Source organism: Microcaecilia unicolor, chromosome 2 (genome assembly GCF_901765095.1).
Source record: "Microcaecilia unicolor chromosome 2, aMicUni1.1, whole genome shotgun sequence".
Lineage (NCBI taxonomy): Eukaryota > Metazoa > Chordata > Amphibia > Gymnophiona > Siphonopidae > Microcaecilia > Microcaecilia unicolor.
Window position 1 is genome coordinate 242,344,223 of NC_044032.1, and position 144,179 is coordinate 242,488,401.

Below are 144,179 nucleotides of genomic sequence, written 5' to 3' on the forward strand. Positions count from 1 at the left end.
TCTTCCCGCCCAAACCGGCTCGTGTTCGTCAGTCCCATATGTAGCAAGACAAACAAGGGAAGACACAACTCCAAAGGGGAGGCGGGCGGGTTTGTGAGAACAATCAGCCTGCTGTCCTCAGAGAATACCTTCTACAGGTATGTAGCATTCGCTTTCTCTGAGGACAAGCAGACTGCTTGTTCTCACTGATGGGGTATCCCTAGCCCCCAGGCTCACTCAAAACAAACATGGTCAATTGGGCCTCGCAACGGCGAGGACATAACTGAGATTGACCTAACAATTTATCCAACTAACTGAGAGTGTAGCCTGGAACAGAATAAACATGGGCCCTCGGGGGGGTGGAGTTGGATTCTAAACCCTGAACAGATTCTGAAGCACTGACTGCCCGAACCGACTGTCGCGTCGAGTATCCTGCTGCAGGCAGTAATGAGATGTGAATGTGTGGACAGATGACCACGTCGCAGCTTTGCAAATCTCTTCAATAGTGGCTGACTTCAAGTGGGCTACCGACGCTGCCATGGCTCTAACATTATGAGCCGTGACATGACCCTCAAGAGCCAGCCCAGCCTGGGCGTAAGTGAAGGAAATGCAATCTGCTAGCCAATTGGATATGGTGCGTTTACCCACAGCCACTCCCCTCCTGTTGGGATCAAAAGAAACAAACAATTGGGCGGACTGTCTGTTGGGCTGTGTCCGCTCCAGATAGAAGGCCAATGCTCTCTTGCAGTCCAATGTGTGCAGCTGACGTTCAGCAGGGCAGGAATGAGGACGGGAAAAGAATGTTGGCAAGACAATTGACTGGTTCAGATGGAACTCCGACACAACCTTTGGCAAGAACTTAGGATGAGTGCGGAGGACTACTCTGTTATGATGACATTTGGTGTAAGGGGCCTGGGCTACCAGGGCCTGAAGCTCACTGACTCTACGAGCTGAAGTAACTGCCACCAAGAAAATGACCTTCCAGGTCAAGTACTTCAGATGGCAGGAGTTCAGTGGCTCAAAAGGAGGTTTCATCAGCTGGGTGAGAACGACATTGAGATCCCATGACACTGTAGGAGGTTTGACGGGGGGCTTTGACAAAAGCAAACCTCTCATGAAGCGAACAACTAAAGGCTGTCCTGAGATCGGTTTACCTTCCACACGGTAATGGTATGCACTGATTGCACTAAGGTGAACCCTTACAGAGTTGGTCTTGAGACCAGACTCAGACAAGTGCAGAAGGTATTCAAGCAGGGTCTGTGTAGGACAAGAGCGAGGATCTAGGGCCTTGCTGTCACACCAGACGGCAAACCTCCTCCACAGAAAGAAGTAACTCCTCTTAGTGGAATCTTTCCTGGAAGCAAGCAAGATGCGGGAGACACCCTCTGACAGACCCAAAGAGGCAAAGTCTATGCTCTCAACATCCAGGCCGTGAGAGCCAGAGACCGGAGGTTGGGATGCAGAAGCGCCCCTTCGTCCTGTGTGATGAGGGTCGGAAAACACTCCAATCTCCATGGTTCTTCGGAGGACAACTCCAGAAGAAGAGAGAACCAGATCTGACGCGGCCAACAGGGAGCAATCAGAATCATGGTGCCTCGGTCTTGCTTGAGTTTCAACAAAGTCTTCCCGACCAGAGGTATGGGAGGATAAGCATACAGGAGACCCTCCCCCCAGTCCAGGAGGAAGGCATCTGGTGCCAGTCTGCCGTTGGCCTGAAGCCTGGAACAGAACTGAAGGACCTTGTGATTGGCTTGAGATGCAAAGAGATCTACCAAGGGGGTGCCCCACACCTGGAAGATCTGGCGCACTACTCGGGAGTTGAGCGACCACTCGTGAGGTTGCATAATCCTGCTCAGTCTGTCGGCCAGACTGTTGTTTACGCCTGCCAGGTATGTGGCTTGGAGCACCATGCCCTGACGGCGAGCCCAAAGCCACATGCTGACGGCTTCCTGACACAGGGGGCGAGATCTGGTGCCCCCCTGCTTGTTGATGTAATACATGGCAACCTGGTTGTCTATCTGAATTTGGATAATTTGGTGGGACAACCGATCTCTGAAAGCCTTCAGAGCGTTCCAGACCGCTCGTAACTCCAGATTGATCTGCAGATCGCGTTCCTGGAGGGACCAGCTTCCTTGGGTGTGAAGTCCATCGACATGAGCTCCCCACCCCAGGAGACGCATCCGTAGTCAGTACTTTTTGTGGCTGAGGAATTTGGAAAGGACGTCCCAGGGTCAAATTGGACCAAATCGTCCACCAATACAGGGATTTGAGAAAACTCGTGGACAGGTGGATCACGTCTTCTAGATCCCCAGCAGCCTGAAACCACTGGGAAGCTAGGGTCCATTGAGCAGATCTCATGTGAAGGCAGGCCATGGCAGTCACATGAACTGTGGAGGCCATGTGGCCCAGCAATCTCAACATCTGCCGAGCTGTGATCTGCTGGGACGCCCGCACCCGCGAGACGAGGGACAACAAGTTGTTGGCTCTCGCCTCTGGGAGATAGGCACGAGCCGTCCGAGAATCCAGCAGAGCTCCTATGAATTCGAGTCTCTGCACTGGGAGAAGATGGGACTTTGGATAATTTATCACAAACGCCAGTAGCTCCAGGAGGCGAATAGTCATCTGCTTGGACTGTAGAGCTCCTGCCTCAGATGTGTTCTTCACCAGCCAATCGTCAAGATAGGGGAACACGTGCACTCCCAGCCTGCAAAGCGCCGCTGCTACTACAGCCAAGCACTTCGTGAACACTCTGGGCGCAGAGGCGAGCCCAAAGGGTAGCACACAGTACTGGAAGTGACGTGTGCCCAGCTGAAATTGCAGATACTGTCTGTGAGCTGGCAGTATCGGGATGTGCGTGTAGGCGTCCTTCAAGTCCAGAGAGCATAGCCAGTCGTTTTCCTGAATCATGGGAAGAAGGGTGCCATGAAAGCATCCTGAACTTTTCCTTGACCAGATATTTGTTCAGGGCCCTTAGGTCTAGGATGGGACGCATACCCCGTGTTTTCTTTTCCACAAGGAAGTACCTGGAATAGAATCCCAGCCCTTCTTGCCCGGATGGCACGGGCTCGACCACATTGGCGCTGAGAAGGGCGGAGAGTTCCTCTGCAAGTACCTGCTTGTGCTGGAAGCTGTAGGATTGAGCTCCCGGTGGGCAATTTGGAGGTTTGGAAACCAAATTGAGGGTGTATCCTTGCCGGACTATTTGGAGAACGCACTGGTCGGAGGTTATGAGAGGCCACGTTTGGTGAAAAACTTTCAACCTCCCCGCCGACCGGCAGATCGCCCGGCACTGACACATTGATGTCGGCTATGCTCTGCTGGAGCCAGTCAAAAGCTCGTCCCTTGCTTTTGCTGGGGAGCCGAGGGGCCTTGCTGAGGCGCACGCTGCTGAGAGCGAGCGCGCTGGGGCTTAGCCTGGGCCGCAGGCTGTCGAGGATTGTACCTACGCTTACCAGAAGAGTAGGGAACAGTCTTCATTCCCCCATAAAAACGTCTACCTGTGGAGGTAGAAGCTGAAGGCTGCCGGCGGGAGAACTTGTCCAAAGCGGTATCCCGCTGGTGGAGCTGCTCTACCACCTGTTCGACCTTCTCTCCAAAAATATTGTCCGCACGGCAAGGCAACCCGCTGCTGGATCCTATTCTCCAGGTCGGAGGCACGCAGCCATGAGAGTCTGCGCATCACCACACCTTGAGCAGCGGCCCTGGACGCAACATCAAAGGTGTCATACACCCCTCTGGCCAGGAATTTTCTGCACACCTTCAGCTGCCTGACCACCTCCTGAAATGGCTTGGCTTGCTCAGGAGGGAGCTTGTCCACCAAGCCTGCCAACTGCCACACATTATTCCGCATGTGTATGCTCGTGTAGAGCTGGTAAGACTGGATTTTGGCCACGAGAATAGAAGAATGGTAGGCCTTCCTCCCAAAGGAGTCTAAGGTTCAAGAGTCCTTGCCCGGGGGCGCCGAAGCATGCTCCCTAGAACTCTTAGCCTTCTTTAGGGCCAAATCCACAACTCCAGAGTCATGAGGCAACTGAGTGCGCATCAGCTCTGGGTCCCCATGGATCCGGTACTGGGGCTCAATCTTCTTGGGAATGTGGGGATTACTTAGAGGCTTGGTCCAGTTCGCCAGCAATGTCTTTTTGAGGACATGATGCATGGGTACTGTGGACACTTCCTTAGGTGGAGAAGGATAGTCCAGGAGCTCAAACATTTCAGCCCTGGGCTCATCCTCCACAACCACCGGGAAGGGGATGGCCGTAGACATCTCCCGGACAAAGGCCGCAAAAGACAGACTCTCGGGAGGAGAAAGCTGCCTTTCAGGGGAGGGAGTGGGATCAGAAGGAAGGCCATCAGACTCCTCGTCAGAGAAATATCTGATGTCCTCCTCCTCCTCCCACGAGGCCTCACCATCGGTATCAGACACAAGTTCATGAACCTGTGTCTGAAGCCGTGCCCAGCTTGACTCCGTGGAAACACGGCCACGGTGTGAGCGTCGAGAGGTAGACTCCCTTGCCCGCACCGGCGAAGCTCCCTCCGCCGACGGGGAGCCTTCCTGGGAGGCAACCGCAGTCGGTACCGCAAGCGGCACCGATGTCTGAGACCTCACCCCGGGCAAGGGGCCAGCCGGCGCCTCACTCGACGGTACCGGTGGCGCAAGCACCCCCGGTACCGGAGGGGAAGGGCGCAACAGCTCTCCCAGGATCTCTGGAAGAACGGCCCGGAGACTCTTGTGCAGGGCGGCTGTGGAGAAAGACATGGAAGCTGATGCAGGTGTCGAAGTCAGAGTCTGTTCCGGGCGTGGAGGCTGTTCCGAGCTGTCCAAGGTGGAGCGCATCGACACCTCCTGAACAGAGAGGGTGAGCGGTCCTTCCGGTGCCGATGCCTACTCGGTGCCGACTCCCTCGGCGACCCAGAGCTCTCGGTACTGACGCGGGAAGGAGACCGGTGTCGATGCTTCTTTGACTTTTACAAACGAAGCATGTCACCGGAGCTTCCCGGTACCGACGAGAAGGACGTAGAATCCAGCCGTCGCTTCCTCGGGGCCGAGGCCGAAGAAGGTCGGTCTCGGGGGGGCTGTACCGCAGGAGCCCTCAGGGTAGGGGGAGACCCACCCGAAGGCTCACCGCCACCAGCAGGGGAATGGACAGCCCTCACCTGCACTCCAGTCGAAGCACCACCGTCCGACGACATCAGCACTAGTGGAGGTCCCGCGGTACCACCGACGCAGCCTTCCGATGTCTCAGCCCCGACGATGCAGAGGGTCGATGCCTCGATGCAATCGATACAGTCTCGGCCGAGGGCGGAGGTCTTGACGCTGTCGACGTCGACGCACTCGATACTCCCGGTGCCGATGCCGACGAAGAGCCCGAGAACAAAACGTTCCACTGGGCCAATCTCGCTACGAGTCCTTTTCTGTAAAAGGGCGCAAAGACTACAGGCCTGCGGGCGGTGCCCAGCCCCCAGACACGACACGTGCCTATCAGTGAGCGAGATTACCCGGCGCACTGGGTGCACTTCTTGAAGCCGCTGGGAGACTTCGATGACATGGGCGGAAAAATCACGCCGGCGAAATCAAAACTCGTAATTGCGGTAAGGCACCAAAAAGAGAGGGAGAAAAAACTCGACCCAAGGCCTCAAAAGGGCCTACCCTGAAAACGAAAGAAAACTTAACGGGGCCAAAAACTGGAAATACGGGAAGGGGAAAAAGACCGAAAGGTCCGTCTCCGAAATCCCTTTTTTTTTTTTCCAAAAGCGAAAAGTCAAAAGACGCGCGAGGGTCAACTTAAGGGGCGCGAACGGCGCAAACACGACCGTACCGAGCGCGGACAAAAGAAGACTGACAAACACGAGCCGGTTCGGGCGGGAAGACGGCCGCTCATGGGCGCGCGAGGACTAGCAAAGGCCTTTGCTAGTGAAGTTTCCGATTGGAAGGGCTGCCGTGGACGTCACCCATCAGTGACAACAAGCAGCCTGCTTGTCCTCGGAGAAAAATAAATCAACAACACACTTGAATTGTGCGACTAATCACACGATTAATCATGATTACTAAATTATATTTCTCTCTTGCATACTCATTGTGATTAACCTGAAAGCCTCAGTGGTTGGATGGGTCCAGAGGACTGGGCTGAGAACCCCTGGTTTAAAGGGAAGAGCACCCATTTTCGTAGGTCTAAACCCTTTGTTACTCAAAAGAATTTTGGGTGCAAGAAAATCACGTAGACCATTCAGGAAAATGCTAAAACTTACCTTTTAAAATAGCTTCGAGCCATTCATGTCTTACTACAGATACTCTGCGGCATCGTGCTTGTGCACTGGATTTGAGGATTATGTGAAATTTTACCAGAAGCCGGTTGCCGCACTTTTTAAAAATGTTGTGTTATCTGCCACAGGTTCTATTTCTTGTTTGCATTTTGTACAATTGTTAATTAGACAAAAGCTTATTACACTTTTATTAAATATTTATGTTGTGTTTCAGTTACTGTGTTATTATATATTGGAATCTGCTTTGAGCGTAATGAGTGGAGGAGTTGCCTAATGCTTACCACAGCGGGCTTTGAGCCTGGAGACCTGGGTTCAATTCCCACTGCAGCTTCTTGTGACCTTGGCCAAGTCCTTTAACCCTCCATTGCCCCCAGGTACAAAAACTTGTGAGCCCTCTAGTGCTATAGAAATGATTACTAGTAGTCGCAGGAGAACTAGGCTATAATGTTAACAGAATAAAACTCTAGAAATCAGAAGGCAGGATTTAGGTCAAAAATAAAATGTTGTAAAACCCTAGCTTTAGACAAGATCATGAAAACCTTTTACAAGGCAATTTGTGAACAGCTCACCTATCTACAGGGCATAGGCACTTTTTAAATACAAGCTCTGCAGCAATTTTCAAAGCAAAAATATATGCCTTCTTTTACTCTGAACACTGCCCGAGAGTAAAGTACCCATAGAGATTTGTGTAGGTAATTTTCCTGAGTTGAATAATGCTCCCACTTTATTAACAAAAAAATAAACAAACAAAACACTTCCATGAATGCCTTTCCTACTGCAGGTAAAGTCACATAGAAAATTTCTACATGTATACTTTTACCACCTGTGCAAAATAGCTATTTCTTCTAACCGAAGATAGCTAGTGCTTTATTTTTGCCTGCTGCAGATTTTTTGAACGAGAACAAAACAGTTTTTTTTTAATGGATTCCTGTCCTTGGCTGGCTCTCCAGTCTGAACTGGGGTATGTGGGTGTGATTTCTTTACCAACCTTGGAGCACTGGAGACCTGACAGGTATATAGAGGGTGTCTTAGTAAATCAAGCTGTTTCAGATTGTGTACTTAAAAGCAAAGCAGGCAGGAGTGCTGCCCGCTCAGTCATCTGCATCACCTCCCTGAGTACTGTTTACTTATTAAACTGGAACGCCTGACCTTTGCTATGGGAAACAGCCCACAGAGTGCAACTTAACGCTGTAGAGCTGCGCTCATTAGCATTGTATTCACATTATCAGCCCTTAGCCTGATATATGGTTTAGTAATGGTGCTATCTATATGGTAATATTTCTCCAAATGAGATCTTAAAGGGAAATGAAATTAGGCATCACAGTGAGTGGCATTTGTTGCACAGAGCATGCGGCTCTTGAATGAAACAACCGCTCTCACCCCACTCCTATCCTAAATTTTAAAAAAAAGTGACAGTTCTGGTGCCCAAAATCCTTGGTAAGACTCCAGTAGATCCTGTAACACACGCAAACCCCAAGTCAAAAACAAATGTTAAAAATAATAATACAATCTTTTTTTAATGCAATAGCAGATTAAATGTTTTTCTACGTAGGGAAGCATTCGTCTAGCACAACATTCTTATTCATTGGTCTTTACTTTAGAATTTGCATGCAAAAATGAAGGCCCCTTGGATTTTCGACTAGGTTTTCCACTGGCTTTGAAAATCCATCACAACATATCTGCACGTAGGTCATACGTGACACGTTAGTGAGCCAGCACATAGTTTTGGTTACATAAGCACTTGGGTGTCAACGGAGGAGTCCTAATTGTATGTTCAGTTATCTGCAGCAACACTGCAGCATGAGGTGCTCTCTTCCATAACTGGAGAAGAGACATCACACATCAGCAACTTCTTCCCTCCCATTTAGGAAATACAGCTCCTCAGGCTCTAAGCTTTCAAAATTAGGAACTGCTTTGAATGACTGTTGCTAATTGGTGAGAAAAAACATCCTGTGCATAGGTTCTAAAATATGTCTGTTATTTCACATGCAGTATTTGAAAGAGAGTAACAAAATGGTTTTATGCTTTGTAAAGCCACTGGAAACAAATGAACTGCTGAAGATGAGAACAAAAGCACAATTTCATGTCATCTAAGAAACATGGGTAATATTTTATTATTGTCTTTTCTTTGGACACAAATACTCAGGCCCTTAGTTTTCCACTGGGTTCAGTCTCTGCTACGTGTATTTAGTCTTCGGAGCTACTCTAAAGAGGGCACAAAAATACATTCTGTAACAGCAGCAGGCCATGCCGTTTGCTCTGACCTGTCATGGTATGAGCTTAAGAGTCTATGTAAGAAGAGAATCTGGAGGGTCTGGGGCATGGCGTAGCTCCGATTGGCATGGTCCAATACATCTGAGGTGTAAGCAGCAGGAATTTTAAACATGTTTTGATACCCTTGAAATCCCTTCAGCTGAAGCGGAAGATTAAGAGTACTCTGAAAAAAGTAAACATGTAATTTAATAAAAGAAAAGAAAAATTCCTGTGTTGTGAAACAATCCCTTCGAGTAAAAGGCAAGACTGAAAAGAAGAATCCGTGCAAGGTGTTGGTTTCTCTCTGAAAATAAATCTAGATTCTAGAGCCTGATGACTCCAGTTAGTGTTCATTTTGGCAAAGTACATGAGAAGGAGGTTGTGGGGAGGGGGAGGAAGGAGCCACTTTTCAGTCTGACCAAACCTTCCAGGAAGATTCACATTTGGACTGGATTTGCTCATGCTCTTTCAGCTGTAATTTGAGTTTTAAGACTTATTTTCAGCCCACAGGTGGACAATGCAAGCACTTTTCAAACCGACAACGGCAAGAGAGATGCACCAAAACAAATAAATACATCGTTGTGAATTACAAAAACAGATTGAAGCACTCTCAGCACTGCGATGAAGGACATTATGAAAATGTTCAATGGAAGTATATTTATCTGTCGCTATCTGTAAAACTAACAGGAGGCAATTGGAAGAGTTCTGTCGGGGAAAAAAGGGAGAGCTGGAAAAAACACCTCTTGCAGGGCAGCTTTCAAAATGCTCAATGACATCACAGTGTACGTCAGCCTGCCTGAGATTTCAGCTGGATTGACCCAGCCTCTAGGATGGAGAAGGAAAAACAAAAAAAAAGAGGTGGGGGGGGGGGGGGGGGGCACATGAAAAGCAAGAGCCAATGGTCACTGGGTGTTCTATCATTCGTCTTATGAATGAGATTGGGTGAATGATTTAAGAGTAATCCATTCACCCAATCTTTCATTCATACAACGGATGATAGAACACCCAGTGACCATTGGCTCTTGCTTTTCATGTGCCCCCCCCCCCCCCACCTCTTTTTTTTTTTTTTTTGGGGGGGGGGGGGGGGGGGGGGGGGAAGAGCCAAAACACACAGACATGATTTCATAAGGCCAGTTTCCCTCTACAAAACCAGGCTAAAAAGGAAGCTGAGTGAAGGTGAAGCCCAGAACATTCCGCATTTTTTTTTTGTTTAAATCATCCATATCTGCTAATTGTTTCAGCCAGAAAGAAGAGAGCAGCGAGAATCAATTAGAAGTACTGGTGGAATACATGTAGGGATTTTCTTCATAACCTAGTGACAACACCCCCCCCCCCCCCCTTGTGAGGAAGCAGAAATGAAATGAGCATGGAGAAAGGCCTTCATGACACTGGCAGTGAATCAGGTACTCAACTGATACCTTTGCTGAAAATAAACTAATCAAAGCCCTCTTCAACTGACATCCTTTGCAGGCAGTTTTTGTGAATGCTTCTAAGCTGCTGTTCAGTTTTCCCAACCAGAAATGCATTAGGACAAGAAGCAGATGGTTATCACGTTACATATGTAGAGGGTTAGAGACATATCCCCAAATGCCTCTTCCCTTCCACGCCCCCCCCCCCCAACACCTCCACTTAGCATCTGTAGTCATTTTCCCCACACACAAAAAAGAATGCCAGTTTTTTTCTATTTCATAAAAATAAATAACCATAAATAATAACAGCCAGCCCTCTCTCTTCCTTAAATTTCACCATCAAAAATAAGATGAAAGGGGCTGATGGCTAGTAGCTCTTCTATGGTGTGACAAAGGAATGCTGTACTACTGAATGCCAACTGCACTCCCCACTTCCCACCCTGACACGTTTCATTCATTCACATCACTGGCCCAGGAAGGTAACCAGCCACTTCCTGTATGCAGACGCAAACCTGGCCTGCTCAGGGTTCCTACAGGCAGACAGGATGCCATCTGTGAACCTGTGCTCTGCTCCCAAGCCTGGGGAGTCTTGTTCAGGGCCACGTTTCAGGCGCTTGATCTCTTGGGTGTAAAGTTGCCTGCTGCTGTCCGTCACACTGTCCACATCCATGGCTTGAGCGGTAGGGCCACCAGCATAGGAGCCATTTAGAGTTCTAGCACGGTCGTGATCCCCAGGTGTGGGCTGTGAGGCAGCTTGAAGACACTCGGTGCTAAACTGGTGCAGCAGACAAAACACACGTCGCCTTTAGAGTCCAGGGGAACAAAAACAAAAATCACATACAAACACATATGAGACATCTGATAAAATGCCAAGCACCTATGAACTTCAATAACAGGAGGGGAGGGGGAGTTTGAGACAAAATATTCTGAAGGAGGGGTCAGGGGTCGAGGCAGAGCTCTATAAAAACAAAAGCAAGTTAAGCAGGGGTAAACTACTGGTGTCAATCCATCACTCAGAACAAAGCCATAAGGCCACAGCACTCACAGCAGCTTTAGCTGGATATAAAGAACTTTGCTACATGCTAATGGATGATGGTTGCTGGCGGCACACTGAGATGCAGTGACTAAATTTGTGCTGGGACTCATTTCTCTCCCTCACCTCCTCTTAATGGGAACAGACTGCAAAACAGAACAGGAAGCGGATGTGTGTTAATCTAGAGCAATGGTTCTCAACCCAGTCTTCGGGACACACCTAGCCAGTTAGGTTTTCAGGATACCCACAATGAATATGCATGAGAAGTTTGCGTGCACTGCCTCCATTCTATGCAAATCTCTCTCCTGCATATTCACTGTGAGTATCCTGAAAACCTAACTGGCTAGGTGTGTCCCGAGGACTGAATTGAGAACCCCTGGACTGGAGCCTAATCTCATGTGTGCAGCAGAAGTACTTGTGGTAACAAATATTTTGGTGATTTCATGTATCACAAGCCATGCTTCTTAGGAACTGACCATCCAAATGTCTCTTTGATCACAGAGAGACAGAGAAAGTGTGACAGAGAGCACTGCAAATAATAAAATTGTATTTCTCAAAATACAAAGAAAGAAAATGCAAAACAGTTATGCTACCATTGTCATATTTAATCTGAATCTTGCAATGTTTTCTTTTAGCACATCCACTAATGTGGCCTATAACCCTGCACTGATGACAGTGAACTGTTTCCTAATCTTTAAGATTGTATTGGCTGAAGACGCCTCATGTTCTCCGTTACAGAGTACAACGCACATCAAATTAAAAGTCATTATGATTGTATCTTCACTGTGCTGGATGGTAAAAGAAGACTAAAATGGGGTTACAACCAACTCGTTAACAAAATTCAATTGTAACTGTGTAGCCCCTTCCCATGTTATACTTGAGCTTTATTGCAGACTAGGTCCTGTGGCAAATATATTACAGCCCAGGGCAGAGACTAAGGTGTGGGCCCAGCAGGCATGAAGAACTCCGAAGTTCTGCCCTGGTGATATTACTCAGCTTCACCAAGGGGGTCTCTTGTGCCACTGGGGCCCTACTTCTATCCCATTAAAACCAGTTCTGCTGCAGACAACACATATAATTATAGTAATTGGGGGGAAAAATCCAACTGGATCACTTCTCATGTCAGATGTACTATAGACCATATTCTTGTATCAAGGAGAAGATGCTGTAAAACCCACAACCTATGACTAATGGGATGACCCTTAGCTCTGTAACAAGCTCATCACAAAAGGTACTTCCTGGTGCTAGCCTGCAGGGTACAGCTCTCCCCCTCCCCCTTTACAAGTTCTCCTGAATTATATTTCTTTTCTTTTTGTGAACAGCTCAGATACTCCTCAATGTCTAATAAACTTAAAACTTGACTTGGGGAGTACTATTTTGTGCAAAAAAGGAAAAAAGGAGGGGAGCACGCGACTGTTTGGTTACCTGAACTTGTGAAGCATCACATTAACATCTGGAGCATGAAAGCAGTGTGCTGGACTGTGTCTGCAGCCTGAATGAGGCACGCATGACAAGAATCTGCTCACCTGTGACACCACAGCGTTTCATGGCCGGGGTACGATTCAATGAGATCTGCACCAAGCTCCATTTCCTCTTCTAGCAGAAGCGGAATGTCCACCCTTGACAACTCATCACAGGTCCCTTCGGTTTTTGGAAGACTGCACGTTTTCTCAATGGCAGGCAGTGCCTCTTGTGGTACGCTGTTACCTGCTGCCGCTCTGTCAATTAGAGACTTTAACAGGAACTGGCGGTAGTGGAAGCCACTGTGGTCTGAAATGTGCATGGCCACCCAATGTTTTGTGGAAGACAATTCATCGAGAAGGATCTGCAGAGGGAATGCAAGCCATGAGATTGACAAGTACACTCAATAACAGCAATACTGCTGCAGGTGGGGAAAAAACGGAGAGGCAAAATGTGGCTTTCAAGGAATGCTTTACCCTGCTTCTCAACTCGTTATACACTCTTAAGACATACTACTCTACAAAGACTATTAACACCATCTTCTTATGACAAATATTTGGCTTTCATATATTTGGAATTAAAGACAATTAGTTTAGTTTATTAATTTATATTCAGCAGATAACAAAAGACAAATACATCCATAATTCATAAGGCACAGCAATAAGCACGTACAATGAACAATAAAACATTGTTAAAGCATAAAACCTGACCAAGACTTCCTATCATTCCTTGGAACCGCAGAATTGATTGTCCGTCTCAAAAACCTGCTATACTACATACCTCTAGAATGTTTCACCAAATACGTTTTTAACAATTTTTTAAATTGGGCAGTATCATTCATTGTCCTAATTTGTACTGGCAATTTGTTCCACAATATTCACCTTTTCCAAATCAAAGCTAATTACAATTAGGTATCATAGTTATTTCTCTGCCTAAGGGGGCTTACAGTCTAAGTTGAGAGTGAAGAGACTTGCCCAAGATCACAAGGGGCATCAGTGAGAGAAGCAGGTTTTGAACCTGGCTTCCCTGGTTTTAAGTCTGCCCCTTTTACTTCTAGACTACTCCTGACTGGGGGATAGGAGACTGAATACTCCTAGAAAGCTGGTTTATAAAATAGTTGCATAGTCCCTTGTGTTTGCTAGGGCAGTGTATTAAAATATATGTCACCTCCCTCCAATATTACAAAGGATCTCAAGCTTAATCTGAAGGCACAAGAAAAAAATATCAGTCTTAGCCAAAGGACAACTTGTGTGAATTGCAAAAATAAGGGTCTTTATAATAATGTTTAATCTATGCCTCCTTTCCAGCTCTAAGATTTAAACCCCATCAGACTGTCTTGTATCCAGGAGCTGATGTCATCTCGTCACGTAATCTTTTACATCCCCTTGCAGTAGGTCTCATTCCTTGCCTACCCTAGTGGTAGGCAGCTTTGGGTCCCTAAAAGCTTGAAAAAAGGACAACTTTCCAGGACACCGCAACATGCAAATTGCCCTGGTTCTGCTCCTCCCATGGGGTACTAATATGTGACGTCTTCTTGGTTGGTACACTTCCTGAATGTTGCATAATGCAAGCAGTTTCCAAACCCACAGGCTGGCTGTGTGCTGACGTCACGACACACAAGGTTCAGCACTGCTGGCCTCCAGTTTTGAAATGGCATGGCATGATGGCTCTTTGAGGGCAGGAGGGCATGGCCAGTTATTATACTTGTGTTTGATTTCCACGTCAGATCTTCAGCTCTCTGAGTTGGCTAAGGCTGCTGTGGAGTACAGAGTTGCACAGTGACAGAAATCTAACCCGTCCCTGCTGGAATCTAACATGTTCCATCCGTCTTCCATGGGGAATCCAACCCATCCCCGCCGCAAGTAATCTCCATTCCAGCTCCTGACCCACCAAGCCCTTGCTGTGCCACAGTCACCTTGACCCCTCCCCAAGAAAGCCAGATTCTATAAACAGTAAAAATACTAATAAAAGTAACAAAAATCATTTCCTTCCGTACGCTGAAGCAGTCCAAATTCCAAAACAAGTCAGAAACAACACAGTTTATACCTAATTGGTCAACCACTCATAGGGTTCACCTTTGGGGTTAAAAGCAAAACCACGTGCATGTAAGGATAAATGAATTAAAACAAAGTTTAAAGAAAATACCATTAATATGTAATACTTGGTAGCAATAATGAAACGGTGATGGAATATTCACATAGCAAGCAGCCTGAGGAAACAGATTTATTTTCTAGTGAACATAATTAACTTTGTATGAACTTGGTGGCTAACAGTGAGCTGAACTGGACAATGCTGGCACATTTAGACTTGCGCTGGACAAAACTTCTGCATGAAGGAAGCCTTTCCCTAATTATTCAATACCTTTCTGTGAAAAAGTAGTAATAAAAAAGGCAAGTGCATTTTTATAATATATTACTGCAATCCACAAAACAAAAGGAGCAAGTTCTCACATGCCATCTTTTTCTTTTAATGTAGGCACAGGAAAGAAAAAAAAAAGATTTTTAAATGCTCCCAGGTTTCAATCTAATTCATGTTTAATATGGGATATAAATGTCATAATTAATTAAGTAAACAGATGGATAGAGACTCTGAATGTTGAGCACATGATTCTCATATCATGATGTCTGTTTTAGTGGCCCTTTACCAGGAGAAAAATCATCTCTGCATGAATATAATAGTGCTAGGATGTCCCTATAACCAGCCCCTACAAATGACACACAGATTACAATTTATAACAAATTAGTACTCTACCTATGAAAAGTTATTCTGTTGTTATACTTCCTCTGTGTACATCCATATGCACAAGCTGGCATGTTTGAAAATATAAGTGAGATCAAATAAAAATGCCACCGACAATAAAGAACGACAACGTGGATGCAGCACCTCATAGGTTTGCTTCCTTTGTATTGAGTAAACAGCGATGAGACTGCTGTGTGAGGAAGGGGAAACAGAGACTCACCTAAATGGCTTCAACTTTTTATCATCCCGTCTCCATCCATCCACCTCCCCCGTCCAGCCCTGGGTGCCCTCCTGGCACATACCTCAAGGCACCCTGGTGGATTAGTGGCTTCTTCGGGGCAGGAAAGATCCCCACTCTTTCCTGCCCACTGCTGCTGATCCTCTCGCTATCTCTGCTTTTTTTAAATGGCTGCCGAGACTTCCAGCAGAAGTCATATGAGGCCGCCGCTGGAAGTCCCGGCAGCCATTTTGAAAAAGCAGAGAGGAGAGGATCAGAACTGTGACAGCATGCAGGAAAGAGTGGGGCTCTTTCCTGCCACGAAAAAGCCACTAGACCACCAGGGTACCTTGAAGTATGTGCTGGGATGGCACGCCACCCTGTACTCGGGGGGAGGGAAGGCACTTCCCTACGGGATTCCCGCAGACACGGGTCCATCCCCGCTGGATCCCCGTGGACCCGGGCCCATAACTGCTGGATCCTCACGGACTTGGAGGGAATCCTGCTATCCCTGCTCCTGTGCGCCTCTCTACTGTGGAGGCAGCACTCACTGCCTTCGAGTTGGGGAAGATACCGTGGAATGCGGGCCTCCAGCTGAGTATTTTTGTTGTAGTGACCAGCGAATTGGGGGGGGGGGGGGGGGGGGGGGGGGGGGAGAAAAAAAAATCCCCAGGTAATTGTGAAGGGAAATGCGGTGCCAGATCCCCAGCCTAGTGCTGCCTGAGATATAAGCCCACTAGTTTTGCTCAGCAGTTTCTTCTCCCTTCAGACATTTAAAACCTAAATCCTTCTCTTTACGCACTTCAGCTGAGCAGGCTGGATTCACAGGGAGCAACACTGCAGCCACTGATGACCTTTGCTTCAGGATAGTGGGAGGGGGTTAAATAGGAGGAGCCTGCAGAAATTGACAGCATCACGAAAATGGAGACATTTCAACAACACAGAAAGGGGGGGGTCTAGCAATTACAGCAGTGGGCTGAGAACCAGGAAAACCAAGGTTCAAATCCCACATCCCCCACCAACATGCCTTGTGATCTTGGGAAGTCACTCCATCTCCTATTACCTCAGCTACTCAGATAGTGAGCTCTTTTGGGCAGGGTCTTGCTTACCTGAATCCAAATACTGCAGAAGTTATTTATTTATTTATTTGGATTTTGCTCCCACCTTTTTCAGTAGTAGCTCAAGGTGAGTTACATTCAGGTACACTGGATATTTCTCTGTCCCAGGACGGCTCACAATCTAAGTTGTTTTGAAAAGTGGGCTAAAAATGTAAAACATTTTTTTTTAACTCCATTTGTCACAGAAGAGTTTATTTTTGAACACTGATAGTGATCCACCACAGTGGTGTACAGATGATATGGATATTTCTTTCCCTTTTGAATCCTGGCCAAACGCCCCACCCCCACCCCTAAACAGGTCCAGCAGTGAGCAGTAAACTTACATCTTTAACCAACATGTAGACATTCTAATTCCAACAACCTGATTACTGAGTTAGCTTGAAAGGGTCTGTTTGAAGAAGTCCCCTTAATTCACAACTATAAACAGGACAGGACCCACAACTTCTTTCTGAGAAGTTCTGACAAAAGAGGACATTCCTCTGGTAAGTGAATATTATTTGCTTTGTGCTTTGGGAACGTAAAGATTGTGGTTTAAAGAAGAAATTGTAGATTAGTGATACTCTTCCCCCCCCCTAGTTTTAAAATTTGAACTTTGTACCACAACATTAACAGAAAGCCTCCAGCGGGCACTGCAGGGTCTAGCTTAATCTTTTTTTTTGGGGGGGGGGGGGGGGGGGGGGGGGGAAGAGAGAGAAAGAAAAAGAAAACTGGGCGACATTCTGGGAAAGGGAGAGACTATTCCCAAAGGATGGGCTCCACCTTAACCGGGAGGGAACCAGGCTGCTGACACTTTTAAAAAGGAGGAGCGCATGGTTCGGTGTGGAGTATCCTTGAAGGATACTATTGAAACAGGACATTTAGGGAATCCTAGTAGAGAGGTTTCAACGATACTTAAAGTAAGCCAGGTATGCTTAATGAGAGAACAGGATAAAGGATGCACATTATCCCCTTCAACTTCTAAGCAGCTTGTAGATCAAAGGAAAAAACACAATTTGAAGTGTCTGTATACAAATGCTAGAAGCCTAAAACACTAAGATGGGAGAGTTAGAATATATAACACTAAATGATGAGGTAGATATAATAGGCATCTCAGAGACTTGGTGGAAAGAGGACAATCAATGGGACACTGTGTTAACAGGGTACAAATTGTATCGCAATGATAGAGAGGATCAAAATGGAGGTGGGGGGTTGAACTATATGTTAAAGAGGGAATTGAGTCAAATAAAATAAACAATCCACATGAAACAGATAGCAGAGTGGAATCATTATGGATAGAAATTCCATGTGTGAACGGAAGGAGTATTCTTGTAGGGCTGTACTACCGTCCACCAGGACAGAACGAACAGACGGATGAAGAAATGTTTACAGAGATTAGGAAAGCTGGCAAAATGGGCAATGCTATAATAATGGGTGATTTTAATTACCCCGATATTGACTGGATAAATGTTACATCAGGGAGTGCAAAGGAGATAAAATTTCTAGATGTAGTAAACAACTGCTTCTTGGAGCAGCTGGTCCAGGAACTGAGGAGAGGGGGAGCCATTTTGGATTTGGTCTTTGGTGGCGTGAAGGAATAGTGCGAGAGGTGGCAGTGTTGGGTCCCCTGGGAAACAGTGATCATAACATGATTAAGTTTGAGCTACTATCTGAGATGATCCCGCAAAAGAAATCTACTGTAGCTGCATTTAATTTTCGAAAGGGTGACTATAATAAAATGAGGAAAATAGTTAAAAAGTAACTAAAAGGATCGGCTGCAAAGATTAGGACACTTATCAGCGTGGACGTTATTCAAAAATACCATCTTGGAAGCGAAGTCCAGATGCATTCTACGTTATTTGCAAAGGTGGAAAGAGATGTCAGCATGGTTAAAAGGTGAAGTAAACGAGGCCATTACAGCCAAAAGATTACCCTTCAAAACATAAGCACTGGCAAGTCAGATGCAAAGCATTAATAAAGAAGGCTAAAAGAGAATATGAAGAGAAACATGCCTTAGAGGCTAAAACGCACAATAACAACTTTTTCAGGTACATCAGAAGCAGAAAGCCTGCGAGAGAATCTGTGGGACCGTTAGGTCATGAAGGAGCAAAAAGGGCGCTCAGGGAGGACTATAGTGGAGAAACTGAATGAATTCTTTGCTTCTGTCCTTACAAAAGATGTAAGAGATCTGCCTTTACTGGAAATGGTTTTTGATGTGGAGGAATTGAAAGAAATATCGGTGAACCTGGAAGATGTACTGAGCCAAATTGACAAATTAAAGAGTAGTAAATTACCTGGACTGAATGGTATACATCCAAGGGTACTCAAAGAACTCAAGCATGAAATTGCTGATCTGTTGTTAGTAATACGAAACCGGTCATTAAAATTGTCCGTAGTACCTGACGAGTGGAGGGTGGCCAATGTATGCCAATTTTTAAAAAGGGTTCTAGGGGTGATGCAGAAAATTATAAACCAGTAAGTCTGACATTGGTGCAGGGCAAAATAGTGAAAACTATAGAATAAAATTATAGAACACGTACACAAACATGGTTTAACGGGACAGAGTCAGCATGGGTTCAGCCAAAGGAAGTCTTGCCTCACCAAGTTGCTTCATTTCTTTAAAGGCGTGAATAAACATGTGGATTAAAGGTGAGCCAGTTGATGTAGTGTATCTAGATTTTCAGAAAGCTTTTGATAAATTTCCTCATGACAGACTCCTGAGAAAATTAGAGTGTCATGGGATGGGAGGCAAGGTTCTGGAATGGATTAGGAATTGGTTATTGGTTAGAAAACAGAGGGTAGGGTTAAATGGTCATTTCTCTCAATGGAGGAGAGTGAACAGTGGAGTGCCGCAGGGATCTGTACTGGGACCAGTACTACTTAACATATTTATAAATGATATGGAAATCGGAATGACGAGTGAGGTATACAAAACTATTCAAGGTTGTTAAAACACGTGCGGACTGTGAAATATTGCAGGGAGACCTTAGGAAATTGGAAGACTGAGCATCCAAATGGCAGATGAAATTTAATGTGGACAAATACAAGGTGATGCACATTTGAAAGAATAATCTGAATCACAGTTACCTGATGCTAGGTTCCACCTTGGGGGTCAGCGCTCAAGAAAAAGATCTGGGTGTCATTGTAGATAATATGCTGAAATCTTCTGCTCAGTGTGTGGCGGTGGCCAAAAAAGCAAACAGGATGCTAGGAATTATTAGGAAAGGAATGGTGAATAAGACTGAAAATACTATAATGCCTTTGTATCACTCCATGGTGCGTCCGCACCTTGAGTATTGTGTGTTCAGTTCTGGTCACCATAGATATAGCGGGATTAGAAAAGTTCAAAGAAGAGTGACTAAAATGATAAAGGGGATGGAACTCCTCTTGTATGAGGAAAAGCTAAAGAGGTTAGGGCTCTTCAGCTTTGAAAAGAGACGGATGAGTGGAGATATGATTGAGGTCTACAAAATCCTGAGTGGTGTAGAACAAGTAGAAGTAAATCGATTTTTTACTCATTCCAAAAGTACAAAGACTAGGGGACACTTGAGGAAGTTACATGGAAATACTTTTAAAACAAATAGGAGGAAATATTTTTTCACTCAATGGTTAACCTGTGGAACTGTTTGCCGGAGGATGGGATAACAGTGCTTAGCATATCTGGGTTTAAAAAAGGTTTGGACAAATTCCTGGAGGAAAAGTCCATAGTCTGTTATTGAGACAGACATGGGCAGCAACTGCTTGCCATGGGATTTGTAGTATGGAGTGTTGTCACGATTTGGGTTTCTGCCAGGTATTTGTGATCTGGCTTGGCCCCTTTTTGGAAAACAGGATAATGGGCTAGATGGACCATTGGTCTGACGCAGTATGGCTATTCTTATGAGCACTATTTTCAAGAGCTGTATTTGCTGCTGGCATCAGATAGGAGAAAATCTATACGAGACCAGACTCCACAGATAACTGGAGGCAGCTAAACTGCAGGATAGGGATGCATCTAAAAGTGGAGCATTTAACCAAGAATCTTTAAAATATCAATTTACTCATACCTTGGCAGAAATGCTTTCAGTTTTGGTCATATTCCCAGATCTCACATCTTTTTTTTTTTGTTATGATATGTTTTTTGCTTAGAAACATCAGGCTTTTTATAAAAAATCTGGGGGTGGGAGAATGTTGCTGCAGGAATGCGCCCTCCCCCATCTGAGCCCAACTTTTGGCATCTGTGTACATCTGAGGAGCAATAGCACTGTGGCTCCTGAGGTTACAACAATTCAGGAAGGAGAGAGAGGTGAAGTTAAAGGGATAATGTTCCAAACTTTTATAAAAGTACTGTTAATATACATATATCCCAGGAAAGGAAAATTACAAGAATGAGACCTGGGGCAGCTGAATAATTCTACTGTCCAGCCTGCAAAACACTTTATTCAAGGAAATAGTCAAATCTCTGGAGATATTCCACCTGCTGCAACTAAGCTTTTTGGGCTAGCATCTCTCCTCAATCACTGGCTGACTACTTCCGCGACAAGGTGCAAAAGATCAACCTTGAGTTCACTACCAAGCCACCTCCTCCTCTTCACCCTTCAACCCTCTCCCTCAACCAACCAACCCAGACCTCCTTCTCCTCCTTTCCTGATATCTCCGAGGAGGAAACCGCCCGCCTTCTTTCCTCCTCAAAATGCACCACTTGTTCCTCTGATCCCATCCCCACCAACTTACTTAACACCATCTCTCCTACTATCACCCCCTCCATCTGTCATATCCTCAACCTCTCTCTCTCCACTGCAACTGTCCCCGACACCTTCAAGCATGCTGTAGTCACGCCACTCCTCAAAAAACCATCACTAGACCCTACCTGTCCCTCCAACTACCGCCCCATCTCCCTCCTACCCTTCCTCTCCAAGACACTTGAGCGCGCAGTCCACAGCCGCTGCCTTGATTTTCTCTCCTCTCATGCCATCCTTGATCCGCTTCAATCCGGTTTTCGCCCTCTTCACTCGACAGAAACAGCACTTTCTAAAGTCTGTAATGACCTGTTCCTTGCCAAATCCAGAGGCCACTACTCCATCCTCATCCTCCTGGATCTATCCGCCGCTTTTGACACTGTCAATCATGACTTACTTCTTGCCACACTGTCCTCATTTGGGTTCCAGGGCTCTGTCCTCTCCTGGTTCTCCTCCTATCTCTCCCACCGCACCTTCAAAGTTCACTCTCATGGATCTTCCTCCACCCCCATCCCCTTATCTGTTGGTGTTCCCCAGGGATCGGTCCTTGGACCCCTTCTCTTCTCAATCTACACCTCTTCCCTGGGCTCCCTGATCTCATCTCATGGTTTCCAGTATCATCTCTATGCTGATGACACCCAACTGTATCTCTCCACACCAGACATCACCGCGGAGACCCAGGCAAAGGTATCGGCCTGCTTATCCGACATTGCTGCCTGGATGTCCAACCGCCACCTGAAACTGAACATGTCCAAGACCGAGCTTATCGTCTTTCCACCAAACCCCACTTCTCCTCTTCCTCCACTTTCTATCTCAGTTGATAACACCCTCATCCTCCCCGTCTCATCTGCCCGCAACCTCGGAGTCATCTTTGACTCCTCTCTCTCCTTCTCTGCGCATATCCAGCAGATAGCCAAGACCTGTCGCTTCTTCCTCTTTAACATCAGCAAAATTCGCCCTTTCCTCTCTGAACACACCACCCGAACTCTCGTCCACGCTCTCATTACCTCTCGCCTGGACTACTGCAACTTACTCCTCACCGGCCTCCCACTTAGCCATCTATCCCCCCTTCAGTCTGTTCAGAACTCTGCTGCACGTCTCATATTCCGCCAGAACCGATATACTCATATCACCCCTCTCCTCAGGTCACTTCACTGGCTTCCGATCAGATACCGCATTCAATTCAAGCTTCTCCTTCTTACCTACAAATGCACTCAGTCTGCTGCCCCTCACTACCTCTCTACCCTCATCTCCCCTTACGTTCCCGCCCGTAACCTCCGTTCACAGGATAAATCCCTCCTCTCAGTACCCTTCTCCACCACCGCCAACTCCAGGCTCCGCTCATTCTGCCTCGCCTCACCCTATGCTTGGAACAACCTTCCTGAACCCTTACGCCAAGCCCCCTCCCTGCCCGTCTTCAAGTCTTTGCTTAAAGCCCACCTCTTCAATGCTGCGTTCGGCACCTAACCCTTACCGTTCAGTGAATCCAGACTGCCCCTATCGGACCGACCGTTCACTTGTCTATTAGATTGTAAGCTCTTTGAGCAGGGACTGTCTCTCTTTGTTAAATTGTACAGCGCTGCGTAACCCTAGTAGCGCTCTAGAAATGTTAAGTAGTAGTAGTAGGTATATTTGGCTCTGTCTCATAGAAATGTACTTTGACTCTTCACTTTTTCTACCGTAGAAGCCTTTGCTGTAACTACTAAAATATATTATTCATTGTTGCTAAAACTACTACTTAGAAGTGCATGAAAACAAAAATGCTGCATGTCCTCTGAGTCTCCAATTCTATTTATAAAGAAAAAGGAACAAAGAGGAATTTTCCCCTTGAATTAACAATGGGTCCAAGTGTTAGCAGTGTCCAGCTCCCAGCTTGTGCTCTGCAACACAATCTGTTGTGTGTTCTGCTCTGGTGCACATATGTGAATGCACACCACATACACACACAGGCTCTGCACTCACCTCCAATGGTGCTCAACTAATGAGTTACATCTTATGAGCTGATACGGGGGTGTGCTGTTTTGGCAGCAATCTAACACAGCAGCCGCTTGCATCACCCTCCCACTTTCCCCTCTCCCATCCATCTGTCTTTTGAGCACAGACAGAAGAAGAGACAGCAGTGCTGCACAGCACATGGAGGCAAAGAACCAACGGGTGCCGACAGTTCTGGAGGACGACGCAGCTGCAGAGGAAAAGGCTTCGCTCAAATTGCCAACTTGTGTTTATTCATAAATGACTGTAACCTGCACAGAGTGGCAGGTGCGGCTCTGCTGCCTTGTTTGGCAGACTGGATGGATCGTACAGGTCTTTATCTGTCGACATTTACTGAGTTATGTCTCATATTAAGATGCAAGTTTAAAATCAGGATTGGCCAAAAAAGTCTCCCCTCCTGGAACTGGGTAACTTGGCAGCTCTGACTGCAGCTGGTGGTGTGGGTGGGGTATATGCAAATAACTTATCAATTAATTACTTAATGATCACTACGGATATACAGCCCACTGCATGCATACATCTCAGTGTGTGAATCCTCTTCTGTGGTATGCTAGAGGCTGCCTGTGTTAAACTCCTGCAGCACCAGGCTAAAATGACCATATTATAAAGAAAGCAAGACTCATTTCAGTTATGGATTTAAAGCTGAGTTAGAGGCTTCAGGTCGGGTCATGGAGCAGTGAGGTAGCAGAAATTACTGCTCCTGATTCTCCCTATGTAAATCGGCACCTAATCTGTCCGCCCTTTTTCCTTTAAAATACTTGGGCTGGCTTTAGGGCTTTAGCATACGACTCATTTTACTACATTCAGCTCCAGATGACTAAAATTACTAAAAATGACAGAGGAGCCAAGCCGGTGATTTCCAAGATGGTGGACAAAAGCACACCTCCCTTGCCCATTCCTTAACTTGGCATAGACAGCAGAAATAACAGTGGAGGCGAGAGCGGCAACAGAGCACACAGAGGGCAAACAATTGCAACTTATACTGGACAAGCTTCATACCATGGAACAACGCCTCACATCTCTCAGGCTGCACGAGTCAGGACCGTGGAGGATAGCCTGCAAGTGCTACTAAGTGATCGGCCACAGTTGCGGGAGAAAATTAGTGAACTTGAATCAAAAATAGAAGAGCTAAAGAACCACTCAAGATGGAATAACCTAAGGCTTGTAGTTTTACCCGAGTAGATTCTAGATCGAGAAATGTGTAGATCTTTAGAGACCTAGCTCACCATCTCAATTCAGCTCACAGATGCTGCAGGGCCGCTTCATATTGAGAGAAATCACCGCATGGGGCAACAGTGGGATTCCACTGAACGTCTGAGGATGGTAATTCTCAAAGTACTGAATTATAGCCACAAGTTGGCGATTTTACAAGCCCTAAGATCTGGAAAAGCCTTAGAATACAGTAAGCGTATTCTCTGGTTTCAAGACTATTTCACTAAAGTGTCCTTAGCCCAGAGGGCCTTCTCACAACTATACTCATGTTTGTTGAAAATGCATGTTCCTTTTAGCCTGTTATATCTGGATCAGCTGAAGATCATATATGAAGGAAATATACAATTCTTTGATGCTGTGCCAGATGCCACTAAATATGTGGACAGTTTGGAATCACTGAATGGGAGCGTTAACTCCAGATCATGTTTGGCACAGGACATGTTCTGTTTGGCAATGGGGCCTTTAGCAGCCCAAGTTGTTGTGGGTCTTGTTCTTGCTCAGTCCTGCAGGTTTAATTGATGCTGCTGAGGCAGTTCCAGTGTTGGACTATCGTTTTGGGTCATCTTATTCTGCATAGGAGAGTGGTCAGAGGCTGACAGTGTAAGTGGACCTGCAGATTATGTTTGCCATTCTCATTCAGCAGATTTGAGTTCTCGAGCATGGACTATTTGGCAGGTCTGAGGCACGAGATTTACTTGATATATTCCTCACGCTTTGAAGCTGGACCTGTCCTCGTATTTATATGATAGCATGGCAAGAAATTAGTAGCCAGTTCTAGAACTCCTGTTCATGCATTAATAAAAGGAAGGGCAGGCAACTTAACCCTTGTCAAGACTTATTACTGTTTAGAACTTTCAGCAGCGTGTCTGTACTGGACCAATAAAAGAAAAGACAAAAAATGTGTGCAGGCATCACGGAGAAGATTTGAGTTCTGGGATCTTAAATACTGAGTTTGATTCCCCTGTTAGGCGAAATAGGCTGCTCTCAGCACATATTCTGTTCTTGACTAGTTAATCCACACCCAAAATTGCTCCATTGTTCATATATACTTGGGTAAACGTTGTTCTCACTACACTTGGAGTGCAATATTCCTTACTTCTTGGAGTTTCATTTTTGTATTGATATTACAAGATATGAGAGGAATTGCACAGTTCATTGCCTGTTTATAAAATAATACGGTATATGTTTCTATCAGGGTTGATCATCCGCTTTTGACACAGGGAAGTCTTGAGACTCTATAGGTGCTACTAGTAAGTGTAGGGATATAGGGTTGGAGATGGGTTTGGGGAGTACTTACTGGGGTTTATGGGGAAGAGGCCCACATCTAGGAGCTCAGAGGTTGCAATTCTGTGATATTTTGCTAGAGCTGGGGGGGGGGGGGGGTGGAGGCTGGGACACCCCTCCAGCTCTTTGGATCTGTCAGTATTTCCTTGGTTAAGATCTCTATTTTCGCTTTATACAAGAGACACATTTAAATGCTCTTGAACATGCCAAGCTGTGTCATTAGTGGGTAGGTAATTACTTTGAATCACCTACTTTGGGTAAAAGGTGGGTGTGATTATTTTGATTCGGAGAAGTATTCAGTTGGTGACCCACAAGGTGATACAAGATCCCAAAGGCAGATTTATCAAGGCCTCAATAGCTTTAGATGGCAAACCCTTGCTGTTATGCAATATTTATGCCCCTGTGTTCAATAAAATTGTTTACAAACAAATTTTGAAATAGTTATATAGTTTTGGGGATACACCCATATGGACAGGGGAGATTTTAATGCGGTGTATGACCCGTTGTTGAACAGATCCTAACCCACAGGGAGAGAAGCCTACTAGAAACAAGGGGGGCTACCATGCTATGCTCTTTGCTGGATGTATGGAGAACCTTACATCCAACAGACTGTGATTATACACATCTATCAAGAGCACACTCCACCCTGTCCAGGACAGATTTATTTATCAGCATCTAGGGAGGTCCTTTCAGAAGTGGGTTCAGCCACAACTGGCCCTATACAGATATTGGATCATGCATGGGTGAAAATACACGTTTTAAGTCTCACTCTTCCCCTGGATCTAAATGGAAATTCCCTATTCGATTATACAGAGCTAGCAAATTTCCTCCTCTTTTGATCTCTAAATGAAAATTGTACAAGGAGAGTAATCGGGAACACCAGAATGACTCTATTCTTTTCTGGGAAACTGCTAAAGTATTTTTGCAGGGTGAAATTATTGCATACACTAGTTTCAACAAGAAAGTGTGACATAGGGAAATTCTGTGGCTGGAGTGGGAGGTCACTTACTTGTGATAGCAATACGGGAGACGACATACTTTGTATATTAAAAGCATGCTTGCTGGAAGCTCAACAAGCTCTAAACAAACTTATCCATCAAAACACACAAAAATCAATGAGCAATTACAAATACATTGAAAGACTCACGGGGGGGGGGGGGGGGGGGGTTGCATATAAAGATGATTAAATTAATTCAATATTGTTGCCATATTATACTCTACTCCCACAGAGTCTATTATGGACAGTGACCTTTATCTTTCAAGCATGGAACTGCCCCAAATCTTTTTTTTTTGGGGGGGGGGGGGGGGGGGGATTCATATATGCTTGATATGTGTATTCACCGGAGGAGGTGAAGTAGGCAATACAATAAAGTCCTCTGGGTAAGATCCCAGGGCCAGATGGGTTAAGGAGCAAATTTTATACATTGCTGAAAGCGTATATAGTTCTCACATTGACTTTAGTATTTAATGCAACTATAGACTGGGGTACATTACCCTCTTATCTTAATACCACACAGATTATGGTTCTCTTGAAGCCAGGGAAGTACCCAGAATGCCCGGAGTCTTACCATCCCATCTCTTTATTAAATTACTAGTGGAACCCAGCCCATTTCCTCAACAATGAAAGGGGCTCTAGGAAGGCTCTCTTGTAAGCGATTTTTTGTCTCTCCCCTGCCCTCCTCTCCATGTCCAGCGATTCTCCTCTTCCCTGCCCTCCCATCCGTGTCCCACGATTATCTTCTCTCCTGTCCTCTCCTTCCATCCCATCCATGTCCATCGATTCTGCTCTGCTCTCCCCTCAATGTGCCATGATTCTCTCTTCTTTTGTACCTCATTGTTTTCTGGCTGGCATGGCTAGATTCCCTACCGTTGGTAACATCCTGATGTCAGCTCGCCTCCAGCGTTCTCTTCCCTCTCACTGTTCCACCCTCTGACGTCATTATGTTTTGTTGCAAGGGCGGGACAGTGAGGGGGAATGGAACGCTGGAGGCTGGCCGACGTCATGAGATGTTACGAACCCAGGCAGCCAGACAGCGATGGAACGTTGGAGGTGCAAATTATTATATAGGACGAGGCTACATTGCTAGCAACAATTTTAACCAATAGGCTGTCTAGCGTATTGCATTCCTTAATAGTGGAATCACAATTGGGAATTGTTTGTGGCCGTGCCATCTCAAAAAAATATGACACAGATTCTGGCTGCTTTTGAAATGGCACACTTTGGAGAGACCCCTTCACTTCTCATCAGCTTTGATGCTGACAAGGCTTTTGACAGTGTGGTGTGGGGGTTCCTCTATGGTGTTTTGAGAGCCTATGGGGTGGTATACTTCTTTATTAGAGCAACAGAAGCTTTATATTCTGACCCAAAGGCGAAGGTATGGGCTAATGGTGGTATCAGATTCATTTTCAATTCAGAGGGGAACCCGCCAGGGTTGTCCTTTGTCTCCATTACCTTTTGTTTTGACTTTAGGCTCCTTGATTAGGGAAATCCAGGGTAACCCCGAGATACAGGGATTAACAGCTGGTAAAAGTATATTTAAAATAGCTGCCTTTGCAGATGATCTATTGGTCTATATAACTGAAACGCATTCGTTCTTCCCTGTTCTCCTGGACTGTCTCCGTGAATATGGAGATTTCTCAGGATTCCAGCTAAATCTCAAAGTCAGAAGCTTTGGTGGGATCTGACTCTTTACAGAGAGACTGGGGGGACATCATTTCCTTACACTGGGTGAATAACTCATTCCGTTCTTTGGGGGTATAGTTATCCATGGACACTCCTTCAATTTATAGACTAAATGTTGATAAAGTTATGACATGAAATGTCAGTTTGACCACTGGTCTACCTTGTCTTGTTTGATGGGTAGAATACATTTGTATCGTATGGTGGCTTTCCCACACTGGTTTATGTCCTTCAGTCTCTCCCCATCCGCCTTCTTAAACGAGATGTTAGAGCCTTGCAAAAGTTATTGACCAAGTTTTGTTGGGGTGAGGGATAAGAAACCTAAAATGAGATGAGATGGAGCTTTCTGATGGGTAATTGGAATCGGGGTTGATTGGGCGTGCCAGACATGAAGTTATATAACCAGGCTTGTCTTATGTCACCTAAGAGACTGGATTATGAGCATGAGTGTTTACAGATGTACCATTTGAATGAGAATACTTTCATCCCTGGAATCTTAATTATCCTATACAAGCACACCTACCTACCTAAGCTGCCCAAGCCCTTTTGTAGGAGTTTTCTGTTAAGTCCTCTTTGGTTTCTGTGGAGGGAGTTACTCCGTTTTGGAATCAAGATCCTCATTGTGGATTAGTGGAAAATGCAGAGTTTAAGCAGGGAATGGAAAATGTGGTGTTTAGTTGGTGAAAAGCCAGGAGTATTCTTTTGGTTGAACATCTGATACAGGTGGTTCCTTTTTTACTTTCCCAGAATTACAACAAAGATGGTCCTTTGGCCCAGCAGACCAATATGCCTATGTACAATTATCACATTATCTGACCTCTCTATCTTCACAGTGCTGTTCTTTGAGATTTGGAGGTCAAATGAGTTTTTAGAAGGAGATGCTTTGGGGCAGGTTTCAATCTCATGGTTTAATAAAGAATTAAACAGGCATCAACCCCAACATGTATTTACCAGTTTTAGAGGCCTGGAAGAGATCTGGGTGGCCTTATACATCTCACAACTTTTCAAGATATTTTTAAAGCACTACCAGGGGTGGCACACAGTGCAGAACTACAGGAATGTCATTTTCGCACTGTACATAGGGCCTATTTTTAAAAGCAGGCTTTTCTTGTTGGCTGTGCTGACACCCCTCAATGTCTCAAATGGCAAGCTGGAGAGAATTCCTTTTCTCATGGTCTCTGGCAATGTAGACAGGTAAGGGCATTTTGGAAAGCATTGTTTAATTATCTGCAATTAGTACTGGACACTCAACTCATTTTTTCCCCTTGAGGGGATCATTTTTAATAAACCTGCTTCACTCTGTACCTGAGGTGTAAATGAGCAGCTCTTTTGGGGCAAATCATATATAATGGGGAAAAATGCATTCTGAATCACTGGTTATAACTGTCCCCCTCTGACACTTTGGCAATGGAGGAACAAACTTCATGCTCTAATGTTATGGGAGGCTTAAGGGGCCAGATTCTCTCCAAAAAGGCAAAACGTATTTTTATTTGTAAGGGAACATATTTACAAAACATATCCCCCCAAGGTCTGCAGTCAAGTATTGGATTTGGATCAGTTACAGGAGGTAAATAAGGTCTCTGTTGATACTTATTGAGCTTCAGGTGGGGGGTGCGGGGTTAATTGTTCCAGTTTAATGACACTATTTTGTAATGGTTGAGGGTCATAAGAGAAGAGACTCCAGAGCAATGTTCTGACTTTATAATACAATACTGAGGTATTGTTCAAGGGGAGGGGAAGGAATGTGTTCGCTTCCATTCAGTTATGTATAATTTTGTTTTCTTTTTATAATTCAATAAAAGATTTTCTAATAATAAAGCACAGTTAGAGACCTCATACAGCAATTAGACTAGAACAGAGAAAGGGGGCAATGGGTAGTTTGGGAGAGAAGAGCGAATGATGAGGACATACTTCGTGGAGGGAAACAGTAAAGCGGGGAGAGGCTTGGTAGGGAGGTAGGAGAGAGAGAGATTGTGCTACAGATCTGATTTTAATACCTTACTATGCTCCTTAGCACCATACTATTAAAGCACTTTACAATACAAAAACTAAAACTAGTACAATATATACTTAATTACCAATCAATACAATTTTGGATTTTAGATTTAATTATTGCCTATTCCTAATGCGAGTTCAAGGCATTGTTACAAGAAGGTACTGCAGTTATTTTCCTGCAATTGGAATGGGTCTATGAAACTGCAAATGTCTAACAGCTGCTAGTATGTGAGTCTCTCTCTGTGTAAACACAAGACACACATGGGCACATAACACTCACATGCCAAGTTTTTTTGTTTTACTGATCTGTGCTTGGTTCCATTGTTCGAAGTACCATACCTTAACATCTAGCTTTCCCAAGTGCTGAAGGACCCAGATGCGGTGGGACCAGGCGTTGTAGTTGCTTGGGTACCTGTCTGCGGCATCGCTGCACACCTGCAGTTCCTCCTGGACAATGTTCAGCAGTCCCTGGCTGGGTATGGGTCCTGAGCAGCTTTTATTTGGGACAGTGGGCACGGAGTGTTCTTGTGCTAGCCGCTGCAGCACCCATCGCCTGTCTCACGGGGCAGGGTGGTAGATGATGACATGAGAAACACAGAAACAAGCCTTTTGTTACTTGCAGCAGTGCCGAAAACATGTTCATTGCCCAGCAGAGCACAGAGAAGTATCAGTGTATAAAAGCAGTGAGCCAATCAATGCTGAGAGGAGTTATTCAAACCAAGCAGCTCCAATCTCACTTTCTTGCTGGACTTCTGAACAAGACAGTGGCTCTCAGTGTGGTTTAAGAGAGTTAAGAAACACTCTGTACTAATCATTTCTGCAACAGTCTACTGCTGCAACATGAACTGGGATCACAGAAACCACTCAACAAACATATTACCATTTGTTGTAAATGTGTGTACTTCATTTAAAAGTGAAGCGCAAATAATTTTCCTTATAATTAATTTCCCTCTGAAACAATATGTTTTTACTATCAGTTCCCATTAAGGATGACACTGGATTATACATAGCACAGTTCACGTATCATGTGACACAGACCCTCGCCTTCTGCTAGACAGCTGATATGTGGAAAAACACTAAGATCTGAGTACCTGAGCTACTCACACAGACTCCCTCACCATCACCAACTCCTTACCACTCCTCTCACATACTCAAAACCCTGATCTCTACAGAGCTGATCAACAGCCATTCAGGTGACTGTTTAAATAAAATGGGATCATATGCCTATTTTAAGCTGCAGGCAAACCGTACGTAGAGCAGTTGCTCCCATGCTGCACCAAGATGCCACCTGTCTGAAGCAGCTTGAACAGCAGAAGAACCAAGATCCAGGGATCATCAATCAGACTTTCAGCAGAACCTGCACCATGATCAGGTTCAGCTTTAGTGTAGGATAAAGGTGCTGTACCACAAGGGGGTGTGACTGGGAGTGGTGAAAGATCCCCTGCTAACTCAAACTGTCCCCCACATCCAGGACATGCACAGAATGCCATGCAGCAACTCACACGATCACCCCACACGCCCAATGTGTGTGTGTGTTTGTGTTTCTGTATGTGCGTGTATGGTGGGGGAGGGGGGGGCACATCCAGTACAACTGCAACGCCAGCCTTGACCCTGACGTGATCGTTAGCCATATAAAATGTGCTACTGCACAACCAGTCTAGAGCTGTCCTGGAGGAGCAATTTTTAAGGAGGACTTTTTTGTTGTTGTTGTTGTTAAGAACATAGGCATTCCATGCCCTTCCTCCAGATCCATTGATTCTAACTCCCCTACGTACATCCCATATCAAATGACAGCCCCTTTCCCCCATCAACTCATCTCCACCTTCCCTTCCAGGACAACCCACCCCACCCCTCACCTTCCCTACCTGGATTAAGATGTGCCCTCACACTTCTTTCAAGTGCCCTCTACCCCAGAGGCTATGCCAGTTCCCTTGCTGACTGTACTCTTCAGTAGCTGCTATGGAGGTCACCTGAGTACGGCACACAGCAGCTGGTTTGGCTGATGGCACACAACACCCCAGGACCTAAAAATCTGACAATCAGAAGCCCAGTCCTAAATCTAGCCTACGTCACAGAGGCATTATTCATATTCAAAGAAGGACCTATGTGCTATCAATAACTCGCACACAATAATTTTGTAGAATACCAGCAGAGAATCTAGTTAACTTCAAGTGCAGTACAGCTGCTAGATCACTGGATTACTTATTCCAATCACTAAACGGAAAATAAAGAAACAATCTACCTGTATTGTCTGGGTGGCGTTGATGCTCTATTTGGATTGGTCCCAGTCTCCTTTCTTTCTTTCCTCTCAAAAATGAAATATATAATCCTAGACCATATTTTCAATTTTTTAGCTCAAGGTAGATTACAAAATTTTTCAGGTACAATATTGTCCCTGCCCCAAACATCCTAACTTTTCCCAGGTTCTCCTTCCTTCTTTTCCACCATCACCATGTCATGCTCTTTCCACTCATACCCGGATCCGACCACTATTTCTCTCATTGTTCTTCCCTTCATTCTCTTTCGTTTTCTAGCTTCTCCCTCTTAGCATTTCAACTCCTTAAAACTCTCCCTTGTATGCATCCTCCATCAGCACTTCTGCCCCACTCCTATCTTATCACCACCTCTAGCTTTCTTTCATACACACCCTACTACCTCTCTGGCTCTCTTTCACATGCCCATCCCATCTTTACCAGCTCTTCTGCACTTTTCCCCAATAATCCATCACACATAGTTTTCATTCAGCCCACCACACCCTACTGCTCTTACCCCAGTCCTCCCTTAGCTGCTGGATAAAACATGGTACTTTGGGGCAGGGGCATAGCCAGACTTGCATGGGAGGGGGGTCCACAGCTCGAGAGGAGGGGGCACATTTTAGCCCCCCCGCCCCCCTCCCGCCGCCATCGTCGCCCCCCCGTCTCTGCCGACCCCCCTCCCGCTGCGAACCCACCCCCGCCGCCGCCTACCTTCCGTTTTGCTGGCGGGGGACCCCACTCCCCGCCAGCCGACGTCTTCTCCCGTAAAACGCAGCAGCCGGCACTGGCAGAGAAAAGTCTTCATCCTCGCATGCTGACGTCCTGTTCTCTGAGTCTGACATCCTGACGTCAGCATGCGAGGATGAAGACTTTTCTCTGCCAGTGCCGGCTGCTGCGTTTTACGGGAGAAGACGTCGGCTGGCGGGGAGTGGGGTCCCCCGCCAGCAAAACGGAAGGTAGGCGGTGGCGGGTTCACCGGGAGGGGGTCCCCACGGAAATCTACGGGGGCCCAGGCCCCACGTAGCTACGCCACTGCTTTGGGGAAGATAACGGTGCCAGAAAGCCCATGTTTGCATTGTTGCCATCAAGGAGATGGGGGAAGGTGACCGAATTCCCTCCTGCCTCTACCTCCTTGTGCTTCACCGACACCCCCCCCCAGCACTCACTCCTCTTTTCCCCCATAAATCACTCAGAGTTCTCTGATTTGTGCTAAGATACAGCTGAATAGAAAACAATAGCGTAACTCTTCTCCAGACCCTCCCCACTTCTGCTTCTCCCCACATACTACCTGTTGACATGAGGACAGAGCACTAGTAAGACTGGAACTGAAAAATTTATGGAATGTTTATAGTTATAGCCAACAGCTTTGCAAACCCCTTTGATTTGGTCCTAAATAAAATAAATAAATTTGCTTTGCTCTCTTATGAATTATTACAAAAGAGATCTGGGTTAGATAATGTTGGAATCTTGGGATGTAATTTATATTAGAATGCATGAGTATTAAGGCTGAAATAAAAATTGCAGTCATGGATTGAGCGAGATGGGTAATATTAATGGTGTATGCAGTAGAACTCATTTAAAATCACACATTTGTGTATGTTCAGCATGCTCTTAATAAAATAATAATTCTAACCATGATTCGGACATTGATACGCCTGCTTCTGCCACTCTGTCATCTTGTATGTACCACTTTATATCCCACTGCTTCAGGACGTCTCTCTAAGCTCTCTAGGGCAGGAACTCACTATAATTTTTTACAACTGCTGTGAGTCCTAGTGTAGAGCTCTTTATGAATGTCACAATACAAACTGTGGATACATATGACTAGATGCTGTTTCAGTTAACGGAAGGAAGGACTTATCACTCTCTTACATAAGCAGGATTGCTAATGACCCTCCAGATATCTATTTCTTTATTATCTCTGCTTCCTTTCACATCTCATGCCTGGAATGCACTGTTTCTATTCCAAAATAATCTTTAATATATTTTGACTCCTTTTCTCACAGCTCTAGAGCCCTAGTTTTTGTTTTTTTGTCCCACTGCTTCCTTTCTGCTCCTTTGTAACCAAGAAGAGGAAAGGGATGGGGGAGATTTGGTGACACGAGTCTTTATATTTGCAACTACCCCCCCCCCCCCCCCCCCCCCCCCCCCCAGTATACCTAGTCTGGTCATTGCATTTAGAGATTCCAGTTGAGGGTCATGCAGTAGGACTCCTTCTGGAAGCAGCAATGATGGGCCCTGAATCTGGCCACTAGGTGGCACCCTTAAGCAAAGATCGTGATCTGCCCATTCCAGTTAGGACTGACCATTTCCTCTGCTGTAGGGGTTTTTAACCAGTGGTGCCTGCACCTCAAAGAGATGCGGAAAAGTGTCTTGAAACCTGAGGCTACTTATTGAAATTTGCTAGACAGAGTGACGAGAGTTATTAGGACAGTTACTGGTAGCATAACTTTGTACAACTTTAGCCACATGTTAGCAGTGTTAGTAGCATACAACAACATATGTAGCTGTCAGCAGTCACTAGTGGACATGTGGTTTATGGAGTCCGAGGGTTTAATTGATCAGTTAAAGGGGGTGCAAGAACCAATAAAGGTTAAGAACCCCTGCTCTGCAGCATCCCCAGCTAATCTGAACGCCAAATATCAAAGTACTGCAGAGCCACCAGACTGGCCACTAATTTCTGCTTTTAAAACTGCCTGAGTCTGCTCTTGTACTGCAAACATGTCTTACACAGAGTGCTAGAATCCTGGGTGCGGCTCCAAGGAGGGTCAGTCCATCCCAATCTCCCCATGTCCATAGTGTTGGAACTAGCTAAGTGGAGGGAAGAATGGGGTGTGGTGGTAGATATTAGAACGTTTATATATTTCTCCCCAGAAATGACTATTTATTTATTCACATTCAATTTTCCACCTTTCCTAAAAAGTTCTAAAGTGGAGTGCAATAAAATTAAATCACAATAAAGTGAGTGAGTGTATTCTGGATACTGTGCTACTACAAAAATATTCACTGCCATTAGCAAATTAATTCTAAAATATTATTAAAAATATTCTGTAAGAGGTACTGATGGAAGGGATGCAGCACTGGATTTAGTCGGCTATACTAAGCATATTTTCAGCTGCAGCCTAGCAGTTAACGTATGCTATTAGATAACTGGCCCCATCACAAATAATGGGAATCGTAGTAAGCAACACATATTAATGCATGTTATGATTCAATAAATAGACCCTTCGATCAGACAGTACTAATCACTTAACAGTCCCCTAATCCCTCCATCTAACCGCACTTCCCAGAATGCCATTTTTGTAGTAGCTACTCAGCAGGGATAGATCTTCAAAATGTTTATAGTCAAATAGCTAGATTCTTTGAATAAACAATCCAAAAATGACTTTCACAGGGCCAAGGAGAGTTTGTGTCGGGAGCAGAGATTTGAACTCATTCCCTGGGGCATCCCCTGTCAAAGTCAAATGTGCAAAATGCTGGTCTCTTCCTCTGCATTCCACTCTCTACCAGCAGCTAAAAAAGCATAGCATATCGTTTAATACATGCCATAATACCCAGTGCATTAATTCACATTCTCAGCTAAGAGACCCAACACTGAAAAGGCTTGAATCGAGGCTCCTCTGTATATCCCCCCCACCCCCCGATGGTGAACAGCATCTGGGGCTGTGCCATAAGCTCAGCTAACTGTGCAGTTCACAAGCACAGAGGTGGGGGGGGGGGGGGGGGGGAGCGGGGAAGAGATTATTTACACTTGAAAGCACAACTGCATCATGGTAAGGTAATTAAAATGACGGTCCATAGGATGAATGGCTTCATAAGCCTGTAAGGACAGTCTCCCTCATACAGGCTCAGTGCAGTGTAATTCTCAGAGAACACGCAGACTTGTGGCCACATCAATATTTCAAGCAGCCCCAGTAGAGGTAGCTTAAATTTCACCTGCTAGGAACATGAGCCGCACATTAAACGAAGACAAGTGAAAAAAAAAAAGATTTTGGCACCTTTGACGGATGCCGGGGTTGCACTTTCCATGTCATTCCTGTTTCTGCATGCTTTATTACTCAGCTAGGAAGACTTACTGCTGCTGCAGAGTGCCATACCTGCCATAAAACACTGTCATTGGTAACTAGGCCAAAGCTTGTGAAACTGCTTGGCTACACTTCTGCTTCTCTTCATCTAAGTTATATGTGAAGACTCAGAAGCTATGTAAAAGACCATTACAATATGGAAGGTACTTAACTTCACCTTTCGCTATTTGGAGAATACCTGTAGGCAGGGGCGGCTCATGGAGGATGCGGGGCCATGTACACAGACTCACTGGAAGGCCTCCTTTGCAAGTTAGTAGGAACTACAAAGCAGGGCCATATGAGAAAAATAGTTGCTCATTAATAAGGCCGACCCATTCTACAGGGAAACTGCTTGATTGAGGGAGTGCGGGGTTATAAGGGTAGTATGGAGCCCACAGAAGGACTCCAAACATGCATGAACTCTTGATTCAGTCAGGATAATTAACTGCAATTAAGACATGTCTTTTCGAGGTTCATCTGGTGAAATGTTTGTGCCCAAAAGTTCTGGAAATGAAAATCTTGCTGACAGGGTGAGTGAGGGCAGTCAAAAAAGGCCATAATGTAAGTTCTCTTGAGTCAATCTGTCTGGAACTATTCAGTAAACATCAGCTCTACAACTGCTTGAAGATCCGGCTTCAACCCAACAAGTCTGGTGCTCTGGATAGGAGGAAGTGTGTGTGTGTGTGTGGGGGGGGGAGATGTGTGCTCCACAAAGTGAAGCAAATTATGTTTTTTAGCTGTGCTCCTGCTTCTGTAATGTGCTCTGGGTATGCCGACTACCCTCCCTTAGGTTGAGAGGCTGCTCAAGCCATGCACCCATTGTGCCATACCTGGGGCCATCGGAAAGAGGCTCAAGTTGAGCTGCATGGAACAGTACAGCAGATAACATGCAAGACAATAAAATGGGCAAACCTGTGGATCCATGTCTCCGGGCTCTTAGGAAACTTAGTTAATGTCAGTTTTCCCAGGTGCAAATCTTTCACTGGATTTAATGTTCCAGCCTGTATCAGTTCTTTCCTGTTCGAGAAGAGAGATGCACGTTAAATAACAGCTTTCTTCCATACGTGCACCCAACCCCATCTCAACCTTTCACATAATGTTCTCACATGCTCTGTAAAATTAATACACAGTCATGAGCTGTTAGATGTTTCTAACAAGGTATATGCATGGTATGGCCTCCTGGAATTTCAGGGACTGGGGCATTGGTGTGGAGGGTAAAATGGTCATAAACTTGAAAGAGTAAACAGAGAAGACCCTTACTTGCAAAAGTGAAGGGATATCAAATACATGACCTTATGACACACAGACAATGGAGATAACCACTGATCTGTGCAGGCTAACCCTTGGCTAAGACCCTATAATCAGTAGGACTAGGATAAGGATAAGCTGCATGCAGTGATCATGGTCAAAATCAAAACTTCCATGAGCACAGAGAAGTTGTAGGTTTTGGACAGTAAGTTTGCTGCTATTGGTGGCTGTGTGGCTTACTAGATGCATTTGGTAATAAGACTTGGAAGGAGACTTGAGTGTTGGACTCAATGTCAGTCTTGAATAATTTTACAAGTTCTGGTCTTGCCTGGGACTGATATGGAGAGAGCCTACTTTCTGCCATCATTTACTATGTTATTAAAATAAAACAGCAGAAACTGTGAAGCGATGGTGCTCGAAGTAAAACAGAATGTGAGGAAGGGGATAAAGCAGGATGGCAGAGAGCTCCACCTAACAGGGAAACCTGTTAACTGGTTCCAATGAATAAGGACTGACAGAGTGTGTTATATTCCCTTCAGCTACAGGAAGTCACTTAAGGTTACTTGACTTCCCTACTTTTTTTTTTTTTTTTTTTTAATTTATAAGAAGTCTTTATTAACAGTTTAAGCATGAAGGGAAAGTAAAATACACTGTCACAAACATCATTGCTCTGTCTTTATATATGTAAATGTATAACAAAGAAAAGGAAGTATCTATCGGAACAATATTCCTTCCAGCCCAAACATTAGGAAAGTAATTGAATGAAACTTCAAACTTTTTAGAAATCATTTTGTGATACAGAAAAGTAACCCTCCCCTTCCCCCCTCCCACACCCACCCCTCTCTCAACGAATCAGGAAGATACATCAAAGTTCACATCCACAGGAGGTGCCTCACAGTCCAGTCAGACAATGCTCATGCGGAGCACTGTGAAATAAAAGGCTCCCAAACAGTTTCCCATTTATGCCTCTGCGCTCAGCTAATAAACGCTTCATTTCATAAATATACCATAATTTATTAAGCCACTTCATCATTGAGGGAACAGATTGTTGCTTCTAGTGAGCGGCTACAATCATCTGAGCTGTGCTCATAGCATGCAGCACCAAAGTAGCTTGAGGGGGCATTAATCCCGGGGCTTTCTTAGGAAAATGAAAAAATTCTGGTGCTCATGCAATAGAGCTCCCCAACCATTTCTGTAGCCTATAATAAACTGCTTTCCAAAAAGCGCGAATTTTAACACAGGACCACCATATGTGACCCACTGTACCAAGTTCGCCACATCCCCTCCAACACATGCCCGATAAAACTGGGCATATACATCGAAGACGAGCAGGCGTTAAATACAATCGAAATAGAACTTTTATAGCGTTTTCTTTAAAAGGCACATAAACAGACACCTTTGCCGATGCCCTTTCCATGACCACCCACTCGTCATCCCTCAACTCCAAGCCCAGCTCACGCTGCCAAATTCTTCTATGGAGACTATATACTGGGGGCTGCGATCAGAGATATTTGTATAGAGAGGTAATCAGACCTCTCGTGGTCTTGGAGTCTTCATATAAATCCTCCAAAAAGGAGTTCTCTTGTGTGATTACAGAATGAATAGAGGGCACGTTGAGCAAGTGAGAGATCTGGAGATATGCATATCTGATGATGTAAAAGAAAATTCTTCCACAAGTGAAGAGAAAGTTAACAAGGATTCTTCATCAAACAATTGCCCCCAGGTCCTAAGACCCTCAGTGTACCAACGGGTGAACACTCCCTGTGTATTCCCAGGAGGAAAAAAAGAGGGTTAAATGCTATAGGTGTAAGATGTGACAAAATATGGTCCTGATGTGGGAAAAGACCATCCCAGTAAGGAAAGTAGTATAGATTGAGGGACGCAACCATGTCCTCCGAGATCTATGTTTACGTGGAAGCCACATGAGGGCTCCCACGGCCGGGAGCCAAAAGAAAATTGTTCCAAGTGAATCCATAGCTTATGGGGGTGTGCCTGATAACATTGTATTGCCGCGCACGCTTGAGCTGCCCAGTAATACCAGTAAATATTAGGGACTCCCAACCCTCCCTTCTTCTTATCTTGATAAAGAAATGATCGCGGTAATCGAGGATGTCTACCAGCCCAAATAAAACGTGTGAAACGGTCTTGTAATTTAGAAAGAAATCCCCTTGGCATCCTCAAGGGGAGCACCTGAAATAGGTAAAGTAGGCGTGGTAGGATGTTCATTTTGATGGTAGCTATCTTACCAAACCAAGAAAAAGTCAGATCCTCCCGTCTGTCCAAGTCAACAGAAATGGCTCTAAGCAAACCCAAGTAGTTAGCGGAAAATAGATCAGAAAAATGCGGAGTCAGGAACACACCCAGATAACATATTCCCTTTGTAGCCCAGCGAAAAGAGAATGAAGTCTGCAAGGATTCCACCAACCTCGAGGGCAGGGCAATATTTAAGGCTTCCGATTTGTCATATTAACTTTAAACCCAGAAACAGCTGAGTAATTGCCAATAGTTTGCAAAAGATTAGGAAATGAAGTTAATGGACGAGTTAAAGGCAAATATATCATCAGCAAATAGTGTCATTTTATGTTCTCTATCAGCGAGGTATATACTAGAAATATCCGGGTTCGAACACACTTTCACCGCAAAAGGCTCCACAACCATTGCAAAGAGCATAGGAGACAAGTGGCAAGCCTGACGGGTTCCTCTATTCAGAATTACCTCTATTAACCTGGACACATGCCTTAGGAGAATGATAAAAGGCCTGATCCATCCACAGAATGATGGGCGTATCCCAAAGCACTGCATAGCCTGATACATAAAGGCCAATGAATCCTATCGAAAGCCTTTTCCGCATCTAAGCTGAGAAGACATATAGGGATCTTATCTCTTTTAGACAAGTACATCAGGTCTACAACTCTTCTAATATTATCCATGACTTGTCGATTAGCCACAAACCCCACTTGATCAGGATGTATAATAGATGGTAGGACATGTGCAAGATGATTTGCTAAAACGTTTGCTAGAATCTTGACATCCACATTTAGAATGGAGATAGGGCGATATGAGGCACATTCAGTATGATCTTTATCTGGTTTTGGTATTAATGCAATCCAAACCTTCATCATGGAGGGCAGAAAGGTCGTCCCATTTCGCTGCTGATTAAGTGGATCTGAAAGAAGTGGAGTCAGGTATGGGGCAAACGTCTTATAAAGCTCATTAGGAAAGCCATCTAAACCAGGTGATTTCTGTGAGGGGAGGCTCTTAATAACTTTTTGGATCTGCAGTGAAGTTACCGGCTTATCCAGATCAGCTGCTTGCGCAGGGGTAATTGAAGGTAAATTACAGGATGCTAAGTACTCTGCGATAGCCTCTGAGGTGGAGTGAGATTCTTGCGAGTATAAAGATTGACAGAATTGCTGAAAATGCAAACGAATCTGAGAGGAAGTAGTCAACAAGTTACCTTTACTGTGTCGAATACGTACTACTGTGCGGTCAACCTTTTGTTTACACAATCGAAGAGCAAGGGTACCCCCGCCTTGTTAGTGAATTCATAAGAATGTATCCTATGACGCACTTGCAACAGGCTAAGTTGTTCAGAATAAATGGAATCTAAGTGAAGCCTAAGGACTGCGAAATTCCTGGAGGGTCTCGGGTGAACCGCTATCCTTGTGGCTGGCCTCCAAACGCTGAATTCTGTCTAAACAGCTGGCTTACCATACCTTTTGGAAACGAGCACGCTTACTAGCCATTTGCAGGAAGTATCCCCAAGACACAGCCTCCATCGAATCCCAAACTATGTTTAAAGAAGGACCTGAATCTATGTTGTTTTCCAAGTATTCTTTTAATACTCTCCTACAGCCTCCCACCACCTCAGCTTCCCTCGGCAAGCTGATATTTAAAGTACATCATTTATCTTTGACCTCTTCACTAAGGGAAGGCAGAGATACCCATATTGGCGCATGATCTGATATAGTTATAAATTGCCAATGCCAGCCTCTGGGAAGATATAATCAATGCGTGAATAGGAATCATGCGTATGAGAATAGTAGATATAATCTCGGTCTCGTGGATGAGAAAGGCGCCATATATCAGGGATCCCAAAGAGTATATAAGACAGCCCAAGGTTATGGTTAGTTTAGTGTCAGCGGCTGTGAAGTCCCCCAATCTATCAAGATCTGGATCCAATACAGCATTAAAGTCCCCACCTAAGACCAAGGAGCCCTGTATAAATGGAGTCCCTCACCCGAATATAAAAAATCTCCTGGTGGTCACTAGGCGCGTATATAGATGCCAGGGTGACATCCAGTTCATCAATGGTGATATGTAAAAATAAGAACTGCCCACCCGGGTCCCGTTTAAGTTTAACAACCTGGACTGGTACCGATGAATGAATCAGTATAGCCACTCCCCGGCTATACTGATGAAATCAACAGATGAAGCAAAGTAAGCTGTAGGGTAACAAGGATGAGAGAGGAGCCTTTCGTGCGCTCGGAGAAGGTGTGTCTCCTTCAAAAAGACTATATGTGGTCTATGTTGTGACAGTTCTTTAAAGAGCTTTTGACGTTTCTGAGGCATATTAAGGCCTTTAACACTGTAAGACAAAACCTTTAGATCAGCACTCATAAGTAGGTATGAATAACAAATATATATCTAATGATAAACAGTTCTAGACATCTGATCACTTAACATAAGGAACCCCTTAGGCTACTAAAAGCCATGTGTACCTTATTACCCCCTCCATACGGAACCCCCCCCCCCCCTCTACCCACATAATCTACACCAGACAGAAGGTATAAACCCCTGAATGGGATATCAAAAAACTGAACCACCGCACTCCAGACAAACCCGTCCACATACACCCCCAAACCCTGCACACATCCATATACATAAACAGCTATTTGCACCCCTTTCTAAGTTAAACGTGTTATCATGTCATACAACTCCAATCACATCACAACACAGCCACACTCTGGGTCAACAATCCATGCACACAATCGTTCCCCCCTCCCATCGCATACTCGGTTATATCTAAAGCACACTTCCTCCCCATTTCTTCTAACAGCCCATCCACTCATCCCCAAACCCAATTTAACAGAGCCAAATACATATTATATAAAAACTTACACACAGCCCATGCACACATACAGAAACTCTTATGGACTGAGAAGATGAACCTGTTTAACTAGATTCAACCTCCTGTGAGGAAGAACCTCTCCTGTGCTGTGTCGAATAGAATGCCCAGATACTTCAGCATCTGTGATGAGGTTAGTCTGCTCTTTTCAATACTGATCACCCAACCCAATGACTGCAGGACAAACAACTTTGTCTGTTGCCGCCATGCTGTCCAAATAGGATGATGCACAATGAGCAGGTCATCGAGAAACGGGTGAACTCTGATTCCCTAGTGCCGAAAGAAGGCCGCCACCACCACCATAACCTTGGTAAACGCTCTGGAGCCATGGCGAGACCGAACGGCAAAGTCCTGAACTGGTAGCGAAGACCAGGCACCGTAAAACGTAGAAACCTCTGATGTGATGACCATATGGGTATATACAAGCACGCCTCCTTGAGAACGAGGGAGATGAGAAATTCTCCCACTTGAACCAAGGCTATCACTGCTCTTAGTATCTCCATGTGAAAGCGGGACACTCGGAAGCAGCAGTTTAGACCTTTGAGATCTAAGATCAGACAAAAGGTGCATTCCTTCTTTGGGACAATGAAGTAGATACAGTATCTGCCTTGTCTCTGTTTGGCCTGGAGAACTGGAACAATGGCTTGGAGTGCCAGCAAGGAATCGATGGTGGCCTGAACCACCGTGGCTCCCTTTTGACAAGGAGACTGCAAGAAGAGAGGAGCGACTGGGCGGGAAAACTCCAACTTGTAACCTTCTGTAAGAATATCCAGAACCTACCGGTCTGACATGATTTTGTCTCAAACCTCCCCACCGGAGAAAGAAAAGAGTGGATCAGCCTCGCATCATTGTGAAGCTCTGGTGGCAGTGGGCACTCTAACAGGAGGACTTCCTGTCCGCACAAAAGGCCTGAAAGTGGAACTTCTCACCATATTGCTGATGACCAAGCTAGTACCATGCTGTCTTGAAAATGAGATCGAGAGCCCCCTGAAGACAAACGACCACAGGCTTTCTGCTTATCTTCTTGCAACTGCTGTGGCTTACTTTCCCCCAGTTCTTTCATCAAGTTACTGATATCTTCTCCAAATAGCCACTTGCCTCAAAAGGGCAGTTTAACTAGACATGACTCTGATGTTGCATCTGCTGCCCAATGCCGCAACCAGAGTGCTGTGACAGCAAAAGAAACTGCAGACCACATGACATGTCATAAATAGCATTTGCCAAATAGGCCAAACCCTGCTTCCAGCTGGGCGTTATGGTGCCAGTCTTGTATTGCTGACTGCTGATGCCACTTCAGGAATGCTCATGCCACGAATGAGTTGCACATTGTTGCTTGAAGGCCCAAAGAGGCCACTTCAAAGGATTGCTTCAGTGAGCCTTCCAACTTCCTATCCTGTAGGTCTTTCAGGGCAATGCCCCCTTCCACCGACAAGGTAGTCTTAGTCACTGCCATAACCAGGGAGTCTACCTTAAGTTATCTTTCTCCTCCAGAACTAATGGGTAGAGGCAAGCCATGGCTCTTCCCATTCTGCTGTAATCAGGTCCAGAATATCTGGATGCATCGCGAAGGCCTTAGAAGGACCTCCAAGCCCCATCATGATCGATGAAGATGGAACACCTGATGCCGAAGCAGAGGGCTCCTCAACAGAAAAGCACTGCCAATGCCTCAGAAATAAAAGAGTACCGAGCTCCTCTTTATCAAACAACCTCAGTACTTTCAGATCATCCTCCTCCTCTAGGTTCCAACAATGGCTCCTCTGAATAGACCAAGGCCAAATCATATAAGGAGGGAGAAGCAGAGCTAGCCTCATCTGTCCACTCCTGGAGGTCAAAATGAGATCTCTCAGGAGCCGGAGGGACAGTGAGACAAGAAATTGAAGCACCTTGCAGCAATTCTGACTATCCTTACTTCAGTAAATAGGCCTGGTGTAAACGCAATATAAACTCTGGAAAAAACAAAGATCCCGATGCAGTTGAATGCTCTGTTGGGCACGTGATCAGAAAGAGGCTGTGCCTCGCTTCCAGTCAGCCCTGACAAAATAGAACCCATTTTTGTGCTCACCTTCAAACTGTGCACCGGCCCTGCTAGACAGCCTGAAGACTCCAGCATATTTGGATGCTGCGCTGAATCCGAAGATGTGCTGCCATTTCCTCTGCGTCCTGCATGATTCCTGATTTGCACACACTGCAACGCCCTGATGCTGGCCAGCAGGTCCCACAGTGGGAACACCGTTTGACTGAGAGTCACCATTTACCCTGTCACAAGCACAGCACAATGTGTCCAAGTGGTGAGTCAGAATCCCTCCCTGCAACAAGCTGAACTTGCAGCCCTCCAAGCGGTTCTGAATCAAACTTTATCCAGACTTACCACTGCTGGCTGCTCCCCCTGCCCCCACAGCCTCCAGCAAACCTCTTTCCTTCTCCTGTTGTTGTTGTTTTTTTTTTAAAGGTAGTTGTGCTGGAAAAGGAGAGCTCCAAACGAAACAGGGGAGAAGTGAAGGGAGGGAAGAAGTAAATTCATGGCGCACCAAAGACAGGGATCTGAAGACCTCCAGATATGACTCTGTGTATTCAAGCCAACTGCAAAGTCAAACAGGGGACCACTTGACCAAATGGACCAGAAGTAAATTACTCAGAACCAGAGGCTGAAAAGAGTGTCCATCCATCTGCTGGAGATAGAAAATACTGAGGAGCTGGACTGGATGCCAAGAGGGATATGTCTCAGCTCAGTTTTAAGTTCTCTATCTCCACCTGCTGGATGATGGACACAACTATCCCACGGGTTTTAGTAGAATAGTGGGAAACTACGTAATGGAAAAGCAGGAAACAGAGACTTGATACTGGCCCACGGGTGTGAAAAAGGAATGCAGATTAGGAATTCCAGTAGCACAATTATTTTTTAGTAACTGAGAAACATAAGCCACCTCCATAAACGTAAAAGTTTCACCAGGTAGAACATCAGGGGTTTGTGATATAAGGTAAAAGATTTCAAAGTGCCCGCCTCTGAGAGAAAGCCTGCAACATGCAGATAACCACTCTGCCCCCACCTGAGATAAACGGAAGTATCTATGCCAGGTGTAAAGTCTTGATTACCCATAATAGGCAGAAAGTCAGTACAAAGTGAGTTTTTATGCCAAAAGGTCAAAAGAGACTTCCAAGCAATCACGCAAGGGCTTGAGTAAAACATTTTGTTTGAAACGCTGTGGTAGTTTACTCCTAGGTACACATAGTAAAAAAAATGTGGGTGTACAGGCTGAAAATCTTGTTCCATAAACCAGAGTGTAAAATCCTCAGACTCCGAAGAAGGCATGAAATATAAAGATGCATATTAGTGAGACCCAAACCACCATTTGCCCAATTCCCATACAACAGCTCTAACTGAATCTTAGGTTTCCTCTCCTTCCACAAGAATTTTGTGAGTTTTCTATTCAAAAAACACAAATCATGCCATGTGACCTAGATTGGAACATGTTGGAGGACATATAACTAATGTGGGAACTATGTCATACGATATATGTTAATTCTTCCATATAAGGATAATGGAAGGGAGTTCCAAATTGTCAATTATTGTTTGATATAGTGCATAAGAGAAGCAATATTGTAAGAATACAAAGGTTGAGGATTAGCAAGAAGCTGTGTCCCCAGGTACCTAAACATATCTGTGGCCCATCATAACAGAAAATCCCCCTCCCAATCCCTGCGAGGTTAGGGAATGTTGGTAAAGCCTCAGATTTACTCATATTAAGCTTAAGCCCCGAAAACTCTCCATATTCTTTGAAACTAATAAAACTGGGAGGGATGTAGTAGGACTTGCCAGATGAACTAATAGGTCATCTGCAAGCGTGAAATTTTAAATTCAGCTCATTCCACAGCAATACGTGTTATTTCTGGATTGGCCAAGATCTCTCTGATTAATGGATTTAAGATCAGCACAAACGAGAATGGAGACAATGGGCAGCCTTGTCTGTTTTTTTTATATATGTTAAAAGGTTCAGAAACAATCCCATTGACCTACAGTGAAGACATGGGCGCTTGACAAAGTGCATGAATGGCATCACCAAATTTACCTACAATGCTATATTTATTTATGAACATTTATACCCCACTTTTTTCCACATTAAGCAGATAAAGTGGCTTACAATGTACAGGAATCAATTACAATTACATTAGATAGGGTAAAAGGAACAGGGTAGGAAGTAAAAGGGGAAGAAGGGCAAGAGGGTCTAAAATGGACTGTGGAAGACCAGATGCTGAGATGGATCAGAGTGGCTTGAACAGCCCTCGGCAAGGCAATCCATAATTGGGAACTGTAGGAATACCCAGGAAGCGCAGGTGAGGTGCAGAAGAAGCAGCAGTATGCAGCCTGAGGAGTGGAAGAGGCCTATATATGAACCCCCAAGTAAAAGCCTTTTCATCATTAAAAACTAATAAGCTTTTCTATTACATAGCTTCCCACTATTCTAGAACCTCAAGAGAGGACTGCCTCCAGTGTGGTGAGAATCTGCCGAATATTTTTAACTGCGTGTTGGCTATGTACAAATCTCACCTGTGGGGCAGCAATAAGTGTGGGAAGCACCTGTAACAGCCTATTAGCCAGCATTCTGGCCAATAATTTAGTCTCATAGCATACAACAAAATGGGAAATGGGTCTATATGATTCAGGTAGGGCAGGATCCTTTTCCAGTTTGTGGAAAACTGTGATTTGTGGCAAACTTAAAGAGTCAGAGAAGAGTTTAGCATCTATAATTTCACTGAGCACTGCTTTAACAGGCTTAGCAATATCACATACCAAAAGCTTATATAACTCAGCCCTATAGCCATCAGTGCCGGACACCTTATAAAGCGAGCTGTTGTTAATAGCCGATGTAATTTCATCCTCCCTGATTGGGCAATTCAATTTAGCAGCTTGAGATGTAGTAATTCTAAGTAAGTCAACACTGACAAATAGGTGTCCCGGTCTAACCCTGTTGTATTGTCCGATTGATAAAGATTCTGATAAAAGTTTTTGAAAATTGCATTAATCTCCACATCCATGTGTGCCGAGACACCTTGATCATTTCTTAATGTTAAAAAATTTTGGGGAATTCTTCCCTGATTTAGATAATTTGGCCAACAGCCTTCCACTTTTGTTTCCATATTTGTAAAACTAATATTGAGAATAAATGCTGATTTCTTTTCTCTCTGATAAAGCAGTTCACTGACAGCAGCCCGAGTTACCAAAAATTCAGCCTTGTTTTGAGGAGTGGGAATAGTTCTATAATGTTGCCATATGCAAACTAATTGCTGTTACAATCTGAGAATGGCATGATCCACAAGTTTTTCCTTTGTAGTACAGTAAGCTACTATTTCACCTCGGAGAACAGCTTTGGCTGCGCCCCAAAATGAAATTGCATCCTGAATATGTGACGAATTAAAGATTTTATACTCAGCCCATTTACTTCTAGTATGTTCCACAAATTTAGTGTGGGTATATAGATCTCAAGGGAATCTCCCACATCTGGAACCCCCAGTATTCCCATCTGGTTGCATTTTCACCCAAACAGGGCCATGATCTGAAATCTCTATATGCCCAACTGATGTTTCAGAGACATCAGCCCAATTGCTACTTCAGAGACATCATAAAAGAAGAGTCTATCCATTAAAATATAACCTATTATAGAATAAGTCATATGGGCTTGAGACACGTGTGAAAATCTGATCCATAGAATGACGTGTCCTCCATATATCTATGACATCCAGAGCTTCACACAGCAAAGGAATCCAGTTTGTCCTTATTAGGGTTACGCGTCTCATCTGACTCTAGATCAGCCACATTAAGTCACCCCCCTATAATTTTTGTAAAACTAGCTTGATGTGGAATAAGGGCTATGAACTTGTGATAAAATGATTTTTGATAGACATTAGGTGAAAAGACATTATAGAGTAAAAGAGGCAGCCTGTCAACAACCACTTGTGCCAGTATGTAACAACCTTCAGGATCCACTACAAGTTTTCTTTTATACAGTAAGGGTTTTATAAAAAAAAGAATGACCCCTGCGCCTTTTCACTCACTGCCTCAAAATAATCACCAACCACCAAGTTTTAAGTTTTTGTGCTCAGCTGAGTTAAGGTGGGTTTTTTGAAGCATGGATTTGTAGCTTTTTTTTTTTTTTTTTTTTTAATACATATTAGGTAAAATTTTCTTTCATTTAATAGGAGAAAAGATCCCTCCAACGATCCAAATAAACATTTTCATGGGCATCAGGTTATATCAAAAATCAACAAAGGATAGCAAGCAGCTCTGTGGACAAAAAGTAAAGGGATCCAGTCCCAGCCTCTAGCATATCCCCCCAAAAAGAAAAAGAGATCCAGGTCCTGCATGCAGACCCAATGAAATCTGGACCACAAATCACTCCACCAAAAATCACTCCATCGATCTCAATGTGAAACATCCCTGACATCTTTCTCCAAAAAACCCCATAATCTCCCACTATCTGAAAGACATACCTATACTAAAAGCTCTCCACATATACCTACCAGCCCTTCCATTTCCATCCCACCCCTCCCTCAACAGAAGAAATAACAAAAAAAGAAAAAACCCCATAAACCCAATTCCTTTAAACCCACCTATGCTATTCTTATAATAAAAGCCTCAAACAAGGGGACCAAGACTTCACATTTCCATTCCACTCCACACATTTCCCTCCCCACCCACACAAACATGATGCCTGAAACAAGAGAAACAAAGCCAACCGAACACAGATTCCCCAATCCTGTATATACTGGATAAACACCCACATAGAAAACATGAAATGGAGCACAATTGCAATTAGTGGGTATAGAAATAGCATAACCAATTAGAAGCATGAAAAAAAATCAGCCATTAACAGATATACAGAAATATTATTCCCCCCACAAAAGGCATGTTGTCTGTTCAGATAAATAGTAGATAAAAATCTCCCACTACCCAGGAGTGTGCCTCAGTAATTGTCTCTCCCCCATGATCCAAGGAAGTGGGCAGAACTTAACTACTACTAATCATTTCTAAAGCGCTACTAGACGTACGCAGCGCTGTACACTTGAACATGAACACAGTCCCTGCTCGACAGAGCTTACAATCTAATTAGGACAAACTAATTATTAACATTCAGTTCAACCTGCGCCAGATACTAATTAAAAAAAACCGAACAAAAACCCACAAAAATTGTTACAACATAAACCTTTCAGTATAAAAATTTAGGGCCCTGTTTACAAAGGTGCACTAGCATTTTTAGTGCGTGCTAAAAATTAGCGTGTGCCATGTCAACACCCATAGGAATATTATGGGCATCTACACGGTTTGTGCGTGCTAAAAATGCTGGTGCGCATTTGTAAACAGGGCCCTTAAAGCAGTAAGAAAACTGCTTTCTTAGAAAAAGAACCTCCCACTAACACATATCCAACTCAAATGCATAGCAGTCAAATCCTGGTACTGTATAAAAAAAAAATGCCAAGATAATGGATACTCCCCTAGTCTTCTGGCTAATCAGTCATTTAAGCAGATGTGCAGGGGGTATCCTTTAGGGTATTATAATCTAATTACAGCGGGATCCAAGTTGAACATATTAATCTGGAATGGAGAGGACATGCGACAACAGAAACTAAATGCCTAGACTACTATCAATAATCCAACAATTCTCCAATAAGCTCGTCAAGGCTACAGGGCACACCGTTGTGTCAGCAATGCTAAAAATTAGAAACAATTCTGTATCCGGCAATTCCCACGTCATGAAGCAGTCACATCTGTCTGTGAGCTGGGCCTGGTTGCAGCCAATCTAAGTTGGCAAAGATAAGTCTGTGCTTCCTCGGCTGAAGACAGGTATTTGGTCTTGCCAGCATGGTGGAACCGCAGCTTGGCAGGATACAGTAGGGCAATTAAAAGTTTTTGCTCTATAAGTTTTGAGCACACAGGGGCAAAAGTCCTGTGCTGCTCAGTTACCCTGGAAACAAAGTAATCTTGTATATTTATTTATTTGTTGCATTTATACCCCACATTTTCCCACCTATTTGCAGGCTCAATGTGGCTTACAATGTACCGTAAAGGCGTTTGCCATTTCGGTTGATAACAAATACAAGATTATGTTTTGGTCAAGTGAGGTAGATGTGAATCAGACATCATGGGGTCAAGGGGAATGAGGGTAGTAAGTTGTCCAGTACGAACATTGATTATGTTGTGTTGCTGGGTGTGGGAACTTATGTTGGATTGGTGGGATAGGCTTTTTTGAAGAGGTGGGTTTTTAATGAGTTCCTGAGGTTTAGGTGGTCATGTATTGTTTTCACAGCATATGGGAGTCCATTCCATAGTTGTGCGCTTATGTAGGCGAAGCTAGATGCATAAGTTGTTTTGTACTTTAGTCCTTTGCAGTTTGGGTAATGTAGGTTTAGGCATGATCGTGCTGATCCGAATCTGCTTCTAGTTGGTAGATCTATGAGGTCTGTCATGTATCCTGGGACTACGTCGTAGATGAGTTTGTGGACCAAAGTACAAATTTTGAAGATGATCTGTTCTTTGATTGGGAGCCAGTGCAGCTTTTCTCGAAGGGGTTTAGCACTTTCAAATTGTGTTTTGCCATATATCAGTCTGGCTGCTGGACTTATATCAAAGTGTGTATATCAAAGTGGCCCTTGACCTGAGAACCTGCGGTATGGCTTGCTTATGGGCATAATTCAGGAGCCAACAAATGACCACTCTAGGCCTCTCTCTGCCTGGTTTCACCACTCCCAAAAGGTACACTCTCTCATATCACAGGGGAAACCAATAATCTGCCATTTAAAGTACTGCTTCAGAAATAGTTCCAGGAAGCCCCCAAGCTCTTTATCCAAGACCGTTTCATGGAGGCCAGCTAATCTTAGATTATTCCTGAGAAACCAATTTTTTGGGTCATTCAATTAGTCTTCCAGAGCTTGTAGTCTGCTATGTTGTTGTTGCTAGGTTTCCTCCACCACATGCATACGATCCTCCAAGACACAGGTGCGTTGCTGGTAGGTAGCAAAATCCTAAGACAGGCAATGCAGTTTGCCCTCTACATGATCCAGCTTATTTTCTATTTTGCAAAGCTGCCGATCCGGAATACCCTCAATTGCAGTGGTCACCTCTGCTGTCATCTCAATCGTCCATACGGCACTAGCAGAAGAGCCATCTGTGAAACTGCCATCTTGAGATCTGGTACTTTATGTTTCAACTGTTTTTATTATGAAAGAAATCAACACATCCACAGCTTGTTGGCATTATATAACTAATACAAGCATTTTCTGTTCCTCAATTATCTTGTAATAACATAATAAAACAATATTTATCTTACACAATGGTGGTATGTTGCCTTTCTTCATTTTTATAACCTTTAACCATTAGTTCTCTTTTCTTATTCCCTCCCCCCCTTTACCCCCCCTCCCCCCTTTTTCCCCTTCTTCTTCTTAATCTCCTCTGCAACCCTCTGCAATCTCTATTCATTCTGATATCTTATAGGATTCATTCATAAAGTATTGATGATCAAACTCCTTCCCTGTTGCGACATCTGTTCCAAATAACACCCCCATATTCTAAGAAATTGCTTTTTTCTTTTTTCATTTCCTTTAGCCTCTTTTGCTTCCCATACCAATAATTGGTGTACTTGGTTCCGCCAATGCCAGAAATTTGGCGGGTTATGCGCCGTCCAGTGTTGCATAATACATTTCCCTAGCTATCAGACACAATTTACGTCGTAACAACATTTTATCCACATTTAAATTCGGTCTTGTCTCTTTCATGTCTAATATTAGTTGTAACGGATTCATTGCCACTCTGCTACACAACACTCCTGCAAGATAAGTAGTTATTTGTCTCCAATATCTTTGTATAAATACACAGGTCCACATCGCATGATATATGGAGTTCTCAACACTATTACATTTTAAGCATAGAGCTGTTTCAATTCTCCCTGATTTATACAGTTGAATCTGAGTAAAATATGCCCTATGTATCATTCTAAATGCACATTCTCTATAATCCATTCCTCCAATTAAATTTGGAATGCTTTTAATTTGTGCTACTATATCCCATGCTTGCAGTTCTTTTCCTATATCCTTTTCCCATTTCTGTCTTAACAGAGTCATGTCCTTTTCAGGGGTTATGCTCCACACTTTCTGATACAGTTGCGATATAGTAGGGGCATTTTCTGTAATTTCCTCAAAGAAATTGAGAATTTTGTTACCTGTCCTAAGTTTAAGTGTTTCTTTATTTAGCTTTTGTATATAGTGTTGGAGTTGATAATATGCGTAAGTATCATGCCAACTCACTTCCTCATGGTTTAGCAGCCGCGGCAATGGTTTGATATCCCCATTGTTTTCTAACACATCTGTCAGAGTTGTCACACCCACTTTTCCCCATTCATTAAAAGTTTTATTCTCTATTCCTGGTTTAAAATTTGGATTCCCTCTAATACTTAATAGCTCCATTATCCTTGGGTCTCCCCCTAATAATGTGCTTATAAATTTCCACACCTCCCTCACAGGTTTAAGTAAAGTGTTGTGTCTAAATTCATGGGGAGTTTCAATATGTCGCATATGTAGTAAAGTAACAAAATGATATGGACTAAACAATGCATCTTCTATCTCTATTGGTGTGTGATCATCTGTTTGGAATAATCTATCCCTCACTAGTCGCAGTAGACATGCCATATTATAATATTTAATATTAGGAATTCCCAACCCCCCATGCTTCCATCCTCCCAGCATGTATTTTTGTTGTATTTTAGCTTTTTTTTTGGCCCAACAAAATCTAAACATTATTCGGTACAAACTTCTGATATCTTTCTGCAATAAAGCTATAGGTAAAATCTGCAAAATATATAACCATCTCGGCAATATCACCATTTTAAGTAAATTGATTCTCCCTATCATCGAAAGTGTTAACATGCCCCATGAGTCTAGTTGTTGCTTAGTTTGTTCCAGTAATTTCTCAATGTTTAGTTGATATAGCTCTTTTGGTGTAGCTGGTAGTTGTATACCTAAGTATCGAAAGGATTTATGTGCTCGTTTCAATGGGAAATCTCTCCCCCACAATTTATGTATGTCCACATTAATCTGTAACGCTTCTGACTTATCAATATTCAGTTTGAATCCCGAATAGTCTCCATATTCTTTAAAAATTTGCAAAAGATTCGCTAAAGTATCTTTCGGTTTCGTAATTATCATTAACAAGTCATCCGCAAACGCGGCTATCTTAAATTCTTGTCTTTTGATTTTTACCCCTTTGATTGCTGCACATTCATGGATATCTCTTATTAATGGATCTAGTTGAAGCGCAAAAAGTAAGGGTGACAAAGGACAGCCTTGTCTGGTGCCTCTACTAATCTGAATTTCCTCCGTAACATTTCCATTCACCAACACCTGTGCCCTTGGTTTATGATATAGTGCTCTAATCGCCTGCACAAAAGTGCCATTAAACCCATATTTTTCTAGCACCGAGTACAGAAAGGGCCATTCCACTCTGTCAAATGCCTTTTCTGCATCAAAACTTATCATCAAAGCTTGCTCTTTGGAATGACCTAGGCTTTCTAGGGTGGCCAAGATATTCCGCAAATTTTTTGTAGTTGATCTCCCTTGAACAAATCCGACTTGTGCTGGATGTATAATTTGAGGTAATATCCCCCCTAATCTTTTGGCCAATATTTTTGCAAATAATTTTGCTTCTTGATTTATTAGGGAGATGGGTCTATAAGATGCAACCAGCTGCTCATCCCGTTGGGGTTTAGGAAATACTACTATCCTAGCTAGATTCATATTATCTGATAATGTGCCCTTCTCTATCCATTCATTAAATACCTCAGTCAGAGTAGGTATAATCGAGTCCCCCATCAACTTATAAAATTCCGCTTTATATCCGTCTAGACCTGATGCTTTCCCTAATTTACTCTGTTTAATTGCCCACCCAACCTCTTCCGTGCTGATTATAGCATTGAGCCTCTGTCTGTCTTCATTTTGCAGTTTCGGAATTTGACTACCCTCCATATAAGATTCCCCTTGTAATTCATCTTGATCTGATCCCTTATAAAGCTCCTGGTAAAAATTTTGAAAAGCTTGTCTAATTTCTTTATTGGAATGAATGAGAGTCCCATTCTTATTTCTCAAAGTTGTTATATTTCGGGAAGCAAACTTAGGTGCTATAAGCCGCGCTAGATATTTGCCCCCCTTGTTCCCATGCTTATAGAGCTGGAAACGATAATAGGCCTGAGATTTCACCTCTCTCTCATGTATTTTAGTATTTAAAGTGGTTTGTATAGCCAAGATCTCTTGTCTAATGCTATTATTGGGTTTCAGACCATACTGTCGGTTTAGCTTACCTAATAATTGTTCAAGCCTCATTATTTCTCTATCTCTCATTCGTTTATATTGCACTACATAGCTTATTATTTCACCTCTCAGCACAGCCTTCGCCGCTTCCCAATAAGTACTGGTCTCAGTAACAGAGCCCTCACTGAAATGTTTAAATTCTGCCCATTTGTCTTGTATATGCTCCCCAAATCGTGTATCTTTCATTAAATATGTGGGAAACGTCCAGCTTTTCAACATGTCTTCACCTTCCCCTCCCTTCCATGTCATTCCAACCACCGAGTGATCCGATATGACACAGGGATCTATGTGTGCCTCAGTAATATCTGTTAATACATTGCGAGATACAAGCAAATAATCAATTCTGGATGATGTCCCATGTGCTCTAGACTGATGTGTATATTCTTTATTCAATGGATGCAACGTACGCCAGACATCTATTATATCTAGCATTTTACATAAATCCGGTAAACCCCTAGTATCTATTTTCCTCGCTTCTTTTGGTGGGTGTGTTCTATCCATAATCGGATCCCAAGTCATATTAAAGTCTCCTCCCAGTATTAGGGGCAGATTCCCTAACTGAGTAATTTGTGCTAACAATTTCTTATAGAATTTTAAATCCAATACATTAGGGGCATATATACTTCCCAAAATTATATTTTCATTATTAATGTTTACTATACTTAATATGAATCTACCCTCCGGATCTGAAATCGTTTTACCTACTTTATATGTTAGCCCTTTCCGAAAAAGTATGGCTACTCCCCCTTTCCGACCCACTGCCGCAGCCGCTACACACTCCACTACCCACCATTTAGTCAATTTAGCATGTTCTACTGTTGATAAATGTGTTTCTTGGAGCATTACAATATCTGCTTTTATACGGTTAAGATGCCGCAAGATTTTTGATCTCATAATGGGGGAGTGTATTCCCCCCACATTCCAGGATATTACCTTAATTGATCATCTCTTATATATTGATTTCCCATCATCTGATCAACTTGTATCTCTAAGAGTAGCCAGCCCAGCCTCCAGCCACTCCTGTTCTGATACCATACTCTCGGTGTCACTAGTATATGATTCTGAGGTTTACATTGACTTGTTCCTCTCCTCCTCCCTTCTTTAAATTGCAGTCTCTTAGTTAATTGCTCCTTTAACTCCCCCCTCCCCCCATCCCCCCCCCCATTAACCCTCTTCTTCCCATAGGAAGCAGGTCATTGACGACGCTTCTCCTCCCATTATCTGTATCCGTCCCTTCTTTCCACATGTTTCTTTTAATGAGATATTACATGTTTGAGCGGTCATATCACACTCCCAACATTCAATCTCTCATCACATTGTTTGTGAATTTTATCATTCTCCACTGTAGTGAGACATTATCAATTATTTGTCTTATAACGTTCCACTACTATCAAGATCTTTCAAATTAGTGCTCTAATATTTAACTAATTTCCGATCACACCATGTAAACTGCCCAACTTCTTTAAATTCTAATAACAGATGCATTAACTTACAACAATTTGTATTATCTATTACATCATTCCCTCATGATATCCAGCATTCTTGTTAAACTTTCATATTCATGTTGTCCCTCATCTTACTTATATATTAATTGGCCCACCGCTTCTCTAGTAGACTCAATCATTTAGCAAAGGCAATTATGAATTGTCTTGTTTCTGCGACGCACTCTTTACAATTTCAAGACTCCAGCCTCTCTTCCATCTGCTGCACAAACAGTTTTGCTTCTTCCACCGTAGCAAATAATTTCGTGCCCGATGAATGAATGACTCTCAACTTCGCTGGGTATAATACCGCGAACTTAATCTTCTTATTCACCAACATTGAGCAAACCGGCGAAAACTTTTTTCTTTGCGCCGCTACCGCCGCTGAATAGTCTTGGAAACAAAGAACTTTGCGATTTCCACTGTATAGTTCTTTTCCATTGCGTAGCGCCTGCAAAATTGCATTCTTGTGATTGAAATTAAGAATTTTGCAAATGACTACACGTGGTCTTCCCTCCGTTCCGTTCTTCGGCCCTAGTCGGTGTGCTCGCTCAATTCTTAGCGGCCCCAACGTTTCCGGCAGCTCTAGTTCCGCTGTGAACCATGTTTCAAGGTATTTGCTAAGTTCACGGTCTCCTTGTCCTTCAATCAATCCCACTATCCGTAGATTGTTCCTCCTCGACCTATTTTCTAGGTCTTCAAGTTTATCATCATAGGAGGTAATTATTTTTCTTAGTTGGGTGATCTCCGTTTCTAGGACACTGACTCGATCTTCGGTATCACTGGCCCTCTGCTGGTATTGCGCCATATCCGCTTGTATTTGATTTATACTGTTGTTGAGAGTTTCCAGTTTAATGTCCAGTGAATTCAATTTTTTATCCAGTATTACCTCTAGGGCTTGTGTGACTTCTCCCACAATTTCGGCGGCCCAGGCGGATCCCACCGCCGAAGTTCCCGGGCTCACCGGCGCCGCCATTTTGTCTTCAGCGGAGCGAATCTTTTCTTTCTCTTTTCTTGTATTTTTTGTCGCCATTACCGGTTCTTTCTCCGCTCGTTATGTGCTCTATCGATTCTGCAAGTACTTTCTCTCAAGTCTTAATGTATAAGGCTCTTCTGCGGAAATTGTTTTGCCCCGATTTTTGAGGAGTAAGCAGGAGCGATCTTCCTAGCGTCCACTCCCGCTCATCGCGTCACGTGACCTCCGAGATCTGGTACTTTAATATGCTCCTCCTCTCTGCATTGAGATTTAACAGACATAAATTATCCAACGTCCACACTATAAGGAACCCCGCACTCTCCGATCCCCAACAAGACTATCAGCAGGTAAAAATCAGACTGTAGATGAGGGGATATGCGGCTTGGAGACAGGAGCCCTTTCCACTAGCAGCCGCTCCTTTTCATAGCGTCCAGAAATCCCATGTGTGTATTTTCTAAAATACGAATGTACTTTACTGTTAATACTTACACCTGTTCCCAAGCATATCAGCACTCTCAATCTAGGCTCTATTTCTTCAGGATTTGTGCTGTTTTTTAAAAGAAATGCAGCCCTTGTGGAGAAACATGGTGCATTAGGTTGTTGCTCCTGTTAATTTAAAGTGATGTGAAAGTCCCTGCTTTCCGATTTCCTCTACAATGGTTAGTGCAGTGGCCTGAGAACCAGGGGAACTGGGATCGATTCCCACTGCAGCTCCTTGCGACTCTGGGTATATGTAAAAACAAAGTTATGTCATGTATTTTTTTTATTGTATATCAAGTAGGTGATATGCATATTTGGGCACACAGGCCTTGAAGAGAGTTTCCAGGTGAACATTTTTAGAGTTTATTTTGTGCAATAAGATTGCTGCTGTACAGAAAATGCACGGACAAAAACTTTTGTAATATTTACTTGATTAACCACTCACTTTTGCTGGTTACTATTAAATATAGGCAAATGTTAGCAGTAAGACTTCTAAATGCTTGTCTTAAATATACTGTGATCCAATTATGCACCAAGTCTTGTATACTAAAACTAAATAGTACAGTGCTGCGCATGCCTTGTAGCGCTATAGAAATGATAAGTAGTAGTAGTATGCATTTGTTGGTTTCTACCGCAAAAGTTCATAAAAAGTAAGGTATAAAGGTTTTGGATAATTGATCTAGTGAATATTATGAATAAGTGCTATTGCTAATCATTAGGGTTGCATTTTGATTAAAATTTTTAATCACAATTGTGCAAATAAGGTGGGGCATAGTCAGTAGTCGTCCATTTGGAGGGGGGGAATGATTTTTTTTCTCTCCCTCCCCACCGCATTAGAAATCCACTGCCAAAGCGGCCCCCTTCCTACTTGTGCTGTCTCAGGAGCGAGGAAGTCAGCGGGGTGCCTCCACTTGCCAATACCAGCACTCCCCGAGCATGCTGAATTCATGGGGAAGGGGGCGACTCAAGCAGCAGATTTCTTCAGCTGACAGGGCTTCAGCTACCCCACCAGCCACTGAGCAAGTACTGCATCTCTCCCTCCACTTCTCTCCCTCCCCTCTACCCCCAGGTCCAGGTCCATTATCTCTCTCTCTTCCCTCTCTCCTCCCCTAAGTCCAACACCTCTCTCTTTTTCTTCCTTCCCTCCACCCTCTCCACTCCAAGTCCATTATATCTCTCTCCCTCCCTGAGCCCAGCATCTCTCCCTCTCTCTTCTCCCTCCATCCTTCTCCCCCTCAATTGGCATCTCTTTTTCCCCCTTCCCCCTAGTGCACAGTTCAGCATCTTTCCCTCCCCTTTTGGCCCTGCCTGCAGTTCTCTCAATTCCCTCCCCCCGCCTGCCTGCACGCACGGTTGGTCCGGCATCTCTCCCTCCCCTCCTGGACTGCCGGTGGCTGTCTCCCTCTCCAGGTTTACCTTTTCATTTTCAGTAAGTCTTTGCCCTGCAGCGGCAGCTGCATCGAGGGAGGGTGCCAAATCACTAATCACAGGTACATTTTTTAATCACAGTCAATAATTAATGCATTGAGATTATGATCCCATTTGGGACAGAAAGTACCTGTACAGATATTTGTGTGTGAACCATTCTATGCCTACGTGTGAGCTCAAGCGGTATACCAAATGCGTTCAATCAATGAATCATCTAATCTCAAAAGTAGATAGATTAGCAAAAAGGATTTATTATATATATAGAATAATTTATGTTCTGTGATCTACTATAATAAAACGCAGCCTCAACGTTCTGAGGACACTGACGTCACTGAAGTCACTCACACACCGGTTCGTGGTTTCATGGTGGTGAAGCCACACAACATCTTCATGCCCCGCCCTCGCGTCACACGTGATGACGTCGAGGGCGCAACACGAAAACAAGGCTAATTAACGCACGGTGAGCAGTAGGGAAACACGCGGAGCGTGTTTCCCTACTCCTCCCCTTCCAAAAAATCCCAGCCGCCCAGGACGTCCACATCAACCCGGCCCCTTTCCCCACATAGCCCCGCCCAGGGTACCACACTCACCCTCAGCAACGTCCCTCCCCCCCGTCACCTCCCCTCCCCTTCCGCCTGTCTCCCTGGTGGTCTAGAGGTACCTGTTCGGTGGGGGCAGGAAAGAAAGAGCCCCCTCTTCCTTGCCCGTAGCGGTGGTGGTAGCATCCTTGCTACATCGTGTGGGAGTCTGGCTCTCGGCGTTTCAAAATGGCCGCCGAGAGTTCAAGCTGCATCGCGAGACTTCAACTCTCGGCGGTCATTTTGAAACGCCGAGAGCCGGACTCCCACACGATGTAGCAAGGATGCTACCACCACCGCTACGGGCAGGAAAGAGGGGGCTCTTTCTTTCCTGCCCCCACCGAACAGGTACCTCTAGACCACCAGGGAGACACGCGTAAGGGGAGGGGAAGGGAGTCCCCTGCCCGCTAGCACCCGTTTCATCGCCGCCAGAAACGGGCCATTTTTACTAGTATATAATAAACATTAAAGAAAATATATAATCATATGTATTTTTAATATGGCTATGCTTTTGTGCTGATTGGTATCTTTATTATAGAGACATGTTTACGTGGGCATCAATGACCTGGATAGATGGGAATGTGTAAGTAGGCCTCGGACAGATCCAGAGCCATCAGAAACTCTCCCCAATGTATGGCCACGATGACCAAACAAAGGGTTTCCATCCGGAAGGAAGAAACTCAAAGAGCCATGTTGACCCCTTTGAGGTCCAGAATGGTATGGAGTTTGTGTTTCAAGATGTTATGATAAGCAACTTGAGGACATGAACACCTGCGGTTCATAGATAAATGAACACGTACACCCTGGAGGAAAGGAGAGACGAGGTGATAACATTCAAAATTTTGAAAGGTGTTAATCTACAAACAAACTTTTTACAGAGACGGAAAGGTGGTAGAACTAGAGGACATGAACTGAGGTTGCGGCGGGAGAGGGGTGGGCTCAGGAATAACGTCAGGAAGTACTTTTTCACGAACAAGGTGGTAGATGACTAGAATGCCCTCCTGCAGGAGGTAGTGGTGATGAAAACTAACTGAATTCAAAAATGAGTGGGATAAACAGAAAAGAATCCTGTATGGAAGGCATGGAACCAAAGACATTTGGTGGTGATTAGATGGAAACATCAGCAATTGGGAAGCAAAGCCAGTGCTGGGCAGACTTCTATGGTCCGTGCTCTGAAAATGGTAAGGACAAATCAAGATCAAGTACACATATGTAGTATCAATCGTATCTTATGCTATGAGTTTTATCTTGTTGGGCAGACTGGGTGGACTGTACATCATCTACTATGTTACAACAAAATATTAATCTTCTAGGTATATGGTATGTGAGGTGAAGTAGAGAGGGGAGGGGAGCATTATGTCATTAACAGACAAACTTATTTTCAAAAGAGAGAGAAAACTGCATTACACTTTATAGCTGTCTGCCTGTGATACTGAAGGTAAAAGCTTTTTTGACATTGAAAAATAGTGTGCTGTGCCACAATTCATGACAAAAGGACAAAAATATAGAATCTCCACTTGCAGAACATAATATTCTCTATGGGTACAAAAGCCCTTACTCCATGAATTACATGGTGTGCTCACAGTTTAAGAGGGAGCATGGGTGAATGTGACCAGATACTCATACCCTTCCACTTAACGAAAGGCTTGCATGAGAAGACTGTATTGTGAACACCTTCACTGGTTTTAAGTAATAAATTGAATAATCTGGTTTATCTTGGACATTGTCCTGGTGCTTTCCACTCCCTTTCTTTGACTTGTGATGGCCTGTGAAGTGGGTTTTTTTTTTTCTTCGTTTGGATTTTGTGTGTCCCCATTTGCCTAGGCACACACTATTAAATAAGGTAGTATGAAAACTAATGCCAAACCCACAAACATTTTCTTGCCTTTAGCATGGATGGCACTCAGCAGTGAAGGGAAGGGTCAATCCCACTGGTGTTCTGAGAGGAAATGGCCACAACTTTAAAAAGAAAGCATGTACACCCATGAGCTTCAGAACAATCCAAAAGAAAAACACAGACAGTAAAAGCTATGTTCCTCCCTTTTTATAATTTCACAAAAATGAAAAAGGCAAGTACTTTTCCTCTCAACATGTTCTCATCCTACTTTATCCCCTCCAATAGTCTCACCTAGTAGACTTGCTTAATGGAGACAGTCATTTTCAATCTTGTGTGTGTGACCAAGCAAGTTGCCAGAGGGTAAATGACCACTTCTCTCAATGGAGGAGGGTGAATAGCAGAGTGCCGAAAGGAGCTGTACTGGGATCCTATTTAACATATTTATAAATGATCAGGAAATTGGAACGAGAAGTGAGGTGATTACATTTTCAGATGAGACAAAACTATTCAAGGTTGTTAAAACACATGCAGACTGAAAAATTGCAGGAAGACCTTAGGAAACTGGAAGACTAAGCATCCAAATGGCACATAAAATTTAATTTAGAAAAATGCAAAGTGATGCACATTGGGAAGAATAATCCAAATCATAGTTACCTGATGCTAGGGTCCACCTTGGGGGTCAGTGTTCAAGAAAAAGATCTAAGTGTTGTCATAGATAATCGCCAAAATCTTCTGATGTGTGTGTTGCGACGGCGGTCAAAGAAGCAAACAGGATACTCAAAATTGTTAGGAAAGGGATGGTAAATAAGACCGAAAATACTATAATACCTCTGTATCGTTCCATGGTGTGATCTCACCTTGAGTATTGTGTTCAGTTTTGGTTGCTGTATCTCAAAAAAGATGTGGAGGGGCATAATCGAACGCAAACGCCTATCTCCATGGGCGTTTATCTCCGAGAACGGGTCCGTGAAGGGGCGGGCCGAACCATATTTTCGAAAAAATGGACGTTTTTGAGCTGGGCATTTGTTTTTTTTTTTTTGTAATAATGGAAACTAAAAACGCCCAGCTCAAAAACGTCCTAATCCGAGCCATTTGGTCGTGGGAGGGGCCACAATTCGTAGTACACTCGCCCCCCACTGACATGCCAGGACACCAACTGGGCACCCTAGAGGTCAGTGTGGTGGACTTCAGACAACACTCCCACATGCATAGCTCCCTTACCATGGGTGCTGAGCACCCAACCCCCCTCCTCCAAAACCCACAACCCACAAATGTACAACACTACCATAGCTCTTAGGGGTGAAGGGGGCACCTACATGTGGGTACAGTGGGTTTTGGAGGCCTCCCATTTACCAGCACAAGTGTTATAGGTAGGAGGGATGGGCCTGGGTCCGCCTGCCTGAAGTGCACTGCGGTACCCACTAAAAGTGCTCCAGGGACCTGTACACACGCAGGCCTCTAGGACTGGTTGCTGCTATATAACATTGGCACACCAGTTGACACCTGAAGACTAATCTCTCCGAAAATGTCCTTTATTGGAATAAGCACAGTTAACTGCAGAGGTTGTGCCCCACTGGCAACGAGTCTCCCTGGTACTGAGATTAGCAGTAGGTCAGAGCTGGCAGAATGCTGTACAATGGTCTCTTTCAGCCACGTTCAAAGGAAGAACTAAGTTGTCTAACGTGGCTAACACAGGAAAGGGAACTAAAACTGGCTTACAAAAATGGCCACTACCGCATGGACTACAACAGGAAACACAACAGGGCACACTCTGACCTAGTAGGCAGGGGGAAAAGCACCATGGGAGAACAGCCTACCAACTACCAACATCGTGAGACTGTAACACAAGCTAATGAAATCATGGAGCCCAATATCCTACACCCACCACAATGCAATGCTGATGTGACCCTGTAGTGCACCCGAGAGCCACATCTGACCCAGGGAAAGGCTGTGAGAGGATCAAACACATTACTACTACTACTACTATTTAACATTTCTAGAGCGCTACAAAGTGTACGCAGCGCTGTACAAACACAGAAGAAAGACATTCTGCTGTCATAGAGGTGGGTATGGCATTTGAGGCTGGCATACAGGCTGGGAAAAAAGTTTTTAAAGTGAGGGTTTTTTTGGTGGGAGGGGGTTAGTGACCACTGGGGGAGTCCGGGGACGTCATCCCCGATTCCCTCCAGTTGTCATCTGGGCAGTTGGGGCACTTTTTTGGGACTTGTTCGTGAAATAAAGGGTCCAAAAAAAGTGACCCAAAATCACGGTAAAAACGCTTTTTTTTTTTCGATTATCAGCTACAGACGCCCATCTCTCCTCGGCTGATAACCACGCCCCAGTCCCGCCTCCGACACGCCCCCGTCAACTTTATTCGTTTCCGCGACGGAGTGCAGTTGGTAACGCCCAAAATCGGCTTTCAATTATACCAATTTGGGCGCCTTTGCGAGAAAAACGCCCATCTCCCGATTTGGGTCGAAATATAGGCGTTTTTCTCTTTCGATTATAAGCTGGATAGTGGAATTAGAAAAGGTTCAAAGAAGAGAAATGAGAATTATAAAAAGGATGGAAAAGGTTAAAGACTTTAGGGCTCTTCAGCCTGGAAAAGGAGAAGGTTGAGGGGAGATATGATTGAGGTCTACAAAATCCTGAGGGGTGTAGAATGAGTAGAAGTGAATCGACTTTTTACTTGTTCCAAAAGTACAAAGATTAAGGAACACTTTTAAAACAAATAGGAAGAAATATTTTTTCACTCAATGAACAGTTAAGCTGTGGAACTCTTTGCCAGAGGATGTAGTAACAGCAGTTAGAATATCTGGGTTAAAAAAAAAAAAAGGTTTGTACAAGTTCCTGGAGAAAAGTCCATAGTCTGCTACTGAGACAGACGTAGGTAAGCAACTGCTTGCCCTTGGATTTGTAGCATAGAATGTTGCCACAATTTGGGTTTCTACCAGGTACTTGTGACCTGGCTTGGCCACTGTTGGAAACTGGGCTAGACAGACCATTGATCTGACACAGTGTGGCTATTCTTATGTTCTTATCTCAGATGTCCCAGGCTTCTGAAGATAATGCGCAGCCTCTGCAACAACTGAACTGTGCAGAACGGCTATGCAACTTCCTAGCAATTTGTGCCATTAGTCTAATTAACACATTAGTATGCAATACAGTGTTGCACCATCTTCAATTTACATATCCATGCCATGTGCCTCCCAGTCATAGTACTTGGATGAAATACACAGTGAAAGGAAGTTACTCACAGGGTGACAAGATAATACTTGCATATTACTTCTGTTTCATAGTTTGTGCTTATTTGATTTGTTGGTTTTTATATGTTTTACATGTTTTTGAAGTAGAATATTTTAAGTATTTTAATTTTTGTATGTCACTTTAAGTACAGTGCAATCCGCTTAAGTGCAAGGGTCTGGGACCAAAGAAATGTATGCAGTTAACCAGAGCGTGCACTTAACCATTGTAACCCAAAGAAGCTTGACATCTGATAAACATATGTATACAGTACTGTTTATTATTATACGTACAGTATACAGTCTCCATTAACTGACATTAGGCTTACTTGAAGTAATCAGTTATAGTCCTCTGTACACTAATGGGTCTGTGAGTGCTATAGACTACGTCTGCCAGATGGTAAAAACTGTCATAGCACTGACATCCAGTGGCCTCCAGATAGGCCCGCACGGTGTTGAGACTCTCCAGCACTCTTGCAAAAGTGACAGGTAGAGGTTGTTGAATTTCGTCAGCATGTGCCTCACTGCTCATTTCATCCTCTGTTTCATCATCAGCTCATGTTGCCTGCGTGTAGGCGCATATCTCCACATCAGTGCTGTTGTCAGCTGTTTGTAGATCATAATCAACAGCTATGTAGCGATGAAACTCCTCTTCAGTAACACCGGCTGGGATGTCAATAACCTCTTCATCTGACACGTTTGCAACAGCTGCACCCCCCTCCACATCCTTAACAAAGCTTGCCCACTTGTAGCAGTTCACAATGGTTGCTTGTGTAACATGATTCCAGGCTTCTTTCTGCATATGTAGGGAATCTAACAGTGACAGATTACGAGCCAGTTCAACAGCACGTTTATCCTTGCCAGTCTGGTCATCCATAACGCTCATCAGACGACGTAGCACAAGAGCCCAATAATGTTGTTTGAAATTGGCTATTATGCCCTGATCCATAGGTTGGATCAGAGAGGTAGTGTTTGGTGGCAGGAAGACCACCTTGACGTTAGACAGCCTGACATCATCCCTGTGTGCAGCACAATTATCACAAAGCAACAAAATCTGATGCCTTTGTGCCCACATTCTAGTGTCTAACTTCTTTAGCCACTGCTTCCAAATTTCCCCAGTCATCCATGAATTTGCGTTAGCCTCATATGATACAGGAAGTCACTTAACTTTCTTGAAGCAATGGGGCTGTTTGCTCTTTCCAATGACGAGAGATTCCAACTTCTCACTTCCATCCATATTGCAGCAAAGGAGGATCATCAGTCGGTCCTTCGACATTTTACCTCCAGTAGTTTCAGCTTGTTTGAATGCAAGTGTTCCATCAGGAATCGCTCACCAGTAGAGACCATTTTCGTCAGCATTGAAAATGTCACGAGGTTCAAGATGGTAGGAAGAACTGAAACAACCCAATTTTCAGCACCAAAGTCATCAGCGTCTTGTTTCTCACCATGCTGTTTCTTGAATTTTATGTTGTTCCTCTCCTTCCATCTTTCCAACCATCCAACAGTGGCTTTGAATTCAGTTAGTCCAAGACTTTCAGCTAGCTGGTTAGCTTTTTCCATAAGCAGTGCACCACTGACAGGAAACTGTCTGCTCCTGACTTGAGAAAACCACCGAAGAAGAACATCTTCTACAGCCTCAGCTTTTCCCGCCCGTTTTCGTTTCCGCTGTGGATTTGTATTGTTTTGCCAGTCTTCCAGAAGCTGGTCTTTCTGCTTCAAGATACAGTGGGGGAAATAAGTATTTGATCCCTTGCTGATTTTGTAAGTTTGCCCACTGACAAAGACATGAGCAGCCCATAATTGAAGGGTAGGTTATTGGTAACAGTGAGAGATAGCACATCACAAATTAAATCCGGAAAATCACATTGTGGAAAGTATATGAATTTACCCCCCCAACCCCACCAACCAGTAAGAGATCTGGCCCCTACAGACCAGGTAGATGCTCCAAATCAACTCGTTACCTGCATGACAGACAGCTGTCGGCAATGGTCACCTGTATGAAAGACACCTGTCCACAGACTCAGTGAATCAGTCAGACTCTAACCTCTACAAAATGGCCAAGAGCAAGGAGCTGTCTAAGGATGTCAGGGACAAGATCATACACCTGCACAAGGCTGGAATGGGCTACAAAACCATCAGTAAGACGCTGGGCGAGAAGGAGACAACTGTTGGTGCCATAGTAAGAAAATGGAAGAAGTACAAAATGACTGTCAATCGACAAAGATCTGGGGCTCCACGCAAAATCTCACCTCGTGGGGTATCCTTGATCATGAGGAAGGTTAGAAATCAGCCTACAACTACAAGGGGGGAACTTGTCAATGATCTCAAGGCAGCTGGGACCACTGTCACCACGAAAACCATTGGTAACACATTACGACATAACGGATTGCAATCCTGCAGTGCCCGCAAGGTCCCCCTGCTCCGGAAGGCACATGTGACGGCCCGTCTGAAGTTTGCCAGTGAACACCTGGATGATGCCGAGAGTGATTGGGAGAAGGTGCTGTGGTCAGATGAGACAAAAATTGAGCTCTTTGGCATGAACTCAACTCGCCGTGTTTGGAGGAAGAGAAATGCTGCCTATGACCCAAAGAACACCGTCCCCACTGTCAAGCATGGAGGTGGAAATGTTATGTTTTGGGGGTGTTTCTCTGCTAAGGGCACAGGACTACTTCACCGCATCAATGGGAGAATGGATGGGGCCATGTACCGTACAATTCTGAGTGACAACCTCCTTCCCTCCGCCAGGGCCTTAAAAATGGGTCGTGGCTGGGTCTTCCAGCACGACAATGACCCAAAACATACAGCCAAGGCAACAAAGGAGTGGCTCAGGAAGAAGCACATTAGGGTCATGGAGTGGCCTAGCCAGTCACCAGACCTTAATCCCATTGAAAACTTATGGAGGGAGCTGAAGCTGCGAGTTGCCAAGCGACAGCCCAGAACTCTTAATGATTTAGAGATGATCTGCAAAGAGGAGTGGACCAAAATTCCTCCTGACATGTGTGCAAACCTCATCATCAACTACAGAAGACGTCTGACCGCTGTGCTTGCCAACAAGGGTTTTGCCACCAAGTATTAGGTCTTGTTTGCCAGAGGGATTAAATACTTATTTCCCTCTGCAGAATGCAAATAAATTCATATACTTTCCACAATGTGATTTTCCGGATTTAATTTGTGATGTGCTATCTCTCACTGTTACCAATAACCTACCCTTCAATTATGGGCTGCTCATGTCTTTGTCAGTGGGCAAACTTACAAAATCAGCAAGGGATCAAATACTTATTTCCCCCACTGTACGTGAAATTTGACTGGGATTGACACCATATTCTTTAGCGATAGATGCTTGACTTTGTTTGTTTTCTAATTTTTTAAAGAACTTCTATTCGTTCAGCCAGTGTTAAAGTCTTAAAGTTGCGCGACGATGACGACGACTCCAGTGTACACTCTAACAACATTCTTTCGCTTATTCTGCCTGTGGCAGCTAAAGGGGCGGAAAATTTGAAATCTCGTTGGGTGTCACGCGCCAATCGGCTTCCATATTCCCTGCACGCGCTTATCGGAGTCTTCCCTGCAGAGGAGCGGTCTTAAACCATGCATGTAAGCGAACCTTGCACTTATCAGTGGTGCGGTAAACCGAAGTTTGTCCCCATAGAAACTGATGGCACCAAAAACGGGACCGAAGTAGGGCATGCAGTTAAACAGAGCATGCGCTTATCCGACGTGCATTTAAATGGAGTGCACTGTATTTGTAGCACAGTCAACTATTGGAATACAACAAAAAGAAGCAGTTAGGAAAAAAATATTTCCTGTCATGTGTGTTGTGCTGCTTTAGGGTTAAGGACCACAGCCTGAACTGTGCACAATACTGGTTAACCAGACAAGACTTACCTTGCATTCCATGCTGTGGTGAAGTCAGGATTCAGCAGCAGCAGCGTACATGTGATATCTATCAGCTCTGGAAAGAGATAAGTATTATGTTAAGAGGTTGCCACAAGGGAATCTGTTTTTTAACTTCTTTCCTTGCCACCCTTTCTCCTTCACATTTCTCCTGCCATTCTATTTAAAATGGTTAGGAGCAGAACCAAGGGCACTTGCACATCTGTAAACAAGGGGCTGCCTGAGTTAACCAGCAGATCAGACTGCAGAGTCATCCCCGGTGCTGCTTTTTGCCTGGAACTGGAATGCACGTCTCTTCTAGCATCAGCCAGCCCACACACAGACTGTGTACAACTCTCATGCCCACTTTTTTTTTTCTGTCTCTCAGAATTATGACTTAAAATAAAAGTTTAGGAGAATAATTATCTGAAAGAATCCACTCCAAAAACATCCATCTGCCTGGTGCTGGACTCCACTGCGTTTTATTTAAGACATATTCTTAGTTTTCTTGTCTTCTAAGGATATGCACTTTTTTATTATGCCATAATCCAAGTTTTAAAATGAAAATCTTTCCCCACAACCACGCTTCATGCTTTACATGTCCCTCATATCAGAAAGGGGGCAAGTGAGGGAGGGAAACCTCAAGTACCAGATCACCATTTTTGTTGATCAGAGCACCACCTCCTCTTTTCCCCTTCTTCTGCTGGCAGCCGAGTACCAGAAGCCCAGAGGGCTACGGACCTGCTGTTGTGATGACTCCTGTCCATCTCCCTTCTGTTCCCAGGCCAATGAAATGCCCTTCCTCTCCTGTCATTTCGTAGGATCTGACGCAGAGGGGAAAATGGTGTTGGCAAGTATTAGCAGTAAAAAAAAGCCGTATGTGCGTGTATGCATGCATATGTATCCACATACACACATATTTCAAACTGCAGAAGCCCAAATATCCTTTAAATTGTATCATATAAAATTACGCAGCTGCGCCAACAGCGCTAGCATACTTGTTATAATAATTTACCCAACCCCTACCAATTCTTGCCTGTCTTATTAGGACATAAAATAGAAAAAGTCTTTTTATGGGTCCTTAAATTAGTGAAAATCTTTTTAAAAGCAGCTGTTGACTGATTTTCTATATGTATGTATCTCTCAAGCCAGTCTGGTTTTCAGAATATCCATGTAAAATGGTTTTTCATATTATCGGGGCATTGCATGCAAATCTATCCCCTGCATCCTCACTGTGGATATTGGGTAAACCTGACTGGCTGGGTGGTTCGCATGAAAAACAGATATATCACCATAATAGGCAGTGTATTGTATGTGATCTTGTTTCATTTTTTAATGGCCAATTTTCTCTTCCATTTGGTAAAGATGGCAGGGGAATGTAAGAAAAAACAATTTTATTTATCTCTTCATGACATTTATAAATTATACCCCATGTTAGCCCGAAACAGACAAGTTCAATGTGGCTTACAAACAAACAATAAAGTGAATAAAACATAATAATGTACAGAATATAAGACAAATTACAATAACTTCAAGAAGCAAATTAATATTAATAAATTATTAATTTTTATAGAACTGTCTTGGTTTTAAATATACATCCTATACACTGGAAAGCATAAGAAAGAACAAAATTTGTATTTTTTAGCACTTGCTGCATCCCTATATAAAGAAAATACTGTAACTATTTCACTGGTATTTCGTATTTGCTACCAACCAAAGGCTTCCTACTGGTTACAAAACACAAGGTAAAATTATGTATCATACCTGATAATTTTCTTTCCATTAATCATAGCTGATCAATCCATAGACTGGTGGGTTGTGTCCATCTACCAGCAGGTGGAGATAGAGAGCAATCCTTTTGCCTCCCTATATGTGGTCATGTGCTGCCGGAAACTCCTCAGTATGTCGATATCCAAGCTCCATCCGCAGGACTCAGCACTTAGAGAATTACACCCACAAAGGGACACTCTGCCCAGCTCACCACCGCCGAAACGGGGGAGGGGAATTAACCCAGCTCATCCCCACACAAGTGGGGGAGGGGAATCCGTCCAGCTCATCCCCGCGGAGTGGGGGAGGGACACCACACCCGCCGATGCGGGGGGATCTGGCTTATCCTGCAACCGCAACCGCGGGAGGAGCTGACTGACCCTAACACCGCCGAAGCGGGAGGGGTACAAAGCTGCCCTACTGCCGCACGAAGCGGGAGGGAGCGCTGGCAGAATTTAAGTCTCAATCCAGCCCCGTAAAACGGAGGGGAGAGGAATGCAGCAGCTCACTGTAACACAAATTCGTCTCAACTCTTGAAGAATCCATTGAAAAACTTGAACACGAAGTCCTCCTGAACAGGAACTGAAGACTAAACTTGAACCTGAAATGCAACCAGAATATAAACAATACAGATATCTCGGAGGGGCTATGGATTGATCAGCTATGATTAATGGAAAGAAAATTATCAGGTATGATACATAATTTTACGTTCCATATCATCATGCTGATCAATCCATAGACTGGTGGGATGTACCGAAGCAGTACTCACCCAGGGCGGGACATAGAAATCCCTGACCGCAACACTCCAAACGCAAAGCTCCAAACCGGGCCTCCGCCCGAGCAGCCACAGTCAAGCGGTAATGCCTGGAGAAGGTATGGGCCGATGCCCAAGTTGCCGCCTTGCAAATCTCTTCCAAGGAGACGGACCCGGCCTCTGCCATCGAGGCTGCCTGAGCTCTAGTGGAGTGAGCCTTCAGCTGGATAGGCGGCACCTTCCCCGCGGCCACATAAGCCGCTGCAATGGCTTCCTTGACCCATCTTGCCACTGTAGGCTTAGCAGCCTGCAGACCCTTACGAGGACCTGCAAACAGGACAAACAGATGATCCGACTTCCGGAAATCATTGGTCACTTCCAAGTATCTGATGATGACTCGTCTCACATCCAGATATTTGAGAGCAAAGTATTCCTCTGGGTAGTCCTCCCTACGAAAGGAAGGGAGACAGAGCTGCTGATTCACATGGAAGCGAGAAACAATCTTGGGCAGGAAGGAAGGCACTATGCGAATAGACACTCCTGCCTCAGTGAACTGCAGAAAGGGCTCTCGACATGAGAGTGCCTGGAGCTCGGAAACTCTTCTGGCTGAAGTGATAGCCACCAAAAAGACTGCTTTCAACGTCAGGTCTTTCAGAGATGCCCTTGACAAGGGTTCAAAAGGCGGCTTCTGCAAGGCTCTTAGCACCAGATTGAGATTCCACGCAGGCACCACTGAGTGCAGAGGAGGGCGCAGGTGATTAACTCCCTTGAGAAAGCGCACCACATCTGGCTGCGAAGTCAGGGAAGCACCCTTCAGGCGGCCCCTGAAGCAAGCCAGAGCCGCTACCTGGACTTTAAGGGAACTGAGCGACAGGCCTTTCTCCAGACCTTCTTGCAGGAACGCCAACACTGAAGAAATTGGAGCAGTGAAGGGAGAAAGTGAGCCTGCTTCACACCATGCTGCAAAGGTACGCCAAACCCTGGCATAAGCAGTAGAAGTAGAGCGCTTCCTCGCTCTTAGCATAGTGGCGATGACTTTGTCTGAGAAGCCCTTCTTTCTCAGACGCTGCCGCTCAATAGCCAGGCCGTAAGACCAAAGGGGGAGGGATCCTCCATCACCACGGGACCCTGATGCAACAGGCCCTGCTCCACTGGCAGCCGCAGAGGATCGTCCACTGAGAGCCTGATCAAGTCCGCATACCAGGGACGTCTGGGCCAGTCCGGACCCACCAGGATTATCCGGCCCGGATGCTTTGCCACCCGGTCTAGCACCCTGCCCAACATGGGCCAGGGCGGGAACACATAGAGAAGCTCCTGTGTCGGCCACTGTTGGAGAAGAGCATCTACTCCCAGGGATCGAGGGTCCCGTCCTCTGCTGAAAAAGCGCGGCACTTGGCAATTGGCCGATGACGCCATCAGATCTAGGCTCAGCTGGCCCCAGCGCTTCGTGATGTCCAAGAACGCCTGAGCAGATAGCTGCCACTCTCCGGGATCCAAGGTATGGCGACTGAGAAAGTCCGCCTTGACATTCATGACTCCGGCAATGTGGGCCGCTGACAGCTGTTCCAGGTTCGCTTCCGCCCACTGGCATAGATTCATGGCCTCCTTGGCTAGAGGGGCGCTCTTGGTACCTCCCTGGCGGTTGACATAGGCCACAGCCGTGGCATTGTCCGACAGGACCCGTACTGGCTTCAACGCCAGTACCGGGATGAACTCCAAAAGCGCCAACCGAATGGCTCTGAGTTCCAGGAGGTTGATAGACCACTTTGCCTCTGCAGGAGACCAGAGCCCCTGCGCTGTCCTTCCCAAGCAGTGGGCTCCCCAGCCCGACAAAGAGGCGTCCGTCGTGACGACAATCCACTCCGGGGTCACCAGAGGCATTCCTGCAGACAACTTGTCTGTCTGCAGCCACCAGCTCAGCGCCTTGCGCACTGCTGGGTCCAAGGGAAGGCGCACAGCATAATCCTCCGACACCGGAGTCCAGCGCTGCAGCAGAGAGTGTTGTAGTGGTCTCATATGAGCCCTGGCCCAGGACACTACTTCCATCGTGGCCGTCATAGAGCCCAACAGCTGCACATAGTCCCAAGCCCGAAGAGGAGAGGCTACTAGGAACTGGTCCACCTGAGCCTGAAGTTTGACAATCCGATTGTCTGGCAGGAATACTCTGCCCACTTGGGTGTCGAATCGAACTCCCAGATACTCCAGGGACTGAGTCGGGCGCAGCTGGCTCTTCTCCCAGTTGATGATCCACCCCAGGGAGCTCAAAAGAGCAATCACCCGGTCCACAGCTTTGCCGCACTCTGCATAAGAGGGGGCTCGGATCAACCAGTCGTCCAGATAAGGATGGACTTGTACTCCTTCCTTTCGCAGGAAGGCCGCGATGACCACCATTACTTTGGAGAAGGTCCATGGAGCAGTAGCCAACCCGAAAGGGAGGGCTCTGAACTGGAAGTGTCGGCCCAGGACTGCAAAACGCAGAAAGCGTTGATGAGGAGGCCAGATGGGAATATGCAGGTACGCTTCCTTGATGTCCAAGGAAGCCAAGAACTCCCCTGCCTTCACTGCCGCTATAACTGAGCGGAGAGTCTCCATGTGAAAGTGCCGCACTTTCAAGGCCCGATTGACCCCTTTGAGGTCGAGGATAGGCCGGACAGAACCTCCTTTCTTTGGTACCACAAAGTAAATGGAGTAACATCCCTTGCCAATCTGATTTTCTGGCACCGGAACGACCGCACCCAGGCGTATCAGGTTGTCCAAGGTCTGCTGCACTGCCACAGCTTTGACCGGAGACTTGCAGGGAGAGAGTACAAACCCGTCTCTTAAGGGTCGGCAGAACTCTAGCTTGTAGCCATCTCTGATGACTTCCAGAACCCAAGCGTCTGAAGTTACCCTGGTCCACTCGCCCAGAAACGAGGACAGGCGTCCTCCAATCTGCACTGGGCCATGGACCAGGGCCCCGTCATTGGGTACGAGACCCTGGGGGAGGACCGGAGGGTGCACCTCCGGGACGGCGGTCTCTGCGAAAGGAATGCTGCTTGGGGGAGAAGTTCCTTTGAAGGAAGAGGGGGCAGAGGAGCCCGACTTGCCCGGGCGGTACCGACGGGCTTCCTGAAACCGTCCTCTGGAGTTACCAGGGCGAGCACCACTGGCCCGAGCCCTGACCTCTGGTAACCTCTTGCCCTTAGACGTGCCGAGATCGGTCACAATTTTGTCCAGCTCGACCCCAAAGAGCAGCTTGCCTTTAAAAGGCAACTTAGCCAGGCGGGACTTAGATGCGTGGTCAGCAGACCAATGCTTCAGCCAAAGCCACCGCCGCGCAGAGACTGTCTGAGCCATACCTTTAGCCGAGGCTCTCAAGACATCATACAGTAAGTCTGCCAAATAAGCCAGGCCCGATTCCAGGGCCGGCCAGTCAGCCCTCAAGGAAGGATCCGAGGGGGGAAGCCCGCTGCACAATCGTCAGGCACGCCCTGGCCACATAGGAGCCACAAACTGAGGCCTGCAAACTTACAGCCGCCTCGGACGACCTTAAGGCCGCCTCCAATCTTCTGTCTTGGGCGTCCTTTAGGGCCGTGCCACCTTCCACCGGCAACGCCGTTTTCTTAGTCACCGCAGTGATTAAAGAATCCAAGGTAGGCCAAAGAAAAGTCTCCCGTTCACTTTCAGGCAAAGGATAGAGGCGGGACATAGCCCTAGCCACTTTGAGGCTCGCTTCCGGGACATCCCATTGAGCTGAAATCATGGCATCATGCACGTGGAAGGTTCTAGGCGGGCGCTTCGTCCCCAGCATAATGGCGGAGCCAACAGGGGCTGAGGGAGAGACGTCCTCTGGAGAGGAAATCTTCAAAATGCTCATGGCCTGCATTAACAGGTTGGGCAAGTCCTCTGAGCGAAAGATCCGCGCTGCAGAGGGGTCATCCGCTCCATCCGAGCGGGAATCAGTCTCCTCCAAGGAATCCCCAAAGGACCGTTGGGAGAACTCAGATACGCTGCCCTCATCTACATCAGAGGAGACAGAGTCCTCTAAGGCCTGGAAATCCACCCGAGGGCGTTTACTTCCGGGGGCCTCAATCCCTTTATCGGACAAGGGAGCAGGGGCAGCGTCTTGCATAAGGAAGGCCTGATGCAGCAGCAAAATAAACTCGGGGGAGAAACCCCCCAGACTGTGCACTTCAGCAGCCTGGGCCACAGCCCTAGACGCACCCTCAACCGGCGCTCGCAAGAGCGGGGGGGAGAAACATGCTGCGCATCCAAGATGGCGTCCGGCGCGACACTCCGCGAAGGAGCCGCGCGGGAAGAACGGCGCTTAACTTTAGCCGCTTTTCTGCCGTCGCCCAAATGAAGGGCGGCCATGGCATTAACGTCTCCCACCTCAAGGGCGGCCCAAGAAGAAGCCGTCCGAGCAGCGTGGCCGGCCAAGATGGCGGAGGTGAGCAGCGGGGGATGGGCGTTTATGGCGGGAAAAACCGCCGCACCGGAGGAAGAACCGGGACCCTAACCGGCCTCCAAACTGACACCCAACAAGGGCGAATCAGACTTTAAAACCTCCGCATCCCCGCTAGACGCGCACACGCGGTCCAGGGAGCGATTCTTTGCGCCCTCGCCCTCCGACGCCATCAGCCACGTGGAGATCAATCGGGGAACCCCCGCCCGCTACAAAAAGGTAAAATTACCTGCTTTCCGCTCCGAGCTGTAACGACCTGGTGTCCCAGTGAGTAGCTGCAATAAACGTTTAAATAAACGTCGAAATAAACGCCCTTAAGGACGTCCAAAAATTTATTTTTTTTTTTTTTAAACGGAGCCAGCGGGAGGGGGGAGAAAAGGAGGGACCTGGCACCACCAGGTTTGCACTTGCTCAAGAAGAGCCCTCAACCCCAGGCACTCAACAAAACCTAAAAATTAGGCTTGGAGGCCTAGCCAGAGCTGCTGCTGTGTGTGACCACCACCTGCTGAGATAGAGAACATACTGAGGAGTTTCCGGCAGCACATGACCACATATAGGGAGGCAAAAGGATTGCTCTCTATCTCCACCTGCTGGTAGATGGACACAACCCACCAGTCTATGGATTGATCAGCATGATGATATGAAATGCAAAGTTTTATGGAACTCCTCTCAAGGAAAAGCTAAAGAGGTTAGGGCTCTTCAGCTTGGAAAAGAGACGGCTAAGGGGAGATATGAAAGAGGTCTATAAAATCCTGGAGGTGTAGAATGTGTAAAAGCGAATCGATTTTTTACTCTTTCAAAAAGTACAAAGACTAGGGGACACTTAATGAAATTGCATGGAAATATTTAAAAATATATATTTTCTCCCTCAAAGAATAGTTAAGCTCTAGAACTCATTGCCAGAGGATGTGGTAACAGTGGTTATCTGGGTTTAAAAAAAGGTTTGGACAAGTTCCTGGAAGAAAATTCCATGGTCCGCTATTCAGATAAACATGGGGTAAAAGTCACAGCTATCCTTGGGGTTGGTAGCATGGAATGATGCTACTATTTGGGTTTCTGTCAGGTACTTGTGACCTGGATTGGCCACTGTTAGAAACAGGATACTAGGCTAGATGAACTACAGCTCTGACCCAGTGTGGCTATTCTTGTGTTTCAAATATGAAAGGGATGGTATAAATTGTGCATATAGGCTTGATTCAGGTATGTGTGACCTCCAGGGATAAGGAGGACTCCCCCACTCAGCCATGGAGGACACCGTTCCCAGGGCTTGCACAGGGCATTGCTGCTGCTAAACACGATTCTGGCCTCATCATTCCTTGATTTTATTTAAATATATAGTTAGATGCTGGAGGAAGTGACTTCAGCCTCCTGGATGGCTGTTTAATGCTGAGCTCTTGTTCCTTGCCCAAATAAACAGCAGTAATTCCTCAGCATCCAACTTACCCAAGTGTAAAAACGCTGGGAATATAAAACCACAAGTGAATCTATGGCACAGAAAGGTAAAAGTAACAAGGTGAAGGAGGCACTTTGTCAGTTCCATTGGCTGGGCAGTGAGGTGATCTCGTGGCCTACCTCTCCTGCACAAGATATGGAACCCAATGCGGCAGACAGTTCTGCTAGCAAATCGGAAGAGGGTCGCATTGAGGTCCGTGGCTTGAATGCGGAGGTTAAGTGATTCCTGCAAGAGTGAGGAATTCAAAGAAATGCAGAAAGACATTACAAGGAAAATAAAGATTTGTGTGACCTGGGCTTCCAGGGTCTTGAGAACCATGTGAAGCAGGATGAATCATTCCTGGAGGTCTGGGATAAGTAGAACTCTGGCAGCTCAACATGAGGACCTGTTCTACAAGCTAGATGATGTTGAGAATTTGGGCAGGTGCAAGAACCTCAGATTTAGGGGTGTACTGGAGAGCACGAATCAGGAGAACGTCCTCCATATGGTACAGCTGATGTGTACACAATCATTAGGAGATGAGGAACATCAGACCGAGCTTGAACTGGAGAGAGCCTACAGAGTGCTAAAAGCACTGCCCAACAATAAACCCAGAGATATTACGGTCTGCTTCATGAAGCTTGCGGAAAAGGAGAAACTACTTCAAAAGGTGAAGGGATTGTGAAATTTAAAGATAAGCAAATACAAATTTTTCAAGAACTGTCTACTTTTACATTAAGCGGAGGGGGTTCAAACTGGTTTCAGGAGTACTGTTGCAAGAGCACATTAAATATCATTGGGCTTCCCACTGGTGCTGTGCTTCCCAGTAGTGGGGAAACTATGCAGGGCAAAACTCCAGGCAAGATGTGGAAGCATCTGAGGCAGTGGGGCCTGGTGTTCAGAGCCCAACTGCCTGCAGCAGAGGAGGCAGCAACAAAGAAAAAAAAAAGCAGAGTGGTGGCAGCAGGTGCAAAACAGTGGCAAGAGACTGACATTGGGCTCAACTCTGTTGCAGGAATCATGAAGATGCTGGATAGGATAGTCTTCTCTCTGTTTTGTTGAACATGACCTAACAGCCTAGGCACAGCCTGAATAAATGAGTAGCTGAGTGGATTTTGTTGCCTGCACAGTAGTCTACATTTGCTTGGGTAGTGGGTCTTTTCACTGCAACGGAAAAGTGGAGGACTGCAAATGCATCTTTTAGTAATGAGACTGTGTGCATGGAGAAGTCTGAACGCGTGTGTCTGTATGAGAAAGCATGAGGGCATGAATGGTTTCAAGAGCTCGGAGGGGAGGAAGTGGAGGCTGGGTTAACTTCCTCTTGGGATCCCTGCTGGAGCAAATTAGTGCTCTGGTGAGAAGGGAGAAATTGTGTTGGAGTCTAGTTTTGTGGGGTTGGTGGAAGGGGAAGTTAAGAGGGGAAAAGTGAACAGGGGTATAGGTACTATTACATCAAAGTCCGAGTCTTTTGGGGTATTATATAAGTACATAAGTATTGCCACACTGGGACAGACCAAAGGTCCATCAAGCCCAGCAACCTGTTTCCAACAGTGGCCAATCCATGTCACAAATACCTGGCAAGATCCCAAAAAAGTACAAAACATTTTATACTGCTTATCCCAGAAATAGTGGATTTTCCCCAAGTCCATTTAATAATGGTCTATGGACTTTTCCTTTAGGAAGCCGTCTAAACCTTTTTTAAACTCCGCTAAGCTAACCGCCTTTACCACATTCTCTGGCAACGAATTCTAGAGTTTAATTAAACATGAGTGAAGAAATATTTTCTCTGATTCGTTTTAAATTTACTACTTTGTAGCTTCATCGCATGCCCCCTAGTCCTAGTATTTTTGGAAAGAGTAAACAGATGCTTCACATCTACCCGTTCAACTCCACTCATTATTTTATAGACCTCTATCATATCTCCCCTCAGCCGCCTTTTCTCCAAGCTGAAGAGCCCTAGCCACTTTAGCCTTTCCTCATAGGGAAATCATCCCATCCCCTTTATCATTTTCATCGTCCTTCTCTGCACCTTTTCTAATTCCACTATATCTTTTTTGAGATGCGGCGACCAGAACTGAACACAATATTCGAGGTGCGGTCGCACCATGGAGCAATACAAAGGCATTATAACATCCTCATATTTGTTTTCCATTCCTTTCCTAATAATACCTAACATTCTATTTGCTTTCTTAGTCGCAGCAGCACACTGAGCAGAAGGTTTCAACGTTATCATCAACGATGACACCTAGATCCTTGTGTGACTCCTAACGTGGAACCTTGCATGACGTAGCTATAATTCGGGTTCCTCTTTCCCCACATGCATCACTTTGCACTTGCTCACATTAAACGTCATCTGCATTTAGACGCACAGTTTCCCAGGGGCTTGCTTGCCCAATGCCACGTAGGCCGAAGTGATAGCCTCCCGCACCCAACGGGCTATGGTGGGCTTGGAAGCCATATGACCCGTCTTACTGCCTCCAAAAAGGACAAAGAGATGGTCAGAAAGACGAAAATTCATTCGTCACCTCCAAATACCTGAGAAGAGCCCTTCTCACGTCGAGGCAGTGAAGAGCCCGGAATTGCTCGGGGTACTCTTCCCGGCGAAAAGTCGGCAAATGCAGAGACTGCCACAAATGGAAACGAGAAACCACTTTGGGCAAAAACAAAGGAACTGTCCTAATCGATACCCCCGCCTCTGTAAAACGCAGGAAGGGGTTGTAATAAAAGGGATTTTAAGAGACTGATTTTCAACTCTATCTGCCTTGACCAACAAGTGCACTCGGGGTCTGTATTTGTGATTAGAAGTAATTATGTTTAAAAATGATTGTTTAACTTTGTGTGAAAACAAGTTGGAATGTAGAAGACACAGCTCTAATTAATTTGTTATGTGAAGGGAAAGATGGAACTTGTTTTCAAGTTCAGATTGGCCACCTGGACTGGGAAACATGTGACCACATTCCCACAGTATAGCTTATTTACCTATTCTCAAGCATTCTGTAATTTTCCTTGGCTTGAAAATAAGCTTTAGCTTAATAAAAAGGGGGGCTTATTGCAGCAAAGATCTGAGGCTCATCTGCGGATGGACGCATCGTGCAGAAAAGACTGTTCCTGGTCATAAAGAGACTTCGGGCTTTCGCTGCAACGGGCCTCCTGGCTGATGAGATAAGGGCCTGAAATTCCTGACCAGTGATGTTTTATGTACAGTGGGGGAAATAAGTATTTGATCCCTTGCTGATTTTGTAAGTTTGCCCACTGACAAAGACATGAGCAGCCCATAATTGAAGGGTAGGTTATTGGTAACAGTGAGAGATAGCACATCACAAATTAAATCCGGAAAATCACATTGTGGAAAGTATATGAATTTATTTGCATTCTGCAGAGGGAAATAAGTATTTAATCCCTCTGGCAAACAAGACCTAATACTTGGTGGCAAAACCCTTGTTGGCAAGCACAGCGGTCAGACGTCTTCTGTAGTTGATGATGAGGTTTGCACACATGTCAGGAGGAATTTTGGTCCACTCCTCTTTGCAGATCATCTCTAAATCATTAAGAGTTCTGGGCTGTCGCTTGGCAACTCGCAGCTTCAGCTCCCTCCATAAGTTTTCAATGGGATTAAGGTCTGGTGACTGGCTAGGCCACTCCATGACCCTAATGTGCTTCTTCCTGAGCCACTCCTTTGTTGCCTTGGCTGTATGTTTTGGGTCATTGTCGTGCTGGAAGACCCAGCCACGACCCATTTTTAAGGCCCTGGCGGAGGGAAGGAGGTTGTCACTCAGAATTGTACGGTACATGGCCCCATCCATTCTCCCATTGATGCGGTGAAGTAGTCCTGTGCCCTTAGCAGAGAAACACCCCCAAAACATAACATTTCCACCTCCATGCTTGACAGTGGGGACGGTGTTCTTTGGGTCATAGGCAGCATTTCTCTTCCTCCAAACACGGCGAGTTGAGTTCATGCCAAAGAGCTCAATTTTTGTCTCATCTGACCACAGCACCTTCTCCCAATCACTCTCGGCATCATCCAGGTGTTCACTGGCAAACTTCAGACGGGCCGTCACATGTGCCTTCCGGAGCAGGGGGACCTTGCGGGCACTGCAGGATTGCAATCCGTTATGTCGTAATGTGTTACCAATGGTTTTCGTGGTGACAGTGGTCCCAGCTGCCTTGAGATCATTGACAAGTTCCCCCCTTGTAGTTGTAGGCTGATTTCTAACCTTCCTCATGATCAAGGATACCCCACGAGGTGAGATTTTGCGTGGAGCCCCAGATCTTTGTCGATTGACAGTCATTTTGTACTTCTTCCATTTTCTTACTATGGCACCAACAGTTGTCTCCTTCTCGCCCAGCGTCTTACTGATGGTTTTGTAGCCCATTCCAGCCTTGTGCAGGTGTATGATCTTGTCCCTGACATCCTTAGACAGCTCCTTGCTCTTGGCCATTTTGTAGAGGTTAGAGTCTGACTGATTCACTGAGTCTGTGGACAGGTGTCTTTCATACAGGTGACCATTGCCGACAGCTGTCTGTCATGCAGGTAACGAGTTGATTTGGAGCATCTACCTGGTCTGTAGGGGCCAGATCTCTTACTGGTTGGTGGGGGATCAAATACTTATTTCCCTCTGCAGAATGCAAATAAATTCATATACTTTCCACAATGTGATTTTCCGGATTTAATTTGTGATGTGCTATCTCTCACTGTTACCAATAACCTACCCTTCAATTATGGGCTGCTCATGTCTTTGTCAGTGGGCAAACTTACAAAATCAGCAAGGGATCAAATACTTATTTCCCCCACTGTATAACTAGTAAAAGAAGCCCGTTTCAGAGCAAATGAAACGGGCGCTAGCAAGGTTTTCTTCGCCAACACCCCCCCCTCCCTGGCCAACCCCTTCGTTGTTCTGGCATTGCTCAGCCCCCAACATCATAACGTTTGACGCGAGGGCGGGGCCCGGAGCGATTTCCCCCCCCCCCCCCCGCCTCCCTCCCTGCCTACCCCTTCGTCGTTCTGCCATTGCTCCGCCCTCGAGAGCGGGGCCCGGAGCGATTTTGGTGGCTTCACCACCACGAACTTTCGAATCTTTTTGAAGGAAGTCAGAGCTTGGCTTCACTGACGTCAGTGTCCTCAGAACGTTGAGGGTGAGTTTTATTATAGTAGATATGTATACATCTGTCAGAGCTTTCTTTTAGGTAGATGATTTAATCATTGTATGTATCTTAATCATTGCAGATTTAAGAACCTCTAATAAAGGTCTCATTTACCTAATACAAATCCAAAAGAATCCACAGTAATTATTGAGTAGTCTGTGTCAATGAAGCAGGCTGTAAATCCATAGCAGTATGGGGTCTCTGCAAGAAAGAGCCTGCAACTCTGAAATTCTCTGAGCCGAAGTAATGGCTACTAGGAAGATCGCCTTCAAGGTAAGATCCTTAACCGTAATCCCCGATAAGGGTTCGAAAGGAGGACGATGAAGCGCTCTGAGAACTAGATTAAAGTTCCAGGATGGCAGAACTGGCATGTGCGGAGGACGCAACCGATTTACGCCCTTCAAAAAACGAACCACATCCGGATGGGAGGCGATCGACGCCCCATGAAGCCGGCCTCTAAAGCATGTCAGAGCTGCCACCTGCACCTTAAGAGAACTCAACGAGAGCGATTTCTGTACACCCTCCTGAAGAAACACGAGGATAACCGATACCGAAGCCGCTGGACAATCCCGAAGTCGCACACCACGAATCGAAGGTACGCCACACCCTAGCATAAGCTATCGAGGTGGATCTTTTCAGAGCCTGATGCATCATAGCGATAACCGCGTCCGGATACACTTTCCTTCTCAACTTCACCCTTTCAAGGGCCAGGCCGTAAGACCAAAGGGGAAGGGATCCTCCATCATGACTGGTCCCTGCAGCAAGAGACCATCCTGCGCCTGGAGCCGGAGAGGACGATCAAACAGGAGCCTGACCATATCCGCGTACTAGGGACATCTGGACTAATCCGGGGCCACCAGGATCACTCAACCGGGATGACTGGCAATGCGAGTCAATAATCTGCCCACCATAGGCCACAGGGGAAAGGCATAGAGTAGGCCTCTGGGCCGAGGTTGTAGAAGAGCATCGATGCCTTGCTGAAGAAACGAGGAACCTTCGCATTGAATGCGGTGGCCATTAAGTCCATCACCGGCATCCGCCAACGGGCAGCTATCTGATCGAAGGCCAGAGGGGAAAGTGTCCACTCCCCCAGTTCCAACTGGTGGCGACTGAGAAAGTCCGCTTGCACATTCTGTGACCCCGCTATATGAGCCGCCATCAAGAGAGAGAGATGAGTCTCTGCCCAATGGCAGATCAGGGCTGCTTCACTTGCTAGTGGTGCACTCCTGGTGCCCCCCTGACAGTTCACGTAGGCGACCGCCATCACATTACCTGAGGGAACTCAAACTGGGCAACCACGGAGAAGAGATAGAAACTCCCAAATGGCCAGAAAAATCGCCTGCAACTTCAAGCGGTTGATGGACTAAGACGCCTCCATCGAGGTCCAAATGCTCTGGGCTGTCTGTTGGAGGCAATGAGCCAACCAGACAGCGACGCATCTGTGGTCACGATCTTCCATTCCGGGGGTTGCAGAGGAATGCCCGACACCAGATTCTTTTGAATGAACCACCAGTGCATGATTGTGTGCAGACGGGTCGAACATGGCACCTGAACCTCGTAATCCTCCGAGAGAGGAGACCAATAGCTCAGAAGGTGCCACTGCTGGGGGCGCACGTGAGCTCTGGCCCACTTTACAACGTCCAAGGTGGAGGCCATGGAACCCAGAACTTGTACATAGTTCCAAATCCACGGGTTCGGAGTTTGGAATAGAGCTCGCAACTGACCCTTCAACCGTTGCTTGAGCTGAAGGAAGAGAAACTATCCCTGTTTGGGTATCGAAGCACATTCCCAAGTATTCCAGTGTCTGGGAGGGCGTAAGGTTACACTATGGGAAGTTGATCACCCAACCAAGCGATTGAAGCAACCCGACCACTCTGTCGGTTGCCCGTCGACTCTCCTCGAAGAAGATGCTCGCACAAGCCAGTCTAGATAAGGATGGACTTGAATCCTTTCCTTTCTGAGACAGGCCGCCACTATGACAAGGACCTTGGAAAAAGTCCAAGGTGCTGTGGCTAGGCCGAAGGGCATTGCTTTGAATTGAAAATGACGACCGAGCACTGCAAAGCGAAGAAAACACCTGTGGGGAGGCCAAATTGGAATGTGTAAATAGGCCTTTGAGATCGAGATACGTCAAAATCTCCCCTGGCTGTACTGCTGCGATCACCAAGCGGAGGGTTTCCATGCGGAAATGCCAAACCCGTAAGGACCTGTTGACGCACTTGAGATCTAGGACGGGTTGCCAAGAACTGTCCTTTTTTGGCACCACAAAATAAATGGAGTATCGACCGCACCCTCTTTCTGCTGGGGGTACAGGCTGGACGGCTCCCAGTCGTTGTAAGTTGAGGAGGGTGTGATGAACTGCCCGCACCTTGGCGGGAGATTTGCAAGGAGATTCCAGAAATGAGTCTATCATCGGATGAGCCAATTCCAACTTGCAGCCGTCTCTGATAACCTCCAAGACCCATCCGTTGGACGTTACCCTGATCCACTGCACCAGGAATAGGGACAGCCTGTCCCCAATAACTGGCTGGAGATGGACCAGGGCCCCATCATTGGGCGGACCTGGCTGCGGGCTGTTTTCTGTTACTGGACAGGAAGGCCCGCCTGTCACCCGAAAGGGCTGAGGTCTCTGAGAAGACCTTGCTCTCTGAAAAGAGGCCCCGCGACCTGGATGGTCATGACGTGTATCCCTAAACTTAGGTCTAGGTCCCACTGGTCGCACAAATTTGGACCTGTCCTCTGGGAGGTGCTGGCCCTTAGAGTCACCGAGGTCCTTCACAATCTGTTCTAGGTCTGTCCCAAACAAAAGCTTTCCCCTAAAAGGAAGCCTTGTCAGTCGTGACTTAGAGGCCACATCTGCAGCCCAATGTCACAACCACAGCCAGCGACGTGCGGTGACCGCTAGAGAAACCTCCTTCATCGAAGCCCTCAAAAAATCATAAAGAAGATCCGCAAGGAAGGCTAAACCGGACTCTAAGGCCGGCAAAACAGCCATGAGGTCCTCTGGAGAGGAGGCTTTCTGTACCCACGATAAGCATGCCCACGCCGCATAGGAGCCACAAACTGAAGCTTGCAGGGAAAGGGCCGTTACTTCAAAGGACAGCTTCAAGCAAGTCTCCAACTTACGATCCTGAGGGTCCTTGAGCGCCTTGCCACCCTCCACAGGGAGAGTGGTTTTCTTAGTGACCGCTGTGATTAATGAATCCACTGTAGGAACCTTCAGCAAGTCTAAGTCAGCAGCAGGCAGCACGTAAAGACACAACATAGCTCTAGCAACCTTAAGCCCACTTTCTGGCGTATCCCACTGCGCCGAAATAAGGATTTTCATGGCCTCGTGCACATGAAAGTAACGAGGTGGGCATTTGGTGCCAGACATAATAGAGGGCACCGGACCTGTTCCCCCTGACGATTCAGGGGGTGAAATGGCCAAAACCTCAAAAACCCTAATAATCAGGGAGGGAAGCTCTTCCCTGCCAAAAAGGCGTGCAGCCGTCGGGTCATCCCCCTCCTCAGAAGGCAGGGTGACCTCATCTGCCAAATCCAATGATTCTGAGGGAGAGCCTGGAGACAAAACCGGGCCATCTGTGTCAGATAGCTCCTCGGGATCCAAAATCTCCACCCGGGGACGTTTTGGCAGGAATGGCAGAGGCTGCAGCAACCGAAGTTTGCTGAGGAAGAGACGGGGCTACCTGAAGAGAAGCTCCTGACTTCTTCAGAAGAAAGGCATTATGCAATAATAAAACAAAATCCGGGGGAAAGAACTGAAAGGGACTCCCCCGCTCCCTCTAAATTGCTTTCCTCCATCGGAGCCTGTGCCACAGAAGTGCGCTGTGCCTCTGTCAACCGCCATGTGCGGAGCTGGTCACGCCTGAGAGGAAAAAATGGCGCCCGACGCTCGCTGCACTAACTGCCCCGAGGAAACCGCTGAAACTATCCCCTGTGCTTCCGACTCACTAGACACCTGAGGGGAACCCCCGTCGCGCTGAACATCCGCTGTGGGCTGATAGCGGCATGACTCACACTCCCTCGACGCTGCTCTTCGGCCCCCGGAGGAAAGACAGGGGGAGACTGGGAGGGACCTGGCACCACCAGGTGTACACCAGAAGCTACAAACAGCCACTCAACCCCTGACTGTGCTAAACTAGGCCCAAAGGACACCAGTACCTAGATCAAACCAGAGCTGCACAGAGATGTCCCTCCACCTGCTAGATAGCGAGAATACTGAGGTTTACTTTATTGCACAGGTCCACATATAGCAAACCTCGGCGGTTCTCTCTATCTCCACCTGCTGGTAGAGGGACACAACCCACAAGTCTCTGGATTGACCTGTGGGACGCTATGGAAATAAGTGTTGGTAGACCAAAACATTTTGACCCTGGCCAATCTCTATGCCCCAAATGTCAACCAAGCACAATTGTTCAATGCTGTGAAATTATCTCTGTCAGCTTTTGCATAGGGACCCATAACATTGTGGGGGGGGGGGGGGGGGGGGGGGGATGCATTAATAGTATGATAGACTCAGCTGGGTGACACTCAACTGGGTGAGAATCTCTAGGAGATACCAAACACTCCAGAGCACTAAGTCCTTTGATGATCAATCTGGGCTTAGTTGATAGTTGGAGAGAGTGCCATGCAGCCCAGAAAGATTTATACCTTTTATTCTGCACTGCATCAAACATATTCACAAATTAATTTCCTTTTGCTGGATACTTCTTTGATAAGTTATCTAGGCTCAGCTTCAATTGGTAACATTACCTTCTCTGATCAGTCACCCTGTTGGACAAGAAGGAAAAGATAAATGCTGGACTCTGAATACTAGCCTTCTAAAAGAGGATGAGGTCCTAAAGGGATACAGAGAATTAATGCAGGAATACCTGGACATAAATTGCACTCTGGGCCTCCATTTTATATTATTTGGGATGAATTGAAATTTAAATTGCGTAAAGCTCAGAGGGACAGGACAGTCGATAAGATTAAAGATAAATCTGTGCACTTATTATACCATTCCTCACAAATATGGGAAAGATTTAGGTGGGCTGATTGATGTAATATATCTAGCTTTTCAGAAAGCTTTTGACAAAGTTCCTCATGAGAAACTCCTGAGAAAATTAAAAAGTCATGGGATAGGAGGCAATGTTCTGTTATGGATTAGGAATTGGTTAATGACAGAAAGCAGAGGGTAGGGTTAAATGGCCATTTCCCTCAATGGAGGAGGGTGAATAGTGGAGTGCCACAGGGATCTGTACTGGGACCGGTACTATTTAACATATTTATAAATGATCTGGAAATCAGAATTAACAGATGACACAAAACTATTCAAAGCTGTCAAAACGCATGCGGATTGTGAAAAATTGCAGGAAAACTTTACGAAACTGGAAGACTGGGAAACCATATGGCAGATGAAATTTAATGTGGACAAATGCAAAGTGATGCACATTGGGAAGAAAAATCCAAATCATAGTTACCTGATGCTAGGGGCCACCTTAGGAGTCAGTACTCAAGAAAAAGATCAAGGTGTCATTGTAGACGATATGCTGAAATCTTCTGCCCAGTGTGTGGAGAGGGTCTACAGGTAGTGGTAGGGTGGATGGCTCGGGAGGGGGGGGGGGGGGGGGGAGGGAAGACACCTGTTCTCTGCCAGGGGTAATGGTTTTGGTGAAAACCAAGTGGCAACATTTTGATCACCTCTACTCCATGCCATCCCATCTACCAAAGAGACAAAAGACTCTGCCCTGTTTTGATTATTAACATGGTAATATTGTAGATGGCAGATATGAACCATTTGGCTCACCCAATCTGCTGTTTGGTCTTATGGTATGGCTTTTGAAAGGTCATGCTTAAGGAGGAAAGGTTACTTGGAAGAAGTCCTTTCTACTGTTCTGCAAACGCAAAAAAGATCTATTCTACTACATATTCTCGGTTATGGAGAACCTTTGAATCACAGTGTTCATAAAGAAACCTTATCTTATCTAAAGTGTCACTGCCACAAATTCTAGTCTTTCTTCAAGAAGGGTTTAAAAAAGGTCTTTCCCTCAATTCCTTCAAAGTTCAGGTAGCAGCTCTGGCTTGTTTTTTTGGCCATATCCAACAGTCTTCTTTGGCAGAGAATCATAGGCGGTTGGTGGCCCAACTGTTTGGGGAGGCTAAAGGGGCGGGGTTAGGGGTGGAACCAGGGGTGGAGCTTATATCCACAATTGACAACACACAGAAAAAAAATAAGTAAAAATAAAATAGTCACAATTAATACCTTTTATTAAATTTAGGTATTAGATATGTATCATATGTCAAAGAATAAAGTGGTTGCTCAAAGCACATACTAACCACAATCGCTCAACTGTAAAACACTATACACAAACTTGTGCAAAAACACACTCATAACCTCACCAAGCCATAACAGCACTAATTCCAAGGACAGGACGAGCTACAACCTTATGCGTGGAAAGGCAGAACTGTAATTACACCAGGCTCTAAAACACCAATACACTACCTTGTGAAACAAAACAAAACAAAAAGGGCTGCAAATATTACATGCTAGCAGATACTGCACCTTGATCACCCATGAAAAACACGACACAACATATATGAAGGCAAAATACTGAACTGGAAAGTTACCTCAAGAAGTCAGATTCAGCATGCAGCAATACTAGAAAAATTGAAACACATGCAAAATATCACAGATGCACATTTCCAAAAGCTGACATATTCCAGTTAATAAATTCTGAATAAAATACTTTTTTCTACCTTTGTTGTCTGATCATTTAGTTTTTCTATTCGCTTTGGTCCCAGTGTCTTCTGTTTTATGCAGTGTCTTCTTTCCATTTGATATTTTTTCTGTCACCATGTCCACCATCCTCCTGTGTCCTTATGTGTCCTGTCTACCACCTTTAGCCCTGTCCCTATCCTTTCTCCAGTTTCAGCATCTGCCCTCAAAGTGTTCCGATCCAGCACTTAAATTCAGCAATTTACCCTCCATCCATATCCAGCATTTCTCCCCTCCCCTCCATCCATGTGCATGTACTTCCTCTGACTTCCCTCCCCTCCATTCATGTCAAGCATTTCTCCTCTCTCCCTTCCACTCCATCCGTGTGCATCTCCTTCCTTTGTCTTTCCTTCCCACCATCCGTGTCCAACATTTCTCCTCTCTTCCCTGCCCTTCACTCCATCCATGTGCAGCACCTTCCCTCTTCCTCTTCTACCCTTCCATCCACTGTCATCCATCTTTCTCTCTCCATCCTTCTACCCATTACCCTCTCCCAATCCTTCCTTCCATTGTCTACCTCTCCTTCCATCCATTGTCTCCCTCTAACTCCCCTTCCTTCTAAACAGTTCTCTCTCTCGACCCTTTTCCATTCAGCATGTCCTCTCTCTCCCCATCCTTCCAGTGTCTTTTCATTTTCTTTCTTTTTTTCCCTCCATACCCTTCCGTCCAGTGTCTTCCCTCTTTCTGCCCCCTCCTTCCAGCATTTTCCCTCTTTCTCCCTCCTTTCATTCAGCATTTCTCCGTCTGACAGCTAGGGTCTCCCCCAGTTTCTCCCCAGCAGCTTCTCTCTCTCTCCTGCCCATGTCCCCTCTTTCTCTCCCCATCTTTCCACTAATCTCTCTCTCTGTACCCCTCTTCCATCCAGCATCTTCTCTCTGGCTCTCCTCTGCTGGTTTCCATGGCCCCTCTTTCTCTCCCCATCTCTCTCTAGCTCTTCCCTGCTCTCTTCCATGTCCCTAGCTCTCCCCTGCACTTTCCACTTTCTCTCCCTCCCCTCCAGCTCCCCCTCCAGTGTTTTCCCCCTCTTCTTCTCCTCCAATCTCAGATTGTCTCTCTCTCTCTCTCTCTCCCCCGACCCCCACATCCCTCTCTCTTCCTTTCCTCCAGTCCAGTCACTCTCAGTCTCTCCCTCTTACTTCTCCTTCTCTCCTCCAGTCTAGCCAGTCTCCCCCCCCCCCCCCCAATGCAGCGTGTGTCCCTCTCCCTCCCTGCGGTCCCTCTAATTTGATTACATCGCCATCCCCGTCCCAGCACTAACTAAACCGCTTCCTTTGGGGCTTCAACCCCACCACGGCCTTCCTTAACGCATCGTTACCTCGTCCCGGACACCCTCGCAGAAACCGTAAGTTGTGTCAGAGGCGGCGGAAGAAGAATGCAGCCTTACACATGCGATGTAGGCTGAAGCCTGGAAGCAACTGTTTTAGGTAGTAGGAAGACGGTGCCGCTACCGGCGACGATCTAATCACAATTCCTTCCTCTAGAGCAAACATGCAGTTTTCCAGTACGATCTTTCATCGGTAACAGAACTATATTCAGTCTTCCAAGAATCTCATTCTATTTCGGGCTGGGGAGGCTTAGCCTCCCCAAGCCTCTTATACGGGGCGCCTATGCAGAGAATACTCTCCAAATAAAGTCTCTAAAAGGAGAAACCGCATGCTCAGACTTTTTTTTTTTAAGAGGAAGGAGAAGCCACGGAGGGGAGAGATAGGGCGGTGGGGGGGGGGGAACCTGGCACCACCAGGTTTACACCCAAAAGGCTAAGACAAAAAGCCTTTGCCCCAGAAGCTCAAGATCCAAGAAAATGCCAGGAGCCTACCACAGGCAAGAGGAGAGGTAGTAGAGGGGAGGAGGGAGGGACCTTGTACCACCAGGTTTACATCCAGAAAGCAAATTTATAAAGCCTTTATCCAAGAAGCTCAACTGAAACCTCAGAAAGGAAACAGAAACCCACCGCCTGCTGGAGATAGATACTGAATAGAACCTAGCGCACAGCAGCCTTATGTGGCAAAGTTCTAATTTGTTCTCTATCTCCACCTGCTGGTAGATGGGCATAACCCACAAGTTTGGACTAACCCTTTGGAGATGCTAAGGAACAAATTATAGGAAATGTTTGGTTGCAAACGTTGCTGCTAAAGGTGGTATAACCAGTTATTAAGTTTAGGGGGCAGTTACGTTTTCACACAGGCGACATGGATGTTGGGTAACTGTATTCCTTTAATAAATGAAGCAATAATTTAAAAACTGTTGTATTAGACAAAGGGAACCTGAGTAAACTCACAGTACTATATCTTGTTTAAAGATAGGAAACTATTTAGTGAGATACATATGCAATAACAGGAGAAATCAGGACGGGAAAAACTTGTTCACTTAACTGGAAAATGTGACAAACAAATGCGCAAGTAGATTTGTAACATAACACAAGACACATAATTATTTTTTTCTTTAAGTACATGGTCTTCTCACAGCTGCCTGCCACATGAGCCTCTGTGAAAACGTAAGTTTAGTATAATCAGATCCAAGAAGCCTACCCTGCCTTCACACAATTCCCACACCCATCTCATCTTCCTGTTCAGAGGTTCCCAGTTATTCTGTGCATCACATTGAACAGCTGGGTCTTTGTGCTCATGGTACAGTCGCCTCTGTACAGATCCCACTGCCTCTAACAAATAGTATAAAAAGCACCAATGCAGTTACAAGAAACATAGTAAATGACGGCAGATAAACACCTGTACGGTCCATCCAGTCTGCCCAACAAGATAGTTAAGTTTCGGCACCAGTTTTACTGGATGCTGATGTTTCTCTTCCCATATCTTGAAAATAAAGGGAGGAGGAATTCTGAGAAGCACCCATCAAGCTTGTATTTCCTTCCTTCAAAAGAAATACCATGCTTTAAGCACTCACATGGCAGGTTTGTTCACCCTCTATTTTAGTGATTCTGGTATTTGGAGCATGGGAATGATTTCTCATTGACTGCAGCTGTGCAGGGAACCCTTGTATGATGCAATGGGGCAGCTTCACTCCAGACTGTGAATAATTCTGGGGCCTCATGTGCCAGACATCAGCATTTTTGTTTTTACAAAGAGAAAGCTGGACTGGGAGTGGGGATGAATTATCAGGAGTGCCACACTTTTGAGTAGATGTTCAGTTATGTTATGGGGGAATTTATTACCCACCAACTCCCTCATATGAGATTCAAAACAAGAAATACGGCAAATAAAAAGAGATACATTCATCAGTAATAACAACAAAAAAATGTTCACAATGAAGAAAAACTTAATAAACAGTAGGAAAAACACATAAGAACAAATGAGTCTTGCAAAAAATAAAATAATTTCTCAAACGACGGGGCTGAGGGGAGATATGATAAAGGTCTATAAAATAATGAGTGGAGTTGAACGGGTAGATGTGGAGCGTCTGTTTACGCTTTCCAAAAATACTAGGACTAGGGGGCATGTGATGAAGCTACAATGTAGCAAATTTAAAACAAATCAAAGAAAATGTTTCTTCACTCAACTTGTAATTAAACTCTGGAATTCGTTGCCAGAGAATGTGGTAAAGGCGGTTAGCTTAGCGCAGTTTAAAAAAGGTTTGGACAGCTTCCTAAAGGAAAAGTCCATAGACCATTATTAAATGGACTTGGGGAAAATCCACTATTTCTGGGATAAGCAGTATAAAATGTTTTGTACTTTTTTGGGATCTTGCCAGGTATTTGTGACCTGAATTGGCCACTGTTGGAAACAGGATGCTGGGCTTGATGGACCTTTGGTCTTTCCCAGTATGGTAATACTTATGTACTTATGACGGATCTCAACAGGATGGCTGTGCCAAAGGCAAACAGCTAAAAAACAGAAAGAATGCAAAAAGAAAAAAAAAGCCTTGAATCTGACAGTCTTTACAGAAGGAAAATCCAAAACAAGATGGTTACAAGTCCAAGAAGTAGGATAACATTTAAAATCTTAAGTACTTGAGCTAAATTCTGAGAACAAACACCATTTTTAATATTGTAAATACCAAGCAGAACACTTTAAATCCTGGGCCTGAACTGGCAGTTAATTCAACTCTCTCAAAGGAGAGTGTCGCGTTCTCGAGGGCCTTGACATTCTGTCAGGTCCTCGAGGCAGGACTGGAGTTCGTGAGCCCTTGGGCCACTGCCGAGGAGTGGCAGCGGCAGGCAAGACCACCTCGGGACTGGAAACACAGAAGAGCAGTACTGGAACTCTAGACTGGAGTAGTACAAGGCAGGCAACTAGAACAGATGAGACAGGAACAGCTTCACCTGCACCTAGCCACCGTTCCTCCGGAGTTGAGCTCCGAAGTGCAGGCGGCCGGCAGGACTTGCAGGATAAGGTAGGAATTGAAGATCCAGAGGACCCACCCTGGGTCTGGGATACACGAGGGCGACAGGGCACAGAACTAGACTCAGACAGTGTGCTGCTGCACAGCCACTAGCAAGACCCAGAAGACAGGCCAAGGAACACAAGGCGTACAGAAGCTAGCAGGAGCAAGGACTAGGGCAGCAAACACACTAGGCAGAACGGGGATCCGGGAATACCCACACGGTAAACCCTCTAGCTAGGTGGAGACAGGATACAGGAATAATCACACAGGAAATACACACTAGCTAGACAGATACAGGATTCAGGATATACACTTAGGATATACTAGCAGGGTTCAGGATAGGCAACAGAGCGAACAGAGTAAACCAGGAAGAACAGGCCAAGGGTCTGAAGCCACAGCCGCTCCCCACACCAAGTGGGAACTCACAAAGGCTGAGGCTTCACATGCAGACAGAGAACAAACACGGACAGAGGCTTCACCCCAAACACAGAGTAAGCCAGGAACAGAGGCTTCACCCCAAACACAGACTAAGCCAGGAGCAGAGGCTTCACCCCAAACACAGAGTAAGCCAGGAAGGACCCACAGTCCTCAGACACGCAGAGGCAGGGAAGAACCCCCCATAGGAAGACAACAGACACAGAGCGAAGCTGGGCTGGAACCCAGAGAAAGGCTAAGCAGTAGTGCAGCAGATACTTACTAACCTGACCTGGCCTAAGAGCATAACACTTATGTAAAGGCCCAGAATGCCAGCACAGCACTTCCTTATGAAGGCTCTCACTGATGAGGTCACCAGCAGCAGGAAGTACCTTGACCCCAAAGAGAGGCTTGACACACATAGGAAGTGAGCCCACAGGAAAGACAAGCAGGAGCCATCTTGGAAGCTGGCATAGAGCCGGTGGCAGCCATCTTAGATGCTGGCTCCCTAGAGAGGCATAGCCCACACAGGTGAGGTCTAGTGAAGCAATCAGGTTCATGCTGGAAGCAGTCAGCACACCAGGACAGAGACAAGACTAACACAAACACAGAGAGAAGCCAGCACAGCCGCTGGCCCCCAGAAATGAGGGTAAGTCTGAGGGTGGTCACGGCCACCGACGTGACAGAGAGACATGATCTAACCTTGATTTAAAAAAAAAAAATTAATCTGGCTGCATAATTTTGGACCAGCTAAAGCTTATGAGATAACTCTTTCTACTTAGGTTGGCAGCAAAGTATTATCAAACCCAATAGGGCTAGAATAGACAGTTGTGCTCTTATTTTTTGAGGGACCATTTCAGAGTTCTTGTACAACAGCCAAAGTTGTTTTAAAGTAAGCCTTCCAAATCATACTATTAACCTGTGGTTCCATAGATAAGGAAGTATCAATGAGTATGTCCAAAACTCTAGACACCCTTTCCACTTTAAAATTTCCCCATTCCCAGTAACAATGGACTGATGAATATCAGACTGATGTACACTGAACCATAGCATTTCAGTTCTATCTGCATTCAGTTTGAGTTGCTTGAAAGTGGACCAATCTACAATTTTGCTAATATTTTTTTGAATAATAGATGAAACTGATCCTGCCTGACTGGGATTAAAAGTAAGATGCTATTAGCATATGACAAATATCATCACTCCTGGTCCTAATTCAATCTGGCCAAGCGTGCTCATATAAAGAGTATATAAAAAGTGGAAAAATAGGGGAACCCTAAGGCACCCCACATGGAGAAGTCCAGGGAGTTGAAAAACTACCATCCTTTAAAACAAAGAATTTGTCTATTTGACAGAAAAGATTTAAGCCAAAAAAATAAAAAAAATCCACGATTCCACAACCAGATAGCAGATTTAATAAGATATTGTGATCAACTGTGTCATAGGCAGCAGAAATATCGAACTGCAAAAGCACCATTTTGACACCCCGACACAAAACCTGCTTAACTTCAGAAGTCAAAGAGATCAAAGCTTCTATGCTGTGTAAAGGGCGGAACCTAAGAAATGGGATGTTTGCAATAGGTCTGAAATTTGAAACCTGAGATAAATCACCTTGAAAAACACAAAGGTTTCCCAGAGATCTCATCTGGCCCCAGAAATAACTTTGATCCCAACAATTACCTAAGAATTAAAACACATGCATGATACAGACACATATATTATATATATGAAACATAAATAAGCCTACATATGCCTAGCCAGGAGAAGAAAGACCTACCGTCCCTGTTCAGCCACTGCTTTCTCTGCCTGTAGAGAAGGAGTCTGTGGTGAACATAGGGTAAAAGGAACTTGATGCACCAGCTCTCCACACCCAGCTTGTTTTCAACTAACACTATTGGGCTCCGATTATACCTTGCCTCAGGGCATGGTATCAGTCCAATCTCATCTCTGAAAAGAAGAACAAAGAAAACAAGGTTAAATAACAGTTACTCTCTTACAAACCACACAAACTCTTTTCTCCTTAAGGATTGCGCAGCGTTTGTTTTAAGTTCTACATTTCAATTAAAGAAAATAATTTCCTTCCGCTTAAAAACATTTTCAATGTTTCCCTGCTACAGTGGCCTCCACACTTGAAGCCTCTCCCTCCTTTCACTAAGCCAGTTACAACAATATAAGGAATTAGGTGGCCAGAGTTGGAGAGGCTGCGGAGGCCTGGGACGGGGAAAGGAGAGGGTGCACAAGTGCCTATTTCTGAAGGGATCTGTGGCTGTACCTTCAAACCAGAAGGCTGACCCACAATGGCTGGGCTAGATGGGTAACTAAAGTGAGGAAAAACAACACACTGAACTGTGTATAACCAGATTTACCATTTTTCACTTCTAGACATAATGCATTCGCTGCATTCATGGATTAGTGGAAGCAGATGGTTTAGATTAGAGTCCGTTATAATTCTTGCAACAGAAACTGTTCTAAATTGAGCTGGAAGCCTAAAAAAAAAAAAACACAGAAGAAAGCTGCCCCCCCTCCCAATAAAAAAGGAAAAATTATGACATTTCTTGAACACACTAATTGTATTTCTATGTTCAGATGGATGAAAATGTTTTTTTTTTAAAAGCCAATGAAATGGACAAGGCAGCAGTGGGAAAAATCAGCAATAGGGCAGAAATATTTTAGCTCCCTGAATGGAGATAAAAAGAGATAGCGGAACCCCAACCCTGTGGCTACCCAGTAAATGGATTATTTAAAGGCTTGATTCGATGAAGACCGCTGATACATGCGAGTCTCTCTCTGCTCCTGGGCTAGAGATGCAGGTGCGGTGAGTATACAAGTCCCCGAGGAAAGTAGAGCACTTAAGCCTGGCTTGCTGACAAGCTGGCTGGACTGAGGCACACCCTTGTGGGTGTACAGCCCTGCCTCTCTCACACTTTCCTCTGAAACCCAGATGCAAGGAACAAGAACATATAAATATACAAATCACCAGCACTTAATCATTTGGAACCTCCTGTCTGGTTGCAATCCTTTTGCAATTTGGATTTTCCTAATGGTGTGCACTCAGAGATGCTCTGTCTGTAGATCCATCTGTAACTCCTCAGGGACTCACTAGTGCAGAGGCTTCTCTACTTTCCCTCTCCTGCAGCTTGCTGTGGCTCTCTGTCACCTTCCATTCCTGGTCAGTAATGGCACTGGCACTTCCTTTCCCACTAAGTCAAACAAAATAGCACTCACTCTCACTTATCCTACTATATAAAGAGTGACCGACGTGCCGCGCATGCGCGGTACGTCACAGATCTCTTCCGAGCCGACGTTGTTTGAGGAGGCAGGAACAGAGCTGTGAGTGACCGGCGAGCACCGGGCGGGGATTGTCCGACAGCAGCTCCGAGGCGCACTATGACACGTCCGATGAGTTACTGCTGCTGCTGTGACCCGGGCGCTTTCCTCTGCCACCATCCCCCGGGGCGGCTTTCCTGGGCGGTGCCTCGGCGGAGCTCCGACCGCTTTCTTGCCCGTTTTAATGGGCTCAACGGCTTGTTTTATTATAACCAAAGATTATGGGCATTATTCGGAACTAGTTAACTGAGACGTGTAAGAGCAAGCTCCAGGGAGCATGGCAACTGATTTTGACATACTTCCCAGGATCTCTGCGTGTGCCCCTTCTGTATTATTTATATCTTCGAAGTGTCCGATAGACTGATGAACAGAAGCAAACGCAGGCACTAGAGGCTATTAGCACCATACTAGCGTCTGCTATCGTCCCATGATCAGAGCCTCCCAGCGTGTGAATCAACGCACTCGTGGGCTCTTAGCACAAGTAGCATGCAAATGCACACTAAACATATTCCTCCCCAATGATCAGCGGGCAGTGAGCCAAGTCTGCAGCAAATCTATGCCAGCTAGGAGCTGGTGTTAGGATTTACAAACCATTGGGGAGGAAGGGTGAGCCCTGTCCAGCATGCATTTGCATGCTAGCAGGCCCCCCATTTCCCTCAATACAGCCCCCCTCCCTGTATGAGCAGGAACCCCGACCCCCCCACCCCAAGCTATGACACGGGGGCTAGAGGTCCAGCGGACCTCGTCCCCTCCCCACCCAAGTTTGTGGGGGGCTGGAGATCCGGCTGCTGTTCTCCTGACAGTATCAGAGGTCCTCAATAGGAACGAGCAGCCAAAAATGCTCATTTTGTTTTCTTCCCTGTGTCGTTTGCAGGGCTGTTTGTTTTGTCTTCCTTTTCATTTCAGGGGCAATGTCGTTAAAAGTGCACACTATTTTCAAAGACCGTGCGTTATTTTAGAAAAGATGTGCACTCCTTCCTGATAGCGGGTGCATGTGCACACTAACTTGTGCATATACACACTACCTGGAAAGAGGGCATATTCTTTCTGAAATAGTGCACACTGTTGTAGGCAAACAAAATTTTTTTTTTGTTGTTTTCTGCTTGTTAATGACATGGAATATGTCTCTGACATTTTCTATATTGTTGTAAATGAGAGTCCATCATAGTTCTCAGCACAGTCCTCAGGACGCATCTAGTCAGTCAGGTTTTCAAGAAATCCACAATGAATATTCATGACAAATTTATATGGACTGCCTCCACTGTATACAAATCTTCTCATGATCCTGGAGTGCTACTCTTACTATCAAAAAGCTGTCTAAACAGCCATGTTTTCAGAGCTTTTATTTTAATCTTCGGACCAAGGCCTCCATCCTCAGATTTGACAGCAATCATTGTGGATATTTTGAAAATCTGACTGGCTGGGCCACTGTATACAAATCTTCTCATGATGCTGGGGTGCTACTCTCGCTATCAATCAAAAGACTGTCTAAACAGCCATGTTTTCAGAGCTTTTTTTAAATTTTGGGACCAAAGCCTCCATCCTCAGATCTGACGGCAATTATTGTGGATACCTTGAAAATCTGACTGGCTGGGTGTGTCATGAGACAACTGAGAACCATGGCTCTATCTCCCTTTGCATATATGGACTCCAGACTTTAAACCCTGTACTTCAGGTCAGGGATGCTAAGCAAGTGACCGCAACAGGTCTGTTTTTCAGGAATCCACAATAAACATTCAGCAGATCTATTTGTATATACAGGTTCCAAGGAAAAGGTCAATCTGAACATTTTAGTCACCCTGAAAGCTAGACCTGTTTGTGGTCCTAGAACACCAAAACTGAGAATATATACTTCACAAGGTCTCACTGATGATTTGTAGAGAGGGATTATTTGATTTTTTTTGGCTATACTCAAGGTTGAGGGGAAAGAGTGTGCATGCATCGAGAGCATTATCACTTCCTGGATAAAAGGATGATTTTCCAAGGGCTACTGAGCAGAGATGATGTCCACATATTAAGGATAGGATGAAAGGTCTTCCAAAGCAGACTGACCAACCTACTGAAGAGGGTTTTAAACTAAAATCATTGGGTACTGGTCAACAAAACCCCCAATAAAACATTAAATCTCTCTATAGAAATGGGGAAAAAGGGCAACATCTGGAAAGTAGTGTATATTAACGCCTGTAGTATGGAAAACATGATTCTGAATTTAAAGGCTGTGATGGACAAGGCTGACTTGGATTTAGTGGCAGTCACAGAGACGTGGTTCATGGAGAAGCATTACAGGGTAGGAAGAAAGGGAGGAGTGGTGTTATATGCTAAAGATAAATATTAAAGCAACAGAAATGCAGGACTTACAGAGTAATCAAAGAATCACTCTGGATTAATCTGGAAAGAGAGAATGGAAAATGTATTTACACTGGTGTGGGATACAGGCCACTTTCACAGGCAGAAGAAATGAACAGAGATTTAAACTGAAGATGTTCACAATATACCTATAAAAGGGAAGTATTACTAATAGGTGATTTCAATATGCTGAATGTTGATTGGGGCATCCCTGTTGCAAAGTCATCTAGAAGTAGGGAGATCTTGCGTATTCTACAGGAAAAACTGTTCCAGTAGTTGATAATAGAACCCAGGCAGGAAGAGCCATATTGGATTTAGTGCTTACGAATGGGGAGAGTGCTTCTGATGTTATAGTGGGTGATCATCTGCCATCCAGTGATCACTGGATGGTATGGTTCAATATAGACATGTGGAGAGGGTTTATTAAAAAAAAAAAATAAATTAAAACTGTTGAGATGGGAGAGTACCTCAAGGAGTTGTTAGATGGATGGGAACATCTGGGGGAAGTGGAAGGGCAATGGGCAAAACTGAAAGGAGCTATTATAAGGGTAACGAATCTTTGTTAGGAAAGCAAATAAAAAGTGAGGAAAAGAAGTTTGCTTTGGTTCTCAAAAGTAGTGACTGAAAAGGTTAAGGAAAAAGAGATTAGTCTTTATAAACCATAAGAGATCACAGAAAGAGGAAAATAGGTGACAATATCTGGAAAAAGCTAAGAAAAGCTAGCAAAGTAGTCATGAAAGCAAAGATGCAAACAGAAGAAAATAAAATAGCCAAATATGGTAAAATGGGGGAACAATACAATTTTTAGATATGTTAGTGTTAGGAGAAGTGCAAAAGTGGCATTGTGAGACTCAAAGGTGATGAGGAGGAATACATAGAAGGTGATAAAGATAAGGCGGAATATTTCTGTTTTGTGTTCAGAGATGAAGGATCAGAAGCAGGACCACAGAAGACAAACAAAAATAGGAATGGAAGTGTGGTAGACCCTGATACCCCGATGAACAAAAGGTAAATGCGGGCGCTAGAGGATACTAGTGCTTGTATTTACCAACACAGGATGATTGGAGGAATCTGGCATGAGCGTGTCAAGAAATACCACCGAGCTCATTTAAATTATACCCCCAATGATAATGTTGATCATTGCGCCTAAATTTGCATGTTATTAGTATTGATCATTGACAAAGGGGATACATCCAAGGGTACTGAAGGAACTTAAGGAAGTTCTGGCAGCTCTGCTATCTGACCTTTTCAATGGTTCTCTAGTAGTCCTGGAGAAAGGCACATATGGTCCTGCTCCACAAAAGCAAAAATAACACAGAGGTTGGGAACTACAGGCTGGTTAGTCTGACCTCTGTGCTGAGAAAATTAATGGAAATGCTTCTAAGGCAGGAGACAGTGAGGTTTCTGGAATCCAATGGATTGCAGGACCCAATGCAGCATGGTTTTACTAGAGGTAGAACTAAGTGACCAGACAACTGGATTGGGTGAGAATGCTAGATATGGTATACATAAATTTTAGTAAAGCTTTTGAAATGGTTCCACATAGGTGTTTTATAAATAAACCAAGTGCCCTCCATATGGGCTCTAAAGTGACCAACTGGATTATAAACTGGTTGAGGGGATGTTGACAGAAGTCACTCTGAGGAAAAGTATGTCACCAATGGTGTACCATAAGGATCAGTTCTTTTTAACATTTTTATAAGCAATATTGCAGAAGGGAAGTCTTTGTAAATGATACCAAGACCTGCAATAGGGTAGATGCCCCTGATGCTGTGGATAACGTGAGGAGGGCCCTAGTAAAGCTTGTCCAGAATTTGGAAGAGAAGATTTAATGCTAAAAAATGCAGGGTCATGCATTTGGGTTGCAAAAGTCTGAGGGAATGGTACAGTATAGAGAGTGAATTACTTCTGTGCACAAAAGAGAAGCGAGACTTGGGGATGATCATATCTGATGATCTTAAGGTAGCCAAACAAGTAGAAAAGGCGACAGCGAAAGTTAGGTGGATGCTTAGGTATACAGGGAGAGAAATGGAGAACAGGGATAAGGTGGTGAAAATGCTTCTGTATAAGTCTCTGGTAAGTCCTCATTTAGAGCACTGTGAACATTCCTGGAGACTGCACCTTCAAAAAGATATAAAGAGGATGGAGTCAGTCCAGACAGTGACTACTAAAATGGTCAATGATCTTTGTCATAAAGCATTTGGGGACAGACTTAAGATTTCAATATGTATACTATGGAAGAAATGAGAGAGAGGTGAGATATGCCATGGAGATTAAAAATGTCTCGTCATAAATGCATAGGAGGTAAGTCTCTTTCAGTTGAAAGGAAGCTCTGAAATGGTAGAGCATAGGATGAAGGTGAAAGGGGATAGGAGTAATCAAAAATTATTTATGGAAAGGGCAGTGGATGCATGGAACAGGCTCCTAGTGGAGATGAATACTGTAGCTGAATTCAAGAAAGTATGGGGCAAGCATATAGGATCTCTAAGGAAGAAGGGATAGTAGATGGTATGAATGGGAGACTAGATGGCAGATAAAGATCATATAGGGGCTCATTTTCAAAGCACTTAGCCTCCCAAAGTTCCATAGAAACCTATGGAACTTAGCCTCCCAAAGTGCTTTGAAAATATGCCTCAGTCTATCATTTCCTATGTAAAAACCACAAACAGGTTAGAAAATTATATGGTTCAGTTTTTGAGATTCTGTAACAATTTGAGCGTGGGTATTGTACAATGATATACAAATTAAGCATGCATAAAAATCCAACTTTTATTGAAAAGTCAAATTATGCTGTTTTTTTTTTTGTAAATTTAAATACTTTTCTCTCCCTAACACCCTATTTTATTTTGTTCATGTTCTCTCTTCTCTTCCACATCCTCTCTGTATCCCAGGTATTTTTCCTTACAAACCTGCCTCTGCTCTCCCTACTCACTCCTTTTCCCCTTTGATCTATCTTTCTCAGGTTACTTCTCCCATTCCATCTTCTCTTCTGCATAGTGGCCTCTTCTCCTTTCCTCATTCCTCCATCATTCCTTGACATTTCCTTCCCTTTCCACTTTTTTATATCTTTTCCAAGAAGTCTCTCCTCTCAGTCCTCATTTAGAAGCCCTTTTACTAAGGCGCGGTAAACCTACCGAACACTAAAAGAGCACTACTGCGGGATACACTGAGGCGTCCCATGATAGTGTTCTGCTTAGCATGCGTTAATCCCGTGCTGGAAAATATATTTTTATTTTCCAGCATAGGAGACATGCCTGGGGAAGGAGAGTAGGCGTGCCTATGCTAATCAGGTAGTAAGGGCACAATACTGCACGCTACCCGATATGAGCGGGAGCCCTTACCACTGCCTAAACTTGTGGCAGTAAGGGTGGTAATTGTCACTCGCTAATGGGCAAATTAGCATGTGGCCATGAAACCCCCCCCCCCCAAAACCGTGGCCATTTTACTGCCGTAATACAACTGGCCGCAGCGCACAAGAAACCCATGCACTGACTTCAGCACCGGCCACTTTTTAATTCAGCTTAGTAAAAGGAGTGGAGGAGTGGCCTAGTGGTTAGGGTGGTGGACTTTGGTCCTGGGGAACTGAGTTCGATTCCCACCTCAGGCAGCTCCTTGTGACTTTGGGCAAGTCACTTAACCCTCCATTGCCCCATGTAAGCCGCATTGAGCCTGCCATGAGTGGGAAAGCACGGGGTACAAATGTAACAAAAAAAAAAAAAAAAAAAAAAAAAAAAAGGACTCCTTAGTTTCCTCCCTCAAACCTTTAGTCTCCCTGTTCTATAATTTGCATCACAGTTTGGCCTGGTCAGGTGCAAGAGGAAAAATGAGAGAGAGGGACACTAGAAGGAAGATCAGACTCAGGAGAGGCAGGTATAAGGAAAGAACTCCTGTTGAGGTGAGGTAGAGAAGAACTGTAGTGAGAGCATCTGGTGGGGAAGGAAAAGAGGGATGAGAAAGAAACAGAAAAAGAAGAACAAAAAACAGCAAACAAAACTAATTAAGTATATCAAAAGCCTCGGAAAGAATTAAAAACAAAAAAAGTTCAAATTTTGACTTTTAAAATAAAATCCTTTGTCCTTTACTGCTCCAACTAACTCTGAGGTCAATGCTCAAATCTGGGCACAAAAGGGATGCAAAAAAATAGCGAAGCAATGCTCCAAATAAATCATATACAAATAATGTGCATAGTTAATTTACACTAACAAACCGAAAGGGTAGGACCATGCCAGACAAACCCAGAATTGTGTGCACACATTGGCGCTGTTCTGCGCTTTTAAATATTAGCATTTCAAAAATTGTTTTTACTTTAAATTTTTGAAAGGCTCATATTTAAGTACAGAAACTGTCAGGAGTCTCCTTCCACTAGTAAAAATAAGACAAAACCCGCAGTTCAGAAGATTTCTTGACAATTTTTCACACTGACCTATTGGCGTTATGAGACATCACCTTCTGTGCATTGGGAAGGAATACTTACTGGCCTCATTAACATCCATTTAAATACACCTCAATTAGTGCTGCAAGTTAATCACAGCTAACTCTGCAATTAATGCATAATTGCAATTAAAAAATATGTATCATGTTACAGTGTCTCCTGACTCCAAACATCTTTTGCTCTCTTCAACTTCCAACCCCTGTCCTCAGCCCACCTGCAATTCAACATTACTCCCCACCCCCCTTGCCAGTCTACCTCAAATGTGGTCTTCTGTTGGTTGCCCCAGTAACACTGCACATAAGCTGTCTGTGGCCTGGTTCGAAGCTTTCCCTCTGACCCGTCCCACCCATGCAGAAACAGGAACCGATATCAGAGGACAGGGACAGGTCAGAAGAAAAGCATCAGGGCAGGCAGCAGCATATATGCAACGCTTATGCTGCTGGGGACCAACAGAAGACCACCTTTAAGGCAGGCCAGCAAAGGGAGGCAGATACTAAACCCCAGGTGGGGGAAAGGAAGTGAGACAGACTCATGAGCAGAACTGGAGGGGCCACCAATGAAAGCTATGGCCAAGTTTGTATCACTGCTATAGAGGTATAGGAGAGAGAGAGGGCGAGATGGAAAAAAAGAGAGATAATGGACTTGGTGTTTGAGGAGATGGAGGAAAGGAAGAGATGTTGGATCTAGGGGTGTGGGGAAATGATTTATTATTATTTATTGTACGTGTATCCCACATTTTCCCACCTATTTGCAGGCTCAATGTGGCTTACAAAGATCTGTCATGGCATCACCATAACAGGGTCAATAATACAATTGGTGTTACAAAGAAATTAGAGAAAGCAAGAGGATCCGGTCAAGGATTTGTAGAATAAGACATTGAGTGGAAAGTGTTTAGGTGTCGTGTTGTAGTTAGTTATGAATTCTCATAGTAGGCCTTGTTAAAGAGATACGTTTTCAGAGCTTTGCGGAAGCTATTTAGTTCGTTTGTTGTTTTTAAGTGAGTTGGTAGTGCATTCCACATCTGCATACTCATGTAAGAAAAGCTGGTTGCTTGTGTTAGTTTGTATTTTAATCCTTTGCAGCTGGGGAAGTGTAGGTGCAGGTCCACGAAGTCTAGCATGTAGGTCAGGGCATCTCCATGAATGATTTTATGAACAATTGTGCAAATCTTGAATGTGGTACGTTCTTTAAGTGGGAGCCAGTGTAATTTTTTTCTTAGGGGTTTTGCAGTTTCATATTTTGTTTTTTCAAATATGAGTCTGGCTGCGGTGTTCTGGGCTGTCTGAAGTTTCTTAATGGTCTGTTCTTTACAACCAGCGAAAAGTGCATTGCAGTAGTCCAGGTGGCTTAATACCATTGACTGTACCAGGTTGCGAAAGATGGCCCTTGAGAAGAAAGGTTTTACTCTTTTGAGTTTCCACATGGAGTGAAACATTTTCTTCATTGTATTATTCTTCACATGATTTTCAAGTGTGAGATATCGGTCAACGGTAACGCCCAGAATTTTCAGATTATTTGAGATGGGGAGGGTGCAGTCTGGGGTGGATATGGTGGTGAATTTATTTGCGTTGTGTTGTGAGGTGAGTATAAGACATTGTGTTTTTTCTGTGTTGAGTTTTAGCTGAAATGCATCCGCCCCAGGAGTGCATGATTTGGAAGCTTTGGTTGATTTCGTTGGCGATTTCCATTAGGTCATGCTTGAACAGTATGTAGATCGTGACATCATCTGCATATATGTATGGGTTAAGATTTTGATTGTCTAGTAGCTTGGCTAGTGGTATCATCATTAGGTTAAAGAGGGTTGGTGAGAGAGGCGATAATCACCTGTAGTTACAATCAAAGCAGTTTATATATTATATAGTATTTTGTACTACTACTACTATTTAACATTTCTAGAGCGCTACAAAGTGTACACAGCGCTGTACAAACACAGAAGACAGTCCCTGCTCAAAGAGCTTACAATATAAATAGACAAAAAGGAAAGCATTTAATATTTAAGCAGTCAAGCACAAGAGAACAGTCACAGAAGGACTGAAGATGTTGAAGGGTGGTCAGTGTGATTAGGTGTAACTCTGGTTGGAGTAGTGGGAGAAGGTGATAGAAGAATAGAAATGGGTGAGGTAAAAGTAATGAGTGGGTTGATAGGGAGGTTATATAAGACATGTCACTCTAGAGGGGGGGACTACGTCTAAAGCAGGAGAAGGTATTCTCTGCAGACTATCTGTGAGATGGAAAATGTACCTGGAGCAATGGAGTATTAAGGGGGGGGGGGTGCACTTCTGGAAGAATCAGAACAGGGACCCCAGGAGACAGAAGGGAAACCTAGAGGCAGGAGTCTGCTGGGGAGGGCCAACAGCAGCCACTGGGCCAGGAAATTTAAAAAGTATTAGCAGTCAGTGGTCCCAATGTCCATTTACCCTAATTCTACGCAAAATGTGACCTGGACAACAGATAAAACATCACCACTAATCACAGACCCTGGTTATACTTTTAACTGTACCTCAGTACTTATCGGAACAAGGTCACAGTTTAATAAACTCGAATCATTAGATATGATCGCCACGAGGGTTCCCAGTTTAGTATTCGTCAGTGTTCTCCACACCACTAAACCATCAAACCCTGGGTTCCTATATCCTAAGCGTGTATGTCAATCTTGCACTAAATCTGAGTTTCCAAGTTTTTACAAACAGCAGCACAGAACTAGCTTAACGGGAGGGGCTGCCACTAGTCCCGCTCTCGAGAGCGCTCACGTTATTATGTGATCGAAAGGCGGCAGATCAGGCTACTGAACAAACTAACCGCTCACATCCAGTCACCTTGCTTTTACACTCACACACCAAAAGTTTAGATAAAGTTTTCCATCACTGAACCGTTCTTTCCCTGTTCTCCTACAGCGCTTTTCGCTCTGTTATGAAGCAAACGCACCTAAGTAACCCCCGTTATTAGGCGCACGGAAAACGCAAAAAGCTGAGCCGTACAGATGACGACGGGGAGGGGCTTCCAGGGAACTCCCGGCAAGCCGCTCTCGCTGAGGTTATGACGTAACAACCCCCCCCCCCCCTCCCGACCTCCTCCCGTTCCAGAATCCATTCCGCCCCCGCGCTCACATATTGGGGTTCTTCTGGAAAGCACTGTTGATGTCTCGTACCACGCGTTGCACCAACACATCCACCTCCTCCTTCCGCTCGGCCATCGTTGCGCTTCCCGAGCCAGCAGGGAAGGCGGCGGCAACGAGCGAACCGGTGACGACTTCCGGGGCAGGCCGAGGTCAGCTATGTTTACTGTCTGGAGAGAGGTGGAGCGCTCGGCACCTCCCCCTTTCGTGCTAGATACTGTTCCTGACCTCTCTAAGATGAGTTGTGGACTGAAGCTTTTGCTTTATGTTTTTGTGGGTTTTTTTTTTTTAAGATTTCTTCTCCGGTTTAGAGGAGTGTGGTAGCCTTGTTAGTCCACTCTTAAGGTTATCAATAGAAATCAAACAAAATAAAACATGGAAAAGAAAATAAGATGATACCTTTTTTTATTGGACATAATACATTTTTTGATTAGCTTTCGAAGGTTGCCCTTCTTCGTCAGATCGGAAATAAGCAAATGTGGTAGCAGATAGTATATATGAGTGACACATCCAAGCATTACTTTGACAGTCTGACAGGGTGGGAAGGTGTGAATGGCATCTTTGGGCCTCTTTTATCAAGTCGCGCTGTCGGTTCCTTGTGCACTGCAGGAATGCCAACAAAGTGCATTCCCGTTGAATGGGCTCCGCCGGCATTGCCGCGCGGCTTGATAATAGAGGCTCTTTGTTTTTAAAAAAAACAGGAAAAATATTTATTTTTTTTTATAAGGGTAATGCATACAAATAAAACAAAACAAGAAAACAAGAAATACGGAGATACATTTTTTCATTGGACTAACTATATTTTTCGACCTGCCTTGGAAGGCACAACCTTCTTCATCAGGTCAGGTATGAGCGAAAGATCAGAATAAATAAATGAACTATAAAGGCATGCCAAGAAAGGTTGTGGGTGAAGAATGAGAAAGGGGGAGAAGTAAATGGGTAATCAGAAGATGAAAAACAGTATAATTTTGTGGTTTTTATAATGTGATAGGAAACCTAGGGGCCCCGATTACTAAAGCTGCCCTATTAATTTGTAATGCATTTAACACCAATAATTTTGAAATGTTGGAACTGATGAGGAAGGAGGTGACATGACATAAATGCTTATATTCTGCAAAACCTGGTCAACTCGACACAGATTACAAACAAGAGAGCTAGGAACAACCCAGAGAATAATACATGCAAACACTGCTTGTAATATAAAACAGCAAAGCTTAACTCAGCTATGTCAGAAAGAGCCAAGTTTTCAGGTGTTTTCTATAACACAAATAAATTCTTTTGGGAGTCAATTCCAAACACTAGCAGACAAGTACATGAAAGATGATTTCAAAATGCTCCGATAACGAACCCATTTGGAAGAGGGGAAACACAACGCAAGAGGATCTCGTAATTTTGATAGCATTTCTGAAGTAGGACAGATGATAACATATGTAATAGAGAGCTAAACCATGGAGTATCTTAAATAACAGTGTACAAATCTTGAATTTAACCCTGGCATAAATAGGTAACCAATGAGAGCTTTAGTTAAGAGAGGTGTTGCACTCTCATATATGCCCACAGAATAAACCAACTTCTTGGCCATGTTCTGCAATGTTTGCAACTTCTCAATAGAAAAGTACTGCAACCCGCATAAAATGAGTTGCAATAATCTAGTTGGTTTAAGATTAATGCTTGGGTCAGAAGTTTAAATTGAAGATTCAAAGCAATTATGGATCCTACACAAGCATCTTAAAAAGAAAAAAAATTATTTGACAAGATGAGTGATTTCAAATTTAAAAAGTGCTATCCAGTATCATTCTCAGGAACTACATTTCCAAAACCAAGTCAGTCATGTTAATGCTCAGACTCTGATGTCACGGAGATTGAAATTGAGGAGTGGCAATGAAAAACTTATTCTCAATATTCAATTTTAATCTTTGGCTAGACACCCTTTTCTCTACAATATGAACGCAACACTCCTCATGTGCTCTAATGTCAAATGTGGGACCAGAGATGTGGAGCAACAGAGACATGTCATCAGCATAAATAAAATGTTATATCCTATTTCTTTCTAATACCTGCCAAGAGAAAGTAACATCACATTAAGTAGAACGGGTGACATAGGGGATCAGTGGGGTACCCAATATCCATTTGACTATGGCACAGAAAAAGCATTATTCATTTTTACAGTGTAACTATGTGAAATCAGAAAACCTTTAAACCAATCAACACTGTATCTGTAATACCAATTTCCTCATGTAGGTATAAGAAAATCTGATGGTTCACAACATCAAATGCTGCAGTTAAATCAAATTGGACCAGTAGGACTTGGCACCCTTTACTCAACCACATCTTAGCCATAGCTACTAAAGAACACAGAACAGTCTCTGTGCTGTGGTTTCCTCTAAATCCAGATTGAGAAGGATGAATGATAAAGGGGCCCTTTTAATAAGCTGCGATACTCTCTATGCTCATTCAGCGCGTGCCAAAATGAGACTACTGCCAAGCCAGCACACCCTCTTGGTAGTAATTTCAGATTTGGCATGTGCCCATAATGCCTGGATTATTTATTTCCTCCTACGCGTGCTGATTCCAGTGGTAATCAAGACTTGGCACGCACCAACCGGTCACCGCGTGTGTAGCGCATGAGCCTTTACCACTAGATCAATGGGTGACATTAAGGGCTCAGGCCGGTTTTGGGTGCGCACTGGTTTCATTTTTACCACAGGCCCTTTTCCCGTCCCATTAAAAAAACCCTCATTTTTTTGTAGATGTGGTAAAAACTGGCCTAGCGCGCGCCCAATAAACGTGCAATTTTTTCCCGCGGCTTAGTAAAAAGACCCCTAAATGATTTTCTAAGTAACCAACTGAACTCTCACTATGGCCTCCATGTTCTTAGCAAATGAATATTTGGGGATTGGAGTTAAAACAATGTGGCCTAAGTAATCAGGAAATATTCCTTGCTGGAGACCAAAATTTAGCCATTAACCAATCTAAAAAACAGATGGAGTCTTAAATAGATACACTGGACAAATATTGAGATGACACTGAGATGAATACTTTTTCAAAAAACTCTTAACAAGATCAATGTCTACAACCAGTTCCTAAGCTAAAGGAACATTAACATTACCCTGTCTAGTAAGATTTAAGACATTGGTTAATGGATTTAGCTTAGAGCGCTCACTTTGCATGTGAGAGGCAGTGGGATCAATGCCCACATTCTCCATGGAGTTCTCTGTTTACAGTGCTGCGTACGTCTAGTAGTGCTATAGAAATGATTAGTAGTAGTAGTAAAAAGAGCTTGTGGGGTGGTTTATTGATGGATACAAATCCCAGGACCCCCACAGAACATAATTTTATTTTTCCTGATCCCATCCCCTCTTAGTTCAGTGCACCTGTCTTTATCCAAAGGAGCAGGTTCTCTCTCCGGAGGGGAAGGGAAAGGGATTTCTCTTCAAGGCCCTTGCCTAAAGGTCCCTTCAAGCAATCACTCCAACTCTGTGTACTGAAGACATGTACTGCTTTGAAGTAGTCCTGTCCCAGGTTGTACAATATGTATAAACACCACAATGCTCCAAATTCTTCCTTCTAGAGGCTGACCGAATTTCAGTTTCAGCACCAAAACTGACCCGAAATCTGTATTCGACCTCATTTCAGTTTTGACTGAAAATAGTGATGTAAAAATAATTGAAGCGGGCCAGAGGAAGGTGACAAAAATGATATGAGAAGAGACTGGAAGACCTGAATATGTATACCCTAGATAAAAGAAGGGGCAGGGGAGATATGGTACAGATATTTAAATACTTGAAAGTTACTAATATAGAAACAAATCTTTTCCAGAGAAGGGGAAATGATAAAACTAAAGGGCATGAATTGAGGTTGTGGGATGGTAGACTTAGGAGTAATGTCAGGAAATTCTTTTCCACAGAGAGGGCGGTCGATGCATGGAATGTCCTCATGAGGGAGGTGGTAGAGACAAAAAATGGTGACAAAATTCAAAAAGGCATGGGATGAACACAAAGGATTCTGCCTCACCTCACCCTATGCTTGGAATAAACTTCCTGAGCCCTTACGCCAAGCCCCCTCCCTACCCATCTTCAAATCCTTACTCAAAGCCCACCTTTTCAATGTTGCTTTCGGCACCTAACATTTATACCTTTCAGGAAATCTAGAATGCCCCAATTTGATGACCCCTACTTGGCTAACTGTACATTTGTCCTTTATATTGTAAGCTCTTTGAGCAGGGACTGTCTTTCTATGTAAATTGTACAGCGCTGCGTAACCCTAGTAGCGCTTTAGAAATGTTAAGTAGTAGTAGTAGTAATGAACACAAAGAGGCTTATTTTCAAAGCACTTAGCCTCCCAAAGTTCCATAGAAACCTATGGAACTTAGCCTCCCAAAGTGCTTTGAAAATATGCCTCAAAGGATCCTTAATTATAAATGGGTGGCATAAAAAAACCCCAAAACTTAAATGGCTGCATGTGTGTAGATGTCAAGTGGTGCTTAGATGCCAATGCTGGCTGTGAAGAACTAAGACCAGCACCTGGCAGACTTGTACGGCCTGTGTCCCATATATGGCAATCCGGTTTAGGATGGGTTGGACAGGGCTTCAACAGCAACTTCAGTAGCTTGCTGGGCATACTTTTATGGTCTGTGTCCTGCAAATGACAAGACAGATTCAGATAGGCTGGAGTGGGCTTTGATGGCAACTCCAGTAGTTGGAACAAAAGGATAGTGCTGGGCAGACTTCTACAGTTTATGTCCCAGAAATGCCAAAGAAAGACTATGATCAAGTATTTTATATCATATTCATTGTTGGTTTAATCATGAATTGATAATGACTGTGATTGTTGGGCAGCCTGTATGGATTATTCAGGTCTCTATTTGCCGTCATTTACTATGTTACTATTTTTGGCTGAAAACAAAACTTTGGGCTGTGTCCCACCCTCTTTCTCCAGAGGAGGTGTGTCCATCCCTCTGACTGTGAATCGCTCCTGCCTGGCTCCAGTTTCAAAATGGCTGTCATGATCTTCAGTGGCCATCTTGTGAAACGGCCACTGAAGGTCTTGGCAGCCATTTTGATAGTGGAGACTGGGGATCACTCCTGCTCTGGTTAGGGAAATAGACCACTAGAGTTTAAGGTAGGCCCTGGGGGGGGGGGGGGGGGGGAAGGGTTTCATGGGTGGGTCCAGGAGAGGGGGTGCTCTGTCTGGTTGGGGGAAGGGTGAAGGGAAGTTCTCTTTCTGGTCAGGAGGGAGTGGATGCTGTTCAGGGCAGGGCAGGGCAGGATCTGCTTCGATTTAAGTCAAAACCGAGTGGCAGATTTCAGCCACAGATTTAACCTGGGTTCAATCAGCCTTTTCATCCTTTATCTGTGTTTGCGATCTCGTTCAATAATAAGCAGCCCTTTTAGGAGCAAAGGGTTTGCTTTGTGCTAGGGCAAACCTATTCCTTCTTGAATCAGACACCTAATTTCTCCTCTCTGGGATCCACTTCCACATAGAGCCTTTCCAATAGGGATAATCTAGTACACATTACCTCTTCCAAAAGTCCAGCACCTGAGTGACACTATATGTTGCCAACTGGCTGGTATTTGCCCTTTCTGGCAAGTTTTCCCGAATAGGCCAGTAGGTGGCAGGACAGAAAAACAGCCATTGTAAGTGCTGTTTTTTTACTGACCACCAAGTTCTCCCTACTTGCATACCTCTTTTCCCTTTCTGCAGTGCCTGGGACATCCCACCCTCACACATCTACTCCCCTTTTTCCCCTGGACAAGAGAGGAAGGGTACCATCAGATCTCTCACATGGAAAGTTGCTATATATCCCTTCCTGCACTTCCCATGAGCTGGAAGCAGAAGCTGCACTTAAGCTTGTCATTTCCTGTTGCTCCAGAGTCAGTTTTGTGTTAAGCTGTAAGACTGGCCCCAGGGAAGCAGGATATGACATTCACTTAAGCACATGAGACAGCGGGAAAAGGCTGGAAAGGGTACATGGGTTGTAGTTGAGGTGGGAAGCGCCACAGTGCCTTGATGTGTGAGAGTTCTGATGGTGCCTTTCCTCTCTTGAGGTCCCTCTACACTGTTAGAAGCTGGTAAGAGAGGGTGATCTGTTGGCAGCTGTGAGGAAGGGAGTGGGTCAGGGGAATAGGAAAATTTCGAGGAGAGATGGTAAGGTGGAGCTGGTGAGGGGAGGGAGAGTGAAATAAGGACCAGATGGGAAGATACTGGATCATCGGAGGGAGGGTGGGGGAATAAGGACACAGAGAGCGAAAGGCACACAGAGGGGAGCTGCTAGACACAGGAAGGGATAAGGACACAGAGGGGAGATGGATGGTGGACTTAGAGAGAAGAAATATCAAATAGCAGACCCTGGAAAGAGAGTCTAGAGAAGACAAGAAAACAGAAACCAGAGACTGGAACCAATACAATCAGAAAAACAAAATGACCAGGCAACAATAGAAATAATTTTTAAAAAGTTTTTAAAAAATTTTAGAATGTAGGAAGCCGATTTTAGACATGGGCAGAGTCCAGGGTGGAACTTTGAAAGGGGACCTATACTGCTTTCATTTTCATGCAGGCTTGGGGCCCTGTCTGGCCTAGGGCCCCCAAGCAATTGTCCTGATTGCCCCCTACCCCTAATGCTGACCCTGACATCTGTTATCTTTATATTCTCACAGTACAGGGGGAAACATATTTCTGGCTTTCTGGTGGTGATCAGGTTTTTTGGGGTTGAAGTTTTGTTTAGGTATTTCTGTTTAGTTTATTATGGTCATTTTGTATTAGGTGAGGATCTATCTGTGTTTTGCGTGAATGACTAAAGACAAATATTCTATTAGAATGGAGTTCCTTTGTAATGATCTGTATTATTGATGTTCTAGGGCCCACTGCATATTTAACATGCTGCCTTTTCTTAGGTAGCACACTTCTTACATGAGTTTTGGAAATTTAATGCTGGAATGGTAGATTTGCTCTTGGTCCTGAAGGAAATCATAGGCTTATGTTTTATGCCATTATGAACTAAATAAATGTACAGTCATTCAGTGAAGGAATGTGGGAGAGTACGGTAGAAAGTATTCAGTGATACACACTGAAGACCATGTCAGGCATACAGGAGGGGGTCTGCACAGAGGTGGTGGTCATGTAGAAGTTATGTAAATAACAGGGCTGTGTCTAATGTAAAATACCTGGCACATACTATCATACAAGTACAAACTGGTTTTCAGCAGAATTTGTTTTCTTCAAAAGGTGTGCGAAGGTATGAGAGGTCAGACATTGACCTCTTTAAACTATCTCTTGACCAGCTTCTGCTAACTACGAATATGTGGGCTGTATCATTTATACACCTGCTGCCAAAATAGGTAGTGCTAAAGGGCATCACTCACTGAAGGGCAGTTAACAAGATTTGCAAGTGTTATGTTACTAATCAGTATTATGTGTTTGCACTAACAAGCCACATATATATTATCCTGGGTTGTACTAATGGAAATCACAATATTGTAATGCTATATAAGGTGCAGCATAATGCTTGTAAATCATACAGGGAATCTGATTGCCGAGTCCCTGTCTCTCAGCGCTGATAGAATAAACACTTTCTTATAATGCTATGGGAACTGGTTACTTAATTCTCTATCAGTGTTTGTGGATGTGACTTTGGAGACTGAATTGGACTGTTTCGGATTGCCCAGAGATACCGGTTACTGCTTGGTGTCGGGTAAGAACATTTCTTCTCACTACGTTGCTGTATATGGCTGGGTTTTCTCTGTGGCCCCTTCAATGCCTCTTCATCTCTCAGTTTTTTTTCCCTCCTGCTAGTACAAAGCCAATATAGAAACTTTGAAGGTGGTTTATTTAACTGAATAATTTGGCCAAATATTTCCACTTGCACTCTTGTTACTTCCATTTCACAGCTGGGAATTTTTCTGTTATTATTTATTTAATTTAATTTGGCATTTATAACCCGCTACATCAACAAGTTCTCAGCGGTTTACATTCAACAGTGTGTTGTCAATAAAATGAATGTCTTACAAAGGAACTGTTCAGTATACACAAACATAATTTCATTAACATTTTACAGTAGAATTAGCTAACATGGTTAAACCATCTGTTAGGATTAACGGAGAATGTAAGACTAACATTATATGGACTAACTGTTTATATAGGCTAACATAATAAGAATCACAACTTGATATATAAACATGATATTCTTTGGAACCCTTAATCGGTAAGGTAGTGCCTTAACCTTTTTGTACCGGAATGGGTTAGAGTTCCATTTTGAGTGTTCTGGTAGGGTTCATCATGTGGTTTAATGCTTTACCTTCCGTGTCTTACGTCTAGGTGGGACAGGATTTCCTGTGATTGGGCCATAGTGTTTCTGGAATAGCCAAGATTTTTTTCAGTATCTAAAACTCAAATATTCCGTTATTGATCTTATTTATCTCGGCAGCGAGTTCCACAGGTCTGCTCCTTTGCCTGTAATTGTTGTGTTGTGAGTTTTCTTCTGTCTTCATTCTTGTGAAGTTGGTATAACCAGTTTGATTTCCTTGAAGGATCTTAGGGTTCCTTTGGGTTGGTATAGTTGGATGAGTTTTTGAATGTAAGGTGGTGTGAGGCCATAGAGACTCTTAAAGATCATTGTTACTAGCCTGAATTCTATTCTTGCTTTAATAGGTAGCCAGTGTAGTTTGATGAGAAATGATGTAGCATGATCAGACCAGTGACCTCCTCCTATCAATTTAGCTGCTGCATTTTTGACTATTTGCAGTCGTTTGAGTGATTTTTCTAGTAGGCCTAAATATACTATGTTGCCATAATCCAGTCTTGTAAGGACCACAGCCTGTACTATAATGCGGAAGTGGGTTTGGTCAAGTAAATATTTCATGTGTTGGAGAAGTTTTAATTTAAAAAAGCTTTTACATATCAGGTTGTTTATCTGCGAGGACATATTGAGGTGCGAGTCTATCCATACTCCCAGGAGTTTGATTTCATTTTTCAGTGGAATTGTTGTTCCTGCCAGTTCAGGAAGTATGTCTGGGGTTCCTGTTGTCTTGTTTCCCACCCATAGCACATTGGTTTTGTCAGGTTGATCTTCAGTTTCAGGGAGCAAAACCACTCACTTATCTCAGTGTTTCATTCTCAGGGTTGGTTTCGAGGAGACCCTTCTTTCCAGTTTGAAGGATCCTCAAGCCCCCTCTGGGTGATATCCCTCTTTCCAGGTTGAGGGGCTCCCAGGTCTGTCCCATCAGTCTTGAGTGAATTTTTTTAGAGTTTTGTATTCACTGTATGCCTGGCACTGAGAGGGTTTATGTTGCTGTTACTGGGATTATATTAGAAACAGAAATATTTTTTTGATGACAAGTGTCCTGGCTCTGCTGGAGGAGGGCCGAGTGCAACCTCTTGTATGCTGACCCCCTCTCCCAAGCACTCAATGTGGCCAGCAGGCATTGAAGCCTGCACTGCTGCCCTGACTGCTATTATTTGTTGGGGTCAGAGCATGGGCATTTGTAGGCTATGGTAATCCTCTGTCTCTTACACTCATTCACACTGCACACAAAATTCAAAGGATGCTTCACGTTAGACACAACTAAGCCCAAATGCTGAGTCTTGAACATACACACCTCAACAACTATTCCACCAAACCATACACTCTCATTTCCTTACCAGCTCCAGTTACTTCTCTGTCATTCAACCCTTTCTGGCATTCAACCCCTTTCAGATTGACAAGCTAGCTACCTTGAGGGGTTTCCGATCCACTTGTGGTACATAGCTTCCCCCCCACCCAGCCTTTCCCTGTCTCCTATTCCTTGTGCTAATTTCAATACCTTTTCTATTTTCACTCCACTGTCATTTCTCTCCTTTTAGATGTTTCTTAGCTCTCTATGGCCTTTTTCATCAATTCATGAGATAGTGCCACTTGGTTACTGAGAGACTGTTCAACTTCCTTCTCCTTATAGAATAGGTTTTAATAACTCCAGCTTATCTACAAAGACTGTTCCTAAGGTGCCCACACCTTAGGAAACCTGGTGCGGATGTCTCTTCAACAAATTTCCATTCTATGGCTAATATGCCATTCTTGGCAAAATTGACGGAAAAGGCAGCTCTTAATCAACTAGCTGTTACGAATGCTTTTCATCCACAGCAATGTGGTTTTAGGGAACGGCATAGTACTGAGACTGGCTTGGTCTGTCTTCTCGATGTTGTCTGCCACTTGGACATAGAGAAAGCTGTACTGTTGAGTCAATTAGATTTCAGTGCTGCATTTGATATAGTCAATCACAAACTGTTACTGACTCACTTGAAAGACACTGGCTTACATAGAGTTGCAGCTGGTTCTGAGTAAAAATAGTAAAAATTGGTGAAATTATTACTTCAGTAAAAGTAACAAATGTTATACTGTAGTTCTTTACAAATAAAAATAACAAAGCTTTTACTTAAGTACAAAATAAGTACCTGAATATATGTAAACCGCTTTGAATGTAGTTGCAAAAACCTCAGAAAGGCGGTATATCAAGTCCCATTTCCCTTTCCCTTTAAGTACAGTAACTATACATTTACTTAGTTACTATACAACACTGCGAGCCAGTGAGCTACAGGCACTAGTAGTTGATCTACCTTACACAAAATTTCATCATTACAGAGTAGTTCTGCGTACGCATTTAAAGGTCCTTCCTAAGGTAGTGTCGGAGTTCCATCTTAACCAGTCAATCATTCTGCAAACGTTTTTCCCAAGACCACATGCTCATCAAGGTGAAAGCACACTGTACACTCTGGACTGCAAAAGAGCCTTGGCCTTCAATCTGGAGTGGACTAAAGCCCATAGACAGTCTACCCAATGTTTTGTTTCTTTTGATCCCAACAGAATGGGAGCTGTCATTGGTAAATGCACATTATCTAATTGGCTGCATCTCCTTCACATATGCAGAGACTGAACTGACTCTAGAGGGCCATTTCACAGCTTACAATGTTAGAACCATGGTTGCGTCAGTAGCCACCTGAGATAGGCCTCCATAGAGGAGATTTGCAGGGCGGCAATGTGGTCATCAGTTGTCATATCTCACTACTGTCTGAAACAAGACTCCTGGCATGACAGCTGGTATAGTCAGACAGTGTTTCAGAATGTATTCAAGGTTTAGAATCCAACTCCCCACCCCATGCCCAGATGTTGTTATTCCGATTTATTAATAAAAAATTTACAAATTAAAAAAAAAAACAGAATTCTTTTGTTCTCGGTTCTGTAATTGGCCTTGCCTGATGTGGGCCTTCTTTTTTCCCCTTTTTTAATGTCAGACAATCTGGTAGCTAGGGATTCCCATTAGTATGGAGATAATCATCCTGCTTTTTTTCTGAGAAACTGAAGTTACTCACCTGTAGTAAGTGTTCTCTGAGGACAGCAGGATGAATATTCACACTGCTCCACCGATATCCCCATGGAGTTGTATTCTTCAGCTATAGTATTAGACTGGTTTGGTCCTGCGCAGCAGCAGTGGTGGATGAGAAGACACATATATGCACGGGAAGGCTTCTGGAAGTTGCTGGACAGTGGTTCCTGCGTAGGGCTCCATCAGGTGACATCACTCATCAGTGTGGAGATATCATTAATCTGGATATTCATCCTGCTGTCTTAGAGAACATCTGCTGTAGGTGAAAAGCTTCACTTTCCATTTTCTGTTTCTTCACTCTCTTTTATAATAGGCTAGATAGCTTCGTACCATCTCCTATTCTCAATCTAACCTCCTTGGAAGAGTCCCTCAGATAGCTTGAGCCACCTTAAGAACACTAGTCCCATCCCCGGAGGAACGGGAAGGGTGGAGTCGGAACCAGGAAATATAAAGGACAGGGCCAGATTGAGGTTAGAGAGGGAGGAAGAATCGAAGCCTCAGCTTATGCCACTGCAACAGATGTATAATGATTGTGACCTGGCTGAGGTCACAATCAAGAAGCCACTTTTGCTTCTTGATTGAGACTTACAAGCCTTGCTTTGAGGTCTGGCAGGTGCCAGACCTGGGACTCAGAAAAAGAACTGAGAACTTACAGGTTGTGTTTGGGATGTGGCATCCCCAGCAACTACAGACTGTGTTTTGGGCCTGTTAAACAGAGCCCGCTGAAGACTGTGTTACTGAACCACAGAGGTTTTTCCACCTTATGTTCCTGGGCCTGTGACATAACAGGCCTCAGGATTCTGTTAAATAAACACGTATTTGTTTATATCCCCTTTGGCTGTGTTATTTCACTGGCCCACCTGCAACCCTCGTTAGGGGTATCACACTATCCAGTCTTGATTTATTGCCAGCCCTACTGTGTTTGGTAAATGACAATCTCGCACTGGGCTTTGTGACTGGCCAGTGGAACACTGCCATGTTGAAACCATTTTGAATAAACTGAACTTGGACCCTTCTATTCCAATGCATTATTACCCTATGTCTACACTCAACTTCACCAATTTTCTACACAGATTCTAGCACTTCATCCACAACAATCTGGCTTCAGACCCAATTGTAGTACAGAGACTATCATCACTGCAGTTATGAGTGAAGTTTACTCTTTTTTTTTGGATACGGGTCAAATTACTCTTGCTGCCTCTATCTGTGCTATTTGATTTAATTAATCATTCTCTTCTTTTATCCTATCTGTGCTCTTTAGGTATATCTGGCACTGTTTTGACCTGATTTCATTCTTTTTTAACGGATCATTCATTTAGTACATTACTGCATCTGAAAGATCAACAATTATACAACTGTGTTGTGGTATTGTCTCTCAGGGATATATTTTATCACCTTTATTATTATACCTCTTTTTGAGCCCTTTGGCCACACTTATACAAGAGGCTGGAATTTCTTTCCATATCTGTGCTGATGACCTTTTCCACACTGATTTTGTTACTCCAGATATTTCACCCTTAGAAAATGGTCTCTCTCAACTAGATCACTGGTTAACTGAACATTGCCTGTTTTTGAATCGTGATAAGACTGTAGCCTGCTGGCTTTCTGGACATCTTCCTTACATGGACTATACCTTATCCTTCTTTGGTACTTCTATATTTCCAGTATCTACCTTTTGCTATCTTGGTGTCATTCTAGACTCTCATCTGACTTTTGCTTCACACATTTCTGCTGTTTGCAAGTCTGGTTTTCTCATATTAAGACAATTACGGTCTATTAGAGCTTTCTTTACTCATGACGCTTTTCATTCATTCTTGGTCTCTCTTTTCACCACCAGGCTAGATTATTGAAATATCATTTACCTTGGAGTATCCAGCCATGCACGTAAGAGATTACAAATGTTACAAAATACTGCTATGCACCTTCTGTGTAAATTTACAAAAAATGGATCACATTAGTTATGTATTAAAACAACATCGTTGGTTACCAGTCAAATTCTGCATTACTTTCAAGCATTCATTACTGACTTTTAAAGCTTATCAGTTAGGTTTCCCTGTTTATTTGCCATCTCTTACAATCCCATATTCACCAAGGCAGGTTCTTAGATCTCTTAATGATCATCGCCTGGTTTTGCCCAGTCCTCGCGCAGCCCAATTAGAAAGTACATGCCATAGTGCATTTTATTTTAAGGCCCCAGTAGTATGGAATTCCCTCCCTCTGGCTATTAGAGGAGAATTATTTCTTAAACATTTTAAAGGTGCAGTGAAGGCATGGCTTTTCGAACAGGAATTTACAAATTGATTGGTGTGATTAAAATTGAGTTGCACTACTTGCTATATGTTTTGTACTATCTCTTTTGTTTCGACTGAGTTGTCACAATCTATCCTATTTCTAAATGGAGTTCCTTTTCTACATGTTTCATAGTAACATAGTAGATAACGGCAGAAAAAGACCTGCACGGTCCATCCAGTCTGCCCAACAAGATAAACTCATATGTGCTACTTTTTGTGTATACCTTACTTTGATTTATATCTGCCATTTTCAGGGCACAGACCGTAGAAGTCTGCCCAGTACTAGCCCCACCTCCCACCACCGGCTCTGCCACCCAATCTCGGCTAAGCTTCTGAGGATCCATTCTTTCTGAACAGGATTCCTTTATGTTTATCCCATGCATGTTTGAATTCCGTTATCGTTTTCATCTCCACCACCTCCCGCGGAAGGGCATTCCAAGTATCCACCGCTCTCTCTGTGAAAAAATACTTCCTGACATTGTTCTTGAGTCTGCCCCCCTTCAATCTCATTTCATATCCTCTAGTTCTACCGCCTTCCCATCTACAGAAAAGGTTCATTTGCAGATTAATACCTTTCAAATATTTGAATGTCTGTATCATATCACCCCTGTTTCTCCTTTCCTCCAGGGTATACATGTTCAGGTCAGCAAGTCTCTCCTCATACGTCTTGTAACACAAATCCCATACAATTCTCGTAGCTTTTCTTTGCACCGCTTCAATTCTTTTTACATCCTTAGCAAGATACAGCCTCCAAAACTGAACACAATACTCCAGGTGGGGCCTCACCAATGACTTATACAGGGGCATTAAAACCTCTTTTCTTCTGCTGGTCACACCTCTCTCTATTTATTAGTATGTACACTGCTTTGACCTGCAATTTGTCAGTTAAAAGTGGTATAGAATGTTCTCCAAATATATAAATACAATGAATTGCCCACTGAGAACATCACATTTCAGCTCTGGGAAGTACTTACAGAGGAACACCTCTCCTTTCTAAAAGCCCATATGGTTGAACCTGCACCACCAGGGGAAGAAGGGAGAAGGAGAAGGGATTTGATATACTACCTTTCTGTGGTTACAACGTGGTATAATACTTTTTTTGTACCTGGGGTAATGGAGTGTTAAGTGACTTGCCCAGAGTCACAAGGAGCTGCAGTGGGAATCAAACCCAGTTTCCCTGGTTCTCAGGCCACTGCACTAACCACTAGGCTACTCTTCTATTTATTTCAAGTACTTTCTTTTACCCCAAAAGACAGGGGGATTCTGTACCATCCTAGACTTAAAGGACCTGAACAAATATCTAGTCAAAGAAAAGTTCAGGACGATTTCCCTGGGCATCTTTCTTCCCACAATTCAGAAAAATGATAGGCTATGCTCTCTGGACTTAAAAGATGCTTACACTCACTTTCATATATTCCCTGGTCACAGGAAGTATCTCATATTTTGGGTGAAACACCACTACCAGTCTTGTGTCCTGCTGCTTGGCCTCATACCCACTTCCAGAGTATTCACAAAATGACTTGCCATAGTCACAAAGTTGCTATGCAGACTGGGAGTTCATGTGTTTCTCTACTTGGATGATTGGCTTGTCAAGAGCACATCAAAGGAAGGTGCTCAGGAGTCAATGCAGACAACTGTTCGGGTGTTGGAGCTGCTAGGGTTTGTCATAATCTACCTCAAGTCCCACCTGTTTCCAGTTCAACAATTGGAGTATATAGAAGGCCTGCTAGACACGGTGCACGCTCGTGATGCCTTCATTGCAATTGCTACTCAGGTTCAGAGCAGCCAGCAGGTCACAGCTCAGCAGAGGTTGATGGGTCATATGGCCTCCACTGTGCATGCCACACCCATAGCAACAACACTCTATTTAAGGAGCGCCCAATGGACCCTTGCTTCCCAGTGGTGTCAGGCCATGGGAAACCATGCAAATGTCATCATGGCTGGGCCAGTCACTTCTCTGGTGAATGGTTCGATCCAATTTGACTCTGGGACTCCCATTCCAAATTCCTCCACCCCAGAAGGTTTTGAGTACAAATGCATCCACTGTGGGGTGGGGGGCCCATGTAGATGGCTTTACACCTAGAGACCTGGTCCGCTCAGGAGACTGAGATTCAGATCAGTCTCCTAGAGTTACAGGCAATCTGGAATGCTCTAAGGTCTTTCAGAGATTGGCTGCTGAACCAAATTGTTCTAAATCAGTCAGACAACCAGGTTGTCATGTACTATATTAACATGCAGGTGGTACGGGATCCTACTCTTTGTGTTAGGAAGCAGTCAGAATGTAGTAGGGGCCCACCTGTCATGGCATGGTTCTTGAGCCACATACCTGGTGGGGAAAGACAACACTCTGGCAGACAAGCTGAGCAGGGTGATGCAACTACATGAGTGGTCTCTCAGCACGTGAGGTGCCCGCAAGATATCCTGAGAGTGTTAGGAAGCAGTCAGAATGTAGTAGGGGGCCACCTGTCATGGCATGGTTCTCTAAGCCACATACCTAGTGGGGAAAGACAACAGTCTGGCAGACAAGCTGAGCAGGGTGATGCAACCACATGAGTGGTCTCTCAGCACGTGAGGTGCCCGCAAGATATCCTGAGAGTGGGGCACCCCCTTGGTGGATCTCTTTGCCACTCATCTAAACAACAAGGTCCCTCAGTACAGAGACATACAACAGAATAGCGTCAGATGCCTTCCTCCTAGATTGGGGGGAGGGCAGGGAAATTGTTAACAACGGGTTCTCTCTCTGTGCATGCTGAGCTCCACCAGCCAAATACATGGACTACCACCACTCCCCGCTGCTTGTTTCTGGCTCTGAGCAGCATGCCAAGAATTCTCATGCATACTTGTGCAAGAAGTCCTGGCATGCTGCTCAGAGCCATGCAGCGGGGAGCAGCAGCAGTCCATTTATTTGACTGGTGAGGCTTCATAGGTAAAGGAGTTCAGCAAAGGTAAAGGAGTTCAGAGACAACAAAGATAGCCCATCTCAAATATGGAGATTTACCACCGCTATTCTGGAGATTGAAGGCGAATGAGTGAAGTTTTTCTTGTGGGTTCCAGCCATGTCTAAAACCAGTTCTGGCAGACACACATTTCAAAAGCTAACATATACATCCAAAACTTAAATATTATTTTCTCATTTCCATCTTCCAAAATTCCAGACTGCAGATGTACAGATCAGCAGGACCCAAAGCATTCCAAAACAAGTAAAGTCAGAAACACAGTTTATACCTAATTATTCAACCACCCTTAGGATTCACCTTTGGGTTTAAAAAGCAAACGAATGTGCATGTAAGGACTGGATAAATGAATTAAAACAAAGTTTAAAGCAAATACCCATAATATGTAATTACTGGTAGCAATAATGAAACAGTGATAAAATATTCACTTAGCAAGCAGCCTGAGCCAACAGATTTATTTTCCATTGAACATAATTAACTTTGTATGAACTTGGCAGCTAATAGTGTGCTAAACTGGACAATGCTGGCATATTTAAAATGACTCTCTACAGAACTTCTGCATGAGAGAAGCCCTTTCCTCATTATTCAATACCTCTCTGTGAAAAAGTAGGTCACAATGATATTCGAATGGATGTGTATAGATAAAATCGTCCAAAGAAACACCATTCAAAAAACATTCAAACATCCAGCATAACCCGAAGGCATCAGCACAGCTTGAGTACGCTGAAACACGGACCGTGTCAGGTCCTACTGTACAAGCATTGAATAAAGCATCTTTTAAGCACTAGTTCCTGTGTTAGAGTGTACATTGTCCATCCTCCTCTTCCATTTGGTTGAAAAGCACACTGCACACCTTGGACTGCAAGCGAGCCTTGGTCTTCTATATGGAGCGGAGTAAAGCCCATAGATAGTCCACCCAACTTTTTGTTTCTTTTGATCCAAAAAGGCTCCTGGATTCGAGAAGGACCAGTTGCCACATCACTCCCTGGTGGTTGAATCCACTCTCAAAAGGCTAGGAGCTCCAGATTTCATGCCTTGGTGCCCCCCAGGCAGCGAAGCCTGAGCCTTGTATTCATTTGGGAGGAAGGTTTATCAGGCCTCAATGCTAGTCTCACACATCCAGGACTACCAGCTGTTCATGAACATTTACTTGCAGTCCTTGGTTTGTAGTGTACTAGACTTTGCAGACACTCTCCCACAGGAGCAGGCTGTGGAGCATTGCCAGTTAGGAGTGTCGGAAATATCTGGCTAGTGGCATATATGATACTTTTGATATTATTTATTTTTATTTATTTATTTATTGCATTTGTATCCCACATTTTCCCACCTCTTTGCAGGCTCAATGTGGCTTACAATATATCATGAGTGGTGGAAATACATTAGAAAATAGACATTTAGTGTTACAGAAGGATCTTGGGCAACATGATAATGAAAAAACATGATAGTAGTATATTACATTCAGGCTCTCTGCTTTGGATGTGGGGATGCACAGACTCTCATGACTGTGTGTCTCTGACCTTGAACCTGCCATTCAGAAGAGGTTAACGGATGTAACTTACTGGGGAAATAACCTTTTTGGGAACAAGGTGGAAGCGGTCGCTGACCTCATCAAGAAACATATTGACACCATCCAGTCCCTCTCCTGGTGGCCTCCTCCTGCATCCTCCAGTTGGAGGTTCCCTGGTGGGTCCTAAAAGAGTTCTTACTACTTTCAAAGATGTAGGTTTACTTCTTATACCCTTCCTTAGCAGCAGCCCCAAACCCAATGCCCTCAAGCCCACCAGCAACGTCCACAAGTCACAGCCTACACCCAAGTCAAAAGTAGGGGTGAGATTTTGACTGTCTCCAGGAGAGTATAGTAGCTATCAAAGTAACCATTCCAGATGACCTGCCGGTAAGGGGAGACTGAATTTTTTCCAAGAAATGTGGCCCTTTGTAACCTTCAACCGGTGGGTTCTCCAAATAGTCCATGCAGGATATGCTCTCAATTGGCAACTAAGACCTCCAAATTGTCCTCCACAGGCATTATTTCTCAGTGCACGGCACAATCAGATACTTGCAGAGGAACTCTTTGCCCTTCTCCAGGCCCATGTGGTTGAGTCTGGTCCAGCAGGGCAGGAAGGGCAGGGGTTCTATTCCAAGTACTTTCTCATAACCAAGAAGACAGGCATTTCATCCTATCCTACATCTAACGGCCCTGAACAAATATCTGGTCAAAGAAAAGTTCAGCATGGTTTCCTTGGGCACCCTTCTCCCCATGATGATTCAGGAGAATTATTGTCTATGCTACCTGGACTCAAAGGATGCATATACGCACATCCAGATACTTCCCGGTCACTGGAAGTACCTCAGATTCCTAGTAGAGAAACACCAATACCAGTACCATGTCCTATCATTTGGCCTCAAGTCTGCACCCAGGGTATTTACAAAATGTCTTGCAGTAGTCACAGCATCACTATGCAGGCTGGGAGTGCATGTGTTTCCCTATCTTGATGATTGGCTGGTCAAGCGCACATCACGGGAAGGTGCTCAAGCATCAGTGCAGACAACTATCCAGGTGTTGGAGATGTTAGGGTTTGTAATAAAAATACCTAACAGATTCTCTGCTAACTATACTAGATAATCTAAATGGCTGTAAAGCAGATATTCAGTTGCACATGAGGGAAAAGTCTCAACTGCTATGGCTATGTTTGCACATGAATGTTCATTGTATAGCACATAGAAAAAGTCATCATAGACTTGAAAAACCCTCTAGTATATACTCAAAAAATATTTTTTTAATTTTTTAAATCAATCTGTGTGTAGGTCTAATTAGACTTGAAACTCTGTGATCATATCAAAATAATATCAGAAAAATGACGATAACAAAAATAACAAAAATAAAAAAAATAACATCACTTAGCTTATCACGAATCATGGAATGATGTCGTTCTAATAAGGCGGTGGATCCAAAAAAAAATATATATTATGAATGATTGGTTCCTACGGTCCCGTTTCGTAAATCTTCATCAGGGAACCCGCTAATTCATGGAACCCCGCACCTAAATCGCTGTCAATCAATCAGAACGAAAGAAGGTATAACTAAACACGGACAAATCCATTGAAACAAATAGTGAGATCACAATTATCATAATCCCTTAAAAGCAACATCATGTCGTTTTACCTATATTTGCAATGCAATTCCCACGAAACTCGTGTCTTCTGGAAAGAATTATTGGCGTCCTCACCTGACTTCAGTATGAAATTAAAGAAAACTTTACCCAATCAATGACTGGAGCGTCATATGACGCAAAGATCGCTTTGACCAATCATCGACTGCCACATCAGTAATCAATTTAAATTTAAAGGGCCATAGACTGACCTCTGTTGTCACAATCCAACACTGAAACAACATTCTCTTTCAAAGAAAAAACATTCTCTTTCCAAGAAAAAGTATAATCCCAATCTGATGTATTTATAGGAATGCTCCCCATTGTATGGTTGAATTCAAACCACTAGGTTCCAAAGTCTGTAATCTGTGGATCCATCTTTGTTCTGCCTGAAGTAACAGTTTGCTTCGATCTCCACCTCTGATGTGTGCCACCACATGATCTATCACTGTGCATTGAAAATGTTCGAAATTGTGCTTGAACTCTTTGCAGTGAGAGACTAAAGGGGCTCCACATTTTAAAGAATTAATACAGGACTTATGTTCACTCAATCTCGTTTTTAAACTTCTGTCTGTCTTGCCGATATATAGTTTTTCACACGGACATTTGAGAAAATAAATCACGTGATCGGTCTTGCATGTAGTCAAATGTCTGAATTTATATGTTTTACCGTCTATTGGATTGCAGAAACTGTCATTTTCAATCATAATATTACAGAAAGAACAGGATCCACATTTGGTTCTCACACCAAATGTGGATCCTGTTCTTTCTGTAATATTATGATTGAAAATGACAGTTTCTGCAATCCAATAGACGGTAAAACATATAAATTCAGACATTTGACTACATGCAAGACCGATCACGTGATTTATTTTCTCAAATGTCCGTGTGAAAAACTATATATCGGCAAGACAGACAGAAGTTTAAAAACGAGATTGAGTGAACATAAATCCTGTATTAATTCTTTAAAATGTGGAGCCCCTTTAGTCTCTCACTGCAAAGAGTTCAAGCACAATTTCGAACATTTTCAATGCACAGTGATAGATCATGTGGTGGCACACATCAGAGGTGGAGATCGAAGCAAACTGTTACTTCAGGCAGAACAAAGATGGATCCACAGATTACAGACTTTGGAACCTAGTGGTTTGAATTCAACCATACAATGGGGAGCATTCCTATAAATACATCAGATTGGGATTATACTTTTTCTTGGAAAGAGAATGTTTTTTCTTTGAAAGAGAATGTTGTTTCAGTGTTGGATTGTGACAACAGAGGTCAGTCTATGGCCCTTTAAATTTAAATTGATTACTGATGTGGCAGTCGATGATTGGTCAAAGCGATCTTTGCGTCATATGACGCTCCAGTCATTGATTGGTTAAAGTTTTCTTTAATTTCATACTGAAGTCAGGTGAGGACGCCAATAATTCTTTCCAGAAGACACGAGTTTCGTGGGAATTGCATTGCAAATATAGGTAAAACGACATGATGTTGCTTTTAAGGGATTATGATAATTGTGATCTCACTATTTGTTTCAATGGATTTGTCCGTGTTTAGTTATACCTTCTTTCGTTCTGATTGATTGACAGCGATTTAGGTGCGGGGTTCCATGAATTAGCGGGTTCCCTGATGAAGATTTACGAAACGGGACCGTAGGAACCAATGCATTCATAATATATATTTTTTTTGGATCCACCGCCTTATTAGAACGACATCATTCCATGATTCGTGATAAGCTAAGTGATGTTATTTTTTTTATTTTTGTTATTTTTGTTATCGTCATTTTTCTGATATTATTTTGATATGATCACAGAGTTTCAAGTCTAATTAGACCTACACACAGATTGATTTAAAAAATTAAAAAAATATTTTTTGAGTATATACTAGAGGGTTTTTCAAGTCTATGATGACTTTTTCTATGTGCTATACAATGAACATTCATGTGCAAACATAGCCATAGCAGTTGAGACTTTTCCCTCATGTGCAACTGAATATCTGCTTTACAGCCATTTAGGGTTTGTAATAAACCACCCCAAGTCCCATCTTCAGACCGTTCAGCAATTGGAGTACATAGGAGTCCTGCTATACACAGTGCACGCTCGAACCTTTCTCCCTCAAGATTGAGCGACTGCTTTCATGATGATTGCTGACCAAGTTTTCAGCCAGGAGGTAACAGCTCAGCAGATGTTGAGATTACTAGGCTACACAGCCTCCATCGTACATGTCACACCCAAACCGCTGTCACACCCTACACAAATTGTGTTTCGCTGTATTGCGTCTTTAGGGGTTATGACTTAAACTCTTTTACACATTTTCTTAATGATCTCTTCTGCCAGGCCCTGGAGGAACCCTCGCTGGGTAAGGGAGAAAATGGCCGTTTGGGTGTGACAGCTGTTTGGACTCATACCTCCAGTGAGAGGAAAATCTTGAAACCAAGGAGAGGAGACTCGAAGAGAGTAATCGGAAGAATAAACAGAAGAACAGATAAGACATATACAGTTGAAATGTGATGGAACTGAGTTCTATTACAAGCTGTGAACGTTGTGGCACAAAAATAAGATCAATAATCAAAGACAAGAACTGAAGCAAAATACTTTTTGTTCAGCCTAAATGAAGAACGAAAAAGTGGACTTTTGTATATTGTTTTTGGCATATTAAGGTTTAGGGACAGCAAGTAGACGTTAACACGTTACTATAAATTACAAGTGCAAGAGTCATAGAAAAAAAACATTGACTAGCCTAATTCAAGAAAGATTGATTTTGTATATTACTATAGGATATTAAGGTCTAACGACAATAAGTAGATAGCACAAGGGTGCTATAAACTAACGCAGCTTGGTAGATAGGAGTGTATGAATGTGTGAATGTGAGTAAGGATGGAGAATTTTTAGACAGATTGTTTTGTAATTTAATTGAAAATATTTGAATAAAAAACATTTTGTAGATAAAACTGAGAGTGGTTACATTGAGGAAGTAGATATATAATTTCTAATCAGAGTGAAATAAGGTAACTCAGAAGGGAGTTTAGTCTACAACAATTAATAAGGTACCTGAAAAATGTCTTGCTCCGTAGAACTCTTATCTCTAACATACTTCTTTCTCCTCCCTCTCTTCTATATATCTTTTGGTTAGAGATTGCTTTGTAAGTTTAAATGTGTGCTTTCATGATAACACATTAAAGACTCTCTTCCCGGTGTAATGGGACAAGGCGTTTTTTCTTTGAGAGGTCTCTGCCAGTAGAATATCTCTCTCATGGAAAAAACAAAGTAAACAACCAAACCAGCAGCTGGAGAAAAAAGTTAAGCTTATGTACTGCTTGCTTACTTTGCTTTGCAGATAAGTTTAAGAAGGGACAAAATATATATTTTCTTATGATGCAATTATGCCATGTCTAAAAGACTTCTGCGAAATGTTGATGTTAAATGGAAATTAACCATTTTTGAAAAATTTTGGGCATACAGCCACCTCTAGTATGCAGGGACATGTATTTATTTATTACATTTGTACCCCACACTTTCCCACACATTGCAGGCTCAATGTGGCTTACATAGTAAATACATTGCAGCACAAAGTTACATCTTGGGGTTTAATACCAATTTTTAAAGTAATACTGAACTGCTGAATTTATGTTGCTATGAGTATATTAACGTAAAGTGTTTGCAATTATTCAATGTAGATTTAGAATGAATCTGTTTGGTCAGTAACATATTATACAGAAATGTTAGAATTCCATTACATTTGATGTAGTAGACCAAAATCTTAAAGATAAACCAGTAAATATGCAGCGGTATAGAACGTCTCAAATAAATAAATTTATGTAAATGCTGTCATGGGCTAAATTAGCACTAGATATTTCAATGCTGGGTCATGTCCAGGCACTGGCATTGTATATCTGGGTCTTGAAGAACTTCTCCTGGTTTCCAAAAAAGAGTCCCTGTCGATATTCAGCTGAGACCTGCATAAGTGAAATCCACAGTTCCTCCCCCCTTCCCAAGTATAGTCATGTCAGCCATTTTAAACAGAAGCAGCGAGGGGCAGGAGCAAGTGGGGTTTGCTCCTGCCCCAACCACCACCAGGTTCTTCAGGTAGGTCCGAGGGGGGCCTGCTATGAATTGGGGGGATGACCGGGAGGGGAGTCAGTCTTTGCTAGAGATGGGTGAGGTCCAGGAGGGGAGTGGTCTTTGATAGGGTGTGATCACTACTTTTTTCAGGGGGGCTGGAAGGGGATGGAGAGAGGATCAGTACTTTGCTTGGGTTGGGTGGGGGGGGGGGGGGGGGAAGGGCAGAGCAGCTTCAGACCACAACCCAGTAGTTATGTAGGTGCTAGCCAATATTCAGTGCTGGCACATGCACAGTTAACCGGTCAAAGTTAGGACTGGCTTTTATGTAGTGCTACATGTCCATTTAGCTATCTGTGCACCAGCACGGAATATTGTCAGCACTTGTATAACTACCCCACCACTCTGTAAGCTGCCCCATCCCCCAAAACTATTAACATAGTCTGCCCAACAAGATAAACTCATTTTACGTGGTATGTGATACTTTATATGTATACCTGAGTTTGATTTGTCCTTACCTTTCTCAGGGCACAGACCATAGAAGTCTATCCAGCACTCTTCTTGTACTAAGTTCTGAACGTCAAAGCCCCTTAAAATTTACAATCCAGCCCATCCCTATCCAGTCACGACCAGGGCGTAGACTGTAGAAGTCTGCCCAGCTCTCGTTTTGTTTCCCAATTACCGGCGTCGTCACCCAATCTCCGCTAGGATTCCACGGAACCATTCCTTCTAAACAGGATTCCTTTGTGTTTATCCTACGCATGTTTGCATATGCGCCCCGTATAAGAGGCTTGGGGAGGCTAAGCTTCCCCAGCCCAATCGTGAACTTCCCTTGGCTGCTGCCTTCACAAACGCAGCGCTTTTGCCAGGCAGCTCTCCCTCCTTCCTTCCCACTCTCGGCTCTCCGACCGGCAACCCTCCCTCCGCCCCCCCCCCCCACGCGTGCATTTTAACCTTTTACTTTACGTGGCAGCGACGTCAATGATGAAAAAGGCACTACAGGCTCGCCTCCAGCTTCTCCCTTCTCTCTTCACACAGTGTCCTGCCTTCTGCGATGATGCATTTCCTGTTTCCGTGAGGGTGGGACACTGTGTGAAGACAGAAGGGAGAAGCTGGAGACGAGCCTGTAGTGCCTTTTTCTTCATTGACATCGCTGCCATGGAGAGTAAAAGGGTTAATTTTTTCTGTGTGTTGTCGGACAATTATGGAGGTAAGCTCCGCCCCCTTTAGCCTCCCCAAACAGTTGGGCCACCGACCGCCTATGCATGTTGAATTCCATTACCGTTTTCATTTCTACTACCTCCCGCGGGAGGGCATTCCACATATCCACCACCCTCTCTGTGAAAAAATACTTCCTGACATTAGTCCTGAGTCTGCCCCCCTTCAACCTCAATTCATGTCCTCTAGTTCTACCGCCTTCCCGTCTCCGGAAAAGGTTCATTTGCAGATTAATACCTTTCAAATATTTGAACATCTGTATCATATCATCCCTGTTTCTCTTTTTCTCCAAGGTATACATGTTCAGGTCAGCAAGTCTCTCGTGCGGTTTGCAACGCAAATCCCATACCATTTTTGTAGCTTTTCTTTGCACCACTTCCAGTCTTTTTACATCTTTAGCAAGATACGGCCTCCAAAACTGAACACAATACTTCAAGTGGGGCCTCACCAACGACTTGTAGAGGGGCATCAACACCTCCTTTCTTCTGCTGGTTATGCCCCTCTCTGCGCAGCCTAGCATCCTTCTGGTCACGGTTGTCACCTTGTTTCTTCACCTTCTGCCTCATTATCCCACAAACTACACCACACCCAAAAACTATCCTACTTGTAATTGACACACCCCCAAAACTGCCCCAGCCCCAAAAGTTACACCTCTGAAATTGGCCCAATGTGCACTCCCAGCTCTACTATATCCCCCATATATAGCATATGCCCCGCACACAACACAGAGCATATATATATATACATACACACTCAGTGCCAGTTGTACAGGGTTCCACGTTCCTAGGGGCCCCGTAGCCCTGGAACATCTATTCCCCTGTCCCGGAACACTCCCCCCCCCCCCCTTCCATACATACTGCATCCACATTAGGGCTGGTGCAACCTGGTTAGCATGGTAAGCAGGAAAGCACCAGCAGCAAAGACTTCCTCTGGCCCTGCCACTGCCACATTGGGCCTAGGTGATGGCCCAACCTACTCTCCTGCCTTAATTTGTGGTTACTACTGCCACTGCCTACCTCTATTCCACTGGCGGCCAACCACAGCAGCACTCAAGACAAGTTTTCAACACTTTGAGCGGGAGCGCCTTCCAGCCCCTGTGCTCTTAGCTCCTCTGGGAAGAGGGCAGGATGAGCAGGGCCTTGCCTTCAGGAACTAAGAGTGCATGGGCTGGAAGGTGCTCCCACTCGAAGTGTTCATAATATGCCTTGAGTGCTGCTGCGGTTGGTTGCTGGTGGGCTCACAGAGGTGGAACAGAGCAGAGGCAGTCAGCGGTGCCAGCAGTAACCTCAAATTAAGGGCTGCAGCGGCGGCTGTAGTAACCCCAAATTAAGGGCAACAGGATTTCAGAAAGGGAAGTTGGCCTCGGCCCAGGCCCTCATTGCAGAGAAGTACGTGTCAAAGTGGGTGGGAGCTGCAGGACCAAGTAGGACCTTTGGGAGCTAATAGTAAATGGGCTCCAAGGTGAACCTGCTTCTTTTCTAATTTGATTTCTGCAGTGATTGGAGGGCCTGTGGGGGCACGGTCATACAGCAGCAGCAGCAACTGCACCTTAAGGGCTGCAGCAGGAGAGGAGATTGGCCCAGGGCCTTGACTAGAGTGGAGGAGGTACGTTATGTAAAATCTTTTTTATTGAAAATTTCGCATAAACCAATAAAAAAAGTTGCCTGAAAACTGTATCACAGCATCTCATATATGAGAAACAGAAAGAACAGAAGTCTATAAGATTTTCCCTCCAATTTCTTTTGTTATTTATTTTCTCTCCCCTTCCAACCTCCCCCCTGCCCTCGACAAACCAGTCCAAAATAACCTGGCAGTGATATAGTATTTATATTGCTTTTATAACAACTAAGAATATACTATCTTATGGCATGAGGAGTTGAACTTTTATACTCCCCTACCCTCTAACTGACCTGGCCGACTGTCCTGCAAAAAGCACTGGGAACTTCTCTCTGCAGCTGAGATTTGAGACTACAAGACCAGCAGGCAGTTCCTGCACTGTGCAGTTCAAACTCACCAAGAGATATGTCACACAGGACAAATGACAAGGGAGTGTCTGTTTCTGCAGCAAAGGCAATCAGTGAAAGAAAGACCAAAACTTTGGAGGACATCATCTATTCTAGAGGCCAACCAGGCCGAAAACGAATCTGTAGCCGAAATCTGTGGCTCGGTTTCAGCCGTAACCAAAACTGTGGCCCTGTCGCTGCTGCAAGCCAGCCTTCCCCCCTGATAAAAAACATATCCCTGCTCTCCACCACTCCACCCTCCTCGCCTCCACCTCCGAGGTGGGCTCTTCCTGGGCCTATCCTGTAAGAGCCTTGGTGGTCTAGTAGTATCTTTGGGGCAGGAGCAACCTGAGTTGCTCCTGCCTCCATCCACTGCGATGGCTGAAAAAATGACTGCCACGGAAAGTCGTGGCTGCCATTTTGGAATTGTGAATGGCCTGAGCAGCAGCAAGTCGTTGCTACTCAGTCCATTCCCAGTTCCAAAATGGCAACCTTAAGACTGCCACAGGAAGTTACAGCTGTCATTTTTTCAGCATGGAGGAAGGGGGAAGGAGCAATTCGGGATCTTCCTGCCCTGAAGACACCACTACACCATCACGGCTTTTACAAGGTAGGCCCGGGGGGGGGGGGGCAGAGTGGTGGTCAGCCCACGAAGGAGGATGTATTTTTTGTCATGGCAGGTGGGGAGAAGCTGGTCTGCGGTGGTGGCGGCAGCAGGGGGAAGGGCTACAGTTTTGGGTTTCTGCCAAAAATGCACAGGCAATTTGAAACTTTGTGATACCAATTGTAACTATTTTACTTTGTTTTTATGGACTACTTGCTTCATCATTTTTCTATCCTTCTTTTTTATATATATTTGTACATTTTTGGAGAGCTCAATAAATGGGAATTTTATTAAAAACAGTCTTCCAGCTACATTATTGTTTCTGATTGTACTGTGCCCATCTAATGCTAACCAATAATATTTAAGCCTGCTAGCAAGAGATCCTGTAATAGTCTGTGTACATTGGGAGAGATTTTTGGGAGATTTGATATGTTTTAGCCACAGATCTCAACTAACTTGTTTGTGCATCAGCCTCTGTGGTTAATGGCGTAGCCAAAATTGAAGCACCCTTCCTGTGATGCTGGGGATACTTAAGCCTTGTCAGCTGAAGACCTCCTCTGGTGGCTAGAACTTTTTCCAAGCTTGGCAGTCAACGGCAGTGTCCTTAGCCGCCACTGCCAGTGCACACCCCAACACGCAAAAAACTGAGCATACATGGGGGGTGAGCAGCAGCAGTGGCTCTCAGATATTGCTACTGACTACTGAGGTTGAAAAACATTTTGGCTACTGTTAGAGGAGGTCTTCAGCTGACAGGGTTTAAGGATCCCATCTAGGTATGTATATTTTGGGTTTGGTGGGGAGGGGGCACTGGGGTGGGCAGGGAATCAGGCAGCAATTTTATTCCCACCTACTTTAGGCCCAGGCCCACCCAAAATTAGTCATCTGGCTATGCAACCATCTGGGGTATCACTTTGAATGGGTTTCGTTGGCATTGCCATGTGGGAATCGCTAACGTAGTTTGGTAAAAGAGGCCCTAAAACTTCTTAATAGACAGCATAGAGTATAAGAGGATGTGGAACATAAGATACAGTAACAGGAGTTAGATTAGAAAAAGTGCAGGCAAATAATCTCAGCTGGAGTAGGAGTGATAAGCAAGTCCTGCTGCAGTATGTGTGTGTGACTGGCTTCCTCCATTAAAGGCTATGGTGTGATTACAAGGCAAAAATAGTTAATAACATGGCTCTAGATGCAACAATCAACTAAGGAAACCTGCATAGGAAAGGAGAGGATGTGTTCTCATTGAGCTTCTACAATCCAGGACAAATAATACTCTGCTTATTTACTGCTCAGAGTTTACTTACTTTTGCTCTGTATACGTTGGGGGACCATTCCTGAGTATTATTTTTACACTGAGTTTCCTTTCTTCACTTGGTTAATTTTATTTGTTTTGTTTGGATAAATATAACTTTTTGCATCCCTGCATTTTTCATGCAAGCACATTCTTTCTTTGCTTATGAAATAATCTGGATCAACAACTGAAAAACCTCCAGAGATCTGCATCAATTGGAACAAAGGACACCAGGATCAGAAACTGAACCCACCACTACAACTTGTGAGTTAAAGTTCATATCAATAAATTATATTATCTCTAAATCTCTGATATCTTGCTAAAGCTTCCTCAGCATTAAAACTTCCAAATAATTTCGCAGGCGTGAAACACAGCCATCTGATGCATAGCTCTAATGAACAGAAGTGCCTGTTAAATATTAGATACTGGACTTTAAAAACCAAATTACATTGCTTCAAGTTTTAATAGTACAAAATATAGGTAGAATTAGCTGACTGACTTCATATCTCATTCCAAATAAGAAATCTTTATGTAAGCAACAACAGAGCTCATCTTCCTAGGAAGCTGATACTTCAAAAGGTTTCTGTTCCTCAGCAAGCACTGACTACATAACTAACACTCCATTGTTAACTGCTCCCAAAGACAAACCATCTTTAGCTATACTCTGAAATGCAGTGAATTTCCAACCAAGAAAAACAATATTTCTGACTTAAATGAGATTGTTTAAGTGAATTTAGAAAAAGAGCTAAACAGTACATTGACTCAACATTTTGTACTAACAAAGACAACCAGGGTAATTATCAAGATCCAATTCTTGTGAAGATTTAAAAACAGCACTGTATTAACATTTCCCCTGGCTACATTCCAAGGTGTGCTTAAGGTCAATGAAGCCCCTTTGTCTTACAAATGCGTGAACTGCTCAGATCACCACCTCCACTTCTCTCCATTGCTTGCAGTAATTCAAATCCTGCAACTTGAATAAGAGAATTATCTGGATTTCTAACCATGAGAGCTACACTGTGGCCTGTCGCCTGCCCTAAACTCTCTATTCAAAGCTGCACGACTGACTATGGAAGAAATGGCAGCCTGACAGAGGAACCCAAGGAATGCTTAAGGTCAATTCTCTCCATTGTGTTACAAATACCTGTTTTACTCAGCTCTGTACTTATAACCATACTTCAAACAGCAAAGGAAATTAACAACTCTATAACAAGAGCTACAATGTGGACTCTCGCCCAATCTAAACTCCCCTGGCTGCTGCACAATTGACTATGGAAGAATGGCAGCTCAAATGAGGAACCCTATCTAATTATAGAGTTGTAGCATCATTTTGAAACCTGCCACATCTGCACATCCACACCTCCCCACCTTATGAGTACCTGAGACACCATGACCTCCCCTCCCTATCGGTGGTATCACAAAACACCTAGCCACCCGCCTGGGGTTACTCCATGGCCACTTAGTGGGTCTATCCCCAGCACAGTTCATGTCTGCCTGCACCTGCCGCCTATGCTCTACACTAGCACCCTCCTCCCACCAACTGGGTCACAACCGCCTCTGGGCAAGTCTCCCACTCTCAGATTATCCCCAGTGATTTCTAGGTTACTGGAGGCCACACTCCTGGTGTTCCCAAAGTTCCCAGAAAGCACTCACAGACCCAACACAAAAACCATCAGGATTCTTTATCAGCCCAGACAAAGAAGTAATAAACTAAATTGTTTATTGTCTTTAAAAATTGAACAGTGTACAAAAAAATGTGCAATCTGCAAACAATAACAGGCAACTGAAATATGGATCAATTATAGCACTAACTAAACATTTGTTTAGTTTCTAAAAAGTACCTGGGGAGATCAGGACATATAGCTGCTCACCAGGTATCAAAAATAACTATTTTACAGGGCTTCAGCAAAGAGCTTTCTCTCTATCTTCTTTCAGGTTGAAACGGGGGAAAAACCAGTACAATCCAAATGAAAAAAGCTCCTGGGCTATTTAGAGCCCAGTCAACAAGTTTTAAAAGAAAGCTGGTTACATCACTACAGGCATTTCCTTTATCTGTGTGCTAACTAAAAGAAAGAAAGGTGGCCAAACTAGAGAAATGCACTTCAAGAATTAATAAAGGTAGTTTTACAGGCTTAAAATACACTGTTCTGTCACAGGTGGCATCTACCTTCAAGGAGGACTCCGTTCTGAAGTCTTTAACAGCGCACATTTAAGACTGATAAAGAGCACTAAACCCAACTGACTTAAACTAGCTCCAAAAGCTATCACCATGAAGTGGCTCACATGGATTTGCTTAGCTTTTCTGAGCACATCGGGTGGCAACCTACCAGATAACTTTGTGCCCAATCCTATCCTCGTAATCTATAACCTGTCTAGAAAACCCTGTACTAAGAAACACCCAAATTATAATGTCAGATATCTGCTAGACAATGTCAATACAAACTGTCAGAACACAACTATGGTTACAGATCAGAACCAAATGGTTAACATTCAACAGCCTAAAAAACCTCGCTACCTTTTGCAATTATCCAAACAATTCTCCCTTTTGGAACATAAGTCTCAACTCACTCCTACCCCCACCATTTATATCAATGCCAAGTCTGTGGGGAACAAGGCTCTCTTACTCAGGGATTTGCTAGAATCTTCAGATCTGGGTATTCTGTTTATCTCAGAAACATGGCTCACAGAAGTTGATACTCCGCTACTGCCCCACATCTACCCACCTGGTTATGATATTTATAATTCTCCAAGACAGGGTATAAAAGGAGACGGACTTGCTCTTATCTTCAATAGTTTTTTTTCCCACATGTCTTTAGTTAGTTCTGGGGTTCTCCCTGAACTGGAATACTTGCTGTGCAAATTCTGCAATGATTCAAAAGAGGCAAATCAAATCGCCCTACTCCTCATTTACCATTCTCTGGGAGCTTGGTCCAAGGCAGAACCTCTACTTTAAGAGATTACTTCCTCTGCCATGTCACAATTTTCAAGGATTATTTTCCCAGGAGACTTAAACCCACATTTGGTAAATGATGCAGACACCAATGTCCACAACTTGAAATCATTCCTGAAGGACTGCAAACTAACTACATTTTCCAAGGGTGCAACTCATAAAAAAAAGTCATATGTTAGGCTTCATGACTTCCTATCCTAATAGCTTGATTAGTTTATTCAAATGGAAGCCAGTACCATGGTCTGACCACTTCAACCTGGATTTCAACATTGATATCTGTATGTCACAAGTCATCCAAACTCATCTCCAGAGGAAAAAATCAACAAGGCCACTTTCTGGTCTTAGCCAACAGAGTCCCTCACTACCGCATCTCTTACACATGGTTTGATCAAATCCCACTGGGACACCAAGGTGAAAGCCATATTAGACAAAATTGCTCCATTTACCACTAAAAAGCATCCAGAAATTTGCCATGGCTTACAGAGGAACTATCCATCCTAAAAAAGGAATGTCGACACCTTGAAAAGCATAGAGAAAGAACAAAGATACTACTGATAAATCCAAATGGAAGTCAGCCTTCTGATGCTACAAAAAGAAGGTTGCTGACTCAAAATACCAATACTATAGCAGCCTAACAGGTCAAGATGATCCTGACAACAAAAAACTTTTCTCCTTAGTTAAAACACTAGTTTTCACTAATAAGGATGAACATTCACAGAAAACATGTCCCACCTACCAAGACCTAGCTGATCATTTTGCCAATAAGATCCTCCAAATTAGGTCTGAACTATCTAAAGCTACACCAGCAGAGGAAAATAGTCCAACCCGTAGCTTGGCCTTACTCATTGGAGATCCTACAACTCAAGAACTCAAAACTGACCAAAACTGGGAACCTTTTCAACCACTAACAGTTGAGGATGTAAGATCAATGCAGTTAAAATGCACCCGAGTCAACTGCTCTTTGGATCAATGCCCAAAACACCTACTCAAATCCATCCCTATGGAAGCAGTAAACTGGCTACTCGATAATCTCAATAAGTTGTTAAAAACTATCTCTCTTCCTCCTGACATGGGCAAAATTGTTCTCACTCCACTACTGAAGGGATCTGGGCTAGATGTAACATCGCCTGCAAACTACAATCCAGTGCCAAGCATACCCCTTTTTACTAAAGTATTAGAAACCTACATTAGTAAACATCACTCTTTATATCTGAAAAAATTTTCTATCTTGCACTGGTCACAATTTGACTTCAGATCATCACATAGTACGGAAACATTGCTGCTAGTTCTAACTACATATGTCAAACAACATTTATGCAAAGGCAACCAAGTAATTCTTCTCCAATTTGATATATTAGTGGCATTTGATGCGGTTGACCACACATTGCTACTCGAACGCCTGGATCAGATAGGAACAGGGCCTGTGTTCAAATGGTTCAGTGAATTCCTTTCAAATCAAAGTTATTCTGTCAAGCAAAACAACCAACTTTCCAGCTTCTGGTGGTCTCCTGTGAGGTCCCGCAAGGATCTACCCACTCACCGATCCTGTTCAATCTCTTTATGTCATCCCTTGCCTCAATAAACCTGGGACTTAATGAACTACTATTATTCTATACGGAAGACATCCTGCTTCTTTTACCAGTGACAGCATCGAACAAAGATCCAACTCAGTCTGTAGCGAATGGTATGACTGCTGTCAGCGCCTGGGCCCTTACCAATAAACTGAAATTGAATGCGCAAAAAACCAAGGTCCTGTAGTTCTGAAATCAGGGAGTTAATATCCCATCATCAATATCTTTGACCAATGGTCAAATCTTTACAGTCAAATCTGAAACCATAGTACTAGGGGTCTTGCTTGATTCTTCACTCACCTTTGCTTCCCATATTAACCAGCTATGGAAGAAAACACTATTCAAAATGAGATAGCTACGTCTAGTCAGATCATTCTTCTACCCCAAAGCCTTCACACTAATAGTCCAAATGTTACTCCTAACTCACTAGGAATACTGTAACTTTCTATTTCTTGGTATTAAGTGTCAATATCAGAAAAAACTGCAAATCATACAGAACACATCTGGCTAGACTAATATACAGATTGAATAGATATACTAGTGTTTCAACTCATCTAAACAAACTGCACTGGCTTCCCATAGCAGAAAGACTCAGGTTCAAAGCTGCTTGTTTGAACAGCTGTCTAAGACCACTTCGCTATATCTGGTTCAGTCTAACAGACTGAAACAACAACTAATGCTAGCATCACCATTTGAAAAGACAATTCAAAAATCAGAAGACTGTCAGCTCTCTATTCTCCCTACTTGGAGTCAAAATATGGAACTCTCTACCTATTTCTATCAGAACAGAAAACAACTACCTCAACTTCAGGAAGAAGCTAAAAACCTTTCTCTTCCCAAAGACTACTTCATAACAATCCATCATGACTTCTACCTAACAATCCATCATGACTTCTACCTCCTAGTATCATCCATTATCCTTTCCTTAATGTTTTTAGTATCATGCATTAATCCAGTGGTCTCTAATGTTTCTCATATTTCACACTATTTGCTTTTGTCTCACCTACAATGTAAACCACACTGAACCGTGGAAAGGGGATATTAGCGGTATAAAAGAATTGATTTGAATTGAAAGTTAGATCCACATTATCAGCTTAAACATTGTTCAAGTTTCTCTCACCTACTCTTTGCCCAACAGAATATAGAAGATAGAGGAACAAGATGGCATGGCTTCTTTAGGGGGTCGGCAATAGTTCAAAATACTGTTTCCCTATGTTCAATGGGAAGTTCAAGAATCATAAATTTCCATTTTGGTTTTCCAGGGTATGTTTTTCTGGTAGACCCTCTCTTTATTGTTAATCGAAACAGCATTTCAGGCTCACAAATTCATCTACTGTTTGACCCAGGCTTTCCCCATAATTGTCCAGAATTCTCCCCTCTGAGTCAACCTGAGTTTGAGGTAAATTTTGAACATTGTTAAAACTAAAAGGGATTTTTCCAAACTGACTATGATTGACAAATTTCCTCCAAAGTTATTTTTGAGATCCAGTTGCACAGTGCAGACAATAGAAGAGGCATCCAAGGATGACAAAACAAAAACTTTGGGGGACATGAAATCATGGGTGCCATAGTGCAAGTTCTAGGTACTATGGCAAATCGGTGCCTGGGATTTTTATTGAGCCCTGGATTAGGCAATAAAATTACAAATCTAAGCCTGGATATTGCAATTGCAGCAGCACTCGTGTGGTAAGTAATCTTATTTCAGGCACCATTCAGAGAGATGATGTGACATGTTCATTAGCTATGCAACAGTGATGAATTTTAAGGTTACTCAAAAGGCCAGTTAGCATATATTCTTGGTTTTGATTTGATTTATTAATATGATATTCCAATTATACCTTCAAACATCAAAACTAATTACAATATATACAACATATATATTTATTTGGGACAGATATATGGTGCCAGGCCAAGATATGACAATATATCTCCACCATTACTCCATGCTATATTTCTTAATCCACAGAAAAGAAAGAAGAAATATATAGCACAATATTAAATTGCTTAGGAAAATTTAATCATTGTAAGGAAGGCAGCAGAGGAAGGGGGTCACTACCCCCTAGAAGTTAGTGTGCAATTAAGAGGGTAATTTTCTAAGCAACCCTATACAAGCTCATTTTCAAAGCACTTAGCCTCCCAAAGTTCCATAGAAACCTATGGAACTTAGCCTCCCAAAGTGCTTTGAAAATATGCCTCCATGTGTATAGAATAGCTTTTTTATATGCTCAAGGGGACTCTTATAATATTGTCAGGGAATACACATAAACAAAGTAGAGTGGAGAAATAGCCTAAAGGAACATCAGACAGCCAGCAAAACTATAGTTCAAATCCCACTGATACTCCTTGCAAGGTAATCAAGACAGTTAACCTTCCATTTCCTGAGGTACAAACTTTGGGGCTGATGCAGTAAGCTTGCATTAGAGCTGTATGTGAACTGACAACTTACACATGGCTTCCTGACACAAAATTTTAGTTCCTTACAGAAATAAGCAAATAGCATGCAAATTACTGCCAAGTTAAAAAGTGTGCACTGTTAGAAAAAAATAGTGCACTCCGCTGTGGTAATATGCAGCCATTTGCTGCAATGAAAAGTAAAAGTGTGTGAGAGGTGATTGTCTCATACATTAATAGGAATGGAGACATTTAAAAAAAAATCACACCACCTCCCTCCACTTTCCCAATACCCCTTCAAAAAAAACCCTGGTGGTGTCATGGACCCCCAACCCTCCCCTCCCCCTCTTGGAGGGGCATAATAGAAAGGGGCACCCAAGTTATCCTCAGGACGTCCTGGTGAAGGGGCGGGGAAACCCATATTATCAAAACAAGATGGGTGTCAATCTTTCGTTTCGATAATCATGAAATTTAGATCGACCTTAGAGATGGTTGTCCTTAGAGATGGTCATCCCCGATTTTCGGTGATAATGGAAACCGAGGACGCCCATCTCAGAAACGACCAAATCCAAGCCATTTGGTCGTGGGAGGAGCTATCATTCGTAGTGCACTGGTCCCCCTGACATGCCAAGACACCAACTGGGCACCCTAGGGGGTACTGCAGTGGACTTCAGAAATTGCTCCCAGGTGCAAAGCTCCCTTACCTTGTGTGCTGAGCCCCCCCTCTTTTTTAGGTGTTTCACTGTTAATAGAGTCTAGGGTTTCTTTGGATTTCAATTGTTTTGTCTGCATATTTGTTTCTAATTTAGGGTGGAGTA

At 44.2% G+C, this 144,179-nt stretch overlaps 1 protein-coding gene across 1 annotated transcript; it reads right to left on the reverse strand.

Annotated features, from left to right (window-relative positions):
* Positions 1-9,590: 9,590 nt before the first annotated feature.
* PTAR1 (protein prenyltransferase alpha subunit repeat containing 1) lies at positions 9,591-107,649 on the reverse strand. Its single transcript, XM_030193852.1, has 7 exons — positions 107,526-107,649; positions 96,091-96,260; positions 69,278-69,344; positions 37,559-37,663; positions 30,667-30,880; positions 12,462-12,760; positions 9,591-10,705 (listed from the first exon to the last, which is right to left on the reverse strand). Exons 1-7 carry the CDS (start codon positions 107,609-107,611, stop codon positions 10,366-10,368), a joined length of 1,281 nt encoding a protein of 426 aa, XP_030049712.1. The 5' UTR covers positions 107,612-107,649; the 3' UTR covers positions 9,591-10,365.
* Between the last annotated feature and the right edge of the window lie 36,530 nt (positions 107,650-144,179).

What these genes read in the sequence shown, in the direction of transcription:
- PTAR1 (XM_030193852.1), bottom strand. Translation starts at nt 107,611, where the DNA reads ATGGCCGAGCGGAAGGAGGAGGTGGATGTGTTGGTGCAACGCGTGGTA. An exon ending in TTCCAGAAGAACCCCAATAT is followed by an intron (nt 96,261 to 107,525) that starts GTGAGCGCGGGG and finishes TCTTCTTTTCAG; the next exon opens with AGATGAGATTGGACTGATAC. An exon ending in CCGGAGACATGGATCCACAG is followed by an intron (nt 30,881 to 37,558) that starts GTTTGCCCATTT and finishes CCCGTGAGACAG; the next exon opens with GCGATGGGTGCTGCAGCGGC.